We start from the raw sequence: 144,179 nt of genomic DNA, 5'->3' as shown, positions 1-144,179 counted from the left end.
TGTGCCCACTTTTAGCGTCTTTATTTACTCCATCTATCCATCGGAGCTATTCAATCCTCAATTATCACTACACTATATAAAAAGCTAGTTCGTTAAAAAATATATTTCAACAGATTAAATATGATTAGGTAGTAGCACCATAATAGCCCAAGTTTTCTTCCACAATTTTAAATGTCCTTTTTAATCCAATCAAATATAAAACGTCAATGGTCAGGTTGTTAATAGATCTTCTCAATTAGTGTTATTATATTATATTCAGTAATCTAATGTTTGATTGTAAAACATTGTTAGCTTGTATCATTAAGAAAGGCGAGATAATAAACGACCACGTTCGCCTCGGGCTGTTACTCAAGATCTTCATACCGTTGTCTTATTAACAGATCTTCGTGTAAAAATACATGGAATGTGAGAAATAAGATTTCATTTATTCAGTTTTATGCTTACTAGCTAGTCTAATTAATAGCAGAGGCATTCTTATCTTTTTTAATTATCGGAAACTATAAGAAATAACTTTATAATCGAAAAATAATTACTGTATTTTTATAAATTAACGTTTTCTATCTAATTTTGTTTTTTTTCAATTAAATATACTTTTTATATCAACTTTATTACCTTTGTTCAAATTGAATGTAATGAACGTTTTTAAAGCGTTCAAGGAAAAATATTAGCTTATTCACGTCTCACTTAGGGGTTTTACAGCTCGATATATTAAATGAGGTCTTGGCAGGAAATTTCTTCGTCTTAAAAAGTAATTTGAAAATTTACCTTCACCTTCCTCGTTAATACACACGCATAATAAGATTTTATTTTGTTACCCACAAAAAAGTGTACTCCAAATCGTTTTGAATATACAGTCTCCTAAAATAGCTTTCGCTACGAAAGATTCAATTGCATTATTGGACTTATATATCTATATCTTTTATATAATAATATTAACAAAAATAATCTAGGCAATATTTAATTTGAAGTTACATGTGTCGTCTTATTTTCATGTTTTTCAATAATAAACTATAAATGGAATAAATAAACTTCACGGTACCATTTCAAGAATACAAACAAAAAGATGTAACCTTATGCACTAAAATGTAAACTAGTATATGAAGTAAAAAGCGTTGAAACGAATACATAAAACGGAAAGGTTGAAAGAAGTGGAACAAAAGTTTTATTTCTCTGTTCTTTACATCGCTTTCAAAGTTTATTAAACTCAGTTGAGTTAAATTCGCAACTGAAGCTACCGTATCCAAATCACCTTTGCGCCTTAATTTTATTAGTGATCTGACTGCACAGATCGAATTATTTTCTTTCCGATCCGATTTGCCATTCCAATCGAAATACTTTTACACATTGGATTTAATAATGAACAGGAATTCCATTTAATGCTATTTAATTTGTATGCGATAGTTCAAAAAGGGTGTCATTTTAAAGCTTTAACATCTTCGCACGAAGAGTGGTAGAACCCGCTTTAACATCTTCGCACGAATTGGCCAGGTTCGCCCGGTGAAATACCACCACCACACAGAAAACAGGCGTGAAATGGAAGCAATTCCGCGCTTCGTCTGATGAGTGTGCGTCCCGGAGACCTAATTTAGTCCTCTTTCCCTTCCCACCTTTTTTCTTATAAGGAAAGGATGGGAAGTGGAAGTGGGCTTTCCGGATGAGAGGATGCATGGAAAGGGAAGATATTTTCTTTCTGTGCATCCTCTCCTCCATCGATTAAAGGTAGGCAACGCATATGCAATTGCGTATGTCTATGGGCAACGGTCACTTCGCTATGTCAGCGATTTAAGGTGGCCGCTCGCTCGTTTGCCACCTTGTGATGTAAAAAAAAAGACAAATAATGCTCAGAGAATTAATTCTTACTTTCATATGTAATATATTATACTAGTATAATACATTACTTAATAATATTCTTATTTATATCGTGGTTTGTACGTTATGGTAGCGATTTAATATAGTTTCTTAGTCTTAGTTTCTAAAAAGTGACGACGGAGAATTTAACAAACTCAAAAACTATTTTACAAACTCATAAGTCTAATAACTGGAAAACAAACATTCAAATTTGATTTCAGTATGAAATGATTCGAGATAAGTGTTTAAACAGCTGTAAAAAACTTTGAAAGAACAATAAAATTGGACATTATCTTGTTCAATGCACAGATTCTTGTAATGGATCGTAAAGTTTGTATTCTTCTACATTTTACAACATGAGTCAAAGCAATATTCTTTTATTAATTAATTTAACACTGAAAGAAGCAGCTGACGAATTGCAACCTTACCTTAACTACCTTAAATAGTAAAGAGATTGATTTAATTACTAAGTACATTTTTTAGGAATATCTTATATATAAAATTCTCGTGTCACAATTTTCGTTCCCATACTCCTCCAAAACGGCTTGACCGATTCTCATGAAATTTTGTGAGCATATTGAGTAGGTCTGATAATCGGCTACTATCTATTTTTTTATTCCGCACGGACGGAGTCGCGGGCGACAGCTAGTTCATAAATAAAAAAGCATTAATAGATAGATGGTTCTTAGTTAAATGTTAGAAGTAATTTAAATATTTTTAAGAATTTACTTACGAATAAAAAGTGATAAAATGATATCACGAAATTAAATAATTCACAAATGTAAAATGTGACGATATATTTTTTGCTTGTAGAAAAACCTTATTTTACTAAGCCAAGTAATTTGATGAAAATAGTTGGATCAAAACAATTCAAATTCAATCAAACCGAAACTCATGTGACGAAATTAGGAATACCTTAAGTCGTTGCCGAACAATAGATTCGACCTCAAAGCACTTAACTCTATCCCTCAGCGAGTTACGTAATGTCGAACTCCAAATACAGGTTGTGTAAACAGAGTTTAATTAATTTGAAACGTTTTGAAACACAAAAATATTATTAAAATTCTAAATATTACTTTAGTAATACCTTAGTAAATCGCTGGAAAAATCTTGAGGAGTTTAATTAAAAACCAGTAACTCTTTCTCATTTCCAACTGTTAAAGTTGCGAAGAATTGCTAACTCAAGAGTATCATCTTGATTTTTTTTTCTTTTACCTGCACCGCAATTAAATCGCAAGATAAAAAATTGTCCGGTTCAAAACCTTCTTTCGTAATACGTTTCAATTTTAAAAATATATATAAATTTCTTAAAACAATATTATATGAAGAATTAATTGCGATTTGACATACATTTAATGACGAATAATTTTTATCAAAGCACCTCCTCACGTTTTGTACGTTAAATAATAACACCTTTAAGAATAAAGGTCAGGAATTAATAATTACCTCTTTGTTGGAATATAGCTTAACGCAGTATTTTCTTCATGTAACTTTTTCCTATGTATATCAAATAGGTCAGCTATAGAATTGAAAGGCACTTTTATCCTATTTACGCCGGCCATAAAATATTTATAAGCATTCTTGTGAACGTAAAAGCTTTCTTTATAAAGATGACGGATAGACATGTTTGGGATTTATTTTTTAAGTTATAATATAAACTTAATAAAGGTTAAAACTAAAGCAAAATATAATAAGGTTTTCTAATAAAAATATTCTTAAATCAAAATTTAATATTTATTCACTAGTATTTTATTCCTAACACATTAAACTATTTAATCATGTTAATATTTCTTTAAGGAATAATTACAACTATCTTAAAAAGTAACTACAAATCGGAAAAATAATCAGAAACCTTCTGTTGTTATTACATTTTAGGTAATCTCATAAAGCTTATTTCCCGTACCGCGACGGAGGGCAATTTCGTCGCAATGGGGAAAAACCAGCATCCGCAGGTAAACAGGAATTTGAACTGCGATGATACACACAAAATTCCACCTTGTTCACAACGAATTTAATATAAACATATTAAAAAATAAAGAATTTTTAAAACTATTTATCCTTCTCAGCTAATTACAAATAATTAAAGTTAGAAATCGAGATAACAAATGTTTTAAATACTTTATTATAGATGGTAACAAATCGATTAGTTAGTTTAAAAGTCTAGCCCGGGCATATTCACACGAGATTTTTCTTACTATGTTCATATTTACTTCACAAGTTATGAAAATATAGTAACTTATTTTGTTATTCACAAATACTACCATCAAAGTGAAAGGGACAATAGACAAAGTTTAAACGGTATCCCTTTAATATTTTATAAAAGAAATATAAAATAAATCGAAGAATCATAAAGAAATTCTTAGTAAATTAATATCTGAAAGGGATCAAAGAGATTTCTTTATCAGTGGATATAAGAACTTCTGAGAGATCTTATTGAACTTCTGAGCAATTTATTTACTATTTCAACATTATTTAATATTCCTCGATGTTTAAAGTAATTAATTCAAACATTTTTCTTGATAAAAAAATAATTTGAATATTATCGCAATAATTCCACGAAGAGGGTAAAGCAGTATTACCAAGTTAGCAGAACTCTACAACCTTGTCAGATGGATATTTTTCATTTTTAAGTTACCGTACCTCATAGGAAAAAAACGGAACCCTTCTAGGATCACTTTGTTGTCTGTTAAGACCCTTTTTCTCAAAAACGCGTGAAGGTATCAAGCTGGAATTTATTAAATAGCATAGAAGATATGAAATTATAAAGACATATTTCGATAAACAAACTAACTACGAGTACCTCTTCTTACGTTAACAAATTCATTTTTAGTCCATATTTCTTTATTACACAGTAACAAGTCTGATCGTCCACCGATCTCCTTGAAATATACAGAAAATAAACATGGTATTATAATATTTATATTATATTTCGCATTTCCCCTGTCTGTAAATCCTAGTCCCCCAGCAAATGTATACCCGGTTTTCAATAATCTTATGATCCTTATTTACTAGCGGGGCTGAAGTCCGGGAGCGGTCGCCTCCGCACGTTCTGGGGACGCAACATGTGCAAAAATATCTTTATGATTTCATACAGGGGTCGGAAATTATTTTTATTTCATGCAATTACATCTAATTATCTAATTTGTTATATTTAGTTAATAAAGCATTAAAACTATTTAACTAACTTAATATAATAATTTAATTAAATTTTTCGTTATTTTAAGCCAAAAGTTTCGATAAAAATTCTTGATCGCAGTTTCCAAAGTTTAAAAAAAAATATTATTTAACCTACAAGACAGCGCTGGCTCAGGGATAGCCTCGGTGGCTCAGGAATCGAGCACCTTGCAATATGCAGGTGCTGGGTTCGAATCCCGCCATGTACCAATGTGTTTTTCGATTTGCGATTAACATTTGTACATTTATCCTACGTTCTTACGGTGAAGGAAAACAACGTGATGCAACCTGCACATATCTGAGAAGAAATTCAAAGATATGTGTGAAGTCAACCAACCCGCACTTGGCCAGCGTAGTTGACTATGGCCTAGTCACCCCTAGCTTAGGGTAGGCTCCGAGCCCCTCAGTGGGGATGTATAGTGAGCTGATGATAAACCTAGAAGGTAATCGGTAAGCCAGTAGATATCTAAATCACCTATTCTTTGAATTTGAATATAGTTGATGACTATCAAAAGAACGATATTAAAATTTAAAACATTTTTCTCATTTCAATTCAGTTATTTTAATAGTTATTATTAAACATACATCATTATTAAAAATACTCATTTCGTTTGAAGATTGTCTATCAAAATAATAATCCAACTCTCACGTACACACGAATAATGTAAAAGGAAAATAATATTATAACAAAAATAACTTTAAATAACAAGACGTAAAAACATTTAGTGAATGTCGATGTTTCATCATCTCTTTCTTTATAAAGGCCAGGTTAACCTTTAAATTTAAAATAATAATTTCACACAAACACACTCTTCGTTTACCATCGGCAATGGTACTTACAAGTTAGGTTTCTTTTCAAAACCTTGCTAAGTATTCATCATCAAACGCTACAAAATCCGTCTTACCATGAATAAATAATTTATTTTGCACAAAAGATTTATACCTAGTAGGAAAATCTCTGTATTTTTTCCTTAGCCGTTATTTACTTTATGAAAAACAAAATACTCTAACAATTCGTTGGTAAATAGCATGTCTGAGCCTTTAAGCCGATTATCCTTCAGTATCTATATACTCTAAATACGGGACTAAATTAACAAAGAATACAGACACATAATTTTTTTAAAGAAATCGAGATCACAAAAGAAAATAAATAATAAAAAGGTAAAGAAGAAAATTTTTTAGTTGCCATTGGTAATAAGATGCTGTATCTTGGAACTTTTTTAATCGCCTTACGTCTATTATAAAGAACGCCCTTATTGTTTTCTGAATATTCGCATCATGAGTGTTTACGATACTGTAGTACCACTCAACCTAATACAAAAATATTATTTGAACATTTTTCTTATCTTTGTTATAACATAACATCTAACGTATATCGATAATATTACTTTGTAATTATTAAATCTCTCAAAAGGACTGTCATGTGTCTCAGTGACTTATGTGTTTGGAAAAACAACTGTTTTTATAAAAAAAATCCACGATAAAATTTCTTATTTCACCTCATTCCTTATGGAAATGGTTAAAATTAAAATAAAAAAATGTTTTTTTCATCTTGATAAGCAAAATAATAATCAGTCAGGACTTTTATCGTTATAATCAGGTAGACATTAATATTCGATAAAAACTTTACGGTATAAACTTAGCTAACGACTAATAAATTTGTAATTTCTTCACCCTTTAAGTATTTAATTCTTGCTTAAAGCTTTACACAAAAAAATACTTACGACTTTTGAATTTCGCATTGAAATATGACATTCTTAAATCACCACAGCCATGCAATATCGCCTGACAAAGCGGGTCGTTTACAATAATTAAAATGAAATGCGTAATTATACAAAATAGAAGCCGAATAAAAATTAAAGGTTTTTATCAAAACTTTTAAACTGGTTGTTTTTAAATCAATTTATCTGAACCACCTAAAGCATCACTACATAGTATGTTTAGATAGATGGATGGATGTTAGTCTGAAGGAAGGAATTTTAGCACATAAGTGCTAAATTTTAGAAATTAAAAAAATTAGAATTAGTTTTTTTTTCACTTTTTAGAATCACGGTCGACGTCTAGTAATGTTATAATGAACTAAACATATCATAATTTTATACTTTTATCGTCAATATTCCGGGAAAAAGTTGCCCAATAATATCTTTAATAAATTAAGTCAAATAACATCTTAACAACTTAGGACTTAGGTTAACAAATTAGGAAAGTAACATAGGTTTCTAGGGACTTTATCTTTGATGTAAATTTACAAGAGGCTAAGTAACGTTTGGTCACTACAAAGGCGTAGTGTTTCTCTATCGTTGTGAATGACTTTGTGTCAAAGAGTTTACAAGTTTCCTAAACGCGGTCATCGGTTGAAGGTAGAACGTCCAGTACACTTCTCAGTCTTCTATTACAAGAACCCACTAAGTTTAATGAAAACTTGAGATAAGACCACGTCACTGGTGTTCCAATATGAAAACTTTAGAACTAATATTATGTTTGGAATAATAATGGCTTCTCTGTCCACATGATTAACAATGGGTTCGTTAAAGTAATTACTATTTTTAGAAGATATTTAAATTTAATTACTATTTTTATAAACCTACGACCTCGTCGTCTGAACCGATTTTGACGAGTGAAGAGTTTTGTTATACTATTATATAAGACTACGGTTAACTTGTTTTTTTTTTAGTAAACAATTAATTATATATTTAACGATCTGTTAACACATGTAAATTAAATCTAAATAAGTATATATTTTAATTCTAAAGCTAATTTTATTCATGAAAAATATAAGACAGGATTTTTAAAGATTGATCGATGTATCTAGTGTTTAAATAATTGCTTAAAATATTATTCATTTGTGATTGTAAACTTTGCACAAAAAAAACGGAAAATGAATTAATGAAAGATGGCAGTCCAATTAAAAAAATATAATAAGCGTAAGAAATGAGCGAATCTTTTCTCTTTTATCTCGCGCTAATTTAAAATGAAAAGAAATGTTATTTTTAAAGAGTTACATACATTTTTTATTAAAGTTACTTCTTAATGCTCGACTTAGTTTTTTGTGAACATATCCATTTTTAATATGAAATGTACAAAGTATGAAGTAAACAAAATATATTTTACAATAACAGTACCATAAATATAACTGAACAAGATGGAAGAATATTATTTCTTGTTTCCATTCGAAAAAAATTCTGTCTCCGAGGAATATAAGCTTGTCTTTTGTTTATTTTATGAAATTAATCCCCAAAGTCGAAGAGAGTAATGAGTCGAGTCAAACATAGCTCTCCAAACAAAGAAACAGCGAGGTGTGTACTGTAATCGATGTTCAGTTAAACGACAGATGCTACAAGGAGGTACCATCAATCTACCCCACCCCACCTTCCGATTCATACCCCCTAAGGGCCCAATTGTTATTCACGTTCCACTACCTCAATTTTTTAGAGCCAAGGTGCCTGAAAAGAAACCCTTTCACTTATTGTGTCCCCGTCTTTGAAAGGGACGAGAGCTATCGTAAAATTAAATTTCTTTGATTATTCATTTTCCCCCTTTCTCGTTGTTTCCGCGTGTCCCACGCCATTGATATTGAAATTTTTAAAGGTAAACTTTAAGATCTTAAAGGTTCTGCGTATATTTATCATATTTTAAGAATAATCGCACAAGACTTGAGGTTAACGTGCATTGTTCCAATGCAGATAGCGAGGCGGGTGGTGCCAAGTATTATCACTTGCCTTAATTCTTCATCTGATTATTGAATTATATGTGACGTAAATTTTACAAAATAAACAAGTAAGACGTTAATTGATAATTGTTGGTCTTGATAAAAGTAATATTTAAGCAAAAACAACCTAAAAATCAATCAATGTGGATGAAGCAAAAGTGTCATTCGCGAAAAAAATCATTCAAGAAGCGATTAAAGTTAACCGCATAAGTATACAGAAATGGGGCAAACATGGAGGATTCGATGGCCCGATCACAGAAAGCAAGTCACGTCTTGCAGAGCTATAATTCAATAAGACGCTATCCAAACTCCAAGTGGAACGTTCAGTTGACTTACGTTTAACATCATAAAAATTATATATTAACATTTTATCTGTGATTTTAGTTATTATTATAAAGTTACGTATACTGTATCAGGTAAATCACTACTGAGAAAATCTGTCTTTGTGTTCTCATTCACCGACGTTTAATCTTTGCATCAAATTATGTTGCGAATGAAATATGAAATAAGTATTTCCTACATAAATTTAACTTCAATTAATGTTATACCAAAAAACTTACTTAAATTATTTTGTTTAGATGAATGGATATTTGTTAGGAGGTATCGATGAATTTTGGCTTAAATATAGAACATAATATGGAAGAAAACATAGGCTACTAATTAGTAATTAGTTTTTTGCTAATTCCCTGCGGAAATAGTCGCGTGTGACAGCTAGTTTCTTAATAAATAAACGTATCAAGGCAAAGTTTAATTTAAGTACGAATGCGACGAAAGTATAGTAATAACTCATGTTTGCCTGTAGATCTAACTATCAAATTTGGAACCGTGTAATCCGACTACAAAAAGTTTGTCCACAACTTCCGGGGAATATCATGAGATTGCATATTTTACATTCATAAACTTATTTTAAACTTCGAGTTTTATTCAAATTAGTAAAATATAAATGTAAATGAAATTTATTAAGATTCACATCTTTCAGAAAGATGAATTATAATGATGATTTGAACTCCTACATGTATTAGTATAGGAATAAATGTCGGTACAAATATAACAATGTAGAAATCGTTTAAGTCTGTACGTGCAACAATGTTCGATTTCCGCAGAGGCCACAAAAACGTTGGATAAATTGAAGCAGACGCTCTCGACGCCCGGTATTTGACACGTGTTTATTCGCTAGAAACACTTCTGTGTAAGTTAACATGTTTCCTAAACATCCAACTAGAAATATTGTTTAACTAACTAAGGAACTCTATAATCAATCCTTAATATCGATGTGAGGACTAGTTTAATTATTTTGTATGGGAGCTTCCTCTATATTGGATTGATCGATACGAACACCATAACGGTTTTTCGACTGTCATTGCGATCCTTAAAACGGTTAAATAAAAATATATATTTCATACATAAGAGTTTATTTTTCAGCATATCTTATAGCCTAAATTGTCTTTTTTCTATAACTTTACTAAAATATCTTCAGTTTAATATCTATACTATTAAAATTGTGTTAAAAATTATCTTTTATTTTTCGATATAAATCTACACCACGCCACGGATAACCTTAATGTTATCCGTGGCGTGGTGTAGATTTGTCTATACCGCGTAATCATATTAAAAAGAAAAAAGGTTATCTGTCCTTTGAAATATGTATCTAATATTTATTTCTAAAACTACATAGTGGAATTAAATTCTTAAAGGTTATATTATACATTACCCGATATTTTCCTCAATCATGATCCTAAGCCGGTGACCGGTGTACCTTTAAAATACATATATCGCCCAATCGTCAGATAATCCCAAATTGCCAATCATCGAACTTTCCTCTCATAGGACTTACGAAACTTTATTAACAAAAGTATCAACTATTCTATATTAATTTATATAACGGTTTCTTACTAATATTCCTCGTGAAATATTACGTAAAAATGTTTTAAACTACGCAGTTTCCTTCGAAACTATTTCCAAACCATGATTGCGAAGTAGTCTTGGAACTTTTTATTACTTTTGAGGTTTTCTTTACCATACAATTTTGCGTCATTAATTAAGGGAAAAATGTTTAATAACTTAGTTATGGTAACCAATACAGGATGTACACTTGTTATGGTATCTTATTCTCATATTAAGCAATGCAATGTATTAGATGAGTTTATCCTGCTTTCTCCTTTTCAATTATACAAAGTTATCGATACCAATTTACTGCTTTTTTATATTGAATTTAAAAATATCGTTTTTTTTGCGACTGCATATTTGTGGACCTTTACTATTATTATTACTAAACACGAATGTTTGTATGTATGTATTGATGGATGGATGGATATTTGTTTGGAACGTTTCAAGGAATCTTTATGAAATTTACCTCAGACGAAGAACATAGTCTAGAAGAACACATAGGCTACTTGTTAAGTTTTTTTAATACTGCACGGGCGAAGTTGCGAGTGACAGCTTAATTATTCATTTAATGTAAGGAGTCAAATATAATCTATTTAATAAATCATTTACTGTATTTAAATTTAGTTAAAAGTATTCAAAGTGGAGTTAAAAGTGTATACACCTGCACAAAGAGTCGTCGGTTAAGTTAAAACCCTTGTACTTTAACGTCCCATGTGGACGTCGGAAAAATGAGCAGGTTCCCGGAAAATAAGGAATGCCTTCCCGCTTTGACGTATTTCGAATGCATTCATTGCATTCCCGGCAATAGTGCCACCTCGACCGCACTTTGCCACTTTATGAATGTTACAATAAAACTGCAACATTTAAAATATATAATTATTCATTATATGTACTGACAGACTTAAAGATAACTTAATCTTCGCAATACGTAACTTTATATTAATTTTATAATACACATTACATCTTGTATATAAAATTCTCTTGTTCCAATGTTAGGTAACATACTCCTCCGAAACGACTTTACCGAATTTTATGAAATTTTATGTCCATATTTAGTAGATCTGAGAATTGGTTATTATATGTTTTTTAATTCAGCACGGACAGAGTCGCGAGCAACAGCTATTTTTAATATTGTAATTAGACATTCTAGTAAATTTAAAAATCGATAAAATGAGAAAAATTTTTAATTATTTGATAACGTATTTAACATTTGTGGCACCAAATAAAAGTATACTAAAGTAAGTAAATTTCGCTCGACAGATTTCTGTATACCGTACATATGTGTAATATTGAATGTTCGCGCCACACAGATTGTTGCTTTGGTTTAATACAAAATTTTCTATTTCCCATTGAATCTAATCGCTTAGCGAAGCGTAACAACACGCCGAGGCGTCGCCATTCCGTCGGTGTGCCATAAAATTAGGTTACCTCGCGAAGGATAAATCGATTCTAAAATTGAGAAATCTTGATCCAATTTTAAGAATAATTTTTCGGCAATCCAATGTTGAAATGATGTTTCAATTATTGTATTTACCATTTTATCTGATAGATTAAGTAACATTTATTTGTTTAAAAACGTAAAAAATATAAAAGTGTTAAGAATTAAAAAAAATTTTTTTTTACAAAGCGATATCAAAAAAACATTATCAATGAGTATGTTATAATACATAAGAATTATATGCAAATTGAATGTTAATATAAGCATAAAGTCTATCTTAAGATCATAGGAAGTGCTTTGAAATGTGCTTTGTTGGCAGAAAAAGCGCATGACGATAGTACTTGAGGTAAAGTGGTGTTCCTACAATGTTTTCACCGTAGACCTTTAATAAAGGATTGGGCAAACGTACACACAGATATGAATATGATGATATGTATATTTTTATAAATTCACATTACTGAAAGTTCTAACTCAATTAAATATACTTAAGATAAATAGAACAACAATTTTTAAGCTTTGAAATTAATTAATAATAAATGTTAATTCAAATGAAATGTGCTATCTCTTCATGAAATTAGCAATCTTTGTACTTTCTAATTATTTATCGCGATTAACAAGTTAAAATTAAAACTTTCCTAATTGGCGTCTTCAACTATTAAAACAAGTTCCAAGATCTACTCGACTTTACAATTAGTTTGAATTTCATTAACCTTCACACTTAAATAGAATTAATAAAATAAGGAGCTAAAAATTAACGAAATTAATCTTAAATCATATTATGAAATGTTTATAACGAAACGGTATATGTACACATATGTTTTTACATAGTTCCTCCTATTTGAACAATTACACTGGACTCTAAAGGTACGCGTCCATTTATCCGCACCGTACGCACCGCCCGCGTCGAATCGTTTGTTGATAAATACTGTTTCGAGGCTGGCGTCCATACGCAGCGCTATATAAAATTATACAAAGCAAACTAAAATCCGTTGCGTGCCGTTCCTGCTTGCGTGAGGCCTGGGCCATTGGTCGAACTTTAGAACATACTAACACCGTACAGGAGTATATAATGGCGAGCATTAATTAATACTGTGCATTACAAACATAATCCTATACCACTGGGTATAAATAATTGTTATATCTAATTTAGAGATGTCCTCGTGTTGCAGATAATATAGCAAAATACTGGCTTAGAAGAACAAGTTGTATTGAACGAGAAGAAAAAAAACTAAAAATTTGATAATTTACATGTTTTCTTAAATTATAAAACTGAAGTAATGTCTCTATTTAATTTAAATTGACATCTTCAATACATATAAAAATAAATATATTTATTAAATTAGTAACATATCAAAGTGATCAACGTTTTGATAAACCATTATACCTGATGCATTGGGTGTAAGTCGTCAAAGCGATTGGTAATTACTATACTAACTTAACTATAAACACCTAAATTGGATTATACTATGACTATGTGTTGATGTGTTTAGTCTATGAACACCCAAACTGGTAATTACACCGTTGTATACCTCCTCGTCTGTTTAGGCCTTTACATTTCATGTTATGTTAAATTAAATAACACCACATCTAACTGTAAAACAATTTGTTCAAATTAGTAAAAAATACTATCATTACTTCAATTATCCAAAGGCTAATACTTTGTGCTTAATGTTTTTAAAGCCAAAAAGTAGGAGTCTTCTAGAAAATATAACACTTTAAACATCGTTGTGTAGAAATATAAATTTTTAAGTTTTACAAAACATTAACCAACCAACACAACTAATTTTTAGGGTTCCGTACCTCGAAAGGAAAAAACGGAACCCTTATAGGATCACTTTGTTGTCCATCCGTCTGTCTGTCCAGACCATTTTTTGGTACGAAAGAAGAAATAGAAATTAAAACGACAGGTCTTTTAAATTGATCGAAAAAACAGAACACCGATGTAAAACAAGTTTAGGCATATACTTTTTTTTTGGAAAGTCTTACGTTCAATAAAAGAGGTCTTAAAATAATCGAACTTACGAATGCTATAAGAATAGTACTTTTGAATTAGAACATTTATTCGCTGTGTTCTTATAACAATTGGAATTTAAAATGGATCTATATTCATATTTTAAAGTGAGTGAATACTTAATACTGCATAAGTATCAAGTATTAAGATCTGATACTTGGCCCAGTATATTTATGGTCGTGGCGAAGTGAATAATACATCTGGTACATGGCAAATGGCCGCCATAATCGGCCCATGTATACACTACGGATCAACACGAGTGGAGTTACGTAATTTCTTACATCTATGTTTATATCACTCAGTTTTACGACCGCATCAACTTCTTCCCACATATATCTCTGTTGAGATGTTACTTATTAAGTTCAAGCATAAAATAAAATGTACAAGAATTACATAAATTTTTCATCACTTTATTTTACACCGTCATTGGTACTTCATAATAAAATTAAGTGGGAAAATAAAACATATTTTTTTACCATTTATGGAATTGAACCAAACGATTCATAACGATCAAAAGCATCGTTAAAATCTACTTATTGTATTTTTACGTATACAAATAGACATTACTTTCACAACTCTAGAAAAGCTTATGAATATCAGAAAAATATGATACATAATCCCTTACTAATGATGTACGTAATTGAGCAGTATCCGAAACTGCGAACTTTATATAATACGTAAGGTTCCATAAACACCTTGTTAATACTTGGATGTTAAGGTAGATTTTATGAGGTATCTTGGATATACTCGTATCGATTTTGACACTGTTTACTTAAGTCAGGTTTAACTATAATATGTTAGTGTTCATTACACTTTAAAAAAGCAGAGACATCTACAACTCAAATCACTTTGCCGTTGCGTCATTTGATTTGAAAAATTATATAATCAATTTTCTCATTAAAATTACCCTAGGGTTCCATTAAAGGAACACTAAAATAAAACCAAACTAACCAACCAAAAACTAATTATCATTTTCATTTAAGAAATCTGAAACATTAATATGCTTTCATGTAGATGTTTCGTCGGTGAAAGTTTACGGTTAAATATAAATTCGAATTTTAACCGCAACGTCTGTTGTATTTTATTAGAATTTTATTTCACAACTAACTTGGTCATTTCACAGCGTAACCATGAGATTTACATTTGTGTACAAAATGTAAAGTTTTATTACTTCTCTTTCGGAATGGGAACAGCTCGGAGTCGGGTGCGGTTGACTACTGGCAGATGACATATTTAGCGACGCTACTCAAAAATGACACATTCATTTCTTTTCATTCGTTACTGAAAATGTGCATTTTTATTTGTTTGGTTATTTTCAATATTTTGGTGGAACAATTCTAATTATCCATAAGAGACATAGATGATTTTTTTACAATATCAACATAATTGATATTGTTAAAATTGTTATGTCTAGAATCGTCTACTTTAACCTGTAGTATTTTTTTCTTATTGCCTAACGTCTACAATGTTAGCTTCGTAAGATAGTTTCAAAACAAGATATTCATTATTAATTATTGAATTAACAAATTCAGGGGTAATTTAAAACCTTTCTTATAATATTTCTGAATTTATTTTAATATTGAACGAAATTAAATGCGATCTCGTAATTGACACGTGGAGTGATACGGTTTATTTTAGTTCTAAAAGCGTTTAAATATTTAATTTGAAACCTTGACATGGAATTGCAAAAGTATTTAAGTATTTGAATATTTTAAAAAGACAGCTATGTCTTCTTAATAATTTAATGCTTTAGAAAAAAGTTTCAACAGATTAATTAAAAGAATAACTTATAAGCAAAAGGTTGGTTGAAGAATATTTCTTTAGATCACAAAAGTGTTCCATTGTATACGTCACACAACTTTCTCCCGTTAAATTTCTTTCACAAAGCAATCTTCTGAATATGCACACTTTCTTTATTTTTAATGTCATAAAGAAATAGACACTATAACTGTTTTATCAAAGTTCATAATTCGGTATCGCAACTAATAATCCAAGTTCGAAGTATTTTAGTTTTCCAGACCAGTACATCACCCACAAATTGATACAATGGTTCTTGATTACTTACACCGTTTCGAACCTACAAGGAAAGTTCCTAAATGACGATGGGACATGTCATTTTAATTTTAAATGAATCCATTCAAATTGAAATTATACATACGAGATGTATAATTTAGTACAGTTAAAATGGAGTAGAAACTTCTGTATTACATACATTTTTAACTCTATTTCATCCAATACTGGTCATTTAGAAATGACTAACGTTTTGGTATAATTTTTAATACGTTATTTTATTATAAAAAAATTCAATAAACAAAAAGTGTAAACGAAAAACCTTTTAAATTAATGACTGAGAGTTTTTATTGTGATTTATTTCTTTTAGAAAAAAAATATCTTTTACATAAGCCTTAATTAGCAATTCATCAAAGTTTATCTGATAAAAAGGCGAAGCGCCCTTATCATTAATAATTTAATTTGAAGGGCGGATATTTCATAATATTCTTTTTTACATTAAGGGAACAAGACATTTACGACTTAATTTGTAGGAAAGTACCGATATTTTTAAATTCTATAAATATATGTTTAGTCTTGAGTTAGATTAAAACTATAGCTTTATAAATTGATTAACATCATATTATTAACTGTCACTTCCATTATAGAAAGATTAATTTGATGTTTATAGAACTTACTAATAATATAAATGTGAATGTTTGTATTGATAGATGGATATTTGTTAGATGGTATCTCAAAACCGGCAACATGGATCTCGCTAATGTTTGGCATAGATATAGAACATAGCCTGGTAGAACACATAGACTACTAATTAAGTTTTTTTTTTAATTCCGCGTGTACGGAATCGATGGTCGCTAGTCAACTGTTATTAATACGAGCCTAGTAAACTATATTATGTATTGAATTATTTACGGGAAATTCATAATTTAACGAGATTCACTTATCTCATTAAGAATATTCGTGGTCAATTTGCAATCCGAATTTACTGAAACCGAATATATGCGTACAATCAAACAATAATACCAATGATATTTAATTTTATAATAATCATTTCATGATTAAAACTGTACTACCCGAGTACTGGGAGTCTAAAATGGGAACAACTGATTAAGACCAGAAGCATCATATCTTCTCAGATATGTGCAGGTTGCATCACGATGTTTTCCTTCACCGTAAGAACGTCGGATAAATGTACATATGTAAATCGGAAATTGAAAAACATATTGATACATGGTGGGATTCGAACCCAGGACCTGGAGATTGCAAGTCAAGTGCTTGACCACTGAGCCACCGACGCTCCTCCAATGAAGATATAGATGATGATTAATGTGTAAAACTCCGAATAAAATAACAACGCATAGAATTCCAATTGTCAACTTGAAATCTTAAAGCCATAAAAATCTTAAAAAAATAATAATGTTCCAAATATTTTTCATTATAATTAGTCACGATGTAATTCCCTTATAGCCAACATATGCAAATGAAATCCCTTTTTACATTAAAATACTAATAGCAAAATAATTTGGCCACAAAAATACTTCAGTCGTTAAAATACATTCAGCTAAACTTAGGTATTAATTTATTACAGTGCATTAGACGAGAGCTCATATCCAATGCACTAATGGATGCCACCTGAACAAAACGTTCTATATTTTACTACAAAGACGCCATTTTAATTATTCCATTCCATTTGTGATATTTTCATTCTAATTGTGATGTATGACGCTTCTAGTTATAATGATAAATCTATTTTCATATTGAAATTAAAGATTTTCGTATACTTTTTAATATTACCAATAAATGCGAATATTTAGATGGATGTTTGTTTGAAGATATCTCTAGAACGGCACGAATTCTCGATGAAATTTAGCATACATATTGAAAATAGCCCGGAAAAACACAGGCTACTAATTATGATTTTTTTTAATTCTGCTCGGACGGAGTTCGCACCAATTTAATAATAATTCCTGCGAAACTTATTAAAAATTAAGTGAAGTTAATTGTTTAAAGTAACTAAAATTGATAAAAAATCGTTTAATGTAAAAATGTAATTTTTACATTAAACGATTTTTAAGTAAAAACCGTCTGAAAATAAATTGTTTGCCCATTCAAATGTAAATCAATAAAAAACTATTAAATTTTCGCCAAAGTCGTTATCGATGTAAATATTTGAGAGTGATTTTTAAACGGCCGCGTGATGCCACAAAAAATATTTTGCGTTAAAATTCACTGGAAATTTATTGATAAAATTGCGCTCTTTGTTCAAATTTTTTTGTATAAATGTACTGTAATTATTCAAAATAACTTAAACTATTAAGGTGACTATATAACATTTATGATTTAGATAAATATAGCCGCGGATCTTATTTAATAAAATCGTGCTCATTTTTAATAATCACAAGATTTTTCAGAATAATATCCAATCATTGATGCAGCTAGAAACATAAACTAAGACTACAAATTTAAGTCCAAATGTTGTAATATATAAACAAAAGAATAGAGTCAATTGTTTGTAAAAATTTTCCTTCAAATATTATTAATTCGATTTTTAATCGAAATTCCAAAACGTTACAAAAGTTTGATTCCCGAACTTTGTTAAGCTCGTCTGAAATTTTATTACTCACTAAAATATTCTATTACTTCCGTATTAAATTTTATTTGAACGTAAATAACTTCAATTACTTTATATTTTGGTCGCCTGCTTTATAAATCAAAATTAAATTTTACTCTTTTATTATATTCTTATTCAAATTTGACGAAAAATAATTCAAAACGAACCATAAAAAGTTAGTTGTAAGAATCACGAAGATTACACACGTAATATGTACCATTCCATCGCTGATTAATATTTAGAACTAGTAATTACATCGTATTGTTCCATTCATTTTTGGGTTCCTTACGTCGAAAGAATAACCCTTATATAAGTAATGAGAATGACTGTGTGAAAGAGGATATGCGTAGGAAGGGGGTAGATTCAGATATGACGGCTAATAGAGATGTATGGAGGAGTAGTATATACTGCGTCGACCCTCCGTAGGTAGGGCAGGTTGATGATATTGAGGATCTCTTTGTTACCTGTCCGTCTGTCTGTCAATACCCTTTACTTAAGACGAAAAATCCAAAGTTTGAAAACGCATATCAGTCACTTGATATTTTATCTTTCGATCCCTGTTCTAAATATCCACTAAATTTCATAAATTAATTACCCTAATACTATTTCGTATGCACTATTCACCGGTTTCAATCTTACTAATATGATAAATGAGAATGTTTGAATATATAGATGTTTGTTAGAGGGTATCTCCAGACGGCATTCGTGGAACTCGCTGAAATTTCGTATAGATGTTGTATAAAATCTGGAAGAACTAGGCAGCTAATAAACTTTTTTTTAACTCGCGCGGACGGTGTTGCGGGCGTCATCTAGTAATTCCATGTAGCTGCGTACTTTAATTGTTCTTTTTAACACCATACGTACAATCATTCATGTTGATTATTTGTTAACGTTTCCAAACGTTTAATATAATAGTCTAAATAGTATAATAACATTGGCGACGCTTTTCCACTGCGCTGTGTGCAGGTGAGCTTGGCTCGGCTCCAAGGGTCGTGCCAACCGTTATCATATTCACTGCACAAATTCAATTAAAATGCACAAAGGTCTTATTCCTTGTTCTTACATTTGTAATATTCAGTTTGAATTTATATTTTATCGTTTGGTAATCATTTTTACTCCAAATAATGTTTTAAGTCTTCTTAATAATATAAATGCGAAAGTTTAGATGGATGGATGTTTGTTAGAAGGTATCTCCGGAACGGCTCAACGGTCTTAAATGAAATTTGGTATTATACAGAACATAGTCCGGAATAACAAATAAGCTACTTATTAAGTTTGGTTTATTCCGCTCGCAAGGAGTTGCGGGCACAGCTAATTTCGAAATAAAGAATCTTTAAAATCTGAATGATGCACTAATTATGATCAGAATATCGTAAGTCCTGTGTCTTTTTTCTTTTCCATTATTAGTACTTAAGTTTTAGAAATCAGCCAGTAATAAAACTGAAAAAATTGCACGATGTTATATATTCTTTACCAAATTTAAAATTACGTAAACCTCAACGAAATTGTTTTTTAAATATTCCAAGGCAATCAAGAACGGTAATGGATCCAGCTTAATGTATTGATAAGTGCATTTTACGTTATAATTTATATTAAACATCGGCTTCCATAATGTTTCAAAATGTATCGTGGAGCGCTAATGGACCGTCCTCGATAAAATGTCTAGCTTATGGCTATTAATTACTATAATAATACTATATTTAGAAGAAAGTTTTGTCATCTATATACTGAAAAAAACGTATGACTTGGAAAATAGACAAGAAGGTTTTTTTTTAATATCAAGTAATGTATTATTTGACTAAATAAAGCTTTATTTGATAGACATTTAAATATTTCATCTTTAAATTTAGTTAAATAAAACCATTGTATTTTTACTTTTTTTAATTATACTCATTTAATTCAATATGGTGGTTATTTATCCACGTGTTATTTCATCACGATTTTCGAGGTTAAAATGCAAAATTAAATATTGATCTTATTTCTGTTCACATTTCACATTATGAAATAAGAGTAAATAATTATTAAGCGAACAAAGAAAAGAACAATCTGATATATTTTATTAAAATAATTTACTAAAACGAAAGTTCCTTTTGTTCTTTGATGAAATTAAATCTTAGTTTTTCAACTTTAGATATTAATTCATTTAAATTAAAATCTTAAAGCATTTTAGGAGCTTTGTGAATTTTCTACAAAATGAATTTGCCAAGTTATACCCATGACAAATTTTGATGAGATTGGAGGATCATAGTTGTAAAGTTGCAATAGCGTTCAGAACTTTAGAATTCACGAAGAATTCTGATATAATATGGCGGCAAAAATGGTTCCATTAAAGTACTTACGAATGTAATGTTAGAGAATCGAGAATATATTTTTTTAATATTACTTTATGTTCTGAGACATTACTTCAAATAAAGACTAGCAGTATCGCTGTGTTAACTAAACTAACGAAATGTTTCGAAGTGATTTTTGATTAAAATTAAAAAAAATTGAATTTGCTGCACTAAACTAAGACTTTTGTCTTTATTGTAAACACGCATAAGAATAGTATAGAACGCTTTTGAATTATATAACATTGACGTTCTTTATAGGATTTTTTTATGTAGGGTTTTATGTAGCGATGGTCAAGTAATGGAAAATCATACGAATGTACATCGCATCGCATAGTCCTGTTTCAACAAACACAAAGTCTACCTAATCTAAAGTCATCACCAACAGAATCATTTACATTTTATTGGCAAAGTTTCTGTCCTCAGAACGTCTATTTTTATGGTAACCATATTCAAATACCCCGGCGTCATAAATCGGTAAAGGGGTAACCTGGTACGGCGGGGACCGGAAAGTTCATGAATAGAATCCTTGTGCCCAATGTGCCTCTATAGAAGCGATGTTAGATTTTTAACTTTCCGACGTCGCAACGCTAGGCATGTCTCCATCGCGACGCGCCACCATATTTTCGCGATACTTTATATCTTTACCTAAGGACTATACAAGTTTGTTGAAAACTTGAATTGAGTTTCTGCCTGCTTACCGCGCTGTTTTCCAAACGTTATAAAAATAAAACTTTATAAGGTACACTGAATGTGACTTTCTCTTGTCTTATAAGATTTTTATAAACTTGGTATGTGCTGAAATCCATATATTTATTTTTAGATAACACTAGAGAAAATATTGAAAGGGAATAAAAATATTTTTAAATAAGTTATAGTTACAAAAAACGCGTACTTAATCTTATTGGAAAAGTAGCCACAATGTCTGATCATATGGTGGTGGGTATCGAATTATAAGAAAAGTTACAAAAGTGAATGTAACTTTTTAACAAAAAGAGATGGATTTTTTTTAAATATTTTTCCCGGTGTAGTTATCGAGCTGGCTATACACCATTTCCGTTTTATCGTTGAATTTTGAGACATCCTGTATATCAGCACTGTAAAGTAAAAAATTATAATTAAATATTACTTCTTATATATGGATTTCAATACTATGATGTCAATATAAAACGCCGATCTTATATTTATAAAAACTACTGTAAAACTAAACGAATAAAGGATTTTCTATAACATTGTACATTACACAAAAGGTATCAAAGCTGTATCATAGAGTCTTGTTAGCCTTTCGCTGTGTTTCGTATAAGATAATAATTTAGTAGGCACTTTAATAAGCTTTAAGGATTTAAAACTATACTGAAATCTACTACTCTTTGTTTAAAATATAAAATGCTTTTCAGGTAAAATACTTGAAAATTATATTTGACTTTTTTTTTAAATAGCTCATAAAGTTTACTGGATAAGGATTCGCAGGTTTATTAATTTTAATAATAAGGCTCATGATTATTAAAGTAAATAAATTACTAATTAATAGGCAAAAAAATAATAAACGCTTATTTATTTTGTTAATGTAATAAAAACTCAGATATAAAAGTTTACACTCCTTTGTTTTCGATTTAATTAAAACACGGTCATTTAAGTTTCCAAAACTTTAACACTCAGGACAATGTTAGCAGCGAGGGAAACTTTAAATGGATGTAGGTATTACATAAAAGACATAGAGTTTTATTTATGTTTAGAAATGTTGAGGTAAATAAGTATTTTGTGATAAACAAAAACCTCGTATACTCTTTTATATATTACATAAGTAATATTACCTACAAAATATACGTTATAACTATTCAAAATTATCAAAATGCTTCAGAAGAAGTAATAACAATATAAAAAATATTTATTTTCACAACAAGTTTCAAAACAAATACATACATACAAGTACAAACACAACTTTGTTGTTACACATTCGTGATTTTTATGACCCTAACTAATGTACGTATTAAACAGAGCTATTGAAGAAGTTGTTGTATTTTGAAAACGTTCCTTTTTTATCTTAAAAATCTTTAAGGGACATATTTTAAAATGCGCTACGTTACTGGATACGACCTATTACCTTGGCGTATGTATCATCTCACATATTCTAAAAATTATCAACAAGTTAACAAAAGTTAATTTTAAATATTTCAATACCAAATATACCAGGTAAAAGCCAATATATATTAGCAATATTATTTGAACAGGCTAGGCTGGCCTGATGTTTGTTAGAAGGTATCTACAGAACGGTTGCATGAATCTCGTTAAAATTTGGCATAGATTTAGAACATAAAGTGGAAGAACTCATAGGCTCCTATTTTATTTTTAATTCGTCGCGGGCGACAGCTAGTATATTTATAATTGAAAATTATTGTATTTTACGTATATATTTTCATCTCATATGATTAGAAAAAGCTTCGATAAGTTATACTAATAAAAACTGCAAAAGTTCTCACCACAGCTGTATAAATTCGGCCTACATTTATTTCTTAGTAGCTCAGATGGAAACGAGCGTAGGACGTGAATCGAAAACCGGATAGGTATCACGAATAGTTGCTTCAAATATTTGCGAAAACAATCACTTCCAATTTCAAAGAAACGAATATTTCAACAATGGAAACAAAGAGAGCTAAGATATTAAAATTCGATAGAACAGACATAAAAAAACAGTGTTTGCTTTATTTGAAAATAAGATGGTTTTCAATTGAATACTGCCGGAAAATATAATCCAGTTTATTTATGGTTTTATGTATTGTATTTTGAAAACAACTCCCTAAATTTAAGTAAGTATTTTTACTTTAAATTCAAACCAAGTTATTCAGATAATTAAATTAAAACTTACTTAGGTCAAATGCTGTTTTATTTGTGTTATTATTTAACACTAATTATATTTTAAAAATAAACGTTTAAACAATTACACTTAGCATATATCGTACTATTACGAATACAAAGTGGATTAATTACTCAATATTCAATATCGTTTACGATTCGATTTAACACTAAACAGCAGTACAATAGAATATTGTTTATTAGTATAATACAGTAATTACCTACAATACGGCAATATTCCCGAAACAATTGAAATTGATCGGATTTTGGTCTGAGCTTGTATTGATACGTCGACGTCGCTAAGTAACCCTAATAATTAATTCCCATCATGTTTAAACTGAACAATACAGATTTCTTAATACAATTGTTCAAAAAAAATCTTTATTAATTTCGAAGTATTTTATATTAACTATATGAGATTAAATTAAGCAAGAAATACGCAATAAATAAACTGAATTATGCAAATTTGAAAAGAAACACAATGTCTTAATCAATTCGTCGGTTTTATACAGACAACTAGCTGTCGGCCCCGACGCGGTCTTCGCGGATTAAAAAAAAAACATTATAAGTATGTGTTCTTCAGACTATGTTTCGAATCTGTGCCAAATTTCATCAAGACCCGTTGAGCTGTTCCAGAGATACCATTAAACAAACATCCATCTATCCATACATCCAAACTTTCGCATTTATAATATTAAGATAGTAAGATAATGTATATTATGCATAATGTATCTTTATTTTATCTGTATGTCCATACTTCGCTAGTTAACAAAGTTCATTTAAGAAAATATTAATACAAAGCAACGTTGCACTTTCACAATAAACGTTTCGTTTACTCAAACTATGAAATAGCTTTCCAAGGAAGACAGTAGAATGTTGCCAGCAGACTAAAACTGTCAAAGTTTCTTACAATGGGTATCGCGAAAACTCAAAACTGAGCAGTTAATATTTTTAGTCTGTGCAGAAGTTCAACTTGGTAGCTGGCAACTAATAAAGGTGTGATCGCGATAGCATCTCTCCGTAAAGAAAAAGAAATTTAATTAAATCTATCGAGCGATTGGTTTTATAAAATTAATTTCGGAAGTGCTCAATCTTTTCTCCACAAAAGCGGTTTATTTCAAGTCTACGTAACGACCGTTCAAATGATTTAAATAAAGATTTAAGCGGATTGAAATGTATTGTACTTGGTGGGATTTAAATCAACGATTTCTTTTTAAATCTGGTTAAATAACAAATTTGATTATTGTAAAATGTTACAAATCTAATATTCAATAATTCTTAATTTTTACTATTTATGGAGTCAGTGTTATATACAGAGAGAATATGATAAAACATTACATGGTTTGTCACATTTTCGAAAAAATCTTAACTTTGTAGCAGTGTCCTGAGAAAGGTATTAGCTACAAGCCAAAAAGTACGCTAGAAACTGTCGCCTCGACAAATATTATCTTAATCTGAAACTTTTCCACTTCATTCTCTCTTATAGAAATCTCCGACATCCATTTGTAACTCTTGAAAGACGCAAAATAAAACGAAGAAGGGATTGGCTGCATTATCGGGCTGGGTCGGAAACTGGAGGCTTTCAAACCAACACTCCCGGGAATTCAACTACACATACCGTCAACCATGGATCATTTATTCTAATATTCACTGCAAAAAAATATTCCAGAGTACCACTGCAGTTTATCACACACGTAACAAGCAATACCGACTTTAATAATTACAATAACAGTTTTATTTAAAAAAAAAGTGATTAATATCCAATATGTTCTTCCAGACTATGCTCTCTACTCTATATGTCTGCCAAATTCCATAGAGATTCGTTGAATAGTTTTGGAAATCATTTGCATTTGTAGTTTAGATAGTTGTGTATTTTAGGAAATTTAATCCAAATATGCATAATTTCTAAATTGTTTAATTTGGAACAAAAACTCTTTTAGAATAACTTCTGTACTAAACAAGCAATCAAAAAGGCTATTTAATTTAAATAGAGGGGTTTCAAAGAATACTTTCATAACAATAAATCCTTTAAGGAATTCGTCGAATAACTCGTTACGAGTTATTCAGTCTCAAGTTTGAGCCGTTTTCATTTGGCAAAGTTTGATCCAGCCCGAAGTGAGAAACGGAGGCTGATGTTTATGACTACGATTGGAACGATCACACAACTTTACCATGATAATATACCTTATTGCTCGCAAATTTGTCACTTACATCAAAAAACATAATGTAAAATTATTCTAATATTCATGACAGAATAATTAATATCAAGCAAATCTTATAAAAAGTATAATTCTTGTTTAAGGCTACCGTAAACTGTGATGGTTTTAGTTAAATATTGTTATTTTCAGTAAAAACATCGCTGCTAATAACATAACAATGCTATCAGTGAAGCGAAAAATATGACAATAATAAGTATAAAGTTATTATAATATATTATAACCAGTAACAATGGAGTTTTTATTTAATTTGATATACAAAATTTCGCCTACAATTTTAGAGTCTGCTGGTTCGACAATATACTGGGTAATTTATCTTGTGTTTTTGCCGGTTGTTTGAACGCTAAATGCGGGAAGCTTGCTGGGAAAACTTCACGCCTCCGCGCGGCGCCACCAAACCACCTGACTAACAAAACAATTTCAGAACGCTTCCCTGAAAATACGTGTAACGGTCAATCTTACCAGCTTTTATATATGTAATATATCATACGTAATTTAAAAAAGGAATGCTGAATCTACAAAATCCTGAGTGAACTTTGCTCAAAATTCGCTATAAAATTTCACTCTGTTTTTTTTAATAAACGATATGTTTTTTATAAAAGTGTGACGTCAGTGAAAACTCAGTGAAATTGTACTTCGAACAGTACCGATGTCAAGCTGTCCCCTGTCTATCGTTTGACGATGATTGAGGTTATTAATACTTTGAAAGATCATTCTTTCAAACTTTGTTCCCAACATAAGAACGCTTTCAAGGAATAAATATATCCCCAAGGCGTAATATTTACTTGAGTAGAAATCTGATCGCAAACTTTACTCTTTGTACACTACTTTAGTATTATAAAATTGAACATAAAAATTATTTATTAAGTTTCAACATTCGATATTCACATTTTTGGTTGTTCAATTGTTTTATTGACTCATAAAGTGATAAAAAGAATAAAATGACACAAAAAATGAGTTTATAATGTACATTCTTGCATCTACTAGCATTTGTAAGATATCGAAGTTTTTGGTGTAAAAATTGAAAATATTCGTTTTATTTTGAGACGACGAATAACGGAAAAGCTAGCAAAATAAACGTATTTCTTTTCTTTACGATACGAAAATACCGATGCATTGAAGCGACATCCAGGTTCATTGTGACGCATATCCTTTTTAAGCAACCTTCAATAGAAGTGTAATAACACTGATATTTTTTACATATACTTTTTAGGGTTCCGTACCTCATAGGAAACACGGAACCCTTGTAGGATCACTTTGTTGTCTGTCCGTCTGTCTGTCAAGACCCTTTTTTGTATATTAATAAAACTACACTAACAACAAAAAATAATGATGCACATAAACGTACTTAATATTCTTTTCAAAAACTAAAAACTTTTTCAGTTTTTAAGCTTAGAACGCTTTACAATCGCACTCGAAGCCTCACAAGTTATTCCGCAGCTCTGAAATGTTATTTATCTCGCTCTCCGTCTGTCAGCATCCTAGTTTCTAAACAACACAAAATCGCTTTTAAAGCTTAATACCATCCCATTTGCTTACTAAGCAAATAATTTAAGTTTAACAAAACAATTTAAAAGATGCCACGGACTTTAATGGAATTAAAAAAAATACCGAATTGACTATTTTAGTAAGCAACCGATGAAATCATCCGGCTTTTGACCATATGCTGCAAAGTGAGAAAAGAATGAGAAATGAATTTGTACACGTTTATAGGTATCAACAGTTCCTTTACTAGTAAAAACTTATTTTTAATTTGCTTTGTTACAGACAAGATGTGGCGTCCGGCGCCACTGGTGATGCGACTTCTGGTCGTGTCACTGGTGGCGCTCGTCCTCGCCGAGCCAGGCACTGGTGGTGGCACCACATACGTTGCACAGCTGCCGATTAAAGAGGTGACACGCCCGGTGCGCCCCACAGCCCCCCTACCAAGGCCAAAGGGGGGGCGCCGCCAGCGCAACCGGCGTCGTACCACCACAACCACAACCACAACGACTACCGTGGTACCCGACGACGATGATGAGTATGAACCAACCACACCGGGGACAACCACCACAGTCGATCCTCGGACCTTCGATCACAGTAAGTACATAAAAAATTTAACTATGGTAGACGCAATAACAACATCTCATTGCACGAATGAATGAGCCGACGACTACCTAGTCGAAATACTACGACAAGACAGAAGACAGGCAATTCCGTCATTCGTACGATAAGTGTGGTGCCGGAGTCCAAACCATTCCAAAAATTCCAGTTCATAACCTGACAACTAACCATTTTATATTACGCATTAAAAAAATAATGGAATAATGCGAGAAAAATCCGTTTGTAGGCCAAAACGTTCCAGACATTAATTACACCGTAATAATTAAACGCTCGTTAAGTCTAACCTGTCTGACTCATTTACTGATTAGATTCAACACTGCTTTCCTTACGAACGGGCAACATTTTTTATTCTGCTTTTTATTAGATGTCTTGGTAACTAGGAATTAATAAAATAAAAAATCTTACAAAACTGTTGGGAAAAAACAAATACAATTCAATCTTATTTCTCATAGTTTTGCTATTTTGCCTGAAAGAGGTCACAATGGAGTAGACATTCTAATGTCGTAACATTTTTCCGCCAGTCAAACGGACTCAATATTAATTCTTTCACCGTAAACTAAAAATAAATCCAAAGTCAATAATCAACATTATTCTTCCGTTAAAACGCTTTAGCAAAAACAGTTTAAGCTTTTTACTTAAGTTAGAAACGTTCTTTTTGTTTTTTCAACTCATGCAAATGGATCCTGTATTCAGCGCAATCGCCTCAAAGCGATGGTTTTAATTCATTTAACTCTAAAATTCAACTGAAAAGTGCTCTATCTGTGCTGCATTTATCGAACTATCAAGACTATCTCCACCAATAGAAAATAGGACATAGATCAGAAAATAAAATCGACCTGATCGTCTTTTTTTTCAATATATATAGCAAGGCTATGAAATCTCGTAACGCAGTTTTATAAGAACAAAGGAAATAGTCAATTTAAGCACATCACTGTTTATCTAAAATATTTGAAAATATATTATTCATTTCATAAATATTCAAAAACATACACAATATTCTTGAAAGGGAATGAAAGCAATCCTGCGAACCGTTTAGGCAAACGGACCAACGGCCGATTCCCTGCATAATAACCCCATAAGGCACAACAATGATACGAACCTCTCAAACCATTATATTCCCAAGTAAATGTCAAGCGTAAATTGCTAGGGAGGCGATTTGATGTCAGTGTCGCCCGTACCACCGTTCTGGCCGACTCCCTTAAGCGCATAGTTTTCCAAGGGCCTTACAAGAATGTCTCCTCGCAACGTGATGACATCCAAATTGCTTGTCGCCAAGCAACGCACGGTCGTTATTCGAGAAAGTAACTCTACCGTCATCGGAATGTGTAGGGACAGACTGTGACCTTTCGAATTCGACGAAGCACTTTTAATAGTGTATACAAGTAAATTAACTTGTTTTGAATAATACTTATGAAGAATTTTTTACATGCATAATAAAATGACATTCTAGTAGATGTGCTAATGTTAGTATGAGGCATTTTGCTGTTATTTTTATGTAAAAAATCTTAATATAGAAACTAACCAACTATCAGTTCTTAATTGCATATCACGCAAGCGGGTGTCGAGCGAAATGACCAGTTTAAATAAAACTACTAATACGTGGCTTGATAACAGTATACCTCAGAAAGATAGAGGTGATAAAAGAGAGCAAGGGTCAACCTGGGCTGGCGTTCCTGGCCCCCCATAGTGCGGCACGGAGTGGGGCTCATTTCACGCCTCTTGAGCGCGCATTGAACCAATATTAGGTTTATTAGATAGATGGGCCGCTATAAAAAGCGATTTTTCATTTTTTTTCTCTACAATTTTATTACTTCTAGTACCCGGGCAACGTTCAGTTTTAATATTAAAGTATCGCTGTAAAACTTTTACTACCAATTGATAGAATCGAATTCGAAGACATAAAATTTTCTAATAAATTTATAAGGTCTTGGTAAATACTAATTTACAGAAAATTTCAATTCTATTCGTAGTTATAATCAATAGAGATGTTAAGGAATGTTGACCATCGAAATATGATTTCTGTTTGCTTTGGTGTGAAAATAAATATTTTAATACTTAAAAGTTAACTTGATACAATCACGATCAAATTGCCTCAGTCTATTCTAAAATACGATTAGACTGAGTATACTGCGTATAATGTCGTAGTGTAATCGTACCTTTAGCTCATCAATTACTATAGACGTTTGGGTTTAGAATTTTTCGTATTGTTGGTTTTTAATGTAGCAAGAGCACGTCCAAACGTTGTATCCTTGTTAAATATTCAGAAGTTGTAAACTTTTGGTCGCTATTCGAAGAAAAGTTCAAAATTTTATGTATTGCATTCGGTCGGTTTTGGCAAAACGCCACTTAATCGCAATATGGTCTCCGCACACAAGCAATGCTTTTCTCGTACGCTGTCGACTCTCTCATATTGGTTAAAACTATTCAAATAAAACTCATGAACGAACACGTTTGGGTATTCTTTATTGCGCCAAAAAATTGTTACCTTGAAATCACTAGTGAAATCGCGAGGAAAATTATTCAAATATACATACTTTAAACTACAAATAACATGACATTAAATGTATTCTTCATTATGAAAGAAAGGTATGTCAACTAACAAGATCAATATAGGATTTAAGTAACTCTTATTTAATTTTAAAAACTACCGCATAGAAATGATAAAACACACCTGCAATATGCAAGTCCGTACTAGCCTACAGCTTCAAACCAGTTGAACAAAGAGCTAAAATTAAATTTACGCGGTGCAAAGAAAAAACTAGTTACAAGAGGAAATTGGCGGAGACAGTGACAAATTGTACCTCCAGGATGAAAGTAGTCTTGCTCACTCTAACACACCTATGAAAACCACCTTTTTCAACCTTTTTTTTTGCAGAGTAAGCATAACGCGATGTTCGCTTCGTGTACATTTTAATCATATTATTGTTAATGAATTTTCAAATGGAAATTTTTATCTTTTATACTGTTTCATCTTCTATACCTATTTTAAATAATGCTTTTTTAAATGTAGTGTTTAGTAAACAAAAAGCAAAATCATGTCGATTACAAATCCGAATAACCTTCTATAGTCATCGCCAATGTTTGTGTAACTCATGTAATATTAACCCAACTTTTCAATCTTTAGAATTCTATGCCATTTTTAACTAGCTTTTAACCTAGATGTTTTTTGTATGCATTAATATCAATGAGTAAAAATTAACTATGTTTTAAACAATGAAGTAGCTTAACTGCATTAAAAACCTAATAGCAAGTCGATAGAATCTATGATTGATCTTCTGTATGTATCTCTTAGATTCTAACTTTGATATTTTGAAGAATCGTAATTCTGTTTTATTAAATTAAATAAATATTAAGAGAATTTCTCTTTCCAATGTATAATGTAGTTCCATCTTTAAAAGGTACAATGAACTCTCAATATTAAGTTACCGACGATAGCGATGTTTAATAGATTTATATCAAACTATTAACACAACAGCCGCGTATAGCAACTTGTACGATTCAATAACTGGAATACAGAAGTCTAGTTCCAGTGTTATAGTTTATCGAAGTTCTGGAGTTCCGTAACAATCAATATTAATACACATTTGTGCCGGCCAACTGTAAACTTTAGGAGAGCGTTGCAGAAAATTAACTGAGAACAATAAGTTACTGCGAGCTCTGGCAGTAGACGTTATTTTGGTAACAAATTAATAGCGTTCAATTCAATTAAAACTCAGACTGGCCCCAGCTTTAGACAATAAAGCTTAGAATGTACGTTCGAATAACTTGCGTTCATCGAAACAATGTGTTTTCGATAAGAAGTTTAACATTTATGTATTTAAAGAAATTAATGTTAGAACGAATATAAAATGTAACTTAAAGATATAATTAAGATATGTTAAAAGTTAAAGGGAATTTAAGTTGACTGTATAAATAAAACGATAAGTACGTTAAAAAGAAGTAAAAGGGAACTAACGTAAATATTTTGTTATCACTTCTCGCGCCAGCGTTTCGCTTCAAATTAAATAAGTATTTAAGGAGCAGTCTCCCTCATCGCCTCCACCTACCACAGCTTTATTGAAATGCTACAGATAATTATACCACAAATTTGAATTTGAATCATACCGCTCTTAATGAAATTAATTTAGATTTTTTATAAGTAAATCAATGGACATATCTTTTTATTGTATATTATCTGTCTAATAAGTAGTAGAAAAAAAGTCTAATTAGTAGCCTATGTGTTCTCCCAGACTATGTTCTACGTCTATGCCAAATTTTAGCAGGATCCGTTAAGCCGTTATGGAGATACCTTCAAACATCTAGCCATCCTTCCACCCACCTAACATTCGAATTTATAATATTAGTAAGATGACCTGATTGAAAATGGTATCTATGATTTATCCATTTTACTTATAAGAAGTCAGTGTTAAAAATAATAAGAGTAAATAGTTAGAAACAGAAGATTTTAAAGTAACATAACCTTACTTGACTGTTTTCCATTTACTTTAACTTGTTACTAAGTTGCCATTTAACTTACATAATTATCTTAGCACAGCGTTAAGTGCTTAACTTACAACGCTTGATGACTTATTAGATTTACATACTCGTATTTCCCTACGGTATTCGAAACCAGTTAACAATAATGCTGGTTTCACACGAGGGGGGAACAGACGCACAACAATATGGTTTTGGATTGAACGCATTCTACAATATTGTTCCTTTTCGGCGCGTACGTTTAAGTAATGGCAGTACTGGACTGACCTACAGTTTTGTCTCTGTTCTGCCCTCGTGTGAAATTATGAGTAGCATTACCGCAATTCTGAACTCTTTTAGTGTTGCTGGGTAATGCTGCAGGAAAATCGTAAACAAAACAATTACAATTCAACGAAGGGCAGTTACGTATCCCTTCTAATGTGCCTTCCTTCTTACTTATAATGTTAACGCTATGTCTTCAGCAATAACCTCTTTTAATGTATGATAATTTTTAACTACCTATAGTTTTTCAATTTAAAAAACATTCTATATAAGATAAATAATTTTTTTCTCTTTGATTTTTTTATGATTTCAACTAAACTTTTTAAATGTTTATTATTAGAGAATTGCATTGTTAATATTTCAGGCAACTAACCCTTAGAACGTCAGAACTATGTCGTTACATATACGTTGTTCATCATAGTTATTAGCTTATCCCTTAGGGAAGCATTAATTGTAAATTTCACATAACACGCCTTGCCTCACAAGTAATTAATTTGCGCCGTGCAACGGTGCCAGGGTTCAGGTTTGTCTCTGCGACGAAACTTGATGCGACCCTTAATGAATAACATTTTAAAGAACGTTATGTTGCAAAATAAATGAATATAACAAATAAAAGAAGTGCCAAAAAAAACAATAATACTTGATCTAGAGTTACAAGCTGACTCGATGTTCATTCCAGTAAGTTCAAACATGTGTTCCAGTGTCTATATGACTTAAGTCTTCTACTGGAAGAAACGTTCGAACATGCAATGAATGGAGCAAGCATACGTGGAGACGTAGCATAAAAGGGCGTTCTTTATTTGCATATATAAGTTCAGTACTATCATTACCAGAAGTACTTCACCCGAAAAATGTGGATGCTCTTAAGTGAAGTAATTTTTCTCAAATGAGATGATCCTTACAAGAAGCGATACGCTTCCGCTGTGTGATCCGCTCCGCTCATTTCATAGCACTCAACCTCGGCATTCGGCAAGACATAACGAACTCTAGCTACATGTCTGTCAGAGTTGCTCCGTGCCACGTCATTAATTTCCTACCTAATGTCTAAAACGAGAGAGGCGTCGTTACGGACCATATTTTGTGTTCACAAGCACTGTAATAAAGTCTAGCTGTATGCATCATCGTTATGGTAGCGTTTGTTTTTGCATTTAAGTTGAGAATAGCACGCTATAGAGAGAGCACAAAACTTTTTTCAGCATATGTAGACCCAGTTTGGTAAAATATTACTCGAAAACGGAGACATTAATTCGAGAAAAATAAAAGAGCATATTCAGAAAACGTGTATACCATATTAAATATACTAGTAATTTATTGCCTACCTCTAGTGGTAACTCTACTAATTACAGTAAGAAAATAACACTCAAAATCCAATGGACGGTAAAGAATATTAAAGACAATAAAACTACAGATATAACAAAACATTTTCTACGAAAACAAACTATGTTTTAAATAACAGATGCATTAGAGTGCCGTCGAAACTACCTCAATTTCCTGCTCGGTCTGCATGCGTTATTATCTTTAATAATTAATTGTTGCCTAAGCACCTTCCACATCTTCGTTTGCAAGCGCAGTGCTTTCTTGTTTTAAATAAAAGATATACTGACATTTAGACGGTTGCACTGTTCGTTCTATAATATTTATGTATACCGAATTTTTATTGTTTTCTTCCACAATCTTTAATTAATCTCTAAGGAAGGCCTTAATATAGATGTTTCATGCTAAATCTTCTACTTCGTTTACTTCATTACTTATTTGTCTTGCCTTGATAGATGCGTCTACCTCTCTAGGCCGCTCTCTCTTTGACCTACTAAGTACGATATTAAGAACATGTTGAATCAAATTATGATCTCCATTTTTAGTACTTAATTATGCGTCATATACAAATACGTCTACATATGATCCAAGCTTATACTTAAAGCGACGTCGTCAACTTTGGGTAAAAAACAAATTTTAATCCTTTTATAAAATTAAATAAAGTTAAATTATAAATGGCTCTACATTTTTCTCTTACAAAATGAGCAAAGAGAAAAAAAACGATGATAACAATCGCAATGATTCAAACGGTTGAGCGTGAATTAATGCCGTTGTTAATAAGATGAGGTTTGCTCCGTCATTAAAGAAATGTTTTAGACTAAAAGGTTCAGTTATTTATTGCGATTAACACTGAAAGCGGAGGCTGTTTACTCAACTCGCCTCTCCGTTATTACTTCAATCCATACGATGTTGTAAAGCCTCGTGCAAATTAATTTACTCCTTTAATTAATATAAATTGTATTTATTTAACGTAAATTATACGGTTAATTAAATAGTTAATACCAAATAATTTTAATTATCTAACTTATTCATTTATAATCTTTTATTAAATAATAACAATAAGATATATTTCATTTCGATTAAATAAGTTTTAATAATTTTCTAAATGAGAGCATTAAAATAATCCGCGATTTTCAACTTAAGTAACAAAGTTTCAGATAGAAAGAAAACAAGAAAACTCTCGGAAAACTCCCAATTAAATGTTTCAGACGTTTAATTTTCAATGAATTATTAAAACTTTGCAGAGATACGATTCATAAGATGAGCAATCTCAAACTTATTAAATTAGTTCGAAATAAACAAAGTAACATAGAATTACATACAGATAAAAGATGTTTAAAAAATCATAGTAAATATACTATGATTTTTAATGTGAAACTATTGTTCCATGGTTTAAGGTTTGCCAAAGAATATTATTTGTACTGTGATTAAATATCGTTCATATAAGGGCAGTTTACCATTTTATTTGGCAGCGCAACACGTACGAGGTAGTAAGGTCGTTGTAGCTACTGCGGTTCCGATGCGGTACCGACGGAAAATTTATGTACCATTGAGCGTGCAAGTCTAGTCCCTTACTCTGGTACACGCGGTGAAATCTTGGCCACGCGGGATTTCCGTATGCCTCACGCTCCAATGCCGCTAACGTAATCGAGCTCTGTACAATACACTTTGTTCGCGCAGCCTTCTATAACGTAACACTGCGAATAGTCGAACGCCTAACAACATTATTAGTAGCAACGCGATCCTTAGGGGGCCAACCCCGCTCAAATATTAAGTTTCGTAAGAATTTTAAATTAGAACATTAGAAGCGGGGTCTCAACAGAATTAAATATTGATATTACCAACCGAGCGGAATACAGAAGGCGGGAAACAATTAAATTTTAATAGTTATACGCTTTTGTGACTTGTAATTAATGTAATGAGGTTGCAAGTTTTAGTAGGGGCAAGGGCTATCTGCGTTAACTCTCCTTTGGTTGTTCTCCCTAATATTTTATTTGACGCCTATCATTTTCGATAGAATACAAATTTGTATTTGCATCTTTTTACACTTAAAGGTACACATTTAAACTATAAAAAATGTAATAAAAGTGAACAAATTCAAGACCTTTGATATGATATAACAATTTCAACCACTTTAATTGAAATTATTTTGACTAAGATAAGGAAATTGAATTAGGGTTGTATTATTTTGTTACTTACGTCTCAATAGGAAACAAATAAGTGCAAAGTATGTACATGTTTCATAATTAAAGCGAATTTAGCCGCTATCTGGGGCGGATAATTTCTTTTTGTTCTCGCACGGAGTTAGATTTGCGTCGTTATTTTGAATTATAGCGTGGTTTACATTTCGCTCGTTTATTTTCTACTTTGTTATTACAGGTGAAAAAAAATATGTTATTTTTTAACATGAATACATACGGGATAAAAATAAAATTAATAGTATTTCGTATCTATAATTTATCTTAACTTGTAAGATAGGATAGTATTTATCTAAATGGAATGATATAGATAAAGAAAAGAAAGTAATAAAGCTACCCAATAAATAATAAAATATTTCTCTTTAAAATATTCTCTAGTTAAGTCGATAAAATCTTAATTGTTTAATTAAACCCTAAGTAAAATAAAATTTAAAGAATATTGTGAAGAAGGTAGCCTAGAACACAAGGAATATCATGCCTCCAAATTTAGTTAAGAACAAAGAGAAAATTTTAATATCAATGACAAAGGCTTAATCTAAATATTCATGTTCGCTACCCGATAATTTACTTTAAGAGTCTTAGAGGACATTTTCCAAGTAAATCTCAGTGACGATCAAAAATGGAATTGCTTAATATTTTCAAAGAATTCCTAACGCCACTTATTTCCAATACTTTTCTAAGCATTTTATGTTATTTTACTTATTTTGATAAGTACTTTTCGAAAATTAAGATCTTTCTCAAATTAAAACTTAATTTTGCATAGCCATACTAGCTGATCGCGGAATTAAAAAAAACTTAATAGCCTAAGTGTACTTCCAGACTATGTTTTTTTGACATTGAGGCATCCTAGAAATACCTTCAAACAAACACCCATCCATCTAAACTTTTGCTTTTATAATATTAGTAAGACATTCCTTCGAATGTTTGCGTCATATGTTATGACACATGTCAAGTTATGACTTGACGTGTATTAAATTACAAAATTTTAAGGGTACCCGACAGCGTACCACCGTTGCATGTCATCGTAACAAATTGTTTGTTTTTCTCTCTTGTTTCGAATGTGTTCCCTTGTAAAATATAACTTGTCTCCGCGATACTGTGGATTAGGCGCCCATCGCTCACGATGCTCGTATGAGCTACGCCTGTTTTAAGGGCTACCAACACGTAATTATACGACAATATAATTTTTTTAGGAAATTAAAATTAAATAAATTGAATACAAATCTTCTTAGGCAGCAGTGAAAGAAACATGGTTTGAACGTAACAACTGCTCGCTCAATTTAAAATAGACAATTTGCAGAAATCCTAAAGTGACTTTTTTGTAATTTAAAATAATATGTATCTTTTAGCTGTTGCAATGACTTAGTATTTATACTTGTCACCATCACTCAAATTCTTATTAAATTTAATCCTACGGTGGTATATGAACCCGCGACCGCTACATTTGTAGTCCGTACTCTTAACAATTAGGCTAATGACGGTACAAAATGAGTAGCTGTCATTATTTTGAACATACTCCAAGCTCATATTGAAAATTACTTGGTACACGTAAATGTGATCTTATAGTTTATGAATTGCATACAACTGTTAGATTAATGTTATGTTTCAGTAATTTGACAACCCTAGCTTAGCAATGACATCACTAGCGCTCACATACAAATCCGTCTGCGTAGTCTTAGCAAAATATATGTCGGTCGTCCTCGTTTGTACATTGTTTGTACTCGTAGCAGCGAATCCCTTTACTATAGACAACCGTTATATTTGTATTTAATTTTACTTAGAAAACTTTATACTTGTAAGTTTTCAACATAAAATTTTCTTTATATCCTTGACACATATCTCTAACTATATGCTAAAAAGGTCTACACAAAAAATTTTCTCTGATTTTCTTTTTAATTGGAAAAGAATATTTTTGAACATAATATGTTTTTGTAGGGCAAAGTAAATGAATGAGAAAAAATACATACAGAAATACAGATTTATTAGTAACTAGCAGTTGCCCACGACTTCGTCCATATGGAGATAAATACAGAACTATGTCATCTAGTGATAGTATAGATTCCCAACAGTGAAAAAAAAAATCTAATCAGTTGGGTTCGTATTGATAAAAAGCTAACGAAAAATTATTTTGTGATCTTTAAAATGTTTAAATGTCAGAACGAAAGCAATTCGTCACTTTAATGTTTACAAGAATCATAGCTGTCATCTGCGATATAACAGTCGTTTTCCAGCACAAGCTCGCACACGTCAACCTCTGTAACGTAAAATTCCGCAAAGCATTTTTATAAGGCTCACGCGTTCATATGACGAAGCCAATTTTATCTTTTCGAAACGTATCCCGAAATACTTATATTTTAAGCGATTATTGAATCTATTGTTTTATTCAATGATTTTAATATTTTAACAGTGGGATTTACGTCTCTTTTTATAAAATAGTAGAAGTTATGACAATATATATCAGTATAAATATCACTGCAGGGGAAACCTACATTAAGAATAAATAAAATGATTCAAACATAACATCATGCTATAAATATGCCATACCGAATACACATAATTTCCGTAAGAGTAAACGCCGTATAGTAGAAGCGATTCTTAAAGAATAAACGGATAACACGTGAATTGAAACAAGACAATTGAAAGAAAATATCATTGTAACATGTTTATCCGCACAATCAGAATAAATAGAATTATTGTCTGTTCAAGAATCTCGTAATGCGATAAATTAAATATAAGGTAACGAAAAAAAAAGGCGAATGTTAAAATAATTCCGTCAACGAAACAGAATTTGAATATTTCCCTTTGTGTTACCGACGCGGCGGATTTTACTTGCGTTTTATTAAAAAGCAGGAAAATAAACAAAATTTCAAGCTCGTGGACGGCCTCTTACCTTCGACCTACAAAACCGGGACACATACAAACCAAAGCTAAAACACTGCTCTCCCTTATGTCGAAACGTACCCCCTGGCTTACACGCAACCGCCTAATTGGGAATTAAAACGAGAACTTTATTGAAATGGGACCGATATTTTCTGAACACGTTAATCGCGATTTAGTCGGATGAGATATTTTTGAAATACTCTAATGGTCTTCATAATATAATATATTGTTTGATATAACGTAAAGTAAACCGTTTATTTTTTAGGATCTTTCAAAACAAATATTCTTTGTTAAAGAATAGAAATAATGCGGCATAGCTAGGTACTAAACTAAATTGTAGAAATATATTTATACCTAACATCATACCTTTGACATATTCACCCAACATGAATCTTAGAATCTTGAATATTGAAAGAGGAAAGTGCGCGTACCGTCATACGTATATACACCTTACATATACCGTCCACATTAGTTAGTTAGAATTTCTAGTAATCGCGTCTGCAAACTTTGATCTTTGATTAAACATTTCATTAAGCTACTAGCAAATATATTTGCATATGGCAAAACTTACACTATGTTAGAGTGGACTTCGGCTAACGCGGCACTTGTATTAACGCAAAATATTGTTGATTTTTTTTATTTTCAAAGAGAATATGAGTCATTTCTAGAATTAAAACTTCATAGTTTTAATTTTTCTAACGAATAAAGAGAAGTATCTGTACACTTCCTCCCCGTGTTATTAAAATTTCAGCAAACTTATTTTGAACCATATAATTTTACTATTTTAAGGATATAATTAACTTTCTGGTTTATATCAAAACTCTTTTGAGGGTTTTAAAACGTTTAATTTAAACAATAAATGGATTTACCAAGTAACATAAAATAATTAATTAGGGATTGGAAAAAACATGTTAGTCGTAGAATATTCGAAATTAGAAAATTACTACTGAGCTTGTTTGTGATTCCCCTGCGGGGTACACGTATAACATACACGCGTTAATTAAAGAAAAACAAGCTACAGAACAAGAGTATTAATGTTCAAATAATACAATATAACATAGTTAAAAAATAGAATTAAACTCACTATAGATCTCGCAACATTTTTTTAGACATTAATTGAAAAAGGCATAGTAAAGTTTTCATAATACATCTGTAAGAGATGATAATATCATAAAAAGATCAAAAACGGAAAGTATACCCGAGGAGAATAGGTTGCAGAATATTTTATGAACACAAGTAGATTACAGTAGAATAACGGATAGGCTATCTCCAGCATGTTTGAAATAAAAGAAGTTTTATATTACGTATGTAGTATACATTGGAGTAAAAGTTAACATGATTTAATTTGTCAACAGCGGACATTGGGAAATGCGAAGTACCACTGGGCATGCAGAGCGGGATGATATCAAATGAATCCCTCTCCGCCAGTTCCAGTTACGACCAGAGCGTATCTCCGCTCAGTTCAAGGTAAGGTTAAATATTTAGTATAATATAAGTCGTATTAATATTTGTTAAAAAAATATTTAATAACAATAAATAAATCCATAATTTAGTTAGATTTCGCATATTTAAATGGTTCGTAGTCCTTAGTCAATAGATATCTTCCAGGCATCTTTATTTAACAAATTAAAAGAACATGTTACATGCAGAATTAGCAAGCTAATGTAGCTTCGACGTAGTAATTAAACTCGGCTATTGTTGAACAACAATTAAGTGTTCTGATATGGGCAAGTTGTTACAATAATTGCGAATCCGGCAACCGCAGCGCTGATACTTAGCTCAAACAATTAACAAGGGGTTTCACATTCGTGTCTTAAGCCCGCATAAGCTTGATACGAAACAATGGAGGGCAAACTCGGCGCTCGTTTGTGAAATTCAGCAACGGGCAAAATTAAATTTTCATACGAATCCAGTACGATTGTGATCCAACAAAAGCCTTTAGGGACTTGACTGACTAGAGTGAGATATACAGAAGAGCAGGACGGATAGTGTTCTCAACATACATTCCCATTCTTAGGGTCAGGGGCAAAGCGAGAGCCACCTTAATTTGACGTTTAGCGCACGTTGTTCCTCGACATGCTTGAGATGAGATTCTACTACAGATATTCAAATGAAACGACCACCCGCTCTATACCGCGCTGTTCACAAATGCACTACTTGACCATTACCGTATATACTAAATTCAATTACGAACCGTCACTTTAACAATGGGTAATAAATAAGTAATGTGTATCGATCTAACCAAGATAAGTTTTTTAAATGTTAGTGATAAAACATATTTAATTATGACACCAACTGTTTTATCCATAAATTACGATTATCTTTGAATTTCTTATCACATTAGAAATAAGATTTCTAATACCTGAATAACTTAAAATCTTAATATTTATAATATCTCTTTGTATCTACTAGGATTCGGACAGAAATCCGGGGCGGTGCGTGGTGCCCCAATGGCCTGATTACGTCGAGAAGCCATCAATACCTAGAGATAGACTTGCACGATGAATATTTGATCACCGCAACTGAGTCCCAAGGCAGATTCGCTAACTCCATTGGAGTTGAGTTCGTCGAGAGCTACTCATTGGAGTTCTGGCGGGACTCTCTCAATCGCTGGGCCAAGTATCAAGATTTCAACGGGAGCCGAGTAAGTATATTAAGTATATGTTCTACGTTATATTTCCATATGCTTTTAATTTGACATATAATTTACAATTTATTAGGTAGGTACACAAGTAATAATAATACAATAATTCGCGTTCTGCAAAAGAAAATCTTCCATCATATTATATTAAATAACTTAACAAAATTCCCCCTTAGAAATGCTTATTAATTTTACGTCACTCACAATTTAACAAACAAACTGAAAAGATAAAAGCATTATTTCCACTGTGATTAATAACAGAAAGATCTTGTCAGCTGTCAAATTCACTAAGCGGTTCTATAATTTTGATCACGTCAACAACTTACAACGATGTATTGCAAAATCAAAGGATAAAGTTAACCATCTTAATGTAACTTAAACATGAAGTCGACTTCAAACGGCCACCCCCAAAACGTGTCTTTCTCCCCCTCCTCCTAGTAAAGGGCGTCAAAACGTCCAGTAGCTTGATAACATCAAAGCGTTAATCTGATGCAGAAGAAACAAAGTTCCGTGTACTACGTAGATACTTGAATTGGCGCATATAATTTGATCAGCAGACATAGATATATAAGATCTTGTAAATTACATTATTTTCAGAATTAAAGTAATCGCAAAATGCATAAAATAATTCGAATTAAAGTTTAAATTAAAAAAAATGTTACAATCGTCGCTCCAAATATTTTATTGCAATGTAATACGACAGCTTCAAAAGTGTTGCCTTTACTTATGTTTGACTCCTGAGTCCTGACTTTAATAATATCCAGGATAGCTATGCATTAAATTGTCTATATTTTAAAATTATAGTTACTTTTTAAATTTTCTTTTATGTGTCGCTAAGATAACAAAAGCTTACACAAACATTTTCCATTTCAAGCTTCGAAATAGTATTTGAAATAAATGCACAGTACTGTAGCAAAATTACTATTCGTAGAACTTAAGTACATAGATTATGAACCTTGTCTCGGGTTACAAGGACACGATACTCTTATATGAAATAAAATTAGTCCCGTTGCGCCGTTCAACCTGAAACTTACACGGAAACGAAACACTTCTAGATTATCAAATCTAAACATTAAAGTATTTTCGTAGGCCCTACTTTTACTTTTTGTTATCATACCATATATTTTAACATAATTAAATTTTTTTAGTTTTTATTATAAAGAAATAATTATTTTTAGCTCATCCCCGGAAATGTGAACACCTATACACCAAACAAGTCTATACTGGAGGCCCCATTCGTAGCGTCTAAAGTACGATTTCTGCCATTTGCTGATCATCCCAGGACTGCTTGTATGCGTGTGGAATTATACGGCTGCCTTTGGAAACGTAAGTGTAATAATTTTATTTCGGCCATTGCTGGCGTTGCCCCGGGGACGTAGGAATGCGAATTCTTGAAGCGAATAATATTTGTTAATTCTTTGCGCATGCTGGGCGAAATCCGCCTCTTGGCGGTGTATTCATAATTTCTATGTTTCTACAGAGGCTATTGTAGCCTACTCCGCGCCTAAGGGTGGTGATATGCAGTCGATGACCGGTGGTGCCAAGTTTGAAGACCTGTCTTACGATGGTGTTATTCGTGGTGGGCGAATGTTGGATGGATTAGGGCAAATAACAGATTCTTACACCGGTCCTAATGACTTCGAACTGCCAGACCCAGATGACACCACAGGTAATATCATCGAAATGCCTTTTTTCAAATGTTTGACCTGATCTAGCATGAGTGTATTTTGAATTTTTGGTGACTTTGGTGATATTTTACAGGCTCCCGCTGGGTTGGATGGAATAAATCGATGTTGATCGACGACGAAGTGGAACTAACGTTTAACTTTACCGATACAAGGGTTATGTATTTCGTGGACATTCATACCAACAACATGTTCACAAAAGATGTTCAGGTACGTTTCAAAAAGTTACCTATGATACATCGGTTTTTATTTATTTGTAATTGTAATACCGAATAGAAACCATAGAAAGGCAAAGAAAACGGATCTCTAATTGCTCTCTTGCATATATAATATATCTTTCCTCTCGTATTCTTTTTATCTAACAAATGCTACAGCTGATAGTAATCCTTCCCCATTTATCAAAACACGTGGTTTTAAGCACATGTTATTTTGTTTTACGGGAGTTCCTACCATCCCTTTACCCAGCACTTAATTTCTATTTAAGGAAATTTCTAACAGGAAACAACGTTATATTATTTTACGTGATAGAAAACCCGTAAGGTTGTTATTCGCTTGTGGAACGACATTTCGTGGACTAGGTAACGAAACATATTGGCTTAAGAATTCACTACGTGATTTTAGACTTTAGCTAGTGCAGCGACCGTAACAGGGTACAGTGTTACCGCCGCGGACGGCTGCATGTTGCATTCGCTCGGGTTTTTATTACCAAAGTAATTTTCATCCGAGTCCGTTACAACAAAACGTTGAATGTTGAGCTCGGTGAAATTTTTCCATTTTGCCGTTTTATCTTGTTTCTTTAGTAACTTTAAAATGTTCGAGGTGCGGTCGAAAGAGCCGCATTGCTATTGTTTTCACATATTTGGACAATTTACCACGTTTGCCAAAATTATAGATAGTAAAAATAATATACGTAGTATTTTTTAACAGACAAACAATTGATTTACAGTAAACATTCTATGTATAACCAAAGATCTTTATTACTATGATATTATACTGTTCATTCTACAATTGTGGATTTCTCTTGCAGCTCTTCAAGGAAGCAGAAGTATACTTTTCACTTGAAGGTGAACGTTGGCAGGAAGATTATGTATCATACGAACCCAAGCAAGACAGAGTATCGGAGCACGCGCGCGTCGTCCACATTGACTTAGAGAACCGCACCGCGAAGCACATCATGTTAAAGTTCAAGTTCCAACATGAATGGATACTAATCAGCGAGGTCACATTCAAGTCTGGTAAGTTATTCCTAGTTCAAAACTATTGCTTTAGTTCGACCACTTCAATATCGGACTTTGTAACTGTATCGGAGATGCTGTCAATCTTAATAAACTATTCTAAGTTAGTTAATATCCGAAAGCCGTGGCCTGCCTTATTGAAATATACGATAAACTTCAAACATATTTCATAACTTTTATTAGTTATATTTAACTGTAGTATCACGTAATATAAATATTTAAAATGAAAAAGATAATCCTGTCCGAAGTACATTTATCCGACGTTCTTACGGTGAATGAAAACATCGTGATGCAACCTGCACATATCTGAGAAGAAATTCAAAGATATGCGTGATGTCAACCAACCCGCTCTTAGCGAGCGTGGTTAACTTAGGGTAGGCTCCGAGCCCCTCGGTGAGGACATATAATGAGCTGATGATGATGATCAGATAATCCTGCAATGTGTTATTCAATGCAGCATAATGTCGGAAATTCAAAGAAACAATATTGATAAAAGTAGGCTCCGATAAATTAAACTAGTAAGTACAGGAAGTGAACAATTTAATTATCCTACGCATAATATTAAACAAATTTAATTTTCCTTCGTTCGTAATAAATCAATCTAACTGATGGTAATTTATTTGAGATTCGTTTCCAAATCAATACGCGCTGGCCCAATCAGCACTCAATTCCAGAAATAAACATCCTGGAATCGTAGGAGGAATTACGGAATGGTTTATCTAATCGAAATGTTTTACACGTGCAAATTATTCATCGCACAAAATTGTAGGACTTAGAAAAGTTAAAATAAATTCTTAAATACCATTGGGTATTTTTTCTCGTAACAAAAGCAGGGTTATTGGTTTGTCAGAGGGGGCCAGGGGGTAAGTTAATAGAACCATTACTTCTCATCGAATCTTATCTACAATGAACAGTCGCGAACCTCGGGCTATTTCACAAATTTTATCTGTCTCTAATTAATCCGCTCTTTAGATAAAAATCTTCCTTTAATAGGTGATAAATCGATTGTCGGAAAATGAGGAAGTCGTTACTGTAGCAAATCTTTGATCTTAATAAATCTCCTTTCATTATTGTGTTTGGTGGCGTGTAGCGTCGGGGCGCGCCGGCGTTATGATCTGATGTATCCTGACTAATTAATATCGGGAACGCTTTGAAGATCAAACCACCCTCTCTATACAACCCCACGACCATATGGCAGACACGTATCTAAATAGACATGCATACTATGAACCAAATATTCTTACATAGACATGTTTATTTACATCTGTTAGTTTTCTTTAATACACTATCTTAAAGAATTAATGAAATTGATTACGTTAAGGCTTTTTAATATAATAAGCGACAAGTTCTAAGTTGTAGTACAAAAACTGACTAGACTCGTAATTAAGTTGTGACTTTCAAGAATCTTAATTTAATTTAACAATCATCATATAAGAGTATCTTAAATGCTATGATTGTTAAAAATACTTATTATTCTAATACTAGGTCACTACAAAATCTTAACCTACAATTTTACAATGCTATAAATTAAAACGTTACAACGAAACCCTCCTATATAAGGCTCTTACACGGCACAGCTGGCACTGGATAATATTATACAGCTTAGGTTGCACCGACTGACCTGCCACGCTACACCACAATAAAACTAATCCCAAATACTACGATATTTAGTCCACAATATGGAACATAACTGTAATATAAAACTGAGCTGGCTTTACCAAAGAATAGAATAATATTAATAAATTTATTTTTCCTTCGAAATCTTTTGATTCGTAAACATTTTTGCCTGCAAGTTACATTAACAAACTTATAGCACTTAATTTCGTATAACGTAATAAGGAATTATTCAAATCGAAATTATGTTATTGTCCTGCTAGCGGTCGCTTGCGACTCCATCCGAGCGGAATTAAAAAAAAAACATAATTAGTAGTCTATGTGTTCTATATATATGCCAAATTTAATCGAAATCCATTCAGCCATTCTTTAGATACCTTCAAACAAATCCTTCTAAACATTCGCATTTATATTAGTAAGATTTAATTTAAACAAAGAAACATTTCATTTTAATAATACTAATATAATTATTGAAATAATTATTTTAATAAAATCATATTTTTTTATCAAACTAAAACACATATGTTTTTAAAACATTCGAACGTTAGTTTGTTATTAAAATTTAACCATAAAAACAAAATCATTGGTAGAGTTACAGTAAAAATATTGAACGTTGAATAAAAACAAATAAAATCTATCGTTTTGTAAGTTACGCGAGCAATGGAACGTGAATTATTGTGCGATGTGTTTTTGTAATTTATCCAATTGCGCGGACCTCGGTGCCGGGAAAATTAATGATACAAGTGATCTACATACCTGGACACATTTATAGTGCAATCTGTGCAAAAAAATGACCCATCCTAAAATTGCCTGTAAACTTTTAATAGCAATCGTTTATATTCTTCCTACGAATAGCAGTGCTTTGTATATATCTGACTTATTTTTATCATGTAACTATATATAAAAATTCGTCTGTCTCCTAAGAGTTTCTCTCCTTCTCTCCTTTTCGTACGGCATTATTAAGACACCAGAAAAAACAGACCAGACCTGTTTGCCTTAACAAAGTAATTTTTAAGTGAAATATTTAGCTTGCACACTAATATTGGATATTATTTAATTAAGATTTACGCTTTGAATATTCAACAATTGTTTTATCCGATTATTGAACTATTTAGTCTAAGATACCCTTTTCTTTTTTTTTGTTTTGCGCTTTAAAATATTTAAATAGTTTTAAAAGGACATGAAAGTTTTAACTATTTCGTTGTTATACGTTGTTCAGTAAGCAGTCGCTGCATAGTTGTGGTATTAATTAGAGTTTCCATGGAGCTGGAAGATTAGTTCCATGTTCGCTACGTGATATTACATTTTTTGAATTAAACATTTTTTAAGCATTCCCTTTTAATGAAACCATTCCAATAAATTAGGGACAATTTTTATGTCTACACACTAAGATTTAAAATGATTGTTTCTTAATAGAAATTAGTGTTTGAAATTATGGTATAAGTGAATTTTTTTTATAAAAATGTTCCAATATAAATAGGTCTCAGATTAATTTAATGTGAAGCATAATCAGGATTTTTTTAATATATATTAATTACTATGACATATCATTTGATATATATAGGAAAAGAGAATGCAATCGGTCAGACTGAGTAAAAGTCGTTCAAAGCTCCATTTTTCAACGTCGGTAGTTGGAATTTTTTTTGTTCGTTATAATTTTTCCCCACAAAGTGACACACGCCAGTATTGTTTAGTTTAACAGGGCCATTGTTCGAGAAACAAGGAATTACGCGCTTATAGAAAAATCGCTTTTTGTTCCCCGTATACAAAAAGGGAAAAGTTTCCATCGTTATTATCAATTTGGAACGTTCACTTACCTTATTAAAAAGTATGGAACAAACTTAAGCTAAAAACATAAGCCACGGAACTCGAGTCTTGTTAAACACGTGGAGGAAGTTGGCTTCACTTGGCCCGAAATCAAATTCTGAACATCCCGCTTGGCTGGCACTTCGTTAGCCTTATCGACGTAGTCGTTTCACAAGTATTTTATAATCCTTTTAACTTTCGAAATTGTTCGAAATTTAATAATTCGAAATATTTATCGATTTCCTTCGAAACAATTGATAATACGATATACATTGTATAAAACGATATAATAACGATAAAAAAATATATTTGTTCTAATTCAATCATTTCGAATATGGGCATAAGGGTCAAAAAACACATACTTTAAAATAATAATTTGACCAAATTCGTCGAGAAGACTTTTTAACTTGCCTACTTTAATATACGATGAGGACTAACCCACAAAAAAAAATGTTGGTTATAATTAAAACCAACCCTTACTTTTGTTAGAATTAATGAATAAAAATAATGATACGAAGAGAAACAATACGTTTACCTCCGAAACAAGCAGTGGATGTTATTTCTACTAAACATATCAAATCGCATAGGAGACCGTGCGCTTGGATATAGAATTTGCTTCATTAACCCTCATAAGCCGTGCCGCAGCCGTGTTAACCGCATTCCTTGTTCACTGCTAGCATTCTGTTATTCCTTAAATAAACTCTTGAATAACTACGTTTATTGTTTACATAAAGATTTCGTTCTGATAATAATTATAACGTTGTTATTGAACATAGTAAATCTATCTTACTAATATTATAAATACGAATGTTGAAATGGATGGATGGATGTTTGTTTGAAAGTAACTCAACGACTCAACGGATCGTGATAAATTTGGCATAGTTTGGAAGAACACATTGGGTTACTTATTAAGTTTTTTTCAATTCTGCAAGGACGGAGTCGCACGAGACAGCTAGTAATTTATAATCAAAAATAATTATACTTTTGTATGAGTTAAAAAAAATTAAAATAATTATTTACTTACATATTAAAGTAATGCAACTTTTTATTAATACAATCCGCTTCAAAAACTTATATAACCTTTCAAAAACCTTTTGTTATCAGGTGACTACACAGAAATCTAAATTCAATAACAAAAAATGTTAGTCGTGTGTCATGGAAGAAAATCCGAGCAGCACACAATGAAATTTTTCTCTCGATTTAGTTTGTGACTTAAAAACGAAAAAGTAATATTGTTTTCATACGTAGATCAAGCTGTGAAAATGTACACATAGATTTTTGTTCGATACTACGAAAGTTTATCTTATATCTTTAAATGAGCAATTCTTGTATATATATATAATTGGAATCTCGGAATCGGCTCCAACGATTTTCATAAAATTTAGTATATAGGGGGTTTCGGGGGCGATAAATCGATCTGCTACGAATCATTTTTAGAAAATGTCATTTTATTCGTGTTTTATAGATAATCAACTTAAATATAAACTTAACTTTTTCTATCGGTAAAATCGAAAAATATTATTCATGTGTCATCATTTCATTAGTAATTCGTACTTAAATATAATTTCCAAAAAGCACAGGTCATCCAGATTTTATATATATATGTAACAATTTACAAAAACAAACAACAATGATACAGGTCAGGCAACCTTTGATCCAAAGTTTATCAAGATTAAGTTGTACTTAACTTGTCTTAGCGATGACCCACCAATCCTCGGGGCTTAGTGTCACATCTAGAACTTAATGTTTTTTGCCTGTTCATTTGTTTATCAAAGGAATTATAAATGTTAATTGTCCTTATTTTTAAAAAGAAAATTTATCTTGTTCAAGAATTTGAGAGACATTATAGAAATAGTTCAACTGTAAAATTGTGGTTACTCTTTAGTTTTCCAGCTATTTGTAAAAAAAGTAATAATAGAGAAAATATTCTAGTAGTTTTTAATATTTTTAAACAACATAAAAACATGATTGACTAGAAAATTGGCTTAAACTAGCTGTCGCCCGTGACTACGTCCGCGCGGAACTAAAAAAACTTAATTAGTAACCTGTTATACATCTATGCCAAATTTTACCGGTATCCGTTTAGCGGTTCCGGAGATACCTTTAAACTTTGGAAATTATAATATTAGTAAGATTCCTAATCAACTTTTTAATCAGTTAAAACTTAAAACATTTTATTCTATCGACCTATAGCTTTGTTGACCAAAGACAAGAGTGTGCCTAAACGCAATTAGAAATTAGCGCGGAATTAACTGACTCTTGGCACCCACTCGGTATTACACTGGCACTCCGCCATGCTCTCACACCTCGGTTTAGTTTTAGACCTAGTTTAAACAGTTTGACACACAAACATATGACTTTCGCCAGCTTTAGTTTATGCACGGCTTAAAATATAACTACTAGCTTAAGCTCGAGACATTCTTTAGTCGGGAATTTTAGCGTTGTAGGTTTTGTACTCTACATTTTTTACGTTAGTTTTGCAATTAACAAGTCCGTAATATAAATAATAATGTTTTGAATGTACACTATTAATTATACTTATATTAATAAAAAAGTAACAGGTTCTAGAGATTAACAGAATACTTGTATGAGGAATGGTTTTCGACACAATAAATCTCCTCAAAATTGCGTATTTTAATATTCACTTAATATAGACAAAGTTACTAAAATTCCTAGATGATGTCGCTATTAAATATCAATTAATAAAAATAATGAGATGAAAATAATTACTAATTTAAAGTCAAAGACGTAAAATGCATATTAAGGAAAACAATTAGGCAAACAAGGGAAGTTAGTAGACGGGTACAAATCAAATTGCTTACGGTTTGTACTGAGTGATGGAGACACAAAACCATCTGACTCTGAACAGGTCTCGTGTCCCATTGTTTAGGGACAATTAGCATTGCGCTCGACACCTATTCATTTCTTGTTCATTGTATAACTCTTGTGTGAGCTTTGGAATCCTTTCCTACTCAGGAACGCTAACTGCTTAGTTACGCAGCCGAAAATATAAACAATTTATTCTATTAATAGAGACCTCCTTTAAATGTAAACGAAGTAAGTTATAACCAACGAAAGCATTGTTGGCACGATATCGTCACATTATTATTGACAGTGTTAGAGATGAATTGTAGTAGCTGGATTCGATTAAATAAGTGTTGAATATTAAGTAATTTTAACAAATACTTTTGTCCACAGCACCAACGGTCGTTAACTCATCTATTGAGTTCTTGGACGAGTACTATCGTACGGATGTACCACCAACTTCGAGGAAGAAAAGAAACTCCACTTCACGAACATCTGTCGGCCTCGCTTGCGGTGCTCTTATCGGTGGCGGTATATTTATAGCTACTACTACGGTTTTACTCACGAAACGCATTAGAAGAAGGATTCCGAATATGCTAAAGAAACCGTTTTGTCCATCGTTAAGAAGTGGGAATTCCGCAAGAAACAATAGACGAACACCGCGACTCGCACTGGCGCTAGCTAACTGTCCACCGATACACATGTTACGGTAAATAATGTTTAATTATGTTTTCTATATATATTTTTGTTAATTTACTAACAGTGGAATACCGGAATTCGAACCCTCGACCAGGTGACAATTTCGTACCCTTAACAATAAGGATAGTGGCGCTTTAACGCATCTGCAATTGTTGGTGTTGCGAATGTTCATGGGTGTTGTTGATCTCGGTGTTTCCGCCGGTCATTATCCCCATTCTCTTATAAAAATACTATATTATTATAATCAAAGAGGTGACTAAAACCAGGCTACTATTTTAAATTTAAAAAAATCTTTTTACGATAAACTATTTTGGCATTCTACAGCTCTATAGACATCTAAATTAGAGCAATTTATAAACAGCTCTATAAAGTTCCGTAATAACACATTACGCGCCGTGAATGCTTTGGATAGCTACCAACAGTTTCTCATCGATAAGTTATCATAACATAACTTTAAACGTTCATTCTTAGCTTTCTTTCTCATGCACAAAAAATTTGGTTATATAATATTATTTTGATTATTATTTAATTTCAGATGCATTTAACATTTTTTTAATCAATAAGTTGACACGATTTTTTATTTTTATTTTTATCTATATTAATATTTGTGCAATTATATACGAATGTAATGTGCATTATATTTTTTCGTGATGAAAAAAAACCCAAAGTACACATTTTGACTAATATTGCTTAAATGTTTCTAAAGTTTTTTTAAAATTTGAGTAATGAATAAATTGATATTAATTATTGTGTGTTCTTTGGGATTCATAAAAATAAAGTATGTATGTAAAAAATATGTCGCGCATCGTTTATTGTAAAATGTATTCGATTTAATTGTGTGCAAAAATGCTAAACAAATTTAATTAACATGTGTAAATTTTAACCAAATTGACGAAGTAACATCTTCTCAGCTATAAACTTAATATTTATATTTACAAATATAATATAAGTATTTATATATGTTTAGCATATAGTGGAAGACCTCCCTTTGTTAATTGTTAAATGACTTGCACTTTAATGTCTAATTGACTAAATACATAGAGAACATTAAAAAACGAATTACAATATTTTTATTAAATTATTCAAACTTTCGTGAAATTATAATAAACTGATATAAAAACGGCCAAACATTTGTTGTCGCCACCGGACGAATATAGTGAGTGTTTAGCCGTTTTTATATCAGTTTATTACAATATTTTTTATGCAATGTATTCGATAAATGTTCATAATCGCTAGCGAATAATAGTAACTATTAATTTACGTATTCTAATGCGTAAATATTTTGTTCACAGACCGGCTATAGTTGACGAGGATTATCGCGAACCCTACAATATATGGAAAGAAACCCTAGGTCGCCGTGACAAACGCTACGTTCCCGATCAAAACGAGTACAATGGTAAGTTTATTTATATATAAATCCAGTATCTCAATGAAAATCTGCGTAACTACTAAAACAATTTTAATAAAATTACGTTACTCTGTGGTATCCAGCATAAGAGATAGGATAGTTTATCCAAGCAAAAGTTGACCAGCAAAACTATTAAGTCATTCTTTAACATCAATACATAAAAAGGTCTAGTTTTTTAATAATTGCATTTCTAAGATTTATACAATGAGCGCTATAAAACAGTTGTTAACATCAAAGTATAGTTTAATCCAAACAATAAACGTTATATCACACACAATCGCAATTAATCTGGGCAATCAAGAATGAAATAAAAAATTTCCTCCGGCCATGCTCACACACAATGGGCAGGAAAGTACACAAAGGTTGTATCAATAGAGTACGCTACCCGCATTCCCATTTATAGTATAATCGATGAAACGGAAAACTTTAAATTGGTATTACCATTCAACTAAATAAAAGCCTTTAATATTACAACAGATTTCCATTATTCTTGTACTAACTAGACAATTCAAATTCCAATTAGTGTTAATTGTATACAATTTATTTTATTCAGCAAAGACGTTCGAGTCTTCCTTCTTAAGATTGCACAATAAACGTTTTTCTCGGTTTTTAGTATTATCCATTTATAGTCTTAGCTTTTGAATTTTACGATACCTATTTCGAATATTATAAATGCGAATGTTCAGATAGATGGATGTTTGTTTGAAAGTATCTCTAAAACGGCTACATGGACCTCGTTGATATTTGGCATAGATGTAGAAGAACCCTGGAAGAACACTATTTATTAAGTTTTTGTTGAAATCCCGCGCGGAAGGACTCGCGGGCGATAGCTAGTACTTTTTATAAAACATTAAAAAGACTTAAGTAAAGGCACCGCAAAAGGTAAACCTTACAAAAGCATTAATTCCCTTTGAGTTTTGTCAGATCCTTGTGGAGTACATTATTAATTATTTAATACAAGGAAGCCCTCTATTAAAACAGTCTTTTGTCTTTTTCGTTTGATGTTTAATTAAGGTAAAATTATTAGACGGTGAAATTACGACCAAATTTGAATTTAAAAAATCCTCAAATAGCCTACGGGTGTGATTAAATGACCTTCCCTCGGATTGTAAACAATGTTTTTCCAAATGAACATACTACTGGAGGCTATTTTTTGTTTGGAAAAGCCCCAGGAAGTGCTCAGTTTTGTTTTCATTCAGTACAGAGAGTGCACAATACGCCCGCAGTTGTTTTCATTGTAATCTAGTATGCTGTAGCTTTTGATTAGTGCTCCCTGTTATACGATGTATCTTGCACACAACTCATATGGAGCAGTTAATTTTAATTGTTTATGGATTATTACGATACAATATTTACACACTATCTGTAGCGACTCCGTCCCAGCAGTATTAATAAAACTTAGTAGCATATGCGTTCTTCCAGACTATGTTCTACATCTGTTTGAAATTTTGTAGTACCATCCATCCAAACTTTCGTATTTATATTAGTAAGATGAAGTTAATGTTAATAGATATAATTCAAATTTAAGTGAACGCGATGAAACTTAAAAAAAAACTTTAGAAAGCAAGAGAAGTTTAAGCAATTTCCTGAACTAATCAACGTTAGGTTATTTACAAATTGAAAATCCCACTTTAATCCCGGGCCGAGACGTCTTTGCGAACGTTTCGAGCGGTTAGAAGCGACGCTACTTAGCGCGCTAAACACTTCACCCGCCCCTCAACAGCACTCGTTAGGTTTTCTAGTGGCCCGCACTTAGACCCAGTTTGTTACTTTACACTAGGAATTCGTTGCCGCGTAAGCACTTACTAGAGTCGCCAAACTAAATCGAAACATTGAAAATAGTTTGTAGTGTTCCGTGACCTATTCTAGAACAACTTTGTAATTAATATAATTTCAGATTTATTTTAACTTTGCATAAACATTACTAACATAGTATATTTTCTTTTAATAATAAATTAAATGAAAGGCAAAAAAGTTCAACCAAACCAGCTTAAGCTGGTAAAATTGATAGCCTTTTTGTTCTCAAAAAAAAGTCTTTTCAACGATTTTCAAAAAGCAACCACACCCCTACCTTTATATTAATTAAAAAAATAATTAAAACAAAACAAAGCAAATAAGCGCGTGATTAATTTACGAAGATGAATTTTAATTTTGAACAGGCTAATTGTTCCGCGCGTTTCATCTTTTAATACTTGGAACATTACCTTCGTAAACAGAACGGGCGGGTCCATTTTATTTTATTAATATCGCAGGTGGGGTAGGAGTGGCTGTACCGAGGCTTAGTCAACTTAATTAATGATGTGAGTGCGCTAATCTGCCCATTTTGTAGGCAACGAACTTATTTTATGACGTACTCAGTATATTTTCTGTGGGGTATGCAGCTGCTACCTAAGAGAAATTACCCCGAGACATTGTCTTCTTAATGCTTTATTTTATGACAAAAGATCAGTAAAACAGTTCTTTTTTTAATAAAAAAGAATTTATGTTTATAATTTAACTAACAAATCTATTTTCATTAAAAATCTTCTAAGTCCACAATAATATTTCGGTGATATTCCTTTTCGATTACTTACTGTGCCAGACTATTGCTGTCTTTTGATGAAAACGAAACAATGCTCAGAATTTTGTAAAGAAGCCAGTAAATTGAAGTATCCTAAAGAACGGAGATGAATCGAGAAATGTTTTAAGATTCCTTATTTCAATTCTTTTGTTCATTGAATAGAGGCAAGCGGCAGATATTTTAACAGTAAATTTGACGTTACACAGAATGTGAGTTAAAATGTTTGCTTTAATTTGGCGGAATAACTTCAATAACTGCAATGCGGTTTCAGTATTATACGGTCGATTTTTTTTATCATAATTTTATCATGATTTTTTTGTTATCTTTGATTATAAAATAATTGCTTGGTTTTAAGAAAGCATAGTAAAATGATTGAAGTCATGAGCAATATGTTTTCTTAAACGCTACTTAGAAACACAATTACGTTGTTATGATTTCTCTTTCAACAATTTGATAAGCAAGCCACCTTAAAAGGCATTACGTTTAAAATATTTAACGCTAAATTAACAGATGTACCTTAAATTATTGAATACGGACATTAGATAACATTGTAAAGAAAACTGTAAGATAGGGTGTGCTCGTTACGGCGGCCGGATGTCCGGCCGGGAAGGCGGCCATTGTTCAGGCGCCATATTGAAAAGATGATGCGCCCTCGGCGCAGGATAATGGTCCCTCTAATACTATTTTAGAAAATAGTTGTTTCAAAACCTTCTTAAAATCATCTATCTTGTTTAAAATATTCAAAACATAATTCATTTTACTTTGGATGTTTAAACAGTTTTATTATATTTGTCTACAGATAATTAATTTACATATTTGTCCAATAGAAATCTACGAGGAGAACGAGTTTCCACGGCCCTACATGATGCGACGACCGGACCCCCACGAAAGTTTCTATGCCGCTACGGATATTATACACCACGTAAGTACATTAGCTTTTAACGTATTAGTCTTTCCATCTTCACTTATTCATGGATTGATTAAAACTCATCTGTAAATCAAAATTTTATTCCAAAAAAACTCATCTGCAATCGGACTTCTAAGTACTTGTAGCCGAACTCTCTAAACGAACCTATTTACGTTTTGAATAGTATGGAAATAGTAAAAAATGTACGACTTTTTCTACATGACTAGTACCTACAAAGTTACATCCATTTGTTACTATCACAAAAATTTACGAAGCTATAAATAATAGTAAAATGTTTTGAACTTTGTGTGTTTTCAACTTGTATTCGCTAATTTTGTAATATGAAACATAATTACATCAGATACGTAATATATTTGTTGACTAGACACAAAGATAAACTCGGTTTACGGTCGATGATTGCTATTAGGCAACTAAAATTAATTATCCGGTCACCTAATCAAATTTCCAATTCCGAATCTAATCTGCACAGAGCGCAACGCTCTGGCCTCATGATAAATGCATTTATTGAGTATATTGCTTATACACGACATATCAATACACTAGTAAACGATAATAACTATTACATGACGTCACATCTACGATGTAATTCACAGCGAATCTTACTGTGAGTTTTTGAGACCAAAATCTCCATTTAAAACATATATTTATCTCTGTTTTGTAAAGGAATGACAGGGATGACGATATGTTTCAAAGAACTTTGGCGTTAGAAGCCTACGGTTAAAGGGACAGTTTGATTTACAAATAGACATAGATTATTTGAATTAAAAGCATTCGACAACATAATTTGAATAAAATCTTTGTTTTTTTTGGGTATCAAGTTAATAGAAACTTAAGAATTGTATAATTTTTGTGAAAAGCTTATAAATAAATTCCAGCTTGATACCTTCACGCGGTTTTGAGAGAGAAAAAGAGTCTTGGCAGACGGACGGACGGACAACAAAGTGATCCTAGAAGGGTTCAGTATTATTTCTCAGTTTTATTTCTATGTGGTACGGAACCCTAAAAACGAACTAAGAACGGTAATCTAGACAGATACTCTGACTTTTTCTCATTTATTTACTTAGTTGTGGGAGCCTCCTTTGTCTGTGCTGTCATTTTCTTTTCCCGACAGATTCAGCACTCAATTAACTCTTATCATAATGATCTTTCGCGGTGTACAAAGGGCTTTTACTCTTTAACATCACAGACGTCCATTTTCCGTCGACTTTGAACTTAATGGATTGTCTTCTGAATTATTAACTACTAGCTGTCGGCCGCAACTCCGTCCGTGCAGTTAAAAAAAGAACTTAATAAGTAGCCTATGTGTCCTTCTATACTATATTCTACATCTGTGCCAAATTTCGCCAAAAGGCTTTTGTTTTTTATCGTACTTGCTTCAAACTTTTTTATACATCTCATCTATTTTACCTTAGTGATTACTAGATTAGTTTTATTTATTTTATAAAGAATATAATGTAATAAAATGTAACAAAATGCAAAAATATTACCCACTTTAATCTTAATGTTTAATGTTTCTGCTGACACGTGCTCAGTTTTCTATCAACGTAATATTTTCATCAATACGGATGGATAAATATACAGTTGAAATACGAAGCGTCGGTGTATAGACAGTAAAAGTGGCATTGGCTCGTAAAGTATTGTACTAATGCACTCTAGAGGCGCCGACGTCGCCGGATGATTTCCCGCGAGGGACCGCCGAGCCAAACGCCCCTACACTTCAAAACATGCCAATTGATCGTTAATACTTAATGAGACGTAACATCTCATATTCTCTTGTTTGATTAAATAACGTTGTAAGAAGTATTTTAATTAAGTAAATAAACAATAATACCGGTCCCTGTAAGGGAAGCTAGATTCTATCTGCTATTTTTAATATCTTCCAATCTCAATCTTCCATCCAAGATTAGTTATCCGTAACATTGGATCCTTAGGATCCATTAAGAAACGAGTAAACCATTTCTTCTCCAAATCCGGCAACGAATCTGCAGTTCTTCTGGTGTTGCGAATGTCCATGGGTGTCGTTGATTCCTCGGTTTTCCCGCCGCTTGTCCCCTGTCTTATAAAAAAAAACAATTAGCAATATTTGGCGTGTGGACAAGATATAGATCCATAGTATCCAACCAAGCTCTGAAGAGCTCAGTAACCCTTTGATGTTGTCTTTGATCTCAGGGCACGATCGCGAGCCGAAATACTTGACCCCATTCAGTTACGGGACTTTTTTGATTACATCGATAAATATGAAATGTTAAAGAAAGAACTTTGCAAACATGTCTTCAATTTCAGTTCAAATAAGAATACTAATTTAATTTCCAACCTCGGACGTATAACCAAATTCATTTGTACTGTGAACCACTAACTTGCAAAGTTCAAATTTACTACGTGCCCTACGGCAATGGACAACCCTTTTGTAAACCCCAAAGTCCAAGAAACTTCACGAATTAAATAATTTATATGTTCTTTGTAGGAGTATGTCAGAGAACTATATTAATTAACAACTATCAAAGGAAGTCCGTGGTCACTGCCTACACCTCTGGTTTACGGGAGGGAGTATTTTTGTTGTTTTATTAAAATACTCGCAGCCGCCCGCGACTCCGTCCGCGCGGCATTATTAAAAACATAACCTATGTATTCTTCAGACCATGTTATATATGCCAAATTTCAACGAGGTCTGGTTAGCCATTCCGGTTATACCTTCAAACAAACATCCATTCATCCATCTAAACATTTGCATTTATAAAATTAGTAAGATTTTTTGAATAAGCGTAACACTTTTCTTTTAACATAAGACGCCGACAACTAAAGAAATTAATAGAAACTCCTTTATAACTTAAGTAAAGTAGTGTTAACTAATGAGTTAATACTTACGCTCAAGTTGCCGGTAAGAAATATTTTATCAGACATTACTTCCCGTGGCGGCTGAAAGTTTCTCATTACGTCCTGGAAACTTTACATATCTAGTTTAAATATGCTCGCGTTCGCCTTAAACTAACGAAGCTAGTTTCGTGACTTTCTCAGCAAAATATTACATACGGCATAGTTGACGTAAACATTCTTATTGTTGCCGACAAAGTATAAACAAGCATGCAACACTTTTCACATATTTGAATATAGAAATTAAAAAGAAATAAAAAACAGAACCTCCTGTTTTAAAACAATTTTCTAGCTAGAGTTTGTTTAAAGAATTAGATGTAGTCACTAATTTTCTCGTCGTTCGTTATTGACTTTATAGAGTTTAATAATTTAAAAGCTATTAATATTAAATTAATGTTTTAGTTAAAATTACGTCCAGTAAAGGCCATGAAAGGCAAATTGCTTTCCATTATCGGCATACAACGTTATTCCTCTATGGATGATTTTCATGACAATTACTACGCGGCTGGAATTGTTAACAGATTTCGACAGTGCCCCAACCGCAGACATCGCAGTAATGATTACGTTCAAACGCGCCACTATGCAGGTCCACCGACCGCATTAGTGATCAAAATTGCGACGTACGTTTCGTGTGACGTGTAATGTGGATAGAATGACAGCCGGGCCACGATCACGGCTCGTAACAAGCCCAACACTCAAACAAGCTATTCAAAGGATAGATGTTTCATGATTCAACGCGTGTTCGAGGTTAAATTTACCTACACTTCAGTTAAACGGTTTTAGGTCCATGTTTGTGGTTGTATTGATATGTGCATTCAAAGCTCTTCTATTCTGAGTATTTGTCTTTACGAATGTGTTAGCAACGAAATAAATATACATCATTATTTATTAATTCTTGCTACAAATTATATCCATAGTTTTCAATTCTTGAAATTTTCTTCTTGCTAAGGATTAGATGATAGACAGAAGATGCAAAAATTAAAGCTATCTAAATAATATAGACGAATTCAACCACATATTTGCCCCAGATGAGTATAAAATTTAGTAACGTAGATTACCACAATGATATTATAAAAACGTTGGTGTTATTTTCATACATACATCTTAATAATATTATAAATGCGAATGTTTGGATGGATGTATGTTTGAAGTTATCTCGAGAATAGCTGTATTGATCTCGCTGAAATTTGCATAGATGTAGAACATCTTCTGGAAGAACACATTGGTTACTAATTATAATAAGTTTTTTAATATCGCGCAGACAGAGTCGCGGGCGACAGCTATTTTAAGATAAAACTTTTTCAGGAGAAAAGGTTATAAAAGTATCGGAACGTGTCATTAGGTCTCTATATCTTTCGACCACATTGTACGGTTAATTAACAAAGCTAATGATTCGTAAAAAACGTATTCATTGTGAAACTTGAATTTAGAATGAAGTTTATAAATAAATTTACCGATCAACAAATTAACGGTTGGATTATTAAAGCCTCAAATATTTTCCCAAATAAACCACGCTTCTTATTATTAGCAGATGGGCAAGTTTCTCACGGCCACAATTATTTTATCCTCTCATTAAGATCCTTTTAAACTCTTAAGCGTTTAAGAGCGACGGCTTTATTAGTACCACAATTACGATGTTTCCAGCCTTTGTTCTTCTTAAACATTATAAATTAATGTTTTGCTACTTTTGACAAACTATTTGTATAATAGTTCTTACTACAATTACAAATGCGAAATTTAGATAGAAGGTGTCTACTGAACGGCTCAATTAACCATAATGATATTTGTCATTGATGTAGAACATAGTATGGAAGACCTGTAGGCTACTAATTAAGCACTTTTTTAATTTCGTGAGAACGGAGCCGCGGGCGACAGCTAGATTATTAACAATTGTAACATTTCTCTTTCGTTCTATGCTTAACATTATTGGTACGAATGAAAATATTGCGAAGCTATCAAAACACAGAATTAAGATTACAATGTCACTGATTCTTAATTCGCTACACTAAAATAACTTAAAAAAAATAATTAAAACTTGAAATAAAATAAAAATTTTCGCTTCTAAAAAAGTTTTATGTCAGAATAATGTAATGAATAGACAATTTCAAGAACGGGAACAAAATCCGTTCCATCAAAGTGAGTTTCATTCTAAAATTAAAATAATAACTTGTTGCATAATTTAAACTACACGCCGGAAAAACTTTCTGTAGCCAAAGGAAATTCCTCCTCACTGTTTTATATTACGAAAGTTTTAACTCATTTTAAAATTTTGGTCTATATTTTAGGCGATCAGAATACTTCGACAGTTTGTTTTATAATTTTTCCGCAATTTTTATTGCCCAATTTACAGGAGAATATTTTTCTAAATTACTCAGGAACATAAATGTACACATTTGTAGCTTTATGTAGCCTAAACGATTTATCGTTGGTTTCTAAGATTCCCGTATGAAACATATCGTCATCCCTCTCATTATCTTTGACAAAAGAGAAATAACAATTAACTTTATTTCTTCTTCATAAGATATATGTATGACGTAGAGATCTATTTAGGAACTATACATACTAAACTTTTTATGTATAAGTTCTAGGTAAATACATGTCTTACATAATGTAAAGAAAGTGTTCATTTAAGTATTGATAAAACTTAAAGTTAACCGTTTACTTTGTTTAAATTTTTACATAAACCTTATTATTAAACTTACGTTAGCAGAGGTAGATAAAAACCTTCACTATATTTTTTTGCAAGTCGCTGCTCGCACGCAATACTGAATTATTTAACCTCCTTTTTACAGTCGTTGAATAAATAAAAAACTGATTTATTTCTTCTAAGCTTACATTTTATAAAGCGTTAAAATGTACTCGAAGGTAGTGGTTATTTTACAACGTAGGTTTAATTCTTGTATTTCAAACCGATCATCGAATTATTTTTAAAATTGTCTGAAGACGTCTTATTATTTGGCGCCACAGATACTTTCCCTTAACTGCATAAAAATCCGTTGACTTTCAATGCTCCATAGCAATCAACACAGATCATCATCAGCCTTTGTTTGCCCATAGAGGACATAGGCTTTCCCAAATATGTTCCAAAGCTCGAGGCGCATTAACTCACTCTCGATTAAATATCCAAACAAACAGAATTCACGTGAAAGACTTATATTTAATGATTATTATTTATTAAAAAATTGTGCGACTAAATTCCTAATTATCATCATCATCTTCATCATCGTCATCATCATCAATAACCTTTATCTGTCCTCTGCTTGGCATAGGCCTTTCCCAATGCCTAAATCCTAAGTATCGATCAAACATAATTTAATCCATTACATAAAAATTAAATTCTTTTAAAAAAAAGAACGCAAATAGTATGCCATTTGTTAGCAATAAAAATGCTCATTTTACTTGGTTAGATAAGTTGATTGTGCAATCAAGCTTAGCATACAGGCACTGGCTTGTACTGTGACAAAGATATATATATCGGTCTGGCGGAGCATTAGACTAGTTTCCAGGTATTTAGTGTTTGCCTGCGGCCCCTTAATTTGTGTCCGCTAATTACAGTGACGTATAAAAGCCCCTAGCGTTGAATTAACACTGTTTAAAAATTGTACGCTCATACATGTCTGTAAAAAACATTGATTTTTAAATTTAAAAAATAACAACTGAACGGATTTGAATGAATAATCGGACGAGGTGGGTCTTTACTTACTTACTCTTACTTACTCAAACTTACAAGCAGTAAATAATAATATTTAAATGTATTTTATGTTACTATTCAAAATATCAATAAACACTTTCGTAGGGAATACCTCAATCAACAGTTGCGAATTAACCATTTAGCAAACACCTCAGAACAATACACAAACACTGAGTAATCCGCAGCAAACAATAGTCAAGCTACAACAGATCCCTATTGAGCCAACATTTACCAACATTTGCCAAACATTATGCTGAGCCGATCTTAACAGGCAGAAAATCAACAATTACTCAGAGTCAGCAAGTGTAAGAGCAGACCGCGTCTTCAGTTGACTTGGTTAAGTTGATACAATGAAACATACAGAATAACTCTTGTCCTAATCACTTCTCTGGAATATCGTTATTTATCAAAGATATTATTACCACTTTCCTATCACATTGTGTTATTCACACCTAACTTCTGCTTTTCTATTAGAAATGTTATGTTTGATTAATACTTTTAAAATTCCCTAAGAGGTTATTTTTAAAACGGACAGTAAGATATAAAGTAATCTAATTTGCCTATAATGAATTGGTGTTGAACTTTACACTGAGCTCTTCGTACTTTACGCGTAGTAGGTATTTAGTAGACTAGCCGTCTATTACCTTTAAATATAAACACGCTATCTATGCATGGAGAAAAACATAAGCAATGCAGAGAGCGTATAAAGAGAGGGGAACTGGAAAGCATTTTTCAATTCAAAGGAAACCGGAGCACGGGTAATCGAAACATATTACTTTATTCCCCTTCCCGACTGCAATTCAAAGACATAAAAAATCGAGCACGTGTCGCTCCGTCCGTGCGAGGGTCAGCGACAGTATGCGAGAGCTTTCCTACTAAAGATATCATATTCAATTGTCTATAAGGTTCTTTTTACCTTTATCATTGTTCCATACTTTATTTCTCGATTAGTTGACATTGCTTTCAAATTCAATTTGCTAGAAATTACTCATTGAATTTTAAGTATTCCATTTAATTTTCTACGTCCATTGGTCTTGTGACTTACTTCTGTTTACTTTTATTATCACGTGACTATATTCCCTTTTGCTTAAATATATTTTGTTATTATGTAACAAAAAAAATGGTATTTGTCATCTTTTCATTATTAAAATATGGGTAAATTTAAAGCTTATCCTGCAATATAATTTTTTCAAACATTAACATAAAAGTACGATGAGTTTAAGTTTCGTTAGCCATCCTAAAAGTAGGCCGTTCCCAAATAGCTTCTTAACCTTTTATAATACACACCACAGAATGTTTTACATCTTCATTCTTTGTTATAACATTAAACCTTATGTAAAATTCGTATCAACTTAACCAGTAATGAGGAACAATTTTAATAAAAAAATCTTATAATAAACACTATTTTCACTCGTTTACCAAAATATCGACATAAAAACAGTTGAAGAAAGTTACCGTTTTCAATTTGAGATGTGTAAAATATAAATAAATGTGGTACTACAGGCAAGATCATAAATTCTTAAAAGTTTACAAGGTGATTATGAAATTGGCTGCCTTTCGGTTGCACGCTCGAATAAATATCAATTCCCCAGGACGTGGCACCTGAGCCAGCGACGGTTTCATTCGAGTTGTAAGCTACGAGCTATAATGTAAAATACTTACTATACACATTTAGTATTAGCTACATACTTATTATTTACCACTTATATGTTCAAATACTTTATATAAAATTTTCTAATTTACTATATACAGAAACGAACGATTTTAAATAAGATCTTTCGATTTATACTCATTCTATCTTCTTCTCGTAGATTCAGTCGGTTTTTTCAATTAACAAGTAACGTTAATAATTATATTTTTTAATAAAGGAAATAGTCATAAAACCATTTAAGTGCCTGCATAGATAAATAGGGCGGTGAAACGATCCACCTAGGTTAAATAAAAATTAAGCTCACCTCACCTTTTTCATGATACCGCCAGCGGAATTTACCGGTCTTGTAATAAAATCACTGTCGCCGCCGCTATGTAATTAATCAAGCCGCTAATAAGCCTAATTAGTATCCTATACAGTCCACAAGAAATTAATTATCGAGCAACCTTAAGCAGTGACAGGAAAAGTAGTACGTAAAGATTTATAAAAGAAATGACTTCTCATACAAATGTTTTGTTATATACCCTATATGTACATATAAAAACCTAATATACAATTTTGTATGTTTAAAAGAACTATATTTCAATAAGCTATAAACATATTACGCGGAACAAAGAGGCATAGACACACAACGCTAGGAAAACTTTCATTCAGTTTACGCGCTTTTAATCAAAAACAAATATTGTGAGCACAGTTTGACCACGTTTTGTTGATGCTTTTCAAAGATTCTAAACAACGCTTGGGGCACGTAACAATTTTAATGTTTAACAAAATTGCACTTTAACGCAAAGGCTGAGAGATCTAAACTGCTTCGAAGTTGAAAATTTCTCAGCACTCTTATAGGTATTCTAAGCACGGCACTGAGTCCATCGTTTGCTCGATGGATCTGTTGTTAAAGCTCTTTGAATAAATAGTTTGTGATAGCGTATCAACGACAGTGGTAAATTAATATCTTCCCGTTTCGAGAAACAAAAAAAAACAGTAGGGCCAATTTATCTAATGTTACCTTAAATAAATGTGATCAAATGCGACCTTTATCACTTTTAATAGCAAAGTGAATGAATCTATTAAAATTGTTATTGTGTAGTTGTTGTTATAGTGTCAAGTATTGCCTATTAAACCGTGTTATTTGGTACATCCAAGACCTTTCATCAAAAAAAATATAGGAACAATTGTCAACAACAACTGCAACGATCGGTATAAAGTGTTTGCAATTTGTTGATTTTCAACTGTTTTTTGTGCACCTGCCAGCATTCTTACTTGGCTGTTTTCCAGTAAATTGCCAATCTAGTCGATAAAAGTTCATAGCGCCATGTCACTTGCCCTCTATCGATTCTAACGTACACTAAATTAATAAAAACATTTTTTATTCCATTCAAAAAATATATTGGGAGCGAAATGGGCATACATTTAATTAAATATTTAATTGAAAAAAATTCAAATTATAATGTTAAAATGTTAAAACCCTATTCATATTTGAGTGTGCAATAAATTTATTCAAGTGACTTCACAACTTATTCAAAAAAAAATCCATGACTCGGCCGCAGAATACAGTTCGTAGCTCGACGGCTACAGAGCTCAGGTGTTCTCAACCTCTTCCTATTTCTCAAAGCGAATCCACGCTGCGGCCCGTATTTTATAATGACACTGGGAGCTTGCTCCAGCGACGTATGCTCGCTGCCCACTCAAGGATTACCTTTAGGGCTGTGTCTCGGTTGTTATCATTATTTGTCTGGAAAGTTTTTGAAATCTCCAACGTTTAAACTTTAGAACATTTTATCCTTGAATGTTCTGAATAGTTTCGTTAAAATTTTTACATCACTGCTCAGCTGAGTAAGACCTATAATAAGACGTATATTTATGCATTCAACATTGCTGTATTGCGGGTTGATTTAAAATAAAAAAGAAGGAAACAATATGAGGTTAATGACCACAGCTGCCATTTAATTCGACTTGTAATTACATCTCATACATTGTCCGAGGGTTTGTGCTTGACTGACTGCGATGTATACAAATTGTAGAGAATGTAATATTCGAAAGCGTATCATGGCTGATTGGCTTCTTGCTCCAAACTCAATTCAGTGACTCAATACTCCCGAGCTTAGGTCAATCGCTTCCAATATCTGGTCATCTTGAAACTTAACAATATGTACACAATTTCACTTCTATTTCATGTGAAAATTGGACAATGTAACTATAAATAAAATATGATAGAATAAAAATAACCTTATAGAGGAATAAAGTACAATATGTTCAGCTGCAAGGCTCAGGTTTAATTCCCAAAAGAGTCAAACTTTGATAGACCATTTCTATTCTGATTTACTTCGGAATTGTATTGATAGAAATGGATCATTCCCAAGGGTACTGTCCAATAGTCTAAATTATTGTTTACTAAATTAATTTGCAAGATTTTTTTTAATAAAATCATATTTCGTACCCACGTTGTATTTGCGTTAGTTATAAAAATAAAAACAGTTTTTAAAATTTTCGCCTATCCGCGTTTGTTCCGGATAATCTCCGAAAGTCCGCACTGATTTTGTACGGAACTTTTACTGAAATGTAGTTGTTAAAGGTGAAAATAACGTAGTCTATTTTTCATTCCACTTTGACGTTTCGAACAACATCTTGTTCAATATAAACTCGAAGCTAGTTACAATAACATAATAAATAATGAGGTTAAGACTGAACTAATAAAGACGATATCGAATTACGGCAAACGTTTGCAGAAGGCGGGTGCGAACTCTATTGATAATAGCTCTATGACCTAAAATGTTAAGTTAAAGGAAACTTCGTGAACGTGGTTGTGTTTCGAGTGTCGCTTAGCTGGGTCACAGTTAGCGACGCTTTTGCCAAAATCACTCTAAGAGAGGAAGTGCATTAATTGAATCCGCATTCACTTTATAGACAAACGGTTGGATTGGATTTACATTCAAGAATCTTACCTAAATTCTCTATGTTATATTTAATTAAGTTTATCATGTAATTATATCTAATCTATTGATGGGATTAGAAGACGTTACATTCAATTATTGCTTCGTATTTCTTTTCAAATTTATGCATTAACTAGCTGTCGCCCGGGATTCCGTCCGCGCGGCAGGAAAAATAAACTTAATAAATTAACGTTCTGGAGATACCTTCAAGCAAAGATACCTCCATCCAAACATTCGCATTTTAATATTAGAAAGATTGCAAACTATAAAGTTACTAGTTCGATCTTTTCCTCTCTCCCTTCGACGTGCATTTTCGTTCACGTTCTTTTTTACGGTCGTCTTCTACTGGCAAGAATCCAGGTTAAAAATTTCTATTCGTGCCCATTATAACACAAGGTATTCAGTAATGTTCACAAACGTTGATACCCGGTGGATAGCACGAATAGAGTCGAGTGGATGCCCCGGACCGCACACAATATGACTTAACTAAGGTAATTAGTGTTACCGCTACATGCCTTGTTTATGGTTTTTACGGAAATCTTAATTAATGCATTGCCTGAAGAACACCTGAGCCCTCGTGGGGGTTTAAATTTTTAATTGCATTGTTGAGTTTCTAGACTCATTTAACGTGTACATTTTATGTTTATGATCGTTCACTTGGCCTATTTAATTTGAAAGGTAAATGACGGAGAAGTAAAAAGAAAAGTTAAAATTATTTTGTTTCTAAAATTGTTATATCCTCTTCTTCATTCAATGTTTAGAATATTATGCAAAGAAAATTTTCGTAATTTCTTCATTTTCAATGGATGGTTGGCGTTGTGTTCAAATATTTAAAAACTAAATTTGACTTAAACTTCTAAATTAGTATAAAAACACACGTAGTATATGAGGTGGCTGCATTAACTCGCATTGTGTACTAACATGTTGTAAGTAATAAGTTTTGTTTATGTGCTCCAAGTCTTTTTAAAGAGGATCGTAAAATAAACGGGACGAACACGCCCGCGCCGTCGCTCGTAGGAATCCTTTCATATTTAAATAGAAGAAACCACAAAGTATTCTTTTCCGATATTATGTTTACTTTAGTTCTTTAAACTTGACAGTTCTGACAATGTATAATATTAATAGAATAAAAAAACCATGTGTAAAATACGGATTAGGATAAACAATTCTTGGTTTCAGGTTAAAAAGAATCACAGATTTTAAAATTATTCGTATAACATATTTATCACAATAGTATTATATGCTTCCTAGATATTCTTCTCATTTATCAGACAATGTCATTTTTAAACCAAGTTAATACATCTCTTGTGGTTGTAGCTTAGCTATGTATAAATGTTAGTGGTAATATGTTGCATTGAATAAAAAATGCGAGTTAAAAGATGATGAACGCTTCCATCTCCGGCTAGAGGCGACAATTAATGTTTATACCAACTATGGATTTCCACTGCCTACAAAAACTAATAAATCAATAAATATTTGTACAATTGTTTCAACAGTGAAAACCCATAGCACAAACCTAGAAATACAAATAAAACTAGCGACCATAAAATTGATTTAACTAAAAAGAAGTCGTAAAGCTGGCACCTTCTGGAAAATGATTTCGGCCCCGAAGACTGTTTTATATACGGCAACTTCTATGTTTTATGCGACATTTTAAAGCTCACACCGCCATCTTTTTGCGGGCACTCCATTATTTGTAACATACGGTACCGTGTAGCCACAGCCACTACCCGGTGTAAGTACCCCCGAGTGCCGCGTGAATATGTCACATGTCCCGTTACACCCTCACACCCTAACCCTCTCGGACCCCCTACTCCCCTCCATCGCCTCTCTTACCGTCGCTGAATTAAATAATGGATTGGCTTCGCATAACAACTATTTCATTCTGTTTACACGTTCCTCTAAGAGGCAGCTACATATCAAACTGTTTTTCATATACTAGAAGAGAAATACGTTATAAATTACGTTGAAATTTTTATGATATACTTTTCTTTATTATAATAATGTATTATATTGCAATTAAATACATAAATAGTTTCTTATATTACGGTTGATTGCTTAAGTAGTTTTAGGAAGAAAATCCGACAGTGCGCCAGTGTACTGGCGCAACACTAGCCTTACTAAAATGTCGACGTTTATATCGCCTCACTAAACATTCTGACACTCGACTTGGTAACGAAAGCGCGCTATTCGGACCAACTAACAAGGACTATCTAATAATGTCTAAAAGTAGTAATTGAGTAAAGTTGTCATTTGAAACCAAAACTTCATCATAAAATGATCCGTGTAGTAAACGAAAACCACGAAACATAGGCGAACAACGTTTAAACTATTCTATGTGAGGTAGCCATCTAAAGGGGAAAGGTCGGGTTTGTAATATTAATGGTATTGCCTAAGGTATGCTTGGATTTTACTCATTAGGGGTATTATGCGGCTGTTTGAGAAATGATAAATGAGCAAAGGTCGGTTTAGTGAGGAGAGAAACTTGGCAAGGCGTAGCCGTTTTGTTAACATTTTGCTAGAGAATTATTAAGCTCAGTTATAATCCTTGTATGGTAATGGATATTTCCCGTTGGACCAATCGGCCTATCTATCAATAGTCCAATGGGAAAAAATCCATTGGGCATTTTTCATAAAACGATTAGCATGTAAATTAAATAATTTAGCAAAATAATTTCTTTTGAGATCTATCTATTAACGTATCTTTTGTGAACCCTCGATGTTTATAATATAAATGTAACATCGCATTAAAATTTATGATAATTTTTATAAGACGTGATGAATAATGGATAATCTCTTTTTCTTTCTCAGCCATCTTCTAAAAGATGTAAATTCTTATTTTAAACATTCACCATAAGTACTTTGAATGGAAACTCAAAGTGCATCTACTCGAAATCATATAGAGTGATGATTAACGCTTTCTGTTTACGAATATCGGAACACTACAACGCCAACAACAATAAGTCATCGAGCCACATAAATTATAGGAGCACAATCTTGCTTAGGGGGAATAGCAATTAAGTGAGGCCCTAGATTATTTACTGCTACATAAAATATACCATCGCCGTTATTAACGACAAATACCGTAGCGAGATATGATCGATATACCGCTCGCGAAATTAACTCACAATATTTTGGTGAAACGTAATTGACTAATGGATACGTGATCGAGCCCTGACACTATCGACAGGCTGAACTTTATTTTAAACTCAATAATATTGCCTACCTCGACAGTCATCAATCTTAATTATTATGAATAAGCAAATAACTGTTATCTATAATAAAATAAAGTATAGCTAATAGCATCTGCTAATTGCATGAAAACAAAGGATGATTTCTGTTGCGGAGCAGCCAGCTAATCGCAACAATAATATGAAAGTATGTGTCAAATTCTATTGTCAGCACACACTTTTTTAAACATAATATTTATCTGTTTTTTTTTTCAAAGAGGATGTCAATTTATTTATGCAAGAGTGTCAAAAGTGATCGTTTTAAGCTTATTTTAACGGTGTTTTTTGTTAACAGGCATACCCGGAAGAACGCTATCGGCGTCGTGAGAGACCCATCCCGGGTCTCTTCACCTCCATCAAACTACCTGAAGCCGAGCCCCCAAACGGGGTGGCGCCCCTGCTGGATTTCCCGCGGGGGCGCATGCGACCGGTTACTTTCCTCGGCGAGAGCCTTCATGGCAATGTAAGTACAACTTGTCATAATAACACTCACACCGTTACCCAAAATAACCCTGTCATTTATATCTGAATACTTCAAACTTCATACATATCTAGTCCATATTTAGGATGTAATTTTAAACACACAGTAAGAACATGCGCGTGTAAAAATGCGAAAATTTGTCAGAGATATCTGAACTGATTGATTCGACAGACTCTTGTAACGTACTCGCCTGTTTTGCGTGTTAAGTAAACATTCTGTTAACGTACACTTTTGTTTCTGAAGATTAAAAGCGAAAAGAACATCCCTAGGAAAACGTCGATACTAATACAAAACTTCGCCAAATGTTCCATATCCAGTTTATTTCTATTATATTGCAATTCTACGTCAAATTAAAAAAGTCATCAAACTGCGTTTTCGATTCCACTTGCTCTGTTTGTGACGGCATTGTTAGAGGTTTTTGCAACACTTTGATATTACTTTTATCGGGTTCTGATGCGCCCTCTATCGAACCAGTAGCAGTTGACTCTCTTTGTCCAGGACTTGATTCTGCAGTTGTGTCGGGTCTTGTCAAATTTGGTTTCGAAGCTTTTTTCTTTATCTCTTTCACGTCTAGCAAATTAATTGTTTCATTTAACTCGATAATTGCTGAAATAATTGAAATACGCTTATGTTTTATTATACAAACCAACGTTATATTTTTTAATTCACAAAATCTTTTAACCATATAAACTAATATAATATGTAAATTCGAAAGTTTAGATGTATGGATCAATGGATGTTTGTTAGAAGGTATTTCCGGAACGGCTTAACGGATCTTGATGAAATTCGTCATAGATGTAGAACATAGTCTGGAATAACATATAGGCTACTAAGTTGTTTTTTTATTATTTCGCGCGGGGTCACGAGCGGCAGCTAATTTATATATTAATTACTGCTAGCTCAGATTTATATGCAAGATTTAGTTACATAATTAAATCTCTTGGCTAAATTTTTATTTCACCTGCTTGTAAATTAGTTCCCGAAGCTTTTTCCTGTATCTCATTTTCGTCTGCCAAATTAAGGGGCTCACTTAAATTGACCGGTGCTGAAATAATTTGAATCGTACTTATACCCTTTGATAAAAGTTACTAAATGTGTCATTTATCTATAATTTAAATTAAAATTTCATAGGTATCGATTGTATTTCAAAGTTGAAGCACTATTGTACGAATTTTCCAATCCTTGACTTTTGGACCTGTAGGTTCGCCAGAACATTTTAACTTGGTATATAGTGATAATAAAAAAATATTTTATGAAGCTATTTTATTGGTCGATTGCTCATTAATTCAAGTTGTTTAGTAAATTTTAATTAATCAGAGAGTTGATATCTTAATTTGTGACTGGTGTATCCTTTTCCACTTCGGGTTGAACATTAGGCTTCTGTAAGATATTAAGATGATTCGTTCCACTCTTATCGCCAGATGTCTCTTTAGGTTCATCTTTAGTTTGCTTACTTTGATCTTCATTTGTCTTGTGCTGTATATTTTCCACAGTGATTTGATTTTTAGGATCCATCATATTCTTAGATATATCCGCAGACCTCACCTCTTCTTGCTTAGGTTTCTCATTTAAATTTATGGTAGCTGTAAGAACAAGTTCATCAATATCAAAAATATATTAAAATTTATCATCTCTTATTACATTTCACGTTTCATATTAAAGAAAACTATCCTTATAAAGCTATTACCGTATAAACGTTCGAAGTTTCTGTTAAGAATGAAGAGTGAAAATAAGATGTTTGTCTCCCAATATGTTGATCGAATTTGACTAAATTTAACCAACCAAGAGTTGTGTTAAATATGTTTTACGATATAAGTTATATATAGTATGATTCTCTAACGTAAACTTAAATAATAATACCGTAGTCACTTTTCATTATTTAAACTTGTAAACATGACATGCAAACATCGAACCTAATGCACTTGATAACAGTTGTGTATAAAGTTGAGATAATTTTACTACAAAAAGGATTCCATGTCGCTTTTCTTACCCGTTAAACTTTGCTTTATCTCTTCCTTAAGTTTTCCATCTTTCATAAAATCGAGAATGTTGTCAACAGATAGCTTCTTTTTTATTTTTTCTAAAAACTCTTCCATTATGTCTGTTTTTTTGTGTTTGCTGTGATATTATTTTAAAACATTATTGTGATGGATGGTTTGGCTATTGCAAAATTTTGAAACTATTTGATTTCGATTTGAACATAAATTACTGTCATTTTTAGTTTAAAATTTGTTGTTTTATTTCACAATTTTCTGGCAGCCGATGAAAAAGTTTTCATGCTGTCATTTCTCAAATTTTGATAAAAAAATTAACCCGAATGAGGCTGTCCAGAAAAATACAACTTCTCGCTATATCGCGACAATTTTATTCGTTACAAACATACTAAAATGTCTCTCCTCTTCCTACGTAACTAAATGATAGAAGATAAAAAGTAATATAACGTCAATCACCGTATATATTATTGTAAACCACAAACAAGACTGTTCTTTAAAGATAAATGGGTACATCATGAGTAGTGCCGTGCAATGGTTTGCTTAGGTTGCCACACTCCACTAAATTCTGTATGTGTGTTCTTTCCTAATTAAAATACAACAATGACACGTGCCTCTGTTTGCAAAATCTACCTCGAACAGTTGGTAAGCAACAGATCTAATTAGGATAGACACGAATGTACGAAACTGAATATTTACATTGAAATAGTTATTTACAGTCTATTTTATAGTAAAACTAGCTTTCGCCCGCGACTCCGTCCGCGCGGGATTAAAAATAGATGTTGGTCGATTCTCAGACCTACTCAATATGCTCACAAAATTTCATGAGAATCGGTCAAGCCGTTTCGGAGGATTATGGGAACGAAAATTGTGACACGAGAATTTTATATATAAGACTAGTTATTGCCCACGACTTCATTTACCCTGAATTAAAGAATATACCTAGTAAGTAGCATATGTGTTACATCTATGACAAAATTCAACGAAATCCGTTTAGCTGATCTGGAGTTAAGTAATAACAAATATCCATCTACAAACGTTCCATCTACACTTTTTTATTTATAATGTTAGTACGCAGAGTACAAAATAAAATGAGAAAGTGTGTTGCGTAATAGACATAGAAACGTAAAAAATTTTAAAATACACTAAAAATATATCAAATATTTTACTTTTAAGATTCCTGTAATGTGTAATGTAAAAAGAAATGGTCTTAAATCCAAATTACAAAATTTTCACTACAAATAATGAGTTATAATCAACATTAAGTCTGAACAATACCAATTATTCATGTTTTTAATTACACTTTACAGTTAAAAGCGCCCATCAGATGTGTGCAAATTAAATTACTTTACCGCTATAATAATATTTATTTTGTAATTAATATCGTAACAAAATAAGCCTGTTCAATATACTTAACCCATGACTGTATTCGTTATAGAGATCTCTTTAAAACGTACTACTTAATTTTTATATACTTTCATTATATAAGCATAGATCATGTACAGATGATTAAAACTTATATTTATCGTAAGAAGCATGTTTAACGCCTACCTATGTCTTATCACGCTCCAATCGAGTAAATAATACAAGTTTCACACGAGGACAGAACTGAAGTTTGAATACTGAAGATTCTGAAGTTTGAAGTCACAGTTACTGTCAAAACAGTTCCATTATATCTCAGTGTATACTTTTGAATGAGTACTGTGTTATCCTACAGTTCTACCTCATTCTGCTGTCCTAGTATGAAAATAACATAAGAAGGGTGTATGGAACGCCTCCGTCTTGTCAACGCCTTCCAATCGAGTGAATAACGCGGGGCGTTCGAGTGGAATAGAACATGTACTTGATAGATTGCTATTTACATTGTACGGAAAATAAGAGAATAACTTGCTTAAAATGATAGCAAAGGTTGTGTTTCTCATAATCTTAATAAATTGTGACATATCGTTATTTCTAATTAAAGTTTTGTTTAATAAGGGTAGGCAACTTGACGGTTGACCTCGACATGTTAAAATCTTTTACAATTTCAATATCGCAATGGTTATCATCTGTCTAGAAATCAAGACGGAGATTTAATTAATGTTTATACATTATTACAGTCTCTAATGGAATGTGGAATAATTAAATTTTGTAACAAAGCATTATTAAGGTACAAATAATATTTGTTGCGAAGCTTTGAGATTGTTGCCGGGTCAAGTGGGGTGGAGGGAACATTTTTGGACACGTGTCGCCCCGGGCGGCAGAATGTCGGCCGCAACTGTGCCTCTAACCTTTCTTCTTTGACAACCACGTGAAAAAGTCACTTCTTTATCACTTGTTACTAATTTATTTGATTATTTATTTTTAATGATGAATAATAAAAAAAAACAGTTCAGTTCAAGTCTCTTCGTATTCACACTTACAATAATTGAATTAAGACCAAATGTTATTACAATATATATAAAATAAACATATTTCATTTACTTAAAACATTTATTTTACGATATTTATGATATGCATAAAACTTTTTCCCAGAACGCGACCGTCCATAACAGCTCTGTTTATTCAAGTACAATTCTCATGAATATTTATTCTAATAAAACGATACGTTAAATATAAATGAAAAAGTATACATCGCGTTGAGGGCCGGTGTGAAATAGCACCCGGCAAATTGACAACCAAATGGAATTTTTAAATACTTACGTTAAAAGTGAGGGGATTTCAAACGGAGGCGAATAGCGGCGTTATCACACACACATTATTTAAACTCCCCCAGTTTATTACTTGCAAAGGTCGTAAGTTACGCTTTATTACTTTCTTACAATCTTCGTAATCCTCAGCGTTGAGAATCATTGGATTTATTAATATATTAAATACCGAGCTATTGCATTCCTGTTGTTAAGTAGATTTACTTATTGAGTTCTACTATTAACACTTATAAGTAATTTCGAATACCTTTAGAACATCATCATCATCTCCCTGAACTTTTCTTACTTACGTAGGGTAAATGCACCAGGTTTCTGTCCACCAAATCAATCTATCTAATATAATCTAATCTAATCTAATCTTTACAATATTATAGTAAAAATATGTTTTGCTGTTTAGACTCTAGTTCACAATAAAATGCACACCCATACATCATTCACCTTACTGTCTTACAAAAAAGCTTCAAATTGAAACTGTAAACTCTGCCAGCCAGGATGTTTAATGGTCGTGAGTGCCTTTTCCCCTATCCTTTGAAAATTAGGGGTTTACACACTTACATATATTTATTTTGAAGCTACGTGTTAAGCATTTCACGGAGGCGCAACCCAAGTACAGTGCTTGAGTTACAAGTGGCCGTTGTAGTACTTAGACGAGTCCAATTCTCGTTATTCAGATGCAGTTTCGTTGTCACCCCTAGGGCGTTCGAGGTGACATTTCAAAAACTACAATCGTTATTTCTCACGTTTCTGTGAAAAGAAACTTTTCAATAAGCAATTAACGACCCTGAGTGCTTGAAACGGAAAGAAAATAAATAAGACATTTAACGTTATAGAAAACTTAAAACTCTAAAATGTATAAGTTATAATGACCGATGTTTTAATAAAGATAGATAATAGCTGTTGCCCGCAACTCCATCCACGCGGAAATAAAAAAAGTAATTAGTAGCCTATATGTTCTTCCAGACTATGTTCTATATGTATGCCAATTTTATACAAATCCGTTCAGCCGTTATGGAGATACCTTCAAACAAACATCCATCCATCCATCCATCTAAGAATTCGCATTTATAATATTAGTTATACTAATGAAGATTCTTAAGTGTATTTAAAGTTATAAATATGTAAGTAAAACCATTAAGCGTTGACTAAGAGATTATTGGAATTTATATAATCCGATTACTTAGAAAATTAATTAACATTGCATTATCTCTAATCCAATTAATTTCAATTAGCAACTTGTCCGTTATTGAAATCATTTGGCTTACGGTATAAAGACATAACAGTATTATACATAAGTTTAGATTTGCCGATGTATATATGTTACATAAAGCTTCTCTACTTACGTTTTCATCATCGTGTGTAATCGGCCTTATTCTTTTTAATCTACTTTGACTCGATAAATTAAAAAAAAATTGCAATACGTCGACGAATCAAGGGAGATATACTCGTATATATATATATATATATATATATGAATTTAAACGCCGTGTACCGGGGCTAACTAATTTTCTTGTGGCTGTTAGTTTACGGTTTCAACCTTTAAGCACGGTCGAAAGGTTTACCTATCACTTCCCTCTTATCTAGTTTCACACGAGGGCAACAGGCATACACAGCAGTAGACAGTGCAGTATTACCATTGTGTGATCGAACACTCACTATCAAAATAGTACATATTTATTTCTATACATTTTGAAATATTTTGTCTAGCGATATGGCTAACTAAAAGTTTTTTAATGTTAGTTTGTGCGCAGAGTCTGTTGAGTTCAAACAATCACAGTACTTTCCTGTCCTGCTGTTCTGAATCGCTGTACTTCCCTCGTGTGAAACAAGCATTTAAGAGGGTAAACTGGTCTGCAAAAATAGTCATAAAAATTGATTAGCGACTGTAGCAAGGAAATGCAATCTACCGGCCGCCGGCTAAACACCCCCGTTTTCCCCGCGCGCCCCCCGCAACCCCCTCGTCTCCTGCACGTTGACGGTGCGCAACCCCAACCATTACCGTCTAGAATAATATTTTTCCGCTATAACATTTTAAATTAAGTTTGAAGAAATTGGGTCTCCTGATTTAAAATCTATTTATGGCATTTAGAAAACTTATTTTCTTCTCATAGTGTAAAAATGCTTTAGCGTTTAAGCTCGATAAATTAAATGTCATAGTTGTACATGAGACCAAAAAAGCTTGCTCTAAGAGTTACCAGCTATTATTATTTCTAAAGACTATTAAACAAAGTGTGCGAGACTATAAATATAGTATATATGTCTCGAGTTTATTTTATATTAATAAAAGCAATATTCAACTGAATAATATTGTTTTTACACGACATGTACGTTATGTTAACTCACTCGTAAAATGCGCCATCGAATTTCATATCTGAATGGCGAACAAATTTCAAAAATAATTTGTTCACTTAAAATTTTGACGCCTGCATTTTTTAACTACAACAACACGACGAATATTGTCATTGTACGAATGAACGAGTCAATACCAATTTATCGGACAAAGAGTCTTTATTAATTATTTTGACGAAGCTACCGAAAACAATGTTTGTCAGTGGAAATTAATTGCAGAGGAAAATTATAAATATATGTACGCCAGTGCCTCTGTAACGTTGAATATTACTAAAAGCAGTTTTTAATTATAATAATTTACAATATTGGCCATTTATAAATTCTTTTTAATAAAGTCACACGAAAGAACAAATAATTTTATAACGTTATATGTTATTTTCGAAAAGTTTTTTAATTACGCGCGGACATAGTATCGGCCGCTATCTAGTAGAATAAATAATATTTTTGGATAAATAATATATATATGGAATAAAAGAATAGCTTTGTATAAATACGTAAAGTTGTGTGTAGCGGGTAATAACGATACCGCACCCTAACTTTGTTAAAGTTGTTTACTCGAACCACAAACCCACAGGACACCTGAACAAACAATACTTTAATTCCATTACTTACCGGATTTTTATAGATTTGCGGTTTTATATTCTTATATTTAATATCTATTTTATCAAAAACTAGATACAAACTTAATCTTGTTAACTTTAACATTCAGCGTTAACTCGCCTCAGTCAGACAGTACTTACTTTAGATATAAGAAACGCTAAGGGAAATGTCATAATTAAAGATGAACTGAAATAACCCACTACAGAAATAACCAAATAAAGAATAGCTAAAGATTTTTTTTAATGTAAACTTAAACTTTGTAACGGGCATAAATGTAAAATTATATGACCGTTGCTTTACGAGATATCTACAGCCACCTATTTAAAATAGTGGATTTTTTGACAACCAAATATTTTAATATTAGAAGTCACAAAATAATTTCAACATATTTGCTATTATGTTTATTTTCATACTTAAATAATCCGTCCGTAAGCTCAAAGATAACTTCGCTTTATATGCGGTATGATTTGAAAGTAGGAAGAGTTTATTTTTTTCCGTGTGTAAATGAGCCTTTCAACACATCGTATTATCAGACCTAGTTTTCATGACAAAGAGTATAACCGAGCTCTTTGCTTCTTTGCATAACTTTGTCCCAAGATATTCGTAACATACGCTAGGAAATATAGCCAGATTAACATTTTCCGCAAGAACTTTGTAATTTTTTTTTTAAATAGAGACGTAAGTACATATGAAGTTTAGAAAATGATAGTAAAATAAACAAGTTAGCAACAATATATATAAAATATAATACTTACAAGTAAAAACTTATTATTTCCATAAACTTTACTGCATTTAATTTTTTTTCATTACACAGTAAAACATAAAAGTCAAGATGGCACAATAGCCGGAATCTCAGCTGAAATGTTACTCGACGTAAATTTCCTTTTACAGTAACGAACCTTCTGAGAACATAAGCGTTCGCGACTCAACCCACCTTTACTGTAAAGTTGGCTTATTCTCAAGGTCTGTAAATCCGCAAGGCGCAAAGCCATTTTGCACGCTCGGTAAACTCAGAAACTGGGCCAAAGTAGGCTTTTGCAAAATATACAGGATTTTTTTCCTTACTCGCTCACTATTTACGTGCTTAAGAACTATTTTGCCGGAATGCGTACGCGTGCCACGGAATAAAATGTTAATTTTTGAAAAACCATTAATACCTTTTAAAAGACGCTAACAATTAAGTAATCCCTTTAAGCTCAGCTTACACAGTGAAGTAGTTTAAAATAATCCATTTAAAGTTAAGACCAACACATTTAGCAAACACAATTGCGAACTTTCAAAATTGCTTTTGTTGTTTTAATAAATAAAAACTTAACGATAAAGTGCATCTTAACATTCATTAGAACAGTTGAGGTTAAGTACGAGGATTTTTTTTAAAGTCGATGTTATTCTTAATAAAACCAGTAACGTTTTAAGGTAAACACAAAGACTGGTCAATTTGCTTGGAAAACGAATGACAAGATCACGCTTCTAAAACACGTCCCTACCTGGACTAACATACAATTATGCTGTTAATGATATGACCTATATATGACGTAGAATAAATAACTAAGCAAACATCCCTCCACTCTCCACTATCTAAAGTTCTACCACCTCGACCTAGACTTTCTTGGAGCTCGTAGATCTTTCTCCGAATAGGCGTCGACCACTTAGAAGCGCCAAGTGAAAGAAAGTGTATAAAAGTCTTATGCAGTTTATAGTGTTGTTAAAATACACCTTTTATTGGCAGATCCAGATATGCGAGACCGACGGCATCGACGAACTGAGCGACGAAGAATGCCACAGCACTGGCGGCCGCCGCCGACGGCGTGTAGTTGTCAAGACGCTTTGGCGCGGCTGCCATAACGATATCAAGTAAGTATCCGTTTTATAGGTAACCATGACTATATGCTGTGGTTTTCATCACGCATATTATATCCGGAAAGTGTCTATAACTTCTGCTAATCTTAATGCTAGAAAGTAATAAATAGCAATAAGAGGAGTCTAACACACAGCTGATTAATTATGACTGTGCGATAGAGCGGCGTTCGCCCGCGAAGCTACATGGGGCGCAGGGCTCAAGCACCCTCAACTCGCGAGAGTGCTTGGTTTGAGCCTGCTAGAGCCCCCATGCGCGGCCCTCGATCGCGGCGATGCTGCTCCCCTCCCCACGATTTTGAAGACGGACAAGCAATTGAAGTAAGTCTAGCTTTAGCGTTAGATGATCACCAACCGTTCGCTTGCATGAAGGTTTAGCTGCTTTGGCTTACGCTTTTTCTGTTGTTCTTTATCATTTTCAGCAAAAAACATAGCCAAGAATACAATACCAGCATTATCAACCAGATTCAATTGTGAATCTACATCATCTCTAGGTAATACAAAACGCGAAGGATACATTTAAGAGTTGTCACGTATTTCGGTTTCGGATAATAGGATCTATATAGGCATGTTGGCATATGCATGTTCATTTCTTTAGATTATTCAGTTCAAGGTTTCGCTTAAACACAAATATACACTGCAGTAACACTTGCATATCACATATTACGACTTATATTATTGGAAAAAAAAGTCAGCACAACAGCACATACACAAGTAAACAACTGTTTTAACCCTTCGACCGCCGGTGATTGATATTATAAAACAAAGTTTCTATCGATGTCGTCTCCAATAAACAAGGACCCAAAGAATGAAATGTCGAATTTTTATCACAGTTTTTAAAGTTTCACGTACATTTAACAACAAAGTGAACATTTAAAACAATAAAACTACTTACATTCGCAAGAATTGAACATCGCATGCAATTTTAGTAAAAAATAAAAAGACGAATAATGCCAGTAACAAAAATTTAATAATGAATTAAACTGAAAAACAATTAAAAAAACAACAACAAGGGGTGAGATCAAATACTCTTACGCTAGTTTACAACATGCTTGTAAAAATAGCCTATTACTGGTAGTTGTACATTTCAATGTAATAAAATACATATAAAGAGGAAAGAGGGAGACATAAAATTCACACAATAATATCTCCAGTTCTAGTTTTTAAAACGTTAAGCGCGATAAATAACGTTCAGGGCACAATTATCTTTTTAAATTTGTAGTTACGTTTTTTTCGAAGTAGTATAATAGTAAAGAGATTTTCTAGTAGTCTTAGTTGCCTAGTTTGAAAATTAGAATTAATTATGGGAACACATTTTCAGTTATTCCAGTTTGACTCACATATGCTGTCAGATAGCAGCCGGCATGAAGTATCTGGAGTCATTCGAGTTAGTACACCGAGATCTGGCTGCTCGGTAAGTTGTGCCGCGTCGCGTTCGTTGACCCAAGTTACAGATAAACCCCCAAACTTACCCGTTCAGGAATAGGTGACGGTGCATCGGATTTGACAGCTGATTGTCTTCCTCCTTCATCTTACATCATCGATTACAACATTTACAGATCACATATTCTAGAAACTCGTCATCAAATCACATTCATGTCGCTATAATATTGCATGTTTTCGATGTTGCATTGAAGAAAAATCATTGTTATTCAAGCATACCATTGCCTTTAATGTTACCATTAAGCATACTAAGGACAGCTAATATCATTTAATAAAAATTAAGATCCAAAATCCAGATATGGATGTAGATTCATTGAAATTGCACAGGCGAAAGTTTCTATAAAATTATGAAGATTAACATAATGTTGTTTATCAAATATCATCAATGTAGCTTTGGAGCAATGTCTATGTAGTGTGTGGTTTTCGTGATTCAACATCGTATTTTACAGCAATGTAACAGTGACTGAGGAACTTCATGTCAAAATATCTGACTACGCAATGTTCTGTGAGGAATTCGTGACTGACTACCATATAATGGCTGATGGGTGCCGTTTCCCTTTACGTTGGATGGCTTGGGAAAGCTTGCTTATGGTACGTATTACTTTTTGTCTGTATGTCTATAATTATTTTACAGATATCTGTGAATATCCGTTTTTACCCCTAAAGGCTAAAATGCGTGATTGATTTAAAAAGCAATCTGATCCGATATATATTTCTTTAAATATCAAACAAGAAAAATGCTACATTGGCGGACGTATATAAACAGATTTACAACTTTTATGTTTTTCCATAAAAATTCTATTCGGTCTATTTTGCGGACTTTCCTTCTTTACTAAGCCTTCACTATTGAAACTTAACACCTTAAAGCAAACCGTTAAGGGAGCATTACATTTTTTCCCATCTAATTTTTTAATTTTCCCAGGAAAATTTAATTTACTGAAATGTAATAGAAAACTTATTTTCATTGTTGTAGGGCATTTATGCTCCATCAAGCGATGTCTGGTCATTCGGGGTAACTGTCTGGGAAATACTAACTTACTGCCTCGTCAGACCCTTCGACGAAATGAATGATGACCAGGTGGGTTCTTTACATTGTTTTATTTATATTACAGTAAGTTGTACTAGTTACGTTTATTGACGAATAGCTGTAGCCCGACAGACTGTTTTTCCAGACTGTGTTCTATACTATATATGCCAAATTTCAGCAAGATCAGTACAGCTGTTCTGGAGGTTCCTATAAATAAACATTCATCCATCCATCTAAACATTTCGATAACTAATATTAGTATGATAACTTTGATTTCGATTGTTTACACGCCTGTGATCGTTTAACATTAGACTACCAACTGTGGATTTAATTCTTCCTGAACAATATAAAGCCTCACTACATATTTGAAGATTAGAATCGGTGTATTTAATATGTGATTTTCATTGGTGTAGGTTATAACAAATGCGAACGAGTGGCGTCGTGGCGGTCGCGGTGCCCGGGTGCCGGCCGCACCACCGCCGCGATGCCGCCGTGAGCTGTACGACCTGATGCATGAGTGCTGGCGACGCGAACCTGAGCAGCGGCCGCGCTTCTACGATCTGCATCGCTTCCTGGAACGTATGACTTACGGCTATAAACCACCATTCATTCGTTGAACTAACATCTTTATATGTCACGGATTTCAAACATGAATATCGATATCCTCTATTGATATTACAAAACTTAGAAACCACATTAACGACTTTACATTTTTTTGTACACTGTATTATTACGTCAAAATGTGGTTTCAAACAAATTTTCCGTATCGATTTTTAATCGATATTAACTTACTTATCGAGCCTTGTGGAATAAAAATATGGCTACATACGATATTTACAAGTAAGTGAAGGAAAAAATCTTTCTAGAAATTTGAAACGTATCAGATATATTGGACTCAGTCCTTTTGATAAAACGTTTCTGAAATTTTATTATATTGGCCATTACTAGATAAAATCAACGAACTTGTGAGAGCTTCTTGATTTAGCATGTAAGTTTAGCTTTAGTTGATTTTTTCTCTAGTGTTGGCCTTTCTATTCTTATTTTAATCAGTATTTTAAACAGTATTAATATAAGATACATGTGTCATTCATATATCATAAACGTCATATCTAGTTATAAACATTTTAACGTATTAAATCACGCTTATAGTATATTATATCAAGAGACGATTATGTATCTCACCTTATATATCTATATATATTTCTTACACGGGCAGTGAAACCTCTGAGTGGCCTTTGTAGGTAGACTTAATGCGTAAGCTAGGTTTGTGATCTTAGATAGATGGTCTTGAAATTATGGATTGTGATTGCTATTCGGAGGTAAGCCCGTGTTCTGTCGATGACACTGTCAAATCTCTTACGTGTCGGCAACGTGTCTTCGTGCCTATCCCCAGCGCTGTCTAGCTAGCGCCCTTTAACCCTATTCCTACCACACCCAAGTGGCATTCCTTCTTCGGTAGATGATACTTAAATCGAAGCAGTTACATTCTTTGGTTCAAGTACTGTCTCCTAGTTTGTAAAATGCTAGGATTCTGATTTCCCAACGTTTACCACAAGTAAGTAAATCTCATCGACTGACTATTGTAACTTGTCAGCGGTGTGCATTGTGGATACACGCTTTGTTAAATCAGTGTGTTGTCATTTTACCCCCATATTGTATATCCAAAATCTAATCCTATTTTTTTATCCTCTTTTAAATGTTAAGATTATATACATTAAGTCGTTAGTTGTATCCTCTAGAGCGATCAACATAGGCTTCCTGTTTTTTCTATCACGCCTTAATATCAGGTCACATGGCAGATGAATTTTTAAGAATGATATTTTAGTAGAGAATTGATGAACCTTTCGGAGTGAGTTTTTCTGAAGTGGAATCATCAGTCATGTGAACTGATATTTATGATCCAAAAATACCGAATTACTTCTGTATATATATTTCTATCCTTTACCCCTATCGCTAGTATGTATGTTAATATTTAAATATCAATTAATAGGTGTGTAAATATAGTTCGAAATCCCCCTGACACCTCGCCTCATTTGTAGGCTTCAAATTGATAATTCCATTCGCGTTCACGTTTACAATTGCAATAGGTATATTACTTGTTTTCCAAATATACAATGCTTCAAAGGTAATAGCAATAGGTAATAGTATTTTGACTTGCCGATGAGATTGGGTAATAAATTTCAATTCTTTAAAAGTCATAACAAAGTATTTACGACAACTAACATCACGGATATATCGAAGAATAACATCATCTTTTATGAGCCAGTGGATAGACTAAGGATTTTGAATAATATTAACTTTCAAATAAAGAGTCTCGTTAACATCTAAATCTGACATAACTGCATCTTCTGGTTCTGCACCACCAAAAGATGTAGTGATTCAGATTTCGAGATTATCTTCATGCACGATGCTATAGCGTAAGTTGGTGTTTTCAGTTCGTTATGATGTTTATTTCTTGTTCATTACCTACGTGCAGAATCTCTCAGAGCAATAGTAGGTTTAAGATTAGTAGTTGTACATAGTTAGCATAGTTTTGGGACTTAGAAATAAATGTGGAATTATACGACTCCTTATTATTATGCAGTGTCTCATTAGATTTTCATCTCATACAATCATCTTTTTCTTATGTTGTGTGGGTGGGATGGATGTGTGGTGTGTGTTAGTTTGTAATTTTAGTGATAATTAGTCAAATCATACGTAGATTGATGCTGATTGAGATTTTATCTTTTCGTTTCATCTCACTAGTGTTTTAGAATGTCGATAGTAGAGCAGATGCTGCAACGTAAAGGGAGGTAGTGTTGGATTTAATTCCTGTAATTCCAATACTGTGTACCACGTTTATTATTGAGTCTGCAACAGATGTAGGGTGTTACAAACAGGGATAAAAACACATCGTCCCAAGTCAACAAATAACTGACTTTTGTGATCGCTAAATAACCTTCCATATTCTCTGATGAAATTAAATTCCCCATTAAATTACGATCATTTAATAAACAAGGAAAAAACATCTATGAGATTTGTGACAAAAATGAAAAACATAAAAGGATACCATTATTATGCTTCTATGACACTAATACCAGTCAGTTTGTCCATTCTCTTAGTCAAAGACTGATAATTAAAATTTTATTAGAGAATAACGGAGCTGATCCACCCGAAATCTGTTTAATTAGTGAATTGTATAAACAAAACATGAAAAGTAAACAAGCAATAATTAATGCGAGAAGTTGTGTGAAAGGATTAGAATAGAAAAACAGATAAGAGTGACGTACTACTTAGGATTATTACATCTTATCCAAAAATATCAATATGACTTTGATTCGACTCTTAATCTGATTAGTTAGTGCCAGTAGTCTTGTGTAAAGGCAAGTAATTTGTCTTTATACAAGGCAATTGTAGTTTGTAGGATTTAGAATATGAAAAAGATTGTTTATGGAATGATTTGTGAATTATTACACAGCAAGTCACATCAAAAACTGTTACACACGGGACACTTGTGTAAAACATGTCATGCCTTACATTCTTTTGGAATGTGAGGTAACATGTTCCAATACAAGTGGTACGTTAGAATTTTTATTTAACATCCAATACTATTAACAGTGACTTTTGCGATCCGAAAAAGATACAACTTCATCTGAAAACTTGTCAATTAGTAACAGTTGTTTTCAATAAACCAAATTAAATCTATCAAAACATAGCAGTACTTAGTTTTAAAAATTGCAATATATTTAAAAATTATACTTAAGACTTTTTAAAAAAAATAAAAAAACCTTTTAAGGGAAAAAATATTAGTCTTAATGGCAAATTAGTTGCCATATGTAAATACGTAGTGCGTTCCACTGTCAAAAATCTCGTAAATCGTGTATCTCGACGGTGGGAATTTAGGGATAATGGGGGTGGTTATATTGTGTAAGTGATAGGGTACAGACGCAAAAACGATTATTACACCTGATCCAAAGTCCTCTAATAAATTACTTTTGCGATCATATCGTGATTAGATTATACCCGTTCAGTAGTCTTGTACATAGGCAAATTAGTTGCCAGCAAAATCAGTGGGGTCTCCCAATTAGACTAGTCTCCTATTCTATTTGGAATCCACAATTGTAGATATTCACCTAGAATAGTGGATGCCATAATAGTAAAATGGGGTTCTTTATTTAAGGATTAATTATAATGAAGGAATTCATAGCGTTCCGATTAAATATAAGGTAGAATTGGTACAAAAGAAGATGCGTGCGAGTCGTTTTAAAATAATAAGTATAGAAATATGTAGTGACTTAGTAGTAACGTAGTAGAAATGCATGAAACTTGAATGGAGATTATGATTGTTAAAGTAAAACTTTGGAGTGATTGTGATTAGATTTAGTTAAAGTACGATTCATTGATGCATGTGAAAAAAAAATTAAAAAAATTGGATTGATCGATGTGCTGTACACGAAATATTTTGTTGTGATCGGATTATGGACAGGTTCAAAGCACGTACCTAGTTGGGAAAACAAAAAGAGAATGAATGTGTGAGTGATTGAAAATAATGCAATACAAATATATTATATTTTTATAAAATAAAAATAAAAAGTAATAAAAAATTAAAAAATTTAAAAATGATAAAAAATTTATATTTTTTTTTATAGTTTAGATCAAATTTGACTTCTGAGCCCATAACCCACTTTTCAGTTAATATTTAGTTTGATTATTTTTCTAAATTCCTTTTATGAATATTTAGGTATTAAAATAGTCACATTTTATTTAATTGCAATATTTTTTCGCATAATTTTATCATACAATAGTAAGGACGAGTAGGAGTATTAACAGAGCCAGCGTATTTCTTGTGAATCGTTTACGTGTAATTTAATATCTATTTTAATGAAATATTAGTTATAATAAAGAAATATATTAGGCTAACAATCTTCGATTATATATTTTGGCCTAATAATCTATCAAAACATATGATCGAGGATAAGCATCGTGCCAACACCAATCTATGTCACACTGGCTCTTCATATATCTGTGTACATATAACCATCATAATCACATTAAATCAAAGGAAAACAAGTAATTAAGGCAACCTAAGTTAGACGCGTCCCTGCATGAATATATTTCATTTTTAGAGTTAGAATTTAATATTAGTCATCATAATCATCATCATCATCATCATATCGTCATATATTCATTAATTATTGTATTTTATCGTGTAAAATTATTACTATTATATTGATTGAAACATGAAATTGTGGGTTCCGTACAACGAATGTTAAAGAAAATTATGTAAAAGTTAAATTATCTCTTTGCAGATTGTCACATATTGGGTTGCATGTATTACAAAATAAAAATGATTTTTGGGATTGGCTCTTGAAAATTTTTATGCTTATAAAATTTCAAGAACTAGCTTTTAAATATCGAGCGTCCCATAAATCGTTAATACACGTATAACCTGAATGCGACACTAAATGTGTTTACCTTATAAACTGGACAATGTATAATATATCATTATAATATTTATATCAATTTCAAATATATGTATGATTAAGGGAAATTACGCCAAGAGCGAACCATATAAGTGTTTTACGGATTCTAAGTTATTAATATATAATGGTATAGTGTAGTTTCGATCTAACGTCCTGTAGATTACAAAAATATGCATGTCAATCAATGTCGACTCCCCGTTTTGAAGATATAGAACACTCAAATTGCGATATATATGTCTCCCGTAATTGCTATTGATGTAATTGCATTGGGCGGTACGATCTTTCTATCATAACTTCATATCATATGTACCTACTTATATAATCTTTATATCAAAATACATCCTATTCTTATTCATTTCCATGCATTATTTTTATATCTATTAATTTACAAAGTTGGATTGTAATAAGAAATGGAAGGTCTTTCGCAAATACACTTATATTTTACAACCATCTTTAACAGTGAATTTTTAATGTGACTCTTGTATGAACACTTGCTATCTCTGTTATTTTCAAAGAGAATAAAAGAGATTGTAATATTGTACTAATCCAGGTGTTACGTCAGAGAATTCACTGTTACAATATCCGTGTATTGTGCGAAAGAATGATTTGAAAGTGTTGGGACCAATGATTCGCATATACGATCACACTTGACCTTTTTCTAAAGTACATTGACTGAAACGACATCGTACCGAGGATATTTTTTAACACCATACAAAACAGTCAGTGTATTTGAATTTGGTTAAGTTCATAAAAACTAGACTAATAACATCTTATCACTCGGCTCAAGAAAATTTTATTAGCGGAACATAAGGTCCAGTTATTGAAATGTTGAATTTAGAATGTTATATAAAACTTCATAAAATTATCTATAAACTAGCTGTGATCATTTTTAGTCATATTTAGTTTATAGACGATAGATGAATATTTTGTTTGATTTATTTATCTCTGATGTAAAATATATATTTCTGTTCTCCCAAATTTCAATTACACCATATCTGTACAAACGCCCAATTTCAAACAGTCTTGATATGAACATATCCATGATATAATTGACTCTTCATTGGAAATTATAAATGTCTATTATTTATTCATAAATTAAGTCTTAGATGATATATTGCATGTATTTCATTGTTTAATGATAATTAACCAAGTATATGTTATATATAAATGTCTGTATCGATCCCTACCCATACTATCCATAGTATTATAACATAAATGTTTTAATGTCTTCTATGTGTCTATGTCAAATTATCGTATATATTTAATTAAGCAGCGTTAAAATGTTAACGTTAAGGTATTCAGCTGATCAATGATTGTATTGTCTTAAAAGGAACAGATATAACAATAGTTGCGGTAATTAATGTCAAGAAAATGAACACTGAAAGGTTTTATCATTTCATATGTTCAATTTGAAACTAATTTCACGCAGTAAATGATTTTCTATTAAACCTTTCTTTGTCATTTTCTGATATGCTTTTTTTAAATTGTAATTTTTAGATTGATGTATCTATCTTGATTGTGTAGTAACTTCACGCTCTTAAAATGAGATCAATTCTGTAGGAACATTAAATAATGGAAGACTAAGGCAAAAATGCCTCCTTTTTATGTAATATTAAATGTTAAATAAATGTTGAATATATGTCAGTATATTGTTGTTTTATTTTTAAGCATACCTAACAAAACACAATGAGTCATAACACAGAACCTGGCTATTTATTATCATCTAGATATTTAAAACTTACCAACAGTTTCGTTTTCTCCTCATATAATAATATTTTCTTTAAATTCACAACAATGCTCTTCAGTAGATTAGACACTTTTAATTCTGTCTTTACCTTCTTCCTAATCCCCAAAGAAAAGCTCCAACGTAGCCTAAATTTATAGCATCAAACAACACAATAAATAAAGCAACACTTGGGTACGATCCCTCGAGGTCTATTATGAATAGTCGTCATAAGTCATCAAGTACGTTAAAATTTGTATGGGATTTGTATACTTTAGGCCCGATACAAAACAAAAAAAAAACGTAATACAAATTTTGTTTACCATTACTAAGACTTTCTCGCAAACTTTCGTGCTAGGGCCCCAAATATTGAGTAGTTATATGGCCGAAAGATGGTACAAGCTAGCGAAGTAGGTTAATGCCTATTAACTACTCTTAAAGACACCTACATCCAACTTGGACGGGACCACATACGACGGCAACTCGCTCCAATCCTTTGCAGTTCCCTAAAGGCAGTAGCGGCGTTAGGGTAGATGCCAGGTGGGGCGACCGATCACAGCGCCAGCCATAAGGGGGCGCATGCGCCTCGGACCGGATATAAAGGCGCGCCTGCGGTGACCCGGAGGCACCCTTCATATCGAAAATTTCAGCCGATACCAAAAAAAATAATGTCGCAATAATTTCACCTAGGGCGCCGAAAATGCAGAAACCAGCCCTGGCTGGTAGGGACACAGTCTCTTCGTTTTCGTATTTCTCTTGCTCTTTATAATCGCAAAGCAATTAAATTGTATAAAGCAATTATTTCGCTCAGCAAAAACAAAAAGATGTCCAGAGGCGAAAAAAGTCGCGTAGCTTCGCACCCAAAAACAAAATCAGCAAAGCCTTAAGAATTGCAGAGCACACGGCTGAGCTAATAATTTTCGCTTTGCAATATCAACAATAGCAATTGCTGCGCGTGTTCACAGAAATCAATTTACAAACTAAATATGCACAAAACATGAAATAACTTTTTGTCACTAAAGTTAAGCAGTAGTCAAATGAGTAAGCAAAGCTATCTTCTTTATAATATCATAGCCTGAAGAAAATTCCTGAATTTATACGAACTGGTGTTCAATTCAGTTCAGTACTAATTACACTGCCTACAATAAAATATGCTTAATATTTCATCAGATATGAAAAAAAAACATAATACCACAGTATTTACCATTTATTATAATATGTAACATCAATTAAAATTTAAAAACACATATATAAACAACAAAAGCTGCCCTAGTAAATCAATTAAATCCCTAAACATTAAGCGACAAAATCATTACAATTTTCAAAACATTTAACCTAGGTATTTTTAAAATTGGTATGATTACGATTATATTGAATGAGTCAATTAATTTATATTATGTACTATAACATATAACATTCATTGTCGCCGACATGGATTTTGAGCGATGACATTTAATTGCAATCTTAACTTTATTAAAACACATAAGACAGTCGGATTTTCTCTCAAATATATTTAAAGCTTAATATATTATTTGATGAAATTAGATTTCTCCAACTACACAATTATGTCATAATTATGGAATCTTCGAGAATAAAAAAAAACTTGATAAAATCTGTAAAATTAATATTTGTTTTACAGTTTTATTATGACAAACAAAGATCTTTCGTGGTCAATGTAATATATATTTGAATACACATTACAATCTTTTGGCAGCTGCGCAGTGCGCAACTGCGCACATGCTGCGCAATGCCCTCCCCCTACATCCCTTTACGCCCTACTCCTAACATTAACTTCTGCGCAGTGACTCGTACGATGTTCCGACAAGCAAACATGTTTGAAAAATACAATACATACGATGCCCGAACTAATTCATCGCTCAAAAGCCACGCCGAAAACCTACATTAAATTATATAATAGACACAGACAACTACACAATCGAATATCTATTCTATCGGTTAATTATATAGTTTATAATATTGACTAGCTGTAAATACAGCTATAACTTTATATTGTATAAATAAAAATTTCACAGCCGCACTCAGAATTACTAAGTGGCCTTTTAGTGTAATTATCTTGTGAGAAATTTACACAAAGATAACCTTTTACGACCACTTACAAGTCATATTATAAATGAAGTATTAGCAAAAATTGAGTATAAAGCTTAGTAAAAACAAATTATGTTTGTTCTAAAGACAGACTTAATATTAAGCTGAAAACGTGTAAAAAATATTGAGTATGCATAATAAATCATCTTATTTATACATAAACATAGATCATACAAAATCATATCATTTAGGACAAGACAATTTAATTACAAATGTTTAGTCTGTGTTTCCACTGCGAAATAAAATATATTAATTAACAAATACATTTGTCATGTCAAGAAAAAGGTATTTAAAAATGTATTCTTATTAAAAAATAGAAATAAATGCTTTAGCCAGTATTAATAACATCGATTACATATATTTAAATCAAAATCGCACAGTCACTTCAGTATTTTTTTTATATATTACATTAAATTTAAAATAAACTTATTTATTATAATTGTGATGAGTATTTGATTAAAAATATTCAACAAATCAAAATTCAGTATATCTATATCACCTAATACTACGTTAAAAATTTGAATACAAAACATATTATGTAAATATAAAAACAGAGTTAAAAAAATCAGTCATTCATTAAATATAACGGAATGTTTTCTGCGGAACTTTTCTTGGAAATGTTTAATGCTAAAAAATAAACAACGCTCGCTCATATACAATAAAATTTACAATATACACAAATAACTTAATAGTAAAAACAATAATAATCAAAATAAAGTTATAAAAATAACTTATTTTACAAGAAACTTAAAAACACTAAGACCTTATCTAAATAAAATAATCACATTATTATAAATACACCGTAATGTTAAAAATAATTAGCAAAAACTAAAAAATATGATGCATATTTTATTTATTGGGACATTTTATGCAATTTTGTAAAAAAATCTTTATTATTTAACCCTTTCAAGTATAGCTCGTATTAGAAGAAAATTCACAACAGAACAGGAACGGAGGATTTCTTACTTAAGACCTTGAGGCTTGTAAATATTACCCTTATTATGGGTTTCAACTGAAACACTTAAACAAAATGTACTCTGTGTTACCAAATATGAATTACTTGTGGTTGTCATTTGTATTATTTTAAACATTAAATAACAATATCAAAGTAATACCTTATAGACCAAAAAGTTTATCTGAACCGGTGAGAATAAGACAAACTAAATTATAAGAGCTCAGTAGCGCCCCCAATCAACGTCGTACTGTATGTCATGTTTGTCACCTTTAAGCTATTGTCTATGGTCATGTAGGTTTTACAACAAAACCAGCCGTGACATTAATGTATCACCGGCTCAAATATCCTTGTTTGACTATATTTGAATACTGTGGGGGAAAATTACCTGTGGGTTCCGACTGTTGTGATACTTGTATTGACACATTTACCATCACTTACATTCTCTTTGACTAAACAGACAACAATATGTGCTGTACAAGAGTCGCTACAGTCAACACCAACAGTAACTTAATAAATTATTGATATGCAAGTAACGACTCGAAAAACTAACTCAGACTTGATGATGTACAGCCAGCTGCATAAATATGTATACATTTATAAAGCTTCAGTATACATTCGATTTCAAAAGTCTGTTTACATCCTGTAATCATGGTCAGAAGAAAAAGGACAGATATGTGCAAACATATTTTTGAAATCGAAAGGGTATATATTTTCTGAAACTTTAAAAATGTATATTTATAGAACTGAATGTACATATAACGAACTTAGTGATTTATATGGCAACCTTCACAATAAACCTATGTAATAAATCTCTTTTTTACTAGCTATATTGTATTGACAATAGCATGACTTTTATAAAGTATTGGAAGATTTAAAAAAATTATGTCTTTATGTTCTTACTAATATATAATGATATACGGTTTGGAAAGCATAGAGTAAAGGGACGGTTTTGTCGAAATTATTCGGAAAAACATTATTACAAAGGCAACTAGTCAACTAATTTAGATTCTGCGAGAGATCGATTTTAAACTTAATACTAAATTTTTTACATAAAAATACATAAAAATATTGATTATGGATTATAGTGTAGCAAACTTATCTGGATCGGTAGACAAAAAAGTGTCGTAAGATTAGTAAGAGATCCTTGCAGTCTTGTTATGTTTTATCTATTTTTTCTCACAAAAAAAATTCTGGTAACAGTGCAGCTCTCACCGGGCTAGATAAGTTTGACATACTATATTAATTTGCCACTGGGTTTCACTTCACAAAAAAATTGTAGTTTTCTTACTAAAATTATGTTTTGTTACAACCACATCTTAAAGCACAATATATTGTGTTAAGGAAGATTCTAGAAGGTACATTTTGTATTATTAGTAACTTAATACTTCACGTTTAAAATATATATATAAAAAATAAGAATTATATTTAATAAAAATAAAAATTATATAAAAAATTGCAAATGAGATTTTTTCAAGTGTTATTTTTCTTATTATTCGAAATATAAAATAAAAAATATATTCAAACATTTTTGACAATTTTATTTATATCGTAAAGATCGTAGAACAAAGTCGGTTTTGAAAATAAAAAAAATATTTTGTCATTATTAAAAAAATCAGTTTCATACTGACGGATTTGACGGGCGGTCATAGTAACATGTCTACTCATCAAAGTTTTGTCGAAAATGCATATAATTATTTCATATGACCTGTAAAATTTACCTAACATTTATTAGATTCACTATTATATGTCTATAACGATATTTTCGATACACGAATCGATAAGAATTTGGCTTAAATCTTAATAATAATAATGATTATATCAATACTTATTATCTAAGGTACCTGTTAAGAGTATTATGACTTAAGAGCGAATAAAATCCCATTGGTTTGTGTCTTGATTGTCGCATATGACCATGGTCAATGGTTCCCAAAGGGCAGCCCGCTCAACTCCCAAGCACATACCAACTGCTATGTTATAAATAGGACTTCCAGTCTGAAATAAGATTTAAAAAAAATTGTATCATTTGATTTTTTTGCATGATGTTCACTTATTTTAAAAAAATCTAACAAAACTGCAAAATATTTTTTATGATTTACACATATAAAGACAATAATCTTCACATATTTAAATGGTAATGAATTAAAAAACAACTATTTCATCACAAATAATAGTAATATGAGGTATAAATTTTTTGCTTTTTCATCTTTTTTAATAACGCAACTAAAACTCTAAGTAAATATTTGTTCATAAGTATCTGTAAAATATCAAATGAAGTAATTTAATTCATTTAAAAAATTAATACCTACTGGAGTAAAAAAAAAAATTGTATTTCAAATTCAATCATTAGATTGCGTGGTTGCATAAAATTGCGTCTTTATTGAATACAGGTGACGAGAGATTCGAAATGTCCCAATGTTTTAAAGAAACTTACATCATCCTTATGCTGCCATTCCTGAGTACCACCGAGCTCGTGACATTTACCCAGTATCGGGGCCATAGTATTAACAGCGTCCAAGCAGAGAGTGCCACTAAGTACCAACTCATGACGAACTGTTTCATACCATATCTGTAAGACAAAAAGTATAGTTACAGTTTGTTTACATTAAACAAACACGTGTTCAAAGATGAACTATAAATACATACAAGTACAACCCAAGACACAAGTATACAGCTTAAGAGTTGGTGAGTTTTCATATTCAAAGTTGCCGATGTAATTTTTAAGTTATGATAATTTAACAAATGCAGAAATTTTGTATGTAATTCTATGTATTCATAGCTTGGATATAAGTATAATTATTCTTAACTTACCTGGTGTATACCCCTCATGCACTTAGCAAGCACCAATCGGCTGCCCTTAGTCTTGATGTCTTTAGCACTTTGGACACATAAGGTCGATCCTTTAAGACGAATTTGGAAGGAATCCGTGTAGTTTCGCTTCCTAAAAACAAAGTAAATATTCTAATTATATAGTATTTTAGTAATTTGATGTATCTAACAACTTCACTGAAATAAAATTATCTTTCTGCTGTCTAAACACATAACCAGAAACAAAGTCATTCCCCTTTGAATATCTTTTAAAAAATCAGTACATTATAGGTGTTTCGGTATTGAAAAAGTTGACAGTTTGAAATCATAAAATATTTATTTTTAAAAAATAACCTAGAATGCCACGGCTGGAATCGATTCTTCTCAGGATCATTTAGAGAAGCCATACGTTTCCTAAGAATAGATTCTTCACCCGTGTCTAATTCAGGGTAGATATTCTCCAGATACCATCTGAATGTCTTACACTTCAGACGTTTCCTCAAAGCTTGCCTCTCCGATATATCCCCAATATCAACATTAGCTGCCGATGGGTTAATCTCAATCACTTTTTTCTGGAAAACAATATAAGTATAGATTTATTAACTAGAGTTACTATCCAAAATTTACAATGTTTATTTTGGTAGATAAACCATAAAGACTAACTGAGAACATATATAGGATAGGTTCTATCACAATCACAGAAATACAATAAAGGAAGAAGTAAATAACCATATACAACAAATGGTAAAGGAAAGACTTATCAGAAATTTGAAAAGAATGGACAATGCAGAAAACATAAGATATGAAAATATTAATCACGTGATAAAAAACTAACATATAAACCATGAGAACTAAAAAAAATAAACTTCTTTAAAATAAACCTATCCACACTTACCACAAACTCATCCATCCATACACGGGCCATGCGCATTGAGTTACGCACCATAAAATCTTCTTTCTCACTCATACCATAAGGTCTTCGTTTACGGAACACGTGGCCAACTCGACTACAAGGTATCAGCTCCAAAGTACCACCGCACATCCAAATCTGAAAGTAATTAAAGGCAAAGGTGATGAATGTCTTAGTCGTGGGATTTAGACCTACCGATATGCAGTGATTATACAGTTTAAAATATATTGATTTGTTCTTTAAATTACATTAACATTCAGAAAACAGCATTAATATACATACCCTAAAAGATATCTCCAAATTCTCGCCACCCCACACATTCATACCAGCGTCGTATGTGCCAATATAGATAAAGTATTCACGATAAATTGCAAACAGACCACCTGCCATGGTGGGAGATTTGATTGGCTTCACAAAATCTTCAAGGTCTGTAAACAAATAAAATCGATTAATAAAATTTAGATTAATTCCTTTCATTTGTTTGGTAAAGATACTCCAATACTGAAATATTGACAAAAATAAACTAATATCTTAAGACAAAGAAAGAAATTCGGGAATTCATTTAGATAATACTTTACCCCTACTCAAGTATGACATCATCAGTGTGGTATAAATAATTTAATGAATAGCTTACTTTTCAAAGTTCCTCTGGGTAAATTATCCCATTTAAAATGCAGTCCCCAGTTAAAACCACCTCTCACTAAAGGACTAGAAGTATATTCGAATGTGTCAGCATTGATGACATCTATTATGGGAGCTACGGCCCGATGTGAAAACCGCACATTGACACCATCTACACCTTCCGCCAGACGTGACAACATCGGCGGCAGCCAATTCACATTGACCTCTATGTGAGAATCGAGGAACACCAATACCTGAGAAAAACAACATTTCAGTCACATAGTATAACCAAATTATGTCCAAAATATGCATGATTGTTTTGATAGCATTCAAAGAAATTGACATACAAACATGTGAGTTAACACAAGACTGCCTTTACTATCTAAGGGAAGAAAAAGTTTAATGTATTCCAAATTCTAATATTTACCTCGCCTACAGCATTATCAGCTCCATACAACCTCGCCCGGATTAAACCTTCTCTCTTACTTGTCCTCAATAGCCGTATGTTAATACCAGTTCTAGCCCTTGAAATTTTCTGTGCAGGCTTTTTATCAATGTTGTTACTATTGTCATCATTTATGTAGTCCACTAACCACTTCTCAACTTGAATTTTATTCGTATCCAACATTTCCTCTTCCTTTCTCATCATACTGTTAAGATCATTTACAGCATTCATAACACTTTCATGTAATCCATCCAAATCACTGTAGTCATCTACTAAAATTATCTCCTTCAAATCCTTTGCATCTGTGCGGTCCAATATTGAATGAATAGATCTCATTAGGGTTTCAAAATGTTCATTATAAAAGCAGATAATTATTGAAGTCTTAGGCAATTTCCTCCTGTAGTGTTTATTCCGGCACCTGTGTTATAACATTACATATTTTAAACATATTATTATTATGAAATAGATGTGCAACTTACACAATAATAACATTATGGATATAGCTTTTAGGTGTGATTTTTACTATACATACATTTTGTCCCTGGTGTCAGGAATAGTCCTGTGATTACCAATCCTCTGAGAGATGAGTGCATTAAAAGCATGCAAATTGTAACCCTGTTCCCTAATTCGCAAATCTTCAGCATTTCTAATGAGTCCAAACTGATTTTCTGTAAAATATATTTAAAACATTGACATGAGTTAAAAATATGGAGGTAAATTTTCAAAGTATGAATTAGTATTAGTTTCATGCATTTATTGAAGCAAAAATAGCAACTTTTAACAATTATAGTCTATAGCAAAATCCAATTTGAAATTAATACAATGATAAATAAAATTAAATGAATAACCGCTAATCTATATAACTTTCTAACTACAAATAAAATTACTGCTAAAATTACTCACATGATGCATTTATTATGTAAACTTACTTGCTTTGAATACTAAATATCTAATTCTACAATTAGTTCTTGCTATCTAAATCTGCTCTAAACCAGTTCAAAAGTTCAGCTCACATAAAATTGAATCATTGAGCTGTGGTTCAACAGTAAAATTAGCAGCTCACCGCTCATCATGATGTACTTATGTATACAAGTGAATGAGCTGCGAGTTCCCTGGTGATTAGCAATTTGCACCTTGAAACGCTTGAAACTCTCATCATCAACCGGCCCCTATCCCTACAGAGGGTTGCCACAGTATGTACTGCTCCTCCACATCCTACATCTCTATCAGCCGTCATATCTAAATCATGTCATCTCTAAAGTAAAAGCCGTTGTCTCTTTCACACAATACCATCCATGCTGCCTTCTGTATTCTTCTACCTTTAACTCTTCTGTAGCCATCCACATTCAAAATCATTACTTTTTTGCTTATATCAACTTCATCCCTTCGAATAATGTGTCCAAAACACACAAACCTTTTGCTCCACAATTACTCAATCACAGGTGGTTCTTTAAAACTCCCTGTCATATACACATTCTTAAGTTTATTCTTTCTCATTACAACACACAACCATCTTAGCAAACACATTTCAGCTACATGCAATCTTCTTTCATCTGAAATGCAACAACTCTATCAGGTATAAATTGAGCTGCGAGACAGTTTACTCATCTATTTCACACATGTGAGGTGTGAGCTGATCTGCAGGTCATCAATTTTAGTTGAGTTCCCCATGTCTAATTATTTCACAATACACAATGTACAAATATACAAAAATAAAGGTAATAAACATATTCTGGGTTATCTACATAAATCAAAATCTTCTTCATCAACTAATTTAAAATGAATTGATAAATATTCCAAATTATTTTTAAGTTTATAAAAAAAAACTCAATACCACCACTAAGACTTAAAAGAAACTGAAAAAATCCGTAAATTTTGGTCTAACTGTACTTAGGTTTGATAATATAATTGAGAGAGGTAAGTTATTTACATCAAATAACCCAATATGTTTTTTTTAAGATGATAGCCCTTCTCACCTAAGCTTTTGTCAGGTTTAGCAGCCATCTTGATTCCCAGTTGTTTAGAAAATCTTTCTTTTTGCATACGTTTTTTTTTGTAATCTGAGTTGTTCTTTTGATATTTCCACATCTTACCCATGTATTTATTATTGGCTATAGGGCTATCATATAGCATATTTTTCCCTTCTAACTCTGCAATTGACTTATCATTGTTTTTAATTCGGTCCTTTTCTGCTGAATTAACTAAGTGATAATGCATTTTATTTTCCTGATCAATCTTAATAGAATCGCCTAAAATAAATCACATAATAAACCATTTACAACTTTAAAAAAAAAAGTGAACTTAAAAATAGAAAGCGCGTAATGGTGCGTTTAAATTTTTGATTAAAGCAAATAAAAGCGAAATTAATAAAAGAACATCGATTTCTATTGAACACTCAACTATATTTTATACCGTTACATTCTGTTAGATGTAAAAGGAACTCACTTACCACTTAAATTCAACAACCAGTATAAATACAAAGAGATGGTCCAAGTTATTGAAGCAAATAATATACCCCATAAGAAAGAATTATTAAGTCTCGCCATTTTAAGCTCTTTAAAACGAATCGAATAAAATGCAATTATATGAAATTTTGGCACTTATGTTGATTATAAAATTTACTATCGACAAAGAAAATAATAAGAAGAAAAATTAACATCCTAGTATTTTAATATTTCAGATATTTCCTAATATTTCCGACGTTTATATTCCTCCTTCTGCCATTTTAGTAGCAGGTAAATCGACTTATAGTGTTGCCCACAGGTTGCCCACCACCCATCAAAGAGTATAGAGTATAAAAGATGCCCACAGGAAGCAGGAATTGCCAGAGTAATCAGTCATCGAATCTAGGCTGCAGATATTCAATAATGTATACCTAACCTACACTGGAATGTTTTGCCACCAATAACCGTTCCTGTCGAGTACCTGGGATGGTGGAGCACTTTCAATATGAAAATTGGTCCATTTCAGTACAACCTGATTCATCTGATTTATGTTGAATAATGATAATGAATAACAATCCGATTCATTTCAGTGTTGACAGAACCATTGTACATGAACTTTACAAAATTACTTGTTTGTTTGGGATGTTAAGACGATCTTACTTATTTATATATGTAGTTTATACGTTTTATGACGATATAATTATTAAAGTTTTCTAATAATTTTTGTGTGTATTAAAGTTGTTTGTCTATATTCCAGAATTAATTATAAAAAAGCTTGATTTTTATTCGTTTTTATTTATTTATTTGCATTTATAACTGAAGACCAAATAATAGTAGCGCCTCTCTCACCGGTTCAGATATCGTTGTTTGACTATTCGTTGATTTCTAAGACCAAAAGCCTTGTATCAGAAATTTCGTTATCTCTGTTTTTACAAAGATAATGATAGCGATGACGATATCGATATGTTTTAAACATGTCTCAAAAACCAACGATGAATCACTCGCTTACATGATCGATGACGGCGAATTGCGTCTTTAGTTCTCTGTGGTTAGTTTCTAGAGCAGTGGTTCCCAAGCTTATTTTGTCTACTGCCCACTTTGAGAATAAATATTTTTTTAGCGCCCCCATATTTTCACATCAAGTTGGTGGACCAAGCCAAGACCCAGAGCTAGAAGAAGAAGAAGAATATTTTCACATATTTAAAAACCACTATAACTTCAAATTAAATGAATTAATTATTGTGACCTATATATGTATATTAACGGAGAATTCTAAACGAAACTTTTACTTTAACCCACAACTTGAGACCTGCAGCGCCCACAAGGGGGCGTTGTCGCCCACTTTGAGAAACACTGTTCTAGAGTATTCGTCGTACTACGTAGTATGTGGTACGTACTGGTACGTACTAACTATGCGTTCTCTTTGGTTAGTTCAAAATTCACACATTTTGCGACTGCCTCTAGCACCGCCGGCGCCAAAGTAAGATTGTTCTCGAACTTTAGTTTTCAATTTAAAAATTTTCAAAACCCGAGCAGGTAATAGCAGCAAGTACAGGTGAGGTGTTTCATTTTTCACTAAATTTGTTTTTAAGTTGATAATAATTTCCGTTTTATTAAAATGTATATTACATATGAAACTAAAGAATGAACAAAAAATGTAATGTAAATGATCGCCTGATTATTAATATTAACGATTTAAATTGAGTATTGTGATGAGTGTTATTCTTTCATATTTTCAATTTCTTTAGTTGTAATTCTCCTAAAAATTGTTAGAAGATTCTTCTATAATGTTATTCAACTTTTTCGCATAGGCAGTCTAAATTTCTCTGTCTAAATTTTCACCAATTATATCTTAAATTTTACCTACGTTGAAAGCCGGCAGAACTTCAAAAGATAAAGTGCCTAGATCTTTTTCCTCTTTTAATGCGATGCGGAGTTCCGGCATTAATTCACTTTTGTCGCCATTGAATCTAGGCCCCATTCTTCTAGTACATTCGTTGGCACTGCGCATATTCCACTTTTAATGCCATTTTTTTTCGAATTGGACAAATTGTTTCATTTTAAATAATGATGTAATTGTTTTATCACTAAAGAATTTTTTTTATTATTAATATTGTGCAATGTTGTACATTTTTAATACTATAACAAATTACTTATAATAAAGATATATTACATTAATATGTATTATCAATTTATGAACAAAAAAAAGACAAGTGATTAGATCGTTTTTGGGGTTTATTTTTATATCTTTTATTGTTGTATGTTTATTTGATAATTCATGTATTACTGTCTTATATTAATTAATTTTTATTTAATTTTGAATTTCCATCTATTAATTTTACCCATTTAATATCTTTTAGTCTTACTACCATTATAAATGTGAATGTTTGGATTTATGGATGTAAAGATGGATGGATGTTTGTTAGATGATATCTCCAGAACAGCTACATGGATCTTTCTGAAATTTGGCATAGATGTAAAACAACCACCATGGCGGCCTAACTTTTGATAATTGGCAAAGAAATATAAAAATATAATTTTTTTCTCTCAATTTAATAAGTAAAATGTCAAAGATCAACACTTATCACATTATTTATATAAGATTCTGCAATGGGTAATATAATACATTGCTTGATTAATACTTTTTACATAACTGGTAGTACTAGTAAAGGAATGTGCTTATGATTTGTATGATGAATGATGATGAATATCAAAGCTCTTTCCAGGTGAACTGGTAAGGTAAAATTATCAACAAACTATGTTTTTTACAGAATGCATAACTTAATGAACCATTTAAACGACTATGAGTATCTGCGGAGGAAAAGACCAAATGGTATTTGGGAACGGCGCTACATAAGGAATGTAATTTTTCAAATGTTACGAAAGCTAAGGCCATATAATACAGTGTGAGTATTATTCATGTATGCATTCATGGTTATTTACCAAAATTACTCCACATTTGAACATTTTTGATGCCTTATGTGCATAATAAGTATGTATATAAACAGATTGTTTATATTTCTTATATTTTGTGAGATAAGGGTGGAAACAAACAAGAGGTTGCTTAATGTGCTTAATGTTAACTATAATATTTATTATTAATCTCAAACTTCAACAGCAGATTGATTGTCAGTTGGCATAAAAGTTGTATTTACAATACTGTATTGCACATGATTTTTAAATGTGTATAAAATATACTTATTGATAAAGCTGTACCTGTAGAAAAGAAGTATTGGATGTTGAATGAACCTGCGAATAAAATGATTTTTCTGATTTTTTCATACTCACCATAGCAACATAGTACGAGCAAGCAGCCACTTTGTAATTTTTGTATAAAATAGCGCAGCCACTGCTCCCCGTAGACATGAACAATAAGATGAAAAGACTTCATAATTGTTTTTAATTACTTTACGTATTTGAAATGTAGCTAATTTTTTGTTTTTTTAATTTTAGGCCTCAAGAATTAGACTTGATGGTAAGATACATTGTGCACATTTCTTTGATTGAAACAAACTGGCTGACTGTAGCCAGCATTCTGATGGACGCTATGCCCACTTGTCCTTACACAAAAGTAGTGATTGCACTTATTATACGCAACATACCGAGTCCCAATGCGTACACAGTTAGCACGGTATGATATTATATCTATTAACATATTATATATTATTAGGTTGAACAAAAATTTAAAATGTAATGGTTTCAGCTGCTGAATGACAGATTCCATCTGTCTCAACGCCGCGCGGTGGCGGCCAGCATCCCCGTTAGAGTTGAGAAGAATATCTGCATTGTGCTCAACTGCTTAGCGGAGAAATTAGTTGGCACAAACAGTACAGTAATATTCACGGACAATGTGTGCAGCTACTTATGCCACATTTTTGTAAGTACTAAATTATGTTTTTACAAACTACAATATAATAAGAAAATAATATATTTTATACTTAATGCAGTACATAGCTGCCACATAAACGGCCGCTTATATCATACAATACTATGATCATGCAGAATATATGGGTTACTTTTTCGGTTTCTCTCCGCCAATAAATGTGCAATATTAGAATATTAATATAATTATGTTAATGAATTTCTTTTATAGATAAACAGCAGATATCACAATGACCTGGAGCTACAGATGAGGGCTCTACTGGCTCTTGAAAAATTCTCTGTCATTAGAGAGAACAAGACGATGATAGTGCAAAGACTGGAACTGCTGAACAGTAATCATTTATCAGGTTTGGAGAAGTACTTAACGAATATCGCTGGGGAAGAAATTCGCCGTGAGGTTGGATATTGCGCCAGATGGGCATTGGATAATATCTGTAAGTACTTAATCTTACTTTTATGTTGAGAAATACTTTTATTTCAATATGAGAGTTTTATGATATTTAGTGATAAATAAGGTTGGCTTTTTATTTATGTTTATATCTGTTATAATCATTCCATTTAAACTTAACTTGTGTTGAGAGATGGTTCTCTGCATCACCGCTGCACTGAAGAGGACTCAACCATTTACCATATAATGTATTCTATACATAAATTAAATGTTAATGTTTTATTTACAGTTCCAAAACCAGGCAGACAATTATCCTACGATACTGTAGACCTATCAGCAGTAAATTGCATGTTTAAAAATGAAAGTGGAAATATTTATATTAAGTACTCGCCTGATCTCATGGAAATTCGAAATGATACCATTTGTCCTCAAACACTTCACGGGACCTCTGAGGTGGATGGAGGTTTATGGTTTTACGAGGTCAAGCTGATCACCGACGGCTCCATAACAGTTGGTTGGGGAAGTACCGGCGCTAACACGGTTACTATGACTTTTATATTTTCTTTGAAGTAAAAATAATATCAAATAAATATGTTATCATTGGTTTCTGAGACCAAAAATAATGTATAATCTTATTGTTACCAATGTTTTGTCAAAGATAATGAGAGAATACAGAGATTTTGGTCTAAGGAACCAATGATAATTGCATGCAAAATGGTTTATTGAACATCTTATTTTAATTTTTTTAAATTTAGGGCCCAAATCTTTTTCTTAGCATAGGAGTCGGGCATTTGGGACAGCTGATTGCGTGAGGTCAGTAAGCAGGAGGTAGGTTTGTGTACTGGTCAACTAGACATTACAATTGCTACATTAAATCTATTTTATGACTAGCTGTCGCCGGCGACTTCGTCTGCACGATATATTTTTTCATGAAAAAAATTTGTAGCCTGTGTTTTCTTTCAGGCTATGTTCTACATTTATGCCAAATTTCAACGAGATATCTTCTAACAAACATCCATCCATTCATCTATCCATACATTCTTATTTATAATGTTATTAAAATATAAATACTATGTCGTTTTTGACTTGTATTTTTTGTTATCATTTCACAGGAAATATCAGTTGGAGATGAAGAACGTTCATTGGGATACGAAGGCAACAAGATGACATTTTGGTATCATGGTAAAGCCTATGGCATTTCCCTGACAAGGTGGAGGGCGGATGATGTTTTAGGATGCCTCCTCGATAGTTCAGAAAAGACGATCTCCTTCTTTCTGCATGGCGCAGAGTCTTCAATAACTTGCTTTGACTTCTTTTCTCCCTCGAAGTGAGTTTTTCTTGTGAATAAGTTTTTTTATTTAATATTTTCGTACATTTTCTTTAAGTTTAAAGACACAACAGCTACAGTAATTTAAACGATGCCATACATTTTGATATATTTATTTCAGCACACCGAAGAAATACTTCCCGGCCATTACAATGACGGCCTTCCAACAGTGCGAGGTAAACTTCGGGCAGGTGCGGTTCCGCAGCGCGCCGGTGGGTTCTCGCTTCGACGCCCTCAACACTGTCGGTCACCTGACGCCTCAGCAGAGGATGGTAATATGCGTATTGATTGAGGTGGTGTGAGGTGTACTGTGTATATTAACACGAGGTGGTGCGACAGATCTACGGGATGCCGAGGCACGCGATGCAGCAGCAGCAGGCGACGTACAACGCGAGCGAGGACGCGTGCGACATCTGCTGCGACCTCGTCGCTGACGTCACGCTGCACCCCTGCGGTCATCGGTGAGTCCTCCCCACCATTCTTTTACCTTCACCGCTTCACCTTCACCACTTCATTTACAATCATATTTTTACAGAAGAACTCTCTAAATATGACGTGTATTTTTATTTGAGACTTATTTAACACGTTCATTGCTACCGAGATGGCTACCAGACTGCTACTACTACGCTTCAGTACATAAATAAAAATCTTGTGGCATTGAATGTAGGTGGGACAGCAATTAAAATGTTTAATCTTGTATCTAACAATGTTATAAGTTACTGCAACGACAAAAGTATTAATTTAAAGTTTGTTGATAGCAACATCAAAATATATCTCACAAGTATTTAGAGGTGGTCGAAGACATTGTATAACCTTCCAGCGTGTCACTCGCGACTACGTCTGCGCAGGATAAAAAAAAACTTAATTTGTAGCCTGTGTTCTTCTAGACTCTTCTTAATGAGATTTGTGCAGCAGTTCAGGAGATATCTTCTAAGAAACATCCATCCATGCAAATATTCGCATTTATAATATTAGTAAGATTATAGATGAGATATTATTGTGTACAGAATAAACGTGACGATTTCGCAGAATCTATATAATTATTGTTTTGATTACTTTCAGTACACTTTGTCATGCCTGCTCGATGAAAATCTTGGTGTGCCCTGTGTGTAGAGCTGATATCGCGGAACGACGTTAAATTTATTTGTTTTTACTTAACTTCGATATATTTATGGTCTGATAAGGGAAAATTGTGATTTATTTTGATGAATACTTGTCACAACGTAAGAAAAACATAAACAATCCGCTACAAAATGCATTGATTACGGCTGGGTCGAGATATATTGTTATATATATTATATTTATATACACATATGTATATTCAAATGTGCGAGATGTCAGCAACAATAACATTTGATAATAACAAGTAAGGGCCGTCAAGTGGAAGCAATTTCGTGTTTTAACCGATAAACGTGAGAACCCGAGGTCTAATTTAAGTCCCCTTTCACTTCCCACCCTTTTCTTATAAGGATGGGAAGGAGGGGATTTAACGGAAGTGGGGACGCATAGGGGAAATATCCACTGTCTGTGCGTCCCCCCTATTCGTCGATTAAAGGTAGAAAACGCATTTGCAATCACGGACTTGTATGAACATCGGTCGCTTCGCTATTTCGGCGAATTTAGGTGGTCGCTAGATCCTTTTCCACATTATTATGCAAAACAAATATATAAAGCTCGCTACCACGGATAAGATATAGTATTTTATATTAAAATTTTAAATTAGTATTTATCGGAGGGAGATGAGTTAAGTTGGCTACTCTTTGAATGTTGATCACAGAATATGAATTGTTTACATTTTAGTTATTGCTAAAATTATTAGTCATTTTATTTCATTGTTCTGGTACTTAGAAAATGTACTTATTTTTATAAAGACATAAGAATTGTTAACCCTTAAATGGACGATTTTTTTTTACGTTTTAAAAAATATATTTGTGTAATAGACATGTATTACTGTCTATGAAAAATGAGTAAAAAAATCTAGACATGAAGTACAAAATTCGTTCAGAAATAAGAACTAGTTGTCAAAATTAACAAAAAAATAAAATAAAGATAATTTTATCTGTGATGTTTAGTATGTTGTTTAAAAACAACATTGTCCATTTAAGGGTTAATTTAGGTTACGTAGCTAGCGCCTCGAACGGGATCGACATTTATATTAATTCATCACAAACTGCGAAGATACGATAAACATATATTAAGCTTTAGTCACGTCCGCATATCCTGAGTTGAACCGATAAGGTAAGATATATTTAACAACTTAATATATTATGTTACGATAATTATTCATATCGCTCTCTATATTACCATACAAAATATATTATCTTCGTCTTGTGTAAACCATTACACCATTATTATAAGATATATATATATATTTGTAAGATATATATCTTGTATCTTATCCGTGTGTAGCGGCCCTTAGACTAGTGGTAGCAAAAGCCCATTGAATAAACGTGATGTGTTAACCAGAGTTATAACTATGTTAGGGTATGTTATGTTTGAAGTACAGATTTGCTAATAAGTGCCATACAAAAGAACTTTCTTGTTACATATTTACACAGATAATACAATTTATTATATTTAATGTTAAAGTTAAATCATAAGGATATTTCAAATTAGGTTTTTGTGGCGGTACGTAGCCTTAAAGGATATTTTGACCACATCGAAATTCATAATTGTAAAATGTTTAATCAAGCAATCTCACTCATAGAGTTCCACATACAAAAATATATTTACGACTCTCTTTTATAGTTTTCTCGTCTATCTTCGAATGTATAAATAAGTACAACATTTTTACAAAATTATATATTCTTGTTAAAAAAGTGATTTTTATAAAATCGATTTATTTAATTAATATACATATAAAATATATTCATGTAAACAAAGTGCTGCTCATAAAAGCGATGTTATTTTTTATTTACTTGTTTTATAAATGTATTTCATACATATAAAACAAATTGTTATATTCATATAATACAGTAAGTTTTCATTGTGTAAATGATTGATGCTTTTTGAAAATTACGAATCGAATCTTCAATAATCCCATATACATTTATTTATCATATTTAATATAGTACATTTTATATAAAAAAAATAAAAAAAAATATAAAAAAAATAAAAAAAAAATAATAAAAAAAAATAATCTTCTTTAAATATTTTTATGGTATCTATTTTGTGTTTTTAATTTTTTTTTTGTTTATTTTTTTGGGTATAGTTTTAGTTTTTACTTCGAATAAATTAGTTTAGGTATATTTGGCTTTTATTTAAATTCTTTCCTAGAAAATCGTCATAATTATGTTCCTAAAAACTTGTATAAAAAACTAGTATATGGGTTCTTACAGACAGTGATCTACATCTTTACCTAATCCAGATCCATGTAGCATGAAATACGTTCTAGCAAACATCCAACCAGATTTTCTACAATATTTCTTTTAACTCTTACGACGCAGTATCTCCTTTCTGGGTCTCTGTCGATTAAAGGAACGCATCTGATACGTAAATAATTATGTTTATGTGCAACGATTACTTCTCTATTATGGCGATTTCACTGTTGGCGTAAACTGTAGTTTGTCTATGGCTTTGATATGAATACATTCACGATTTTTTAAAATTGTTTTTATACATGCAGTAACTTCTTATAATCGATAAAGTTGAAGCTGACAGAGGTTAGGACAAAAAAAAATCTAAGATGCCTTATGTAATTAAACTTTTCTTTCTGGTCGCTACCCACGATGAGTTTTGTTATATTTGTCTATAAGCCCCGTCTACTTCACAGCTTAGTGGTCGCATTTTGGTGACGTCAGGTGGCTGTTTGTTCGTTAGCCACTTTGTTTAGGTTAGTTACAATAATAATTTTATTTTTAATAAAATACAGATTCATGTTTTTTTCATATTGATTTTTATTTATAAATTAATATTTATACAAACATAACTGCTTCATTTTACGTTGAACCCGATGATTGATTTCTCCTCGTCTGCCTAGAAAATAAAAGCAGAGTTAAAACTTTCGAATTGCCAAATAGAAGACATCAACATGCAGTTTAAGAAAAAAAAATATTAATACTTATTGATTTTAGCAATAAATTAGTAAAATAAAAAACAAAAATCTTACATCTATAATAGGCGATTTTAAATGATACTATGATGTGTGACATTCTTAAATATGACGAAAAAAAAAATAAACGCGGTAAAAAATGTAGTTTTAGGATGAGTTTAGCACTTAGTGAGTCAACAAAGCTGGCTGTGATATGTCACGGAACAGCATTTCACGGCCACTTTGCCGTTTCACTAATTGCTATGTCTCTTGAACCAAAAATAATGTCGTCTTCCTTTAGAGCCTGTCGTAAAGCTAACGGCAACGTGTCTCCGATCACCTGTCGCTCATCAAAGCTGGCTGTGATATGATACATAACAAGCACATCTCAACCACTTTGTGAGCGACAGGGTGACCATGTCGTTCCCAATAACCAAATTTATTTCATGTTCTTCTATGTTCTCTTCCCTGTGTTGTTCTGTATTGTGCACCCATTTAAGATGAAATATCCCACAGCCCAACTCGTCAAAAATGGCTGTGATATGAATAAATAACATGGCACAACCATTTTTACGAATGGGCCACGGATCCTTGTAGTAAATTGTCGTTTCCTTTGTAAAATTGAGAAGTGTGATCGATGAATTGAAGTGAAGCAATTGTCTCCGTAAACCGACCACATCAAAGTGGCTGTGATATGAGACTAAATGACATCTCACCGCCGCTTTGACAGGCTAGGCCCGAGAAACTTTCAACTTGTAGTGTGTGGTGAAATGTGGACTCTGCTGATGTTTGTTTCGGCTGGCGAGACGCTGTAGCAAAGCAAATGGGCCATGCTCATCAAAGCTGGCTGTGATAGCTGTTAGGAATCTATAACAAACCGACTTTGATGGCATGGCCACATTGACACCCCTGTGAATAGTTACTTGAAAATTATAATATTAGTAACACAGTAAAAAAGCAAGTATGATGAACCTGTATCACATGAAATTGCACATCTTTAAAACCTCATACAATTATAGAACAACCATTATATTAGATAATTCAAAATATTAAAAAAAATATCAAGTAATAATTAAAACATAAAATTAAAATACAACATTTTTTTAGTTTAACATTTTTAATAAATAAAAAAGAAAATGCTTCTATACAATTAAGCGATTGGTACAATGACTAGAAAAACAAGATGCTATACATAAATTTAACTTTTTTATACAATATTATACACGCTGTTGCCCGCGAACCCATCCGTGTGAATCTAAAAAAAAACTTAGTGGCCTATGTATCCTTTCGGACTATGTTCATCGAGATCCGTTGTGCCATTATGCAGATACCTTCTAACAGACATCCATCTATCCATACAATCAAGCAATTATAACATTATTTATTACTATTGTTGTAAGGTATACTCATATTCTTTGTAACCATTATAAATTAGACAGCCAGTGCTAGAATATTGTTAATCAAAAAGTGGCTCTTGGATTTAAAAACAAATTTTAGAAAAAATAATTTGAACTCCATAGTGAGTAATGTTCAAAAGAAATAAAAGAGCTCCATATTTTTAAAGTAGATGAAGAAAAAACTTTGAATTGCTAGTCTCCATGGTCAAATGTCACGTATAAAAGTGCTGGTGAATTAAAAAAAAATCCAAGCTGTTAATCCGAATACAATGTGGATAAATTGCAAACTCGTGGAAAAATAAAATAAACCTACAACTACGTTCCGGTTCAAGTTCCATTTACAGAACGCTCCATTACGATATTGGACGTCGAGTGCCTTTCAGTGTGTTTTTCAAAGAAAACCTTAGACTATACAGAAATGGAGTAGCAAACAGACGTCGTTATACTAAATACATAAATACTGCCACTTTCAACGGGGATGAGATAACCTTGATAATCACAAATGTGCAGATTATGCTAAAACTTTTAATTGAAACGTCTATAAACGCATATTTAATCAAAATTCTTTATTCACAAAACGAACAAACAGTCAACCAAGTTTAGAACCAATTGTACGTTTTCATAAAACAGAGAAGAATGCACGCGCTTGAAATGTCCTGTCTCTTAAAAGTCAAAGAACAAAACATTCAATAAACGAAGTGCATGCGACCCTAAAAGTATGTAAGCTATGGCCACTATTATATTATTTCTACAAAGACATTTTATACTGTCTCATGTAATTTTAATTTTCAGAATATCTGTTAACATCTAAGTACATTATAAAGTATGTAATAGGACTACTTAAGTAAAAAAAGTTATCATAAAAGCTTGTTTGTTCTCAGTCATCCTTTAGTCTATGACTCTTTTGTTTTTTCTGTCACACAGCAGGCAAACTTATTTTACGGCTCTGCACATCATAGGTTTCCAGTCATTACACGAGGGTATTACAGTTCATTCGTCAAAGTATCTACTGTTAAATGCGATAAATTAGAATTACACGACTATAATCTTAAGCATTAAAATGGTTACCTACATAAGTTGACTATAGCCTTTATTATAGCAATATAGTCGTAGTAGTCGCCTCGTCTTTATTTCATTTATTCCGGAAAGCGTGATGTAAGTTGTCCTACATATTTGCGAAGAAATTCAAACATGTCTCAAGTCAACCGACCCGTACTGGACCAGCGTTGACTATGGCCTTCGTCCCTAACATGGGTAGGCTCTGAGCTTCTTGGTGTACACATTTCATTTAGATGTTTATTTTTAATTACGAGTATTAAATTATGTATTTCAGTGCTGTCTATAATTTCAAATTGATTTATTAATTTCTCTATCTGACCATATTTTTTTCAAAAACTATTTGAAGATTTTATTTTCCCTTCTCTCTGTATTGGAAATAGCGTTTACGGGAAATTAAATGTTGCGGTCGTAGAATGCAAATGAACGATGCGACAGGCGACGAAATGAAATGTCAGCCTCAAACATTGACCAAATGTGGTCAGGAAACTCCGGCGTAGAGCTGTTATACGACCTTAATTGTGAAATCATTGTTTGCACCGTGTATTTACGTTAGCCGTGAATAGATCTGTTTTCTAATGATAGAGAACATGGAAGGTACATTTCCATAAACAAACCTAGTATATAAACTAGTATGTAAAATAAACCCTTGAATGCTTATGTCAATTTGTATTTTAAACCAGGAGCTAAAACCTTGTGGAAATTTATAAGAACACAAGCTGTCTCCGTCTCCGTTCACGTGGAAAATCAATAATTGAAATAAAAAAATATCCTATCCTGAGTTTGACCAATTTATAGATGCTTTTTTTCCACAAAAAATAAACAGAGAAAGCTATAATTAGAAAATTAAATAACATTTTGGTGGACATTTTTAATAATTATATAGATAAGTATACAATTAGGACAGACAAGAAGTAATTTAAATCTAATTTTTCACAATACCGCTGGGAAAAAAGACATCTGCCTTCAAGTCAAACAAGTAGCATGGGAAATGACCAGCTGAGCTCATACAAAATTCTTGTCATGAATATTGCGTTGCTATAAACGTCCACTTAATAGTCGCAAACGTTTTACATGAAAATTAATCAACGTCACAATCGATCGATAGCCAACATCACTCACGCAAATTGGAAATGTTCGATCAGTACGAATTACAGTAAACGTTTGCAACTTATCTACATGAATGGCGTGCCACATTGCTCTTAGTAATATTAATATCGGCAATGATAGTAATTGGTATAAACAACTTTTTAAATAATATTCACGTACCGTCGCTAAAGTTGTCATTGACTTTCGCTTGAAAAAAAATATTGTTTTTTCGCGTATCGCTATAAAATGAGAGAATAACACAGCTTTTATAAGTTAGATTTTAGTCTGTTCACCGTGGGTTACTGACTGGTTACCATCTCTGTATAAAACATATCGTCATAACTCTCATTATCTGTGACAAAACAGAGATGACACCGTGTTTTATACGAAGATTTTGTTTTACAGACTGTTAGTCAAAAAAGCAAGATAAAGTTATTATACAAACAATGTCTGACCATAGAACAAAGGCGGTATTAATTTACCCGGTATAGTGATTGACAATTTATGGTATACAATGTATGAACTTGGTTGTCACCCTCAGCTTAGGCATCCTCTTAGTGATATATTGTCTTCTAACAATGGCCGTATTGATTTTCCTGTCCACAGCAATTACGCTCAGTCACATGACTTGTAGCAGGCAAGCCTGGTAAAACGTTCACGATATTAATTTCAAAATAGATGGACTCAAAAGGAAACTCTAACTGGTCGGCCATTGCTCGATTCGATCATAATACAAAATCAAATTGAATAAAGATAACTCTTTGTACCTCTTCCTATTTACTTTAACTGTGTCACGTTCATCCGCTTGGGCAATTTATTTTCAAAGAGGAATCCTTTTGCATCACCTATTCTTATATCTTAGTAATATTATAAGTGCTTCGCTATCTTGAAAATCGCAGCTTGTCCCACGCCAATTTAGATAAACAGGTCGCGAGCGATTGGTCATGGCGACAAAAGAATAAAATGTGCGACGCGTTCTGTTTGCGAAGCTCTATGTTATTGTATTACTTAAGTTGCTTAGCGACTAAAATCGCCGGGTTCCAAAGATTTATGTTGCCTTGAGTACGAAAAGGCAAAAAGAACTATTCGTTGTCGAACTGTTGTATAAGCTGACGTCATGCTCGCTGATATGTATTTGATTGTTTTGGTAACGCACCGCAACTAAGAAATATGTTATCGTAACTACGTTGCAACAATGTATATTTGAAAAGCGGAAATCGGGAACCATAATACCAAGAATATACAGAATTTGTATCGTGCAATAATTTAACTAATCGTTCAACGTCGTTCTTAATAACATCGCGGTTAGGTCTGTCAGAAAACATGTAAAATATATATGCACGTTGAAATTGGTTTAAAAAAGATACAGTACGAAAAATCTTGTAACATTTTTTTCGATATTGACTGAACGACTTATGCTGACCGGGTCAGGTATCCTTGTCCGTCTATAAATTCGACTGTTGATGTTTGTGACAATTAATTCTATCTATTACTAGCTACTAGTTCTAATTCACATCACCGTCGCCAACTACATCCTACAGCGCAAAAATGGCGAAGATGAAATAGGCAAAAATATTACGGTTTGTAGCCTATCTGTATATAGGGCAACGTGTTCTCTATACGTATAATATTATTTTGACATTCACGGTTAGCAGTACCAAACATGTAAGATCAGTTATTTTTCCAATAAACCGGTAAAAATGGCATTTAAATTAAACCTAAGAACGAGTTTTAAATGTAACAGACGCATATGTGATATGGAATGTACGCACTGACGATCGATGTTTACGACTTGGAATAAAATCAATATTACGCGTTGCATTACTTTGTTAAATATATAAAACCCTGTTTAATATAAAATTTATAACGATAAAAAATATTTCGCTAATTGGAAGAAATCCTAGATCAATTTTCGGCTTAAAATTTCCTAAACATCATTTAATCCCAGACAACCTTCAAATGTTTCGCTATAGCAATTTGCGATTATTTAAGATTTCTTAATATCATATTCATAATCCCTAATCGATCAAATATTTTTTGTAATACTGTGAACTGAAACGATTCTTTTACAGTAACAAGATAGGACTTCTATTCTATATAAGAGGTTATTGAAGAAGAAAAATCGCTTTTGATATAAAAAATTTAACCACAAATGTTTTATATTTTGTTGGTATTATTTATGCAGAGAAATAAAACTAATTAAATCCAGACAAAAAATGTCGCACACAATAATGAAAAACCTTTACCTTAAATTATGCAAGCGATCGGTTCCCTTAGATCGAACCTTCGAATGCCCGAGAGGTAAATTAGTACGTGCAACTATGAGTTCAGATTACAAATTAGGTTAGGCTAAGTGGGTCTCCAGTATACGATAAGCATAATAGAGCTTTGTAAGCTTTAATACAGAGTAATGCTATAAACAATATAACCCATATTCGATTCAGATTGTTGTTTTTAATTTTTTACGAAATATATATAAGGTTATTCCTTTAATATACAATCTATGTATAACAATTAACAACCTTATATTATAAATTAATAATCTTATTAATAAACTAACAATCTATAAAACAGATTAGACGTAAAGTTTACAAATTGATAATTCGTATCTATTTGCCTTTTACAATTTCAATAATTACATGAACTTTACTATATATAATTAAATAGTTGATATACAGTAATAAAAAAAAATAAAAAACAAAAAAGCAACATAAAAACGAAGAATACCGTCGTCGTTTGGATCCGGTCTTCACATCCAGGTCTTGGTTTGCTGTGAGTATGCTCGATCCTCATGAAAGACAAGGTAGTGAGAATTTGTGATGTACAGGACATCTCATTACCCATGTCTTTCACGAGGCAAAGAGCAAGGGAATACGCCGTCACTGCTACCTGCGTAACTTGCCCTATTGGAATTTGAATTAATAAATTCACATATCATTATGATTTAGATGAAGCGTGATGGATTGCGCGAATGGGAGTGACGACTGATAAGTGTTAGTTCGATCTGGAAGACGTGTTACGTTGATCCCACATAGAGTGGTAAAAGGAAAATGAAACAGAGGAATTCTGAAGTGATATTAAATGTATGAAATTAGATTATGGGTGTACGACTTAATTATTGGTACTTAGATCTTGGAATATGATTTGGTTAACACAATAATGAGATGATGACGGTATAAGCCAAACATTTTGACGTTGGTAATGAATTTAAAAAAAACAAAAATGTAAATGAATTAAAACATAAAAAAATGCAAAAGAAAATCAAATAAGACAATTGAAAGCACTAAAAATTATATAATGTATGTGTTGATTACACCATAAACATTTTAATAATTAGAAAAATTAAATATATAATCAGTCTATTTAAGGATGATTAGTTTGGGAACCAACGCCTATGAAGTTTCGAATTAATTCTGTATATAAGGATTAATTTTGTACTTAATCGACGGTTGTCATAGTGTCGGACCGTGAGCGCATAACCAACAACTATGCACAATCGAGAATCGGTCATTGGTCGGTCTTTTATAAATTAATAATTAACTAAAAATAGACATTAAATAAATTTATCTTTTATTTGTCAATACCTGAATTCATTTTGAAATTAAAAAAAAAATAATCACGAAATTTTCGATTGCAAGTTCAATGAGAAGAACCATCGATAATCTAGAATATTCATAACCAATTTTACTCAAATTATTTCCAGTGAATTGTCAAACTAATCATCCTTAATTAGACTCAATATAATACTATCAAACTGTTATTAAAGACATTATTGTACTTAAAACTTTATTAACATAATTATTTAAGAAAGAATTAATTTTAAAATACGTTGCGAAAAATATTTTTTTATTGTACAAAAATCTTTACATAAATTAAATATCGGTTAGACAGCAGTACTAAAAACCCACAGGGTTTAGGTGTACTTACTGGTCGCTTATTAATTTATAAAATTAGCAAATTAACAAATACAGACGTGATTAACAATTTCACAATTATATTAAACAAAAAGAAAAGAGATTAAACGGTTTTTCAGAGCATAATAGACAAAAAAGCAAAAATACAATATATAAAATACATTACGTCTTTATAGATAATAATATTTTAACTATAATATAATTTTAATATGCATCATTATACTAAAGACCCACTTAAGTCACATTAGACTTATACAAGATCCATTATCTTAAACCCTTTTTGCTTCGCTTTTAGCTTAATAAATATACAAATATTATTGGCGAAAGCTTTTTGCCTTGATTATATAATAAAGGTAGCTTGTCAGCAAAGGGTAAACTCTTGAAGAAAATATAATTATGTATTCTTTTAGTAAGACACAATAAATCAATTTTGTACTAAAGGTACATTATCTTTATAAAACATTTGTATTATGATATAAAAGGATAATATAATGCGCAAAGACATACTTTTTAGTCATCTTAGAATGAGAAATAATTGACAATTAGAGAACATTATCTGCTGAACATTTTTGTCTTTTGATGTCATCGAAAATTACGACAATTTTTTTATATTTTGAAGATAACCTAATATTATGGAACATTATGTTTATCGTATTATGCCTAAAACGACGATATTTATTAAGTTTTATACAATATATTCAATGAATAAGATTACAAATAGCGTTCCAAAGGAAAAGAGTGGCTGAAACGACAATGTATATTTTAACTATCTGTCGCCCGCGGCATCGAAGGCGCCGAATTAAATTAAAACAAAGCTTAATTATTAGCCTATGTGTTCTTCCAGACTATGTTATACATTTATGCAAAATTTCTGTGAGATCTGCGCGGCTGACGTCCAAACATTCGCATTTATAATATTAGAATTAAACTAAGAGAAGTACCTACTATGCTTCAATAATTTGGATAGGAAAAATGCCAAATGACGAAAGGTAGAGCTGACTTTAAGAGTCGAATTTTAATTAAAAAGTTCATCCAATAAATGTCCACTAGCTATCAACTCCGAACGAAAATAGCTTTCAATATCGCGTCACGAATGTAATAACGTTGAGAGTTAATAGCTGTAGGCTAGTAAATTGAATTTCGAACATCCCCGAAATGGAAATGGAGCTCAATTTCATTCGAATCGAGTGCATTGCGTGAGAAGGCAACAATGCGCCTGGATGGATAGCGACGGCGAACGGCCGACGGCAATGGTCGATGAAATCATTTAACGGACGCCGGAAACGTTAATAATGCAAACGTAGATATTCAATATGGACGGTGATGTCGGGTACGCGTATGTCTGATATTCGCAATGCACTCTACGTAGTATAGTAAATCCCATCAAAGCTTACACACACATGGGTACCGCTAAAGTTGAGAAATTGGAGGGTGTGTGAATTAAATTTAAGCCGATTAATCTCGGTCGGGCCAGGTGCAAACTGATTGTCAATTAATACGCGTCCTATAACAGACCGTTGAGGTACTTTTGTACTCATACCACATTGTTAGTGGGAAAATTAATCGACAGTAATGCAAGTATCATAATTTAAATGATATTTTCATTTGGAATTTAATTGTAACCAATTATAAATACTGGTGAAAGTGTTGTTTACTTAAATACTATCTCGAATTATATGGCCTATGGACGTAACTTATCTTTGTTTTCGATAAATTGAGTTATTTATTAATATAAATATTTATTTACAGTGAAGTTATCAGACAATTGCAATATTCTATTTTAACAACACGTTACGTGATTATTTGTCATGCACGTTACATTGTATGATTACTTTTGGCGGTACCTATAATTAAAATACAAAAAGTGGCTTATGTATCTTTATACATAAGCGACTTTTTTGTATTTTCTTATTCATCTTTATGAACACGTCAGTCAATTTAACCAAAAAAACCCAAAAAATTTAAAATTTCATAATTGTTAACTTATTAGCTCGCAACTTCTTTCGCAGGGAATTAAATAAATACTTAGTAAGTATTCTATGAATGCTTCCAGACTATGTTCTATATCTGTGTCAAATTTCTAGGAAATACGTTTCAATGTATTTTTCTACACAAACAATTATTAAATTTACATGTATGGGAAGTCCTTTGCTCCTTAAGTACAGGTCTTCCTAGTTAAAGAGCCAAGGCAACATTGAATTTTTTATGTATAACAATAAAGATTTTTTTTCATTTTTTTAATGTTTTGGCTGAAAATTGGTGGTGAGGTAGGTAGTACCAGGAGACGGATATAGTATTTTTATTCCATTCCCGTGAAACGTGACACGAATTTTTTTTTAATTTCGCGCCAAAACATCGGTCTCGGGTAATGGTTAGGTTAAATTTATACTCTGAATATAGTGGTAACAAGCAAATGTACTCAATAATACGTGACATGGGAAATGTAATACTAGATGGCGCTACGGTCTAACTATTGACAGTACCGTTCTGATTAATTGTAGAGTTACACTTTTGTTTGTTACATAAACGTTCTCTAATAAAGTATAATTTTATGAGGCTGATTGAAAAATAGTTCCTTTGCTAAAAAAATGTCGATCTACTTTCAAGTACTAAGATGATATCAATAGACAATTTTTTGTTTATAATCTATATTATAATTGTAACTTGGTGTCAATTTTTTTTAATAAATAGTGAAAATTTAGCGTGAACGGAGTCGTTGGCGACTAATGTTATGTACCTCCAAAACGGCTGCATGGTCTACATAAATTTGGTATATAGATTTAGAACACAGTCTGGTAGAAAACATAGGCTACCTATGATTCCAAATTTGTTTTGATTTACATTTCATTTAAAAAATCTTCAACGGTTCAACACACCTTTAAAAGGGCAAAGCTAGTCCTATGATAAAAAACAAAAGCGGAATCCCTATAAAACCGTGTAGCAATCGACAGCGGAGATTTGCGTATCACGTATGCAATTTATTTAATTGCGTCTCCTCTTGAAATTAGTTTAAACAGTTTGTCATTATTATCAGAAGTACAATAAATAGACCTAAAATAAATCATGACGCACAACTCTTACACACACTTGACTCAATGCCAGAGATAAACAAAACAACGTGGTGATAAACAAACGATATCGGAGTGGGTCCCTTCAAAACAAGATAGCGAAAATAAACTGCGTCTTATGACCATATTCTGTCCTTCTGTTCTGCAATTTAATGCAGTTATAGTAAATAAGTTACGTACTATTTTACTAAGTAAGCATTGTTAAGAAAAAAGTCCGATACTTTGCCGGTGTACTAGCGCTACACTAGCCTTACTAAAATGTCGACGTTTATGTCCCCTCACTAATCACTTTGACATTTGACTTTGTAATGAAAGCGCGCCATTCGTTGCAAAAAATTAATAATGTTTAAAAGTACTAGCGAATGTTTACATTTATATAACATAGTATGGGGAACGCAATCACCTCATTTACTATTAATAAAGCTATAGTCTGGGCGTTAATTAAAAAAAATGCATTTCAGATTGTATGTGTTATTCCCGTGGCTAAACTAATTTATATTTTTAATAACATACTAATTTTAAATTTACGTTTAATTAGCCCCTTTGTACACAAGGCAATGTGAATCTACGAAACTAATATGTATCCATATATTATAATAAAATAGGAATGTCTGTATGTAATATCGAAGAAAATGATATTTCGTGAACATAAGGTATTTGCGTGGCTTATACGTCTGTCCGCGTTTGTTCCGGTTAATCTCCGAAACGGATGGCTCAATTTTGACGGGACTTTGACGGTTAGGGACCTGATACTTGCATATTATAGGCTATTTTATTTTCTGCGCCGACGATTCGAAGGTTAGTATAAAAATATGATTCATCGGAACAGGAAAATACTGACACTCAATTTCATTATCAAAAATTCAGACAGACTTCGTATAGTATTAAATTAATTAAAACAATCCAGTATTAAACCAGATATGTCCGAAAAGCTAATGTTTCAATCAGGCCGTGTCGGACTATGTGTCCGACAAACCATACTTCCATTCAACACCTCGTTGTGGCTTGTCGGACGCTTTTTAATCGAATTGTTGTATACAGCGTGATCCGCAAGGCCCCATAAAGGTTATAAACAGTAATTTTTTTTCGATTTTCGAAAAATCATACTAGATTTAAGTTCAAGTCAACAATTTTAAATCAACACAGAGTAAAACAATGAGAATATCATTATATTTAACTACGATACAGTAACAATAATTTAGTAGCCAACACGTTAGAACATTTTACAGTTCAATTCCAACGCAATTAATACATATATTTGACACCAATTGAATCTGTATTCGAAATCAGATATTGAAAATTTAATGAATTCCTCTCTCGAATGAAATGGAAATCGCCCAATGAATGGAATGAACTGAAATAGTGCGGACTCTACATTCTATGAATATCTATTGCAGCTCAATAAATTCTCAGTATCAATAACGTTGGTGATGGAAATGAATAATTTCTATATATTTGTATCTTTATTATGAATATTTGTGTCAAGCAAATCAAGATGTTTCTAGATGAAAAAAATGCTTCATATTTCGATTGATTACATTTCAATTAAAGATTTATTAACATACAGAAAATTTATGTGGATTTTATTTTAGACTAGCTGTGCCCGCGACTTCGTCCGCGTGAAATACTGTCTTGGAGCTGCCCGCGGTACTGGACAGTACTTAGACATTGCAACATTACTTTATTTTTCTAAAATAAAAGTCAAGCCATTTTAGAGATTATTCGGAATAAAACAGATGCACAGACAAAAATTGTAAAAAATGTTATTTTAGTATATATATCAAATATTCATATACATGTAGTAAAAAGCAGTTATTTCAATATTACAAACAGACCCTCCAATTTTATTTAAATGTATAAATTGCTTTTCTTCATCAGACATTTTTAAACTAATTGTTTACCTTTGTTGTTATTTAAACTACGTTAAATGTTGTATAATTTTAGTAAACTTATATAAAATCTACCGTGAAAAGGGTTAACCCCGATGGTCTATACATTAATAATTCAAGTAAACTTAGCCAGCTATAATGGTAGAGTCTGTCAAACTACGTTAAAGTCAAAAGCCTTGTAGTGTCTTGTCATGTCTTACCTTGTGTCATTTATCATTAGGTTTTACGTATTTTCTGACAGAGGTAACCCCAAGGGTAACCGGGCTAGTTAATTTTATCGAACTATACATATTGTATCTGTGTATACATCTTATTGTATTGCAGATGTCCAAGCGAGAATATAGAGTCTCCGCATTGCGCATTTTCGTCCGCCGCATTTGCAACTAACTTGATGCAAATAATAACCTATTCAACGATAAAGTACACCATTTATCGTTTGCAAAACAAACCTAGATAACTATAGATCTTATTTCAAATATACAGAGTGTTTAAGATTATCAAAAGGATATCACCATTCGGACACCTCTACAAAAATTAATTATTTTTGTTTTCAAAGAGAATAAGAAGGATAATCATAAATGAGAGAATAGGAGTCCCGTAGTGACTGTGAGTTAGGTGAAAAGCCAGGCTATTTGACTACAATTTTAATAACAACGCCCTATTTATAATTATATTGTCACCGTCGACAACGTCTACCCGGATTTAAAAAAAAAAACTTATTTAGTAGCTTATGTGTTCCTCCAGACTGTTCTCCATATATGCCAAATACCAGAAAGATCCATACAGCCGTTCTGGAGATACCTTCTATCAAAGATCTATCTATCCATCCATCCAAACATTCGCATCTATAATATTAGCAAGATTCAGTATTCAGTGGCGCCGTCAACCAGATATCTGTGCAACTTATAAACCAAAATGCCATCTATTATGATTTTATAGAACTAACCGATAAATACCCACTTATGTCGTATCGTATCAATAATTGAGATAAAAACCGCAGGAACAACTTACAGATGGAGTTGGACGCGAACATACATCGTGATACGAAAACATTTTTCTTCAACTTTGAATCTTTGATCGGTGACGAAAAGTTGTGCCATTATTCTATCCGGAATCGCCAGGTTGACAAAATTAATCAAATAAACATCCTTTGTACTTGTGTAACATTTTTTTTTATTTTCTTTTAATTACAAAAATCATTGTACCGAACTACGGTAGACAAATTTACCCATTTTAATCATTAAGAATATGCAAATATTCCTTCAAAATATTTTAACAGATCATAACGTGTTTTCAAAAAACGCAGTGAATACACGAAAAACAAATTAACTTTATAAATTAACTCGAAATGAAACCAATTTATTCGATCCAATACAAAATAATGAAGTTACATCATAAAAATTGCCGCAGAATCTGTAACTCAATTAATGCCAATTTATTTAAAATGCGAGGTAAACTTTATTAAAATAATAGTTAAATGTTAAAATGGTTTTCTTCGTCAAAATTGAGATATTCCGTAAAGAAATAAAGCGACATCTATTAGCGACATGTGGTATCTACATTGTCGTTAATTATACTGTGGGAGTTTAAATAATTGGCGATAAAATTTTGAGTATAACAAAACTGATGACCGGAATTACATTTTCTTAAAATATTTAGACAAAGTAGTATCAATTGAAACTAAATTAACTCCTTAATATGTATATTTTAAACAATTTTGATTACATGGTGCATATGATGTCAAATGACTACAGATTCGTGAAGATTTGCAGACGTTCAGTCGTTTCGTTGAGTTCTGCGTAACGATGTCTCAAGCTATAACTTAGTGGAAGCTCAATATCTTTCCAGAAAACATTACCTTACTAAAATAGAAACACAAGAAAAGATGTAAATGCAGAAAACATGATGTTTGAACTCGGGCACCTACTTACTTGTAATATAAAGACAGCAGTAGCTGTGAAAGAAATGTGTGTTGAAAACTTTGCAAATTTAAATGGTGCTACACGAGTACACATTCGCGTGAATATGTTTATTAAGAAATCATACCGTTTTCAGACTTTTGTTTCAGAGTCGCGGAAGGTGAAAAAGAAATAGAAAGTTGAAAATAGCACCCTTTATAGTAAATGAATGTTTTCCAAAGTAAAAGATTTGTAAGCGTAAAAGATGACTTTTACACATCTTGGAATTTTGACTTTTAAGAGATAGGACTAAGCGCTTTTATTCTTCTCTGTCAAATAAAAACAAGCAATAAGCTCTGGACTTGCTTGCGTGTATGCTCGTTTTGTGTGTAAGTTTTTGAGTCGGTATACTTTCACAAAGACAGTTCATTTTTACCATGACTTACACATGTGTGATTTTTAACCTTATCCCATCCCCCGCGAACAGTGGCATAATTTATTTAAAACAACTTAGGTAGTTTGTCTAGTCCGTTTCTCTTTAGTCAGAGATGGTTAATTATCAAATAGGCAATTTGCGACGTACTTGTTAGTGATGTCAAAAACATCTGCAATTAGTTTTTTAAATAACAAAAATACATGCAAACACTTTCTAAATGAACACACACAATGATGATCTTTCTAACGTGACACGAAGACGTATGACGAGATATTTCCAACAAAGTTTATTTTTACTATGAAACTACTGTATTAAGATAAAAAGCGGGAATTTATTTATCAGTTTTCTCCAAATATAAATCGGTCACGAAACATATTACAGTCTTACAACTTTCATAACCCTTTTCATATGTTTTCAGTCGATCAAAATAACGGTGAAATCGCTCGAGCTCGTTTCGCTGGCTTAAAATATAACCTAAATGCAATCAACGGCAAAATAATAAGAACAGGTTATTTCTTTTGAACTTAAAATAAGGAAAGGAAATGAAGCTGAGAAAAAAAATCCGGTTATGGTTTATAATAATGTGACCTACCTACCTGTGCTCTTGGTTAAGATGGCCGCCTCATCCCGCGTGTACATCTCCATTGCGCAGGCTGCGGACACATACGACAAAGCCGTTCAAATTATTTATTATTTTTCATACACAAACCCAAAATAATTTTATATAACTCAAAAGCAGTGACAAAAATAATCGCAACATTTTCTTTTATAAAAAAATTTTGATTCTTTAAAGCTGAAATATTTCTTTGTAGGTTATAAATTTCTGTTTCCCATTTTTTAAATCCAATTTCATATAAATACATATTATAATTAACAAGTGAAAACCGTGAATTATTAAATTTCATTTTCGCATATCGCAAAAGCAAAGAGCATCGCATCAGTATACATAGCAATACAATAATAATAATAACATAAAAAAATAATTTATAAAAAAAAATTGTAGTAAAAAGTTTGAGATTTACCTGTATGAAAATTATATTTGTTCTTTTCTATTTTCTCTTCATTTTAAGACGACACGTAACTGCCAATAATCATACCTGTAACAAGGAAAAATATGTTCTTTGATCGAATTTTACGTCATAAACAAGCAACATTATAAACGCGCGCAGCTAATGCTCAGCAAAACAATAACGCTACGTCACAAATAATATCACAAAAAATTAAAAAAGTTCGCAGTTAGCAATCGCATTTCATATTGCACACATTTATTGCACACATATATGTGCAATTAAATATTATAAAAGACTTACCTAAATCAGTGCTGCGTAGCTTTGCTCAATCGATAGGCCGTTGGGTTAATACCTGTTAATAAAAAAAAAAGAAAATTTATTATCAAGTTTTACTGTTACTAATATTAGAAATAAATATACGTCATATAAATCATTGCGTTAAAATCTATTTTAGTACCTTGTTCTTTAATTATCGTTGTCTATTGTTATAATTACTTTGACGAGGAAAAAACCCTGAATTACTACTAATTAGTTTAACTATATGTTGGCATTCTGATGTATTTGTGTATAGACGATTGATTAACGCAATAATTAAAGTTATATTAGTAGGAAAACCTTAAAAAATTTAGACCACGTTATTCACTGATTAAACTTTCCATTACTAAAATTAAAATACCAATAAAAATCATACTACGCCTGCTATCATAAATTCTCATACTGTCAAAACTTAAATCGAATATTTTAAAAATATACAGTTAAATTCAGGAAATTTTTACAAACTCTAAATAAAAATCACTCCAGCTTAAAATCAAATGACGTAAAAATTACGAACACCCACTCGAATTGACGTCAAGCTTTGCTGATACAAACGGTAGCGCTCCGATATCATCCATTATCTCTTTCAAACTTATAACATTGACATTATTTGTGTACGAAATATAAAATAGAATCAAGTTACCGTACGACATGCCTTTTTATCGTAATTTGCTGAATGAATACAAATAAATCAATGACCTCAAAATCCTCAAGTATAATTTATAATCTAGTTAAAACTCTCTAGTAAACTATGTATTATTATATTATTAATGTAATTAAAAATAAATCTAAATAATAGACCAAAGTACAAGTGAAAAATAAATCCAGGTCGTTACAATTACGTTGATTATTTAACATTATCGCACACAAGTTATGAAAAACTTCCCCATTTTTAGAAATCGATTGAATAGCGCATGCGTAGTTCGCAATTGGCCCGTTCGATGCTACCGTTAGCTTAACTTTATCCCCTCAATTTGATAACTTAAATGAATTTAGACCTACTTCCCTATGTGCGAGAAAAAAAACAATTTTATGAGTTATGGTCCCTTATTGCTTTTGCCTTTGGCAATTTGCCTCCGTTCGGCATCGTTACAATGTTTCGACTGGGGGTTCGAAAACAAAAAGTTTCGTTGCTTAACACCATTAACGCTTGCCCTTCGGACCTTCGTTATGAAAATAAACAAAGCTATTGATATCCTACCTAATTTAGAAGCCTCTGGTAATGAATATGATACGACAGAGTGTAGATACTTTTACATCTGCCATTTTTGACGCACATTAACGTTCGCATTGGATTTCAAAATAATATCTCGTGAAACTCTGGCTACTTTATTAATTAATATATAACTTGAACAAACCTAACATGACGACTTTGTTATAGGATTTTAAAATTATTAAAATTAGTGAACTGGAACGAAGCAATTAAAATAAAATCATTCATATTATGACAGTCAGCTGAGTCTTTACGCATATTTTTATTCGCGCTACAGCACCACAATTCATCGATGCCTCCCTGACCTCGGATAAAGCTAACGGCCCGGTGCATTCGCCGTACCGAGTTCAACGGCACACGTTTTTTCGCAAACTTTTACAACCGACACCGTCATTCAAGCCGCGTTTGCTCCGAGTTCATAATGCACCGGATTAAGAGGGGTACGACGCGTGGCTTGCCTCAATAGATGGCGCTATTGTGCGCACGCCAGCCACTTTTTTCTTTTGCTTTGTTGTGGTTGCTTGGCTTTTGAATACTTTGGATTTATCAATTTTGCTTCTGCATAATGCGTGATAAAAACATTACTTAATTTCTTTAAGGTCTAATATGCGAAATGTAATTGTTTATGTAAATAATCTAGAGATTTAAATAGGGGAATGTAAATTCTTTAAATAGAAATTTAATTTAAATTCAAATGCCAAAATGTAAGCTGATATTTATAGCAAACATCAAAGTCTTTTTGTTAATTAATTCAAAGAAATTTATTTACAAAATGAGCAAGTCAAAACAAATCTTTGATTACTGTCCTAATTAAGGGGTATCCTTCATTATCACCGTTGCTATCGTGTCATGCTATAATTAACGGACTGTCGGAATTTAATTAGAGTAAACAGATCCCGCTCATGGTTTCAAAAAACAAAAATGAGAAATGGAAAACAAAGAATACTATAATAATTAAATTTATATTTATAGAACTATTTGATTGATTAAATCACTAATAGATTTGTGTCCAAGTTTACAAGATTTTAATCTAAATTTCGAATTTAGGAAATTGCAACAAGCAAATGATATAAGCAAAAGCAATTGCGTCGTAGTCAATATATTTCTGCGAAATGAAGTAACAGTAATAAGGAGATGTTGCTTTATGAAGCGGCCGTTTTGAAACTCATCTGCGTTCATTTCCGCTGCAGATAGCAAGGTTGAAATGACGGCAATGCAACGTTTAGCTACATCTACACAGATAGATCAATCGGCATTCGTAAGTATTAGCGGGAAATAATCATGAAACACGAGGAAATCGTACAGGAATAGTACATTTACAATATTTTGTTACAGATAAAAGCGTCGGTGGCTCGGGGTGTTAAGCACTTGACTCTGCAGGTCCTGGGTTCGAATCCTGCCATGTACCAATATGTTTTTGGATTTACGTATATATTATAGGACGTTCTTACGGTGAAGGAAAACATCGTGCAACCTGAACTTATAAGAAGAGATTCAAAGATATGTGTGAAGTTAGCCAACCCCCACTGGTCCTAGGGTGGTTAAAATAAAGAAGTAATTGCTTGTTTCAGAGTCCTCGAACAAAGACGCGTAACAATTAGAATTTGCGTTAACAAAATATAAGACATATTATCGACAGAGAATGGATAGAGCTATTAAACGAACAACAAAAATGCGTCACAAACGCGATAGTCGGCTAGTTTTACTCGAAGCGATAGCGATTAGCATTTTTTTTTCTTTCACGTCATCGCTTTATCTGAGTTGTTGTAGTTTGCGATAGAAACCAATGAAATGTCTGCCGGAACGTCGCCAGATTTCACAATATACGGGAACAACTGGCTACGTTATAATTATAGAGCTGAGCAATACAAAGAGGCAATTGACGACGATAATAACTAAATCACATCAATACAAAAAAAACTATATACTAGTTTTTCTTGCATGAAATCTAGACTAAGTATAATTAGTTAAAATATCAGGATGAACAGCATAGCTGCGTAGAAAAACGATAAAGGCTATCTTACTAATCTTACTTCTTACTAATATTTGGATGGATGGATGATTAGCAGGTATCTCCAGAACGGCTCCTTGTATCTAGCTGAAATTTTACACAGATGAAGAACATAGTCTGGAAGAAAACATAGGCTACTAATTGAGATTATATTTCATTCCGCTTGGTCGGACTCGCGAGCGACAGCTAGTTTCTTTAAATAAAATACAAGTTGTAGCGTCGACCAATTAATTTCTAAAATAAACTATCAAATATTTTTTCTCGTATTAATAGGTACTAATTGATAAAAATATAATCATTAGAAGCATTAGGTGAACGACCTCTTTATTGCGTTGCTAATTATATATGTGATAAAGAACCTTATCAGAACAAGATGTTAACGTATACATCATTGTAATAATAACTTGACTTTGGTATAGTTTGATTAAAATCTTGAAATATAGTAACGTCATTTAAACTAGTTAGTTTATTAAAATAACAAGCCCAACTAATTGTTATTGAGTGTACATAAGTACAGTATATATTTGAACATGAATAAATAACAATAATAAGTACATAGTCGCGAATTGCATTAGCTTTGTATCAATCTAGCGAAAACAAATATTTAATTTACACGTAATCAAGTAATACAAATATTATGCCCTTATTATGTTGATTTTGCGTATCTGGTTAACATTGACCTGTTTACAACATAGGTTATCGTTCATTGTTTCTTGCTGGTGATTATGTGCATACAAAACAAAGCAGTCTGTCCTTCGCAGTGACCCTTAGTTCACTACTGATATAAATGAAAACATGAAAACTATCCGAATGCAATTAAACTTGAAATTATAACAAGATAAGGCAATCGACATCATATTTGATAAGACAGTGTAAATACTATTACTATACAATTGTATTATTTATTTACGATTGCACTACGCACATGTTTTGCAAATGAGTAAACAATGTCTGGATAAATGTTACAATGTTTTTTTTTTGTTGCGTAAATTTTACACAACATTTAATAATAATACTTCTTTATTAATTGCCTTTTCAGATCGAAGATTTACAGTCAGTTTATAACAATACTATTTCGTTATAATTTAAATAATCTATATCTAGAATAATAAAAAAAAACTACCTTCAAAATTCTTACTTTATTATTCCGTTTGTATATTACAAATGAATTATAACTGTATGTAGTCTATTTCTGAATTCTAATCAGGACTAGACCTTTTATGCTTAAATTACGGGATACAATGTGTTGGGTCTTACCTGCTCACGGCAATAATGCAGTTTTTTCTTTGCATGCATTGCGCCGTTATCTTCCCATCGTTGATCTTTGCCGGCATTACTCATTACAATATCGGCCGCCATTACTGCGAACAATATTTCACATGTTTAATACAGATAAATAAAAACCACTTTGACTTTTATAGAAACATTAACAACCGCCCGCGACTCCGCGCGGTATTAAAATAAAATTAATTAGTAGTCTATGCGTTCTTCCAGGCTTTGTTCTACATTTATGCCAAATTTCATCGTGATCCCTGCTGCCGTTAGGGAGATACCATCTAATGAACATCCATCGATCCAAATATCCACATTTTATAACATTAGTGAGATAAAAGGATTCGAAAACCTATCTCCTTTATATTTATTATTAGTTTAGTTCTTATCGACTTGAGTCTTCTATTTCTTAAGTACATCAAAGGACTTCGTTCTTTCACAAACTTCTATCTTAAAGAAACTTGTGTCGTAGCGTAATAGCATAGCTCTTTTGAGCTAAATAACTTTGAGATTGAAAAGGAAGGAAACTGCGCAGACTTCGTCGTCGTAGTTTATAAGTAATAAAGTTTATATATTTGAACTCCTTATCTAAATGAAGTCGCGGTGTACGGCTAGTGTATGTGTGTTAACACATGGCGGTAGTTGCAACTCAACAATTTACGGAAGAACAAATTCGTAATAGAAATTTATTCAATATTAATTCTAGAAATCGGAGGCTTATTAATTTCTCTAATTATCTAGAAATGTAGACATTTATAAAACGTTTTTGGAAGTTTATTAGAAATGCAATGGGACGGCGTACCTGAACATGATAATTTTTTTCTATTTAAAATGCAAACTAGCGCAGACAATTCATATGAAAGGACGAAGGCAATATCTCTGCAGCGAGCATCTTGACTTTTTTCATTTCGTTTTAAAATCACAAAGGAATTTTTTTAGGAGTGCGAGCCAGAACGGTGACCGCGCGTCGGCCCGACACCCCGTAGCGACAAATTCATCGTATGTATTACGCAATTCTGAAATCACTTTTTGTGTCCGCCTCACTATGGTTGACTTTTGTAAAACAGAGATTTTCGACTACCTGCTCTTTTTTTCTGAGCCCACGGTTGCTCCGGCCCCACAGTCAGTATAAACCCCGGTGAAATGTTCCCTTTGATGCTCCCAAACCTTCCAATACATTCGACCCGAAAGCTGGCCGCATATTTAACGATGACTATCTTTTGACTACGTATAGAGAGGTTATGAATAAGGCATTAACTGTCAAGCGCATAAAATTGTAAAGGTAATGTAGGTGAACCGTTTTAAAATTCCATCGTATAATGTAAAAAGACGGAAGATTAATCTATGATGTGTAAAGAAATATATGATAACTAAGAGATGCAACAGGGAGGGTGTATTGTTAGCGTATGTACATATTGGACGGCGAGTTAGCGATGTTAATGGTGTTCGCGTGCGGCGTCGCTCTACTTGGTGTAACGGAACGTGGCGTAGCGCGCCGCAGCCGGTTTTTTGATACCTCACATCCGTACCATTAGCGCTGCATCTACGTGACAACTCGCACACAATCGACGCTTGCCAGTTTCCAATGTTACTAATCGTCAAGAAAAAAAAAACACCAATATCTCTAATCGCACCAATAATATCAGAGCAGAGAATATTTAGAATGGGAAGGGTCATCAAAACTGTCGACGTTCTTAAAGACATCAAATTAGGAGTTGGAATGAGCGTCGCGACAGCCGACTACGCTTTAAGAATTGTTAATTAAATTCATTAATATGATTCCAAGTCACGTAACACAGCTCTTGAAGTTCTCAGACGCTGGGCTTGGGGACCTTCGCTTATACATCCGTATAGCACACCGCTGAATGTCCGGTTAAAGACAATGACTCCGGCACCCTATCGACAATCATAAAGGTGTAGAATATGATTTACAAATCTCTCGACATATGCCGGTTCGTTAAGCGTGACCTTGCTGAAATGTCATAAAATGAAACCAACGCGCTTTTACTTTATACGTAATTGGACATCTGTTACGATTGTTGTAAAAATAATAGACGGTTTAATGCAAGCAGTTCCGAAAGTGAAAGTCCACCGTTATGCACATTATGAGATATCTTAACGGTATAAAAAAATGACGGCACACAATGATTCTTTCAAATAAATATCACTGACATTACCACAACTAATATAAAAATTTAAATCTGACATAGACCAACACTATAAATATTAGAAACGTGCTACGCCGCTACGAACTTATAGTTGAAATTAAGCATTCAACTTTTGCCAATCGAAAATCGTCAAAAAAGATTAGTTGGTTATCAAAACCACCACCGTACAGTGCAAGAGACTAAGGAAGAGTAATTAAAATCAAGCACAAAATTATATGCTTGATTTGAGTCTCTAATAAATGAAATTGCATTTTCTTTCTCGATTTATAAAAATGGCTCCTGAACTATAAAGACGCTCATAATAGCTCTGCAGATAACATTCCGGTCTTTGCAATACTTTGACTTTTATGTAACTGCAGGCATATCGATTTGTGCGATAAAGCTGGCCGTGTACAACGAACTAAAAAAATGTATGTTACTCCAGAAAGCTTGGCGGATGAATTTTCAAGTCGCAAATCTCGTATGAGCAATCGCAGTACCTCCGTAGTCGAGTAAGACAACAAATTACAAGTTGTATGTTCTTGTAGTAAAACGGTATCGGTAATGCGGGTTATTCCGCAGTTTTCACTTTAAAAGTGAATCTTTTATAATTATTATTTTCGACTATTTGAAATTTAATTAATTAAAAACGGTTCATTAATTAAATTGTGATATTTGAATTGTCTTGACTTTTTATTCAATAATTATTTATTCTAAAAAATCGAACAGTATTAATATGGCTTTTCTATTGGTGTTAGCTGGAGTCCGAAAGTTTTAAAAAAAACTTTTAAACTAAAAACGCAATCAAATACCTTCAAATAAAAAAAATCCAAATTAAATAAAAAATTACTAGTGATAAATCTCTTGCCGATAATTGAAATGTGCGGATTCATGCCTATATTGAACGCGTGGGTAGATTTTTTCCACACGCCCAAAGATATTTTGAAAATAATCTTAAAAATCTCAAAGGATAAAAAAGGAAAATTGATTGAATTGAAGAATTAAAATTGTCAAAGGTGGCAATAATTGATGATATTTCCAAGAAAATTGAGATTTCCAATAGTAAAATGCAAGAGAGATGAGCTTTCTTCACATACCGGAGATTGCGTGCGGCGGACAGCGCGGCCATCTGCTGTTTCGTCGCACTCCATTTCGCATCGTGTCTGCACCCGAGCAAGTCCAGGTACACATGCAGCAACCAGCAGCAAAAACTTGTCTAACATCTAAGACTTAATGTTAGCCAAAGATATTTTTTGTTTGAAAACAGCACGCAGTTTCGCACGTGCGTCCCACATGACTGCTCATGGAGCGATGATAAGTTGGGAGTGTCGACGAGAGTACGACTGTAGAGGCTTCGGTGGCCTAGCCATTTGTCGGTTGTATGAAAGAGATGGCTTGCGCAGGGCTACGGAGGATGCGCAAACTGTTTTCCCGGCCGCGCAACTTGTTGAAGCGATCGGCGCTGCCAATGAAATATGGAGGCGGGCTGAGGTATATCCGACATAAATGTCTAGACCAACCCCCTAAACTCTAAGCTCTGATAAGTGATAAGGACTCCTACTTTGCGATCACTTAGTATTTACACACAACCATTACTAAGATATTAACGACAATGTAAGGACTGTCGTTTTGACAATTTTGACAAAGATATAGATAGAAAACAATTTTTTTTAAATAGTTTTTACTATAAAAATATAATTTTTCTTATTTCAATGAAAAATCCTGTACGAATCGCGGTTAAATTTTAAAAATTCTTAATCTTATATTTTCATTCTCACGTGCAGGAATTCTACTTATAAGATCAATCATCTCCCACTTTACGTCAAAAATGTTAAGGTCTAATCAAAATTACATAAATGACACACCTATTAAGAGGGCGCCACAATCTACGTTGATATTGCAACATTATTGATCTACAGTCACACAAGGATATCTCAACCGCTGAGAGGCGCTGCTATCGCGATTAGTTCTGTCAAAATTTATATAAAACCTACTTAGACGGACAAACTGACATAAAAGAAAAAAAGGACATGACAGCTGCAGTGCAAAGACGATTTTTTGACATTTTTGACTGTTAGTTGTCATAATTTAGTTTGACTTATGCTCACCGGGTCAGATATATTGTCGGTGTCTCAGCCATTATTCTGTACATTTTATTTATGTACCTATACATTTTTCACGCTGTAAATATTTTACAGTATATTAAGTCATCAAATTATTACGAACTCAAAAATGACACTAATAATAAATAAAAATACTTTCACAACTCGACGACAATCAATTATATCAATACAATGGTAACGAATTATTATCTAATTAAATTTCTGTTGCCATTATGCAAGAAAATATACTTAGGTTTTTTTATTTTTCTGGTAATTCTATACGCTATACATAATGCGTTAATAACAGTTTTTTTTTAAAACAAGGACTGGAGCAACAATATTTATCTGAAGTATGAGTAGAATAGTTTGTGTAGTACGTTGTAACGATAGCGGTGCCTCTGAGAGGCTCAAAGAGGTATACTGGTCATTGGCACGGGCATTGTGAGGTCTTCGGCCCCAATAACTGACCTAGCACTATGCGCACCTTCACCGCGCGCCCGCGCCTGAGGGTTGTACCACCTGGCGTCTAAGCCGTATTTTCGTGGCTTTGCGGCCTCGCGGCCAGCTAACTGCGTCGGTTTATTTTAATAAAGCCCGCGCAGATGTCGTGAGCGCTGTCGTACTTTCACCACAACTTTACACCCTAGCACATTGTACGCAGGGTGCAGTTATGCATGCACGCCACTCCCAGGGCCGAGTTGTAAACAAACCGGGCGAGGGCAATGGCTGACGGCAGCCGGCCACTCCCCGCTCTCGATGCGCCCGCGCCGGCGACGCCATTCAACCGGGAAGTTCACGCTTTATTTTTAGCATTTCACGAAACGAGCATCAATACTACAATAATATGTTACGGAGTTTAGCAGGACCATGAACCGATGTTTCTCTATAATTTTGGAATGCACATTTTTAAATTTTGTTATTTTACTATTCTTGACAATACAATTTAAACGCTCAGCATATAATGGCGTCCTGGGACGGTTAAATTTCAAACTCGTCAGCATACTGCGTCTGTGCAATGCGCATGCGCACGGGAGGGCGTGCGCGGTGCACGCTCTGCCGTGCGCAAAGAGGCTTACGGTGTTATTTAACTGTTAAGGGTCTTAAATTTAATTTTATCACAACTACATATAACCATGAAACTCTTGGAGCGAGTTGGCATGTATATATGGGAGATAAGATAAGAGAATAGACAAAATGACGCATTAGATTGCAGAAAATAGAAGGACGGGAACAATACAGTAAAAAATGTTTTACTTTGCGTTTGTCTTGTTCTTACTGAGCAAACAATTAAAAAATTATTGTGCTCTGCCAAAAGTAAACATGCACCGCAATGCGGGCAGGAAATAAAACTGCGCGCCGACTATTTTTATAAGCGGTAGGTCGAAAACATAAGTTCAGCTTTTGTCGCATGTACAATGAGTATTGACGAAGGGTAGGGCCGTCGATACGAGGCCAGGTGCAAAAGCTGGGGTCAACAGCCGCGGTAGCGTGACAAGTAACTAATAAGCGACGTCCGCGTCAGATATATCGCGCGCTCGCGGCCCTTCGTCGGAGTCGTGCTCGTGCGTAACCATCGGCAATCGGCATTGACATTGGATATCGGAAGAGTGCTAGATCCGCAGTGGGGCCAAGATCGCGGTGCCACTTCCGAAGATTGTTGTCTTGGGCGACGTCGAAGGCGGCGGCACTCCGGCGCGAGTCAATGACCCGAAGGCGCGGAGGGCGCGGGAGGGTGCGCGCGCACGCAGCGGTGCCCCGCCTTTATTTATTACGATACGCGCGGCGCGGCGCGCTCGGCGCCGGCAGCGCGGCGGGGCGGAGGCCGCATTCCGGGCAACCGGCGCTTTACTCCACCACACTGCGGTCATGCTAAAATAACACGACCCATGTCTTTACTTGTACCGCCCCATGAAGATCTAAAATGCCACTTAAAAATAATCTATTCCTAAACTTACAGCTTTCAGGATCCGCGCGGCGAACACGTGCGTCCTCTTGTATCTTCACGTTCGTTCGTCGGTTCAGACCACCCAAACTCACTGGCAGAGTTGGAAAAAGTTCGAATGGCGTACGGTGCAGTGAGCGCGCCGGCGCGTACTTCGATGTAAGTCAACACTAAAGTTCACATGGCGCGCGCGAAGTATCAAGGCGGGACAACGGAGTACGCGTCAAGTCAGGTGGCTGTATGACGCATTAGTGAGCGCGCGGCGCGGCCGTACAGAATGCGCAAACAGACGAGGCGGGGGGACGAACCCCTCCCCTCCGTCACTTCATCCCACACCGATACCCGGGTGCTCCGTGCTGCCCTCTAGGCTGGGCTCATCGACCGCGCGCGCCCTCACGGTACCGTGCCATGCCACCGTGCCGGTCTCCGGTCCCCGGTCCCCGGTCGCCGGTACCGCTCTCGCCATGCTGTGCCACTCTTTCTTGCAGCTGTACCGCAATGTTACGATACTCGCTTTACCCCATCCAACTCTATTCCAAGATATGGGGACACTACCACATATGATACTTTACGCTTCGATTCTCTGACAGTTTAAAAAATATATAAATCATTAAAAGAATAAGTTGGAAATAATTCAAAGTGAAGTATTGAGCTTAACTGTCTTAATCCGTCGAATTATTTTCTCGACGGTATCATATTCACGAGTGAAGCACAGAAAGTGTATTAATAATTAAATTATCACAAAATCCCAATCTAGTGAGCACGATTTACTTACAAGTACCGCGTGCTCGTATGGCGAATCACTAACGGGCTATAGCGGCCGACGTTTTAACTGCGCGTGTACGTAGAAATCGAAGCCTCGATAACAGACCCGACTCAAGAAGCGTCGATGAGACCAAACCAGAGAATATGTAGACGGCGTTTATCGATTTATTTATTCGCGGAATGTGGAATATTATTTTAAGAAATAAGCTGTATTATAAATATAACAAATTAAAAAAAAATACTAAACAACATTAACATTTTTGAAGGAAACAACTTAAGGAAATAAGGCACTGCTGGACGTATCTTTATTGATGCAGGTGACCGCAACTTTTTGCGCGGAAACATTGAACTAGTTTTTTTGTCCGCCGACGTCCGCGATCTGCGTGAACTGGTTCACTCCCGAATACGATATGAAAAGTCTGTGACTCTTCTAACGGACGTCACTGTCGGCAGGTCGTTGCACACGATTCGTATGAAATCAAAAGTGCACAAGCGAAGTCGCTCGAGTGTATAGCCCAGGCCACGCTGATGCCAGTATTGTCTGCATTGACTGAATGAAATAAGCAAATGGCGGCGCAACGGTACAAATTATGTAATATTAAATTGAACGAACAAATACATTATTTAATGTGCTTTAAGCAAATTAAATATTCTAACTTTCAGCAACCGAAACTTTTAATAGCGCAATAGAGAATTTAAAAAGAAATGATATTATTACCAATCGCGTTTAAGTCTATTAGTAGAAATAAATGTCGTTCCCCATTAATGATCAAGTAAAATATCACTATAGTTTATTTTATTCAATAAATTAGTAGTTGCCGTGCAACTATTGCTTGATTTTTACGTAACCTGAGCAGAATCTAATTTATTTTCCTTTAATTGCAATAATTAATTAATTGATTATGTTACAATGAAATAATTCAAATTATTTTGACTTTAACATTCCTAGATATGTCTGCTTCAGCTTAATAAGTTGTAGTATTATTAATAATAATTAAAACATAAACCTATTTTTACACTAACCATCGTAACGATTCGATTTTGACATTCTTTTTAATCTTTCGAATTTTCAAAACAATCTTATCAAAATAACAACGAAACAGAATCATCTAAAAAAATGAATCATATCACAGTCGCACAAACTAAATCGAATCAATGGGATTGCAATCGGTCAACACATCAATCAGAACGATTAAATGGAAACTGCATGTTGCTGGCGCGGCGTTACCAGAGGCCTCCCTCTCGGTTAACTATCAGTTAAATCAATTAGCAAAGTGCTAGTGATGTACCGGTCAACTAACAATTGCTTTAGCATCACACGACACCTCACTACAGCTTTGTGTTTATATTTTATTTTTTTACATACATTTAAAAATATTATAAATGGGAATGTTTGGATGGATGGATGTTTGTTTGAAGGTATCTACGGAACGGCTGAATGGATTTTGATGAAATTTGCCACACATGTAGAACATAGTCTGGAAGAATACATAGGCTACAATTAAGTTTTTTTTTAATAAAACTGAGTTTAAGTTTTAAAAAACTTTTTAATAAAATAAAACAATTATATAGCCCTTTAAACTTGTTATTCGATTGCTATTCCGATCATCAGGTCCACTTCAATAAACACAATAATATCATAAATTACAATAAAGTCTAATTTCCTTATCGGATTTAAGTCAATTTCACATTGTGATATCAGGACTCGTAGTAACAATGTTGCTAAAGTACTAAGAAACAAGGGCTATTATAAAATAACAATTGCACCCCTTTAATTTAAAATTAGCTTTTCCCGCGACTTCGTCCGCGCGAAATTAAAAACAAACTTAGTGGGAACATGCGCGCTATGCCACACACCGTGCCAAATCTTATCCTGCACCGTTTACCCGTTTTGAAGTTATCTTCTGCCAAAAATCGATCCAAACTTCCGCATTTACAATATACTAACTGTCGCCCGCGACTCCGTTTGCGCTGAATTAAGAAAAACATAATTAGTAGTCCATATGTTCTTCCAGACTATGTTCTACGTCCATACCAAATTTTATAAATCTCCGTAAAGCCGTTCTGGAAATACCTTCAAACAAACATCCATCCATCCATCTAAACATTTGTATTTATAATATTAATAAGGTAAAATAGACTGGTTGACTATGACGTAGTCACCCATAACTTAGGGTAGGAACCAAACCCCTCGGTGGGGACGTATAGTGAGCTGACGATGATGAAGATAGTAAGATTATAATTAAATTGTAAATCTTAAAGTTCAAAATTGTGATAGAAATTATATTGTAGGTACTCATTTAAGATTTTATAACGTTTATATTATTAAGTCTGAGTATACTGAAGGCGATTTGTAATACGAGAGATGTTTGTAATACGCTATAATGATCAAATGAAAATATTTCTTTTCGAGAGAGGTATTAAAATTTTCTGCTAACAAGTTGTTGCCTAGCAGTAATACGCATTTGAGCAAATATTAATACAAGATTAGAGAGATCCTTATGATGAGAGGGCGAAGTTATTGTGAGGTTCATTTGTATTGGTATAAATATTTGCGAAAACAACTCACTATATTAAATCTCGACTATAAAACTTAATATTACATTGTTGTTTTGTATAAAGCTTTCATTTGGCTGGCAAGTTCTTGAAATATTTATTCGTAATGTCAATTTTTGCATCTTATATCCGTAAACAAAATGCAAGATTTTCCAGTTACGAAAACAATAAATAAATACATATGAAGGACAAAAAGGACAGATATGAGCTTGTGCAAAATAAATACACTTTTTGATATCCAATGGCACGAAGTACCTACAATATTAGACTTTACATGGATTTTCATTCCCGACACATTAATTGTTATATCACAGGAGCTAAAGTATACATTTTAAAAGTGGGAAGTGGAATTCCAAGTTATAATGAGATCGGTGATTCTAACTGCGGGTTTCGCCAGCAATGATCTTTGCATAAACACGTATTGTTGTCTCTATTTTCTCCAAGAGAATAAAAGGAATGACACTATGTATTAATAAAAGTATCACTGCCGTGGAATTCGACGTTAACGTAACCTGTGATTTTGGCAATGGTCTCGCTGTGTTTAAATGTAGAGCCGGTAATTGTCGTAGTGTCTCTGGTCGGTCTGAGTACGGAGCTATGCCGCGCCCACGCCTCACATCAGAAATAGATGCGCGGGCGCCGATGATGACTCAGCGCGGACTGGGCCCCGGTGTCCCCGTCAGCGGCTTTCGCCAACGCTAGGTCAACGTCGAACTAACAATCTGTTATCGAATCATCGACTATGACATAAAACAATTATTGTTATGTAAAGCGTAAGATCCAGAGTATTTTGATTATTAGTTAAATAATGTCTGTTAAATTAGATTTTGCCTAAAATTATAAGTGTGTTAGTGTGTGTTAAAAAAACAAGTTATTAAATTAAAAAGTTTTTATGCGAACGCGTAATATAAAGCGGTTGGCAGAGTGTAACGTGCGTCGTAGTAATCGAGAACTGCGAAGTAAATAGGAAATGTTTGTCAATAAAACGTGCGCAAAACAATAAAAAAGTGCAAGAAAATTTATAAATAAGTCAGTTGATCAGGTTAATTAAACAAGAAATGAAATGTTATTAACAAGACCCAAGGCTAAATTAAGCGTTCAAAACGTAAAATATTAAACGACTTCAACAAGATAAAAACACGTTTCTGTTTTTAACTCTTTTATCCATTAAACTTTGAGCAACCTTAATTTAAACGTTTAGTATGTCAGCGTCTGAAAGTCATCGCTCCAATTTGTCGGGCGTCGATAAAAATGGCGTACACGGCCCGTTTCAGCGAACGAAAGTGCGGTTAGTCAAATATATTTCGTCGCCAATTGTTCAGACAAACACGCACACAAAGACATGGAAACAAACACAGAAGTGTCATGCTAATCATTACGCTGGACACATATTAATTTAAGTACGGCACTTTAGCCCAGCTACCGTCAAAGGCCACCAATCAGTAACGGACCAGGTCTTCGAAGAAAGGAAGCCAACATAGCGGACTTTCAAGCCCCACACCGGTGGTTTGCATTGTTACGTGAACTCGATTCAAAACCATACATGTGCCGTTTGCATAAAATATAAATGTATATACAGATACGTCTCAAGCCACAACATCTTGCAAAAGTACTAGTTCGATTTGTATAGCTAGTACAAAGGAAAAAGATTCAAAAAAGGAATAAAGATAAATAAAGCTAAACTTCAAAATGAAACATCAACAATACAAACAATGCGAACAAGCTTTATATATAACAAATAAGTGGTGACTAACAGCAAACGCCCTCGTAAAATTATGAGTAATAACAATAAAATTCATGAAAGACAACAACATGTATAAGCCACTACGAAGCCGCGAAAGCTTTTGCGTCGAACTTGGTGCGGACTGGTCTTGCGACATTCTCGATGACCAATCTCACCGCACCAACGCAGCGCACGCACTACGCTTATACATTAATCGAGAATCGATTAATCGAGAAAAAATTGTTCCAAGATACAAAAGATAACGCGCACTTGTAAACACTTTTTAAAGTACAAAGGTTATGGTATGGCCAAGTCCAAATTTGTGAATAATTAAATTTGTACTATCGGGGTAGGTGGCGGTAACCCAGCTTAAAACGAATAGTCCTATGAAAGTAGCGAAGTTTGTTTCATTTCAAGTAAGAAGACAATTTATCTCTAAGTGGAACACCGCAAAGAGGCCTAACTGTACAGTTAACTAACGTGACATCCGAAGGATTTTGGCCATTATTAATTTGAACTTATTTACGCTCATGTAATTCTCATACGAAAACTTGTTATTAAAAAAGTTTGTTAAAAAAAATTTGATATAAAAGCTTTGTTAACAATTCACGTGGTATTTATTTCTAATCTTTGGGCATTATAAAGAACGCCCGATGCATATTTACGGTAACACATACCCGACGAATGTTTACAAAGAAAGATGCTTCAACCGCATCTGAAAGGGACGGACAAGTTGAGCGTGGGAACACACCGCAGCTTACGATGTACTCTTTTAGAGATTTATATCCAAGCAACTTGTTGCTAAAAAGAGCATTTTATCGCAATTTTTCAAAAGAAAAGTACATTTTAAACACAATAATAGTTGTGTTTTATTTCCTTACTGTATTAAGAGATTTATTTTATTACAGGCATTAATTCTAGGAACTTTTTACAACCCTAAAATCATGAATTATATGTTAGCTTATTGGTGTTGCTTTGGTTGGCAGTTATTTTTTAACATGCTGATTAATTTGAACTTGAAATCACCTTTTGTAGACCTATGTGAGACCTAAGTCATAACGGATAAGAATGATTATGTTTTAATTAAATTATTATTATATGGTCCAATGTCTGGATATATTCTTGGTATTTTGGTTCACGACTTCCTCCTTTAAAATACATTGTTGCAAAGTAGTTACGATAACATATTTCTTTGTTGCGTTGAGTTACCTAAACTATCAAAATAAATATTATCAGCGCGCGTTACGTCAGTTTCTGGACCAGAGGAACAGTTTCACTTGTTTCCAATATACGTGTATGTAATTAACCGAAGCACTTTAAAGGTTCTGCTATATACATAAGACAGTTTATATATTTTGATGTAAACCGAAAACTACATTTTTGTAAGGAGTTCGGAAATACGCTGTTTACTTATTTTTACTAAACTTTAGTTATAATACCGTAGTCTATGTTACGCAGTGATAGTGTAGCTTCCTAATGGCGAAAAAAATTTGAAATGGAACTACTGGTTCCATTTCAATTCTTTTTAGTTTATTCGTTACATACAATCGGTCAGTTAAATTCTGCAACTATTAATGTGTACATTAACTTATGCTCTGTTCCTGTGGTTCTGATTAGTTTTAATTATGTACACAATTACTTGAAGAACAAAATCACTGCTGACTGATATATAACGGACAGCCCAAATGCGTGGGCCGACAGACACGTGCAGGGAGATTTCATTACTAATTTTATACATTATTAGTTAGAATCCTCTGGCGTGAATGACGTGCTTTCGTT

General features: G+C 32.7%; 4 protein-coding genes and 1 long non-coding RNA gene across 7 annotated transcripts; 2 read left to right on the top strand and 3 right to left on the bottom strand.

The window, feature by feature from the left end:
* Positions 1-27,747: 27,747 nt before the first annotated feature.
* LOC106126117 (epithelial discoidin domain-containing receptor 1) lies at positions 27,748-84,116 on the top strand. The gene is made up of 18 exons (XM_013323583.1): positions 27,748-27,757; positions 27,852-28,163; positions 40,669-40,780; positions 41,726-41,957; positions 43,133-43,280; positions 43,435-43,623; positions 43,716-43,849; positions 44,667-44,874; positions 51,493-51,808; positions 53,091-53,194; positions 56,594-56,688; positions 71,363-71,530; positions 80,902-81,026; positions 81,192-81,350; positions 82,351-82,443; positions 82,922-83,063; positions 83,446-83,550; positions 83,913-84,116. Exons 1-18 carry the CDS (start codon positions 27,748-27,750, stop codon positions 84,114-84,116), a joined length of 2,856 nt encoding a protein of 951 aa, XP_013179037.1.
* On the bottom strand, positions 71,850-73,769 carry LOC106126165 (uncharacterized). Its single transcript, XM_013323653.1, has 4 exons — positions 73,539-73,769; positions 73,003-73,131; positions 72,510-72,593; positions 71,850-72,154 (listed from the first exon to the last, which is right to left on the bottom strand). Exons 1-4 carry the CDS (start codon positions 73,642-73,644, stop codon positions 71,889-71,891), a joined length of 585 nt encoding a protein of 194 aa, XP_013179107.1. The 5' UTR covers positions 73,645-73,769; the 3' UTR covers positions 71,850-71,888.
* An 11,114-nt stretch (positions 84,117-95,230) lies between the features above and the next one.
* LOC106126437 (Polypeptide N-Acetylgalactosaminyltransferase 1) lies at positions 95,231-101,483 on the bottom strand. Of its 2 annotated transcripts, XM_013324108.1 has the most exons (11): positions 100,976-101,483; positions 100,503-100,775; positions 99,059-99,194; positions 98,509-98,944; positions 98,095-98,335; positions 97,743-97,888; positions 97,446-97,598; positions 96,905-97,122; positions 96,554-96,683; positions 96,177-96,311; positions 95,231-95,737 (listed from the first exon to the last, which is right to left on the bottom strand). In XM_013324108.1, the coding sequence occupies exons 1-11, from the start codon at positions 101,070-101,072 to the stop codon at positions 95,606-95,608; spliced, it is 2,097 nt and encodes a 698-aa protein (XP_013179562.1). In that variant the 5' UTR covers positions 101,073-101,483; the 3' UTR covers positions 95,231-95,605. The 2 variants fall into 2 exon arrangements, with proteins under 2 accessions (XP_013179562.1, XP_013179563.1); XM_013324109.1 differs by lacking the exon at positions 100,503-100,775 and having other exon boundaries at positions 100,976-101,482.
* An 892-nt stretch (positions 101,484-102,375) lies between these two features.
* On the top strand, positions 102,376-108,418 carry LOC106126441 (RING finger and SPRY domain-containing protein 1-like). Its single transcript, XM_013324118.1, has 10 exons — positions 102,376-102,525; positions 103,742-103,876; positions 104,424-104,601; positions 104,674-104,847; positions 105,064-105,286; positions 105,530-105,780; positions 106,353-106,567; positions 106,689-106,839; positions 106,907-107,028; positions 107,630-108,418. Exons 2-10 carry the CDS (start codon positions 103,743-103,745, stop codon positions 107,703-107,705), a joined length of 1,524 nt encoding a protein of 507 aa, XP_013179572.1. The 5' UTR covers positions 102,376-102,525; position 103,742; the 3' UTR covers positions 107,706-108,418.
* Positions 108,419-110,443: 2,025 nt separating this feature from the next.
* Positions 110,444-137,635, bottom strand: LOC106126414 (uncharacterized). Of its 2 annotated transcripts, none has more exons than XR_001228367.1 (6): positions 137,370-137,635; positions 131,151-131,254; positions 126,655-126,706; positions 126,367-126,441; positions 125,937-125,997; positions 110,444-110,542 (listed from the first exon to the last, which is right to left on the bottom strand). It is a non-coding gene; the product is annotated as an uncharacterized LOC106126414 (long non-coding RNA). The 2 variants fall into 2 exon arrangements; XR_001228366.1 differs by having other exon boundaries at positions 125,941-125,997.
* Positions 137,636-144,179: the final 6,544 nt, after the last annotated feature.

The sequence above is a fragment of the Papilio xuthus genome, unplaced genomic scaffold (genome assembly GCF_000836235.2).
Source record: "Papilio xuthus unplaced genomic scaffold, Pxut_1.1 DF825017.1, whole genome shotgun sequence".
Lineage (NCBI taxonomy): Eukaryota > Metazoa > Arthropoda > Insecta > Lepidoptera > Papilionidae > Papilio > Papilio xuthus.
Note: the sequence above shows the minus strand (reverse complement) of the source record. Positions and strands in the feature narration are given on the sequence as shown.

What these genes read in the sequence shown, in the direction of transcription:
- LOC106126117 (XM_013323583.1), top strand. An exon ending in CCACCGATACACATGTTACG is followed by an intron (nt 51,809 to 53,090) that starts GTAAATAATGTT and finishes TTTTGTTCACAG; the next exon opens with ACCGGCTATAGTTGACGAGG. An exon ending in CACCGAGATCTGGCTGCTCG is followed by an intron (nt 82,444 to 82,921) that starts GTAAGTTGTGCC and finishes CGTATTTTACAG; the next exon opens with CAATGTAACAGTGACTGAGG.
- LOC106126165 (XM_013323653.1), bottom strand. Translation starts at nt 73,644, where the DNA reads ATGGAAGAGTTTTTAGAAAAAATAAAAAAGAAGCTATCTGTTGACAAC. An exon ending in CAAGACAAATGAAGATCAAA is followed by an intron (nt 72,594 to 73,002) that starts GTAAGCAAACTA and finishes AAATTATTTCAG; the next exon opens with CACCGGTCAATTTAAGTGAG. An exon ending in GGGAACTAATTTACAAGCAG is followed by an intron (nt 72,155 to 72,509) that starts GTGAAATAAAAA and finishes CAATTATTTCAG; the next exon opens with CAATTATCGAGTTAAATGAA.
- LOC106126437 (XM_013324108.1), bottom strand. Translation starts at nt 101,072, where the DNA reads ATGGCGAGACTTAATAATTCTTTCTTATGGGGTATATTATTTGCTTCA. An exon ending in CTGGTTGTTGAATTTAAGTG is followed by an intron (nt 100,776 to 100,975) that starts GTAAGTGAGTTC and finishes GATTTATTTTAG; the next exon opens with GCGATTCTATTAAGATTGAT. An exon ending in CCTGACACCAGGGACAAAAT is followed by an intron (nt 98,945 to 99,058) that starts GTATGTATAGTA and finishes GTTATAACACAG; the next exon opens with GTGCCGGAATAAACACTACA.
- LOC106126441 (XM_013324118.1), top strand. Translation starts at nt 103,743, where the DNA reads ATGCATAACTTAATGAACCATTTAAACGACTATGAGTATCTGCGGAGG. An exon ending in ATGGGCATTGGATAATATCT is followed by an intron (nt 105,287 to 105,529) that starts GTAAGTACTTAA and finishes TTTTATTTACAG; the next exon opens with TTCCAAAACCAGGCAGACAA. An exon ending in GACTTCTTTTCTCCCTCGAA is followed by an intron (nt 106,568 to 106,688) that starts GTGAGTTTTTCT and finishes TATTTATTTCAG; the next exon opens with CACACCGAAGAAATACTTCC.